This window comes from Chelonia mydas, chromosome 13, assembly GCF_015237465.2.
Source record: "Chelonia mydas isolate rCheMyd1 chromosome 13, rCheMyd1.pri.v2, whole genome shotgun sequence".
In the NCBI taxonomy this organism is placed as follows: domain Eukaryota; kingdom Metazoa; phylum Chordata; order Testudines; family Cheloniidae; genus Chelonia; species Chelonia mydas.
In genome coordinates, this window is record NC_051253.2 from 36384929 (window position 1) to 36513993 (window position 129065).

General features: G+C 49.8%; 4 protein-coding genes and 1 pseudogene across 7 annotated transcripts; 3 read left to right on the forward strand and 2 right to left on the reverse strand.

Annotated features, from left to right (window-relative positions):
* The first annotated feature begins 11184 nt into the window (after positions 1–11184).
* On the forward strand, positions 11185–19278 carry LOC102930457 (mast cell protease 1A). Of its 3 annotated transcripts, none has more exons than XM_037915255.2 (6): positions 11185–11371; positions 12819–12963; positions 14305–14440; positions 15040–15294; positions 17889–18037; positions 19093–19278. In XM_037915255.2, exons 1-5 carry the CDS (start codon positions 11299–11301, stop codon positions 18033–18035), a joined length of 756 nt encoding a protein of 251 aa, XP_037771183.1. In that variant the 5' UTR covers positions 11185–11298; the 3' UTR covers positions 18036–18037; positions 19093–19278. The 3 variants fall into 3 exon arrangements, with proteins under 3 accessions (XP_037771183.1, XP_037771180.1, XP_037771181.1); XM_037915253.2 differs by having other exon boundaries at positions 11186–11371; positions 19049–19278; XM_037915252.2 differs by having other exon boundaries at positions 17889–19278.
* An 8721-nt stretch (positions 19279–27999) lies between these two features.
* On the reverse strand, positions 28000–32990 carry LOC102930674 (granzyme B). Of its 2 annotated transcripts, none has more exons than XM_037915247.2 (5): positions 32852–32990; positions 30963–31110; positions 30021–30207; positions 29567–29842; positions 28000–29213 (listed from the first exon to the last, which is right to left on the reverse strand). In XM_037915247.2, the coding sequence occupies exons 1-5, from the start codon at positions 32913–32915 to the stop codon at positions 28995–28997; spliced, it is 894 nt and encodes a 297-aa protein (XP_037771175.1). In that variant the 5' UTR covers positions 32916–32990; the 3' UTR covers positions 28000–28994. The 2 variants fall into 2 exon arrangements, with proteins under 2 accessions (XP_037771175.1, XP_007069771.2); XM_007069709.4 differs by having other exon boundaries at positions 28005–29213; positions 30072–30207; positions 32852–32921.
* A 15585-nt stretch (positions 32991–48575) lies between these two features.
* LOC102930895 lies at positions 48576–85749 on the forward strand (annotated as a pseudogene).
* A 3390-nt stretch (positions 85750–89139) lies between these two features.
* On the forward strand, positions 89140–111293 carry LOC102931347 (duodenase-1). Its single transcript, XM_037915259.2, is given in 5 exon segments — positions 89140–89203; positions 89893–90040; positions 92707–92771; positions 92774–92841; positions 109932–111293. Coding segments are annotated over 5 exon segments (492 nt in total). The 3' UTR covers positions 110079–111293.
* A 3109-nt stretch (positions 111294–114402) lies between these two features.
* LOC119567824 (duodenase-1-like) lies at positions 114403–117307 on the reverse strand. Its single transcript, XM_037915250.2, has 5 exons — positions 117225–117307; positions 116752–116899; positions 115610–115745; positions 115252–115521; positions 114403–114660 (listed from the first exon to the last, which is right to left on the reverse strand). Exons 1-5 carry the CDS (start codon positions 117286–117288, stop codon positions 114475–114477), a joined length of 804 nt encoding a protein of 267 aa, XP_037771178.1. The 5' UTR covers positions 117289–117307; the 3' UTR covers positions 114403–114474.
* Positions 117308–129065: the final 11758 nt, after the last annotated feature.

The following is a 129065-nucleotide window of genomic DNA, read 5'->3' on the forward strand; positions in this document are numbered from 1 at the left end:
AGGAGGAGGGTGAGCCTGGAGGAAGTAGAGAGGCTACTATTAGTTGTGTAGAGATGCCCGCAAGGTGGGCAAGGGTGGGAGAGGAAAGGGTATGGGACGGGGGAAAACCCAGGCATACATCTAGCATGTCTTCTTTTGCAATATTAAACAGATTACGAGCCAGGATATCATAAGCACGACCTTTAGCTTGTGACTTGGCCAGGTTGACTATAGCATTTGAGGTTTTCTCAATGATTTTGTAAAAATCCTCTATGGCTACATCAATTGAGAGGAGATATGATTGCTCTCTATAAATATATCAGAGGGATAAATAGAGGTGAGGGAGAGGAATTATTTAAGCTCAGTACCAATGTGGACACAAGAACAAATGGATATAAACTGGCCACCAGGAAATTTAGACTAGAAATTAGACGAAGGTTTCTAACCATCAGAGGAGTGAAGTTCTGGAACAGCCTTCCAAGGGAAACAGTGTGGGCAAAAGATCTATCTGGCTTTGAGATTAAACTCGATAAGTTTATGGAGGAGATGGTATGATGGGATAACATGGTTTTGGTAATTAAATATTCATGGTAAATAGGCCCAATAGCCTGTGATGCGATATTAGATGGGGTGGGATCTGAGTTACCCAGGAAAGAATTTTCTGTAGTATCTGACTGATGAATCTTGCCCATATGCTCAGGGTTTAGCTGATTGCCATATTTGGGGTCGGGAAGGAATTTTCCTCCAGGGCAGATGGGAAGAGGCCCTGGAGGTTTTTCGCCTTCCTCTGTAGCATGGGGCACAGGTCACTTGCTGGAGGATTCTCTGCTCCTTGAAGTCTTTAAACCACGATTTGAGGACCCAATAGCACAGACATAGGTGAGAGGTTTTTTGCAGGAGTGGGTGGGTGAAATTCTGTGGCGTGCGCTGTGCAGGAGGTCAGACTAGATGATGATAATGGTCCCTTCTGACCTAAATATCTATGAATCTATGAATCTATGAATTGCAGTCAGAGCATAAGATAACTGGGTGTTGATATGTCTCAGGGCTTGAGTGGGGGTCCTATATGTGTGTGCCCACATCCCCTGAAGCTAAATACACAGTTACAGTCCAGATCCGGTGAAATGCAGGGAGGGAGCCGAAGACTGCTCCCGGGCTGTGGTAGTCGGACTGAGACCTTGGACCCTAGATGTTTTGGGAAGCGAGCTGTTACCACAATAGGTCCCAGATGGTCCAGGCTGGGGGCAAGCCAAGTGTCCGGTTTCTTTACCCATTCGCCGCTGTCTCCTGCAGGCAATTGCACATACTGGCCATCTTTGAAGCAGGTATCTTGTGCAGCATGTACCAAGGGCGGGTCCCAGGAGGCTGCATCAGGTATGTTTGCCAGGAGGATTAACGTGGGGAGTCACAGTTGTTACCTAAAAGGATAAAATATAAACAGAATGAACGTATTTATACATTTTAATTCTGGTTTTATGGACCCATGTTGGAATTCCTTTCATTTTCACAGGGGTATTTGTGTGTTCCAATACCATGTGCAGGTTGGAGTATTTTGACTGAAGTACCCTGGGGTTGTGTGTCTTACCATGACCTGTTGTCCCTCCTGTACGTCCGCCCAAGAGGGGGTTTCTGGAGGGTCCTGGGCTTAAGAGGGTGCATTTCCACAAGGAACCAGTATGCCTTGCTGAAGTAAAGAGTGAATAATGTTACCTACTGCGTTCATGGCCTCAGGTTTGAGAGGGTATTGCTTGGTAGGTGGAGGGAGTTGGCTGGTAACCTGGATGGGTGGGCAGAGATGAGCAGGCACCAAACTGCAAGACAGCTTATTCTCTGCCCAAACAGAGGGGAACCTGGAACATAATTCTTGAAAAGCGTTAGAGGTGCCCCAAGTGAGAGCCACAGATTTGGTAGTTGCAACCGAAGAGAGGGATATATCATTGCGGAGGGGGAGGCATAAGTTTATTAGTAACTGTACTCTGAGCGAGGTTAAGAGTTGCTGCAAGGTTGCAGAGGGCGTCCATGCCCAAAATAGTCCCCTCTGCATTTGGAGCGACATTTAAAAAAAGACTGAGTCCAGAAGACTAGATTAGATTTTACAAGAACAGGGTAGCTTTTCTAAGCCATGAGTTGTGCACCTCCCACCCCTGAAATAGTAAAATACTGTTTAGTAGTGGGGAGGGGGAGGTCAGTAATGGAAACAGACGTTCCTGAGTCCACGAGAATTGTTCATGGTCGGCCCCTTCTCCAGGCTTGTAAGTGTGGCCTTGAGGGATTTATACCTGCATCAGCAGTACTGACAGGCAAAGGATGGGGGGGCCGCTGGATCCTAGCAGGCAATGGAATTTAAAAGCCTGGCTATTTCCTCTTTGCTTCGGTGTGAGTAAGGGTTGGCAGCTGGTTGAAATACCAGTTGAGGCCAGTTGCCCAGGGCTACTCAGCTTGGGCATCCAGCTGCCCAGTGTCCGTTTTCCCCACATACAAAACACTGTGAGGTGGGGATGGGACCAGGACCAGATTGAAAGGGCAGTGAGGTGCTGTCTGGATTCGACTGGCCATGATTCTGTCCCTGACTCGGCCTTTTATCTCTTTGGCCTGTCTGGCTTCGCATTCAGAGGCCCACGTACAGAAGGATGCATAATCAGAGCCTGGGTTCACTCCCAAATTAAGAGCTGTTTGCAGGTGGGAGTTAAAACCTTCCTTTAACGTTTTTTAAAATGACTGATTAGTTTTTTGGGGGATCTGCAGTACCTGCATTGCTGGAATACATCTCCCACTTTCTCTCACAATATTGAGAGGCAGGCTCATTCTTGCCTTGTACGCAGCCCACGATCAGTCCCCAATTACCGGCTCCGTTCCCCAAGGCTTCTTGGACAGCTTCCTTAAACTCAGTGCAGGCACGGGTCCATTCCTCCTTGTTCTGTCATCTGCTACCACTGAGAACAGTCTAGAGCCATCCTCTTTGGAACCCCCTTTCAAGTAGTTGAAAGCAGCTATCAAATCCCCCCTCATTCTTCTCTTCCGCAGACTAAACATCCCCAGTTCCCTCAGCCTCTCCTCATAAGTCATGTGTTCCAGGCCCCTAATCATTTTTGTTGCCCTCCGCTGGACTCTTTCCAATTTTTCCACATCCTTCTTGTAGTGTGGGGCCCAAAACTGGACACAGTACTCCAGATGAGGCCTCACCAATGTCGAATAGAAGGGAACGATCACGTCCCTCAATCTGCTGGCAATGCCCCTTCTTATACATCCCAAAATGCCATTGGCCTTCTTGGCAACAAGGGCACACTGTTGACTCATATCCAGCTTCTCGTCCACTGTAACCTCTAGGTCCTTTTCTGCAGAACTGCTGCCGAGCCATTCGGTCCCTAGTCTGTAGCAGTGCATTGGATTCTTTCGTCCTAAGTGCAGGACTCTGCACTTGTCCTTGTTGAACCGCATCAGATTTCTTTTGGCCCAATCCTCCAATTTGTCTAGGTCCCTCTGTATCCTATCCCTACCCTCCAGCGTATCTACCTCTCCTCCCAGTTTAGTGTCATCTGCAAAGTTGCTGAGGGTGCAATCCACACCATCCTCCAGATCATTTATGAAGATATTGAAGAAAACCGGCCCCAGGACCGACCCTTGGGGCACTCCACTTGATACCGGCTGCCAACTAGACATGGAGCCATTGATCACTACCCGTTGAGCCCGACAATCTAGCCAGCTTTGTATCCACCTTATAGTCCATTCATCCAGGCCATATTTCTTTAACTTGCTGGCAAGAATACTGTGGGAGACCGTGTCAAAAGCTTTGCTAAAGTCAAGGAACAACACGTCCACCGCTTTCCCCTCATCCACAGAGCCAGTTATCTCGTCATAGAAGGCAATTAGATTAGTCAAGCATGACTTGGTGAATCCATGCTGACTGTTCCTGATCACTTTCCTCTCCTCTAAGTGCTTCAGAATTGATTCCTTGAGGACCTGCTCCATGATTTTTCCAGGGACTGAGGTGAGGCTGACTGACCTGTAGTTCCCCGGATCCTCCTTCTTCCCTTTTTTAAAGATGGGCACTACATTAGCCTTTTTCCAGTCGTCCGGGACTTCCCCCGATCGCCATGAGTTTTCAAAGATAATGGCCAATGGCTCTGCAATCACATCCACCAACTCCTTTAGCACTCTCGGATGCAACGCATCCGGCCCCATGGACTTGTGCACGTCCAGCTTTTCTAAATAGTCCCGAACCACTTCTTTCTCCACAGAGGCTGGTCACCTCCTCCCCATGCTGTGCTGCCCAGTGCAGCAGTCTGGGAGTTGACCTTGTTCGTGAAGACAGAGGCAAAAAAAGCATTGAGTACATTAGATTTTTCCACATCCTCTGTCACTAGGTTGCCTCCCTCATTCAGTAAGGGGCCCACACTTTCCTTGACTTTCTTCTTCTTGCTAACATCCCTGAAGAAACCCTTCTTGCTACTCTTAACATCTTTTGCTAGCTGCAACTCCAGGTGTGATTTGGCCTTCCTGATTTCACTCCTGTATGCCCGAGCAATATTTTTATACTCATCCCTGGTCATTTGTCCAATCTTCCACTTCTTGTAAGCTTCTTTTTTGTATTTAAGATCAGCAAGGATTTCACTGTTAAGCCAAGCTGGTCGCCTGCCATATTTACTATTCTTTCTACACATCGGGATGGTTTGTCCCTATAACCTCAGTAAGGATTCTTTAAAATACAGCCAGCTCTCCTGGACTCCTTTCCCCCTCATGTTATTCTCCCAGGGAATCCTGCCCATCATTTCTTTGAGGGAGTCAAAGTCTGCTTTTCTGAAGTCCAGGGTCCGTATTCTGCTGCTTTCCTTTCTTCCTTGTGTCAGGATCCTGAACTTGACCATCTCATGGTCACTGCCTCCCAGGTTCCCATCCACTTTTGCTTCCCCCACTAATTCTTCCCGGTTTGTGAGCAGCAGGTCAAGAAGAGCTCTGCCCCTAGTTGGTTCCTCCAGCACTTGCACCAGGAAATTGTCCCCTACATTTTCCAAAAACTTCCTGGATTGTCTGTGCACTGCTGTATTGCTCTCCCAGCAGATATCAGGGTGATTGAAGTCTCCCATGAGAACCAGGGACTGCGATCTATTAACTTCTGCGAGTTGCCGGAAGAAAGCCTCGTCCACCTCATCCCCCTGGTCCGGTGGTCTATAGCAGACTCCCACCATGACATCACCCTTGTTGCTCACACTTCTAAACTTAATCCAGAGACTCTCAGGTTTTTCTGCAGTTTCATACTTGAGCTCTGAGCAGTCATACTGCTGTCTTACATACAGTGCAACTCCCCCACCTTTTCTGCCCTGCCTGTCCTTCCTGAACAGCTTATATCCATCCATGACAGTACTCCAGTCATGTGAGTTATCCACCAAGTCTCTGTTATTCCAATCACATCATAATTCCTTGACTTTGCCAGGACTTCCAGTTCTCCCAGCTTGTTTCCCAGGCTTCTTGCATTTGTGTATAGGCACTTCAGATAACCCGCTGATCGTCCCTCTTTCTCAGTATGAGGCAGGAGCCCTCCCCTCTCACACGCTCCTGCTCATGCTTCCTCCTGGTATCCCACTTCCCCACTTACCTCAGGGCTTTGGTCTCCTTCCCCCGGTGAACCTAGTTTAAAGCCCTCCTCACTAGGTTAGCCAGCCTGCTTGCGAAGATGCTCTTCCCTCTCTTTGTTAGGTGGAGCCCGTCTCTGCCTAGCACTCCTCCTTCTTGGAACACCATCCCATGGTCAAAGAATCCAAAGCCTTCTCTCCGACACCACCTGCGTAGCCATTCGTTGACTTCCACGATTCGATGGTCTCTACCCCGGCCTTTTCTTTCCACGCGGAGGATGGACGAGAACACCACTTGCGCCTCAAACTCCTTTATCCTTCTTCCCAGAGCCACATATCATGACCCATGATAGATTGGGGCATTTAGCTTTTGTTAAGATATGAAGATCCCTGGGATGTAAGGTAACCATCTGGTTTATTCGTTTCCAGAATATCAAATTTGGGTCTATGGACTTTAGATCAGGGAGATCTTTCAGTAAGCCCCTCATTTCCTCTGTGATGAGAGGAGTGTGCTTATAAGTATTATGAGCCACTCTGTTTTCACCTGTCCCTGACCACCGAGTGGTCACTTGGAGAGGGGCCAAGGGAGCACTGGCACTTAATTTTGGATTAAATGGGGGGGGGGGAGGAGGAGGAGGGGGCCAATTATCTTGATCTTCCCCCGTGTGTGCCAGGTTCCAATTCTGAATTTGTTTCTCAAGGTGTTTCCAATTAATTTCATTTTGGTCCTTATCAGTATCGCTGCTTGAGTCAGGGTCAGTAAAATCACCCTTCTGTTGTGTGCTAGCAACAATAGGATATGCAGAGGAGTTGGGTTTTTTGAGTTTTGTTTTTCAAGCCTTGTTTTCTGCTTCAAGCTCACTCAGCTTGTAGCTGAAATCTGCCTTTGGATTCAGCTCTGATGTAAGAGCTTTTTGGCGTGTTTCCAACTCTTGCAATTTCCTTTCATATTCGCAATACATTATTACGATCCCTTTCCCGAATCTTCCTTTCCTCTGACCAGAGCACCACAACACGCTATTCATCGTACTCATACCCTCATTCCATCCAGCTTTTGCCATTGTCTTTTGAACCGTCTCATGTTTCCCTTTTATAAAATCAATGAGTCTCTCTCCCTTGGAGGGCATCTCTGATGTTCCCCAGGGCCAGTCAATGAGTCTCCCTCCTGTAGAGGGTACCACTGGTGCACCCCGGGGGACGCCAATGAGTCCTTCCCCCCCCCCCCCCCGCGAGGGTATCGTTGATGCATTCTGGGGCAATTCATAAGACATTGTATCCCAGCTTCCTGAAACCCACCTCAGCGGCGCTTCAGAGAATCATAGAATCATAGAATATCAGGGTTGGAAGGGACCTCAGGAGGTCATCTAGTCCAACCCCCTGCTCGAAGCAGGACCAATCCCCAATTAAATCATCCCAGCCAGGGCTCAGTCAGGCTTCAGGGGAGCCTGACTGAGCACACCCTTGTCCTCCCTCCACTGCAGTACATGCCCTGGTGCTGAGTACCTGGCAGCGCAGCCTTTGCCTCCAGCGACCCCTGAACCCCAACAATCCCTGCAGCCTTCACCTCCAGCGACCCCCGCACCCCGACAATCCCTGCAGCCTTCGCCTCCAGTGACCCCCGCACCCCGACAATCCCTGCAACCTTCGCCTCCAGCGACCCCTGCACCCCGACGATCCCCGCAGGACACGCCCTGATGCTCAGTGCCTGGCAGTGCTACCTTCCCCTCCAGCGATCCCTGCACCCCAACAATCTTGGCCACAAACACAGTCCCATTCAGTCCTCTTGCCTGTGTGTCCTATATGTGGTTCGTATTAAAAAGGGGTGCAGAGGGGAGTCCCAAACCAAGGTGTGCGCTAGAGGTGGTAAATAAAACGGTCCTCACCTCTATCCCTCGTTGTGAGAAACTCTCTGAGGATTCCCGATCACACCCTGCTCGCTGCGCCAAAACTGTTAGGCAAAAGATTATTTTCCCCAAGAATCAGGTAAGCACAGACAGTACTGAAGGGGGTTTGTTCACAGTACCGGGAAGACTGACAAGCAGCTTCCAAGATATGGTACCATAGTGGCCAGTTTTATACATTCTCTTATCAATTCATTTGCATTTATCTGTACATACAATGACAGACATTGTTACAAGTCAAGAGAGAACCCTGAACAAAGATAAAAATAAGAACAGTACGTACATATAGAGGTCATCCTAATTGCATCAAATGACTATGGCTACCTTGTGGGGGAAGGAGGCAGGGTGGCGGCGGGTAGGGATGGGTGCTTACAGATATCCTGTGGGCTGTGAAGGGAGAGTTTGTCCTGTTCTAAGAACTGAATTACTGGGCGGGCATTGACCATATAATCTTATCAGCTGTTTACAGTTGTCAGTGTCCTTGCTACTGAATGCTATTGAAGCATTCCTGCTTGTTCTGCAGTTTTTGTCTTAGATGTTAGCTAAATTTTCACTCTTTCCTGACAGATGGATGGATGGAAGTTTATGGGGATGGATGGATGTACAGATGAATGGGATGGATGGATGAACAGATGGATGCACGGATGAATGGATGGATAGGAGGGGATCAGTGCATGTATGGATATGCATGGGCATGGAAGGATGTAAAGGTGGCTCGGATGGATGCATGGGCAGGGATGGATGGTGGATGGAGGGATGGTCTTTTCCACCATAAGAATTACGCTCGCAACATTGAAGCACCCTTCTTATTAAGCTCAACATAACCTGAAATAATTACCCAGAATGAAATCAACAACAACAAACAAATTTTACTAAATAAGATCTGAACAACGCAAAATTCGGAAGCAAGCAAGCAAGCAAGAAAGAAATGTAGGACTGGATGGGACCTCGATACGTCATCTGGTAGAGTCCCCTGCAATGAGGCAGGTCTAAGTATTATCTAGACCATCCCTGACAGGTGTTTGTGGAACCTGCTCTTAAAAATTTCCAAAGAAGGCAATTCCACAACCTCCCTGGGCAATTTGTTCTAGTGCTTAACCACCCTGATAGTCAGGAATTTTTTCCTAATGTCCGACTTAAAACTCCCTTGCTGCAATTTATGCCCATTGCTTCCTGTCCTGTCCTCAGCGGTTAAGGAGAACAATTTATCACCCTCCTATTCATAACAATCTTGTAGGCATTTGAAGACTATTATCATGTCCCCATCAGCCTTCTCATCTCCAGACTAAACAAACCCAATTTTCTCAATCTTTCCTCATAGGTCATGTGTTCTAGTCCTTTAATCACTTTTGTTGCTCTCCTCTGGACTTTCCCCAGTTTCTCCATATTGTTCCTGAAGTGGTGTGCCCTCAGATGGACACAATATTCCAGTTGAGGCCTAATCAGTGCTGAGTACAACCGAAGAATTACTTCTCATGTCTTGCTTACAACACTCCTGCTAATACACCCCAGAATGACATCCGCTTGTTTTGCAACAGGATTACATTGTTGACTCTTATTTAGTTTTTGAACCACTATGACCCCAGATACTTTTCGGCAGTTCTCCTTCCCAGGCAGTCATTTCCCATTTCATATGTGTGCAACTGATTGCTCCTTCCTAAATACAGAGATTTGCATTTATCCTTTTTGAATTGTGTCCTGTTTATTTCAGACCATCTCTCCAGTTTGTCAAGATCAGTTTGAATTCTAATCCTGTCCTCCAAAGTGCTCGCAACCCCTCCCAGTTTGGCATCATCCACATACTATATAAGGGTACTCTCTACACCATTATCTAATCATTTATTAAGTTATTGACTAGAACCTGACCCAGGCCAGATCCCTGCAGGACCTGTCTCATTATGCCCTTCCTGCTTGGCTGTGAACCACTGATAATGACTTTCTGGGAATGGTTTTCCAACCAGTTGAGCACCCACATTATAGAAGATTCATCTAGGCTACATTTCCCTAGTTTGTTTATGAGAAGATCATGCGAGACAGTATCAAAATCTTTACTAAAGTCCAAATAAATCACATCTACTGCTTCCCCCCATCCACTAGGCTTGTTACCCTGTCAAAGGATTCTAGGTTGGTTAGACATGATTTGTTCTTGACAAATCCATGTTAACTCTTACTTATTACCTTCTTTTCTTTTAGGTGCTTACAATCTGAATGTTGGATTATTTGCTCCATTCTCTTTCCAGGTACCAAAATATAGATGACTGGTCTATAATTCCCTGGGTTACCCTTATTCCTCTTTTTATAGACAGGCACTGTCTTTGCCCTTTTCCAGTCCTTTGGGATCCCTCCTATTGTCCATGAGTTCTGAAAGATAATCACTAATGGCTCTGAGATATAGATAGATACATAGAGGGAGAGAGAGAGAGGGACAGACTCTGGACTTGCACTGCTGCTGAGATCCCTATTGGCCTTTGGGGGCTGAGCATAATTTAAGACCTGGGCCCACAGTTTCTATCGGATGCAGAGGTTGCTGAAGGATTTTAACCCTGCCTTCGGCATTCTCAGGGTGCCCCACACCCAAACCGAAGAGAACCAAGTTCTTTCCTGAACCATCCCAGCTGGTGCGGAATTCTCCAGCAAAATGTTATTTTGACCCAACAAGACCCATGACCTCCCCGTGCGAGGCAGCGGCACAAGGGGTAGTGCTCTCCTTGGCCGTGTAAACAGGGCCATGGTGAGCATGAGCAGGGAGCAGTGTTTCCCTGCGGATCCTGGGATCATGCACCAATTCTGGGGACAGATTTCAGAGTAACAGCCGTGTTAGTCTGTATTCGCAAAAAGAAAAGGAGTACTTGTGGCATCTTAGAGACTAACCAATTTATTTGAGCATAAGCTGCATCTGATGAAGTGAGCTATAGCTCACGAAAGCTTATGCTCAAATAAATTGGTTAGTCTCTAAGGTGCCACAGGTACTCCTTTTCTTTTTGCAATTCTGGGGAGTGCATTTTAAAAGGGATGGTGGCAAACTGAAGATGGGGCAGGACGGGGCCAGGACAATGATTGGAGGGCTGGAGAAAGTGTCTGGCAGTGAGAGACTGAAAGAGCTCAGCTTGCTTTGTTTGGCCTCTCCATAAGTTCCTGGGGAGGTGCCTGCGCTCGGGGCACAAGGACCTTCACAGGGAGATGAAGCCAAGTATCGGGAATCTCTTCAATCCAGCAGGGAAAGGCAGCGCAAGATCCTATAAGGATAGCTGAAGCCCAACCAAATCAAACAGGAAAGGAAACCCCAATGTGGGACAGGGAGGGGGACTGACCAGGGAACCAGCTCCCTCAGGCAAGGGGGTTTCTCTGTCTTTTGCTGGCATCAGACCCAGCCCGGCTGCCTTGCTGGAAGAGGCATGCAGAGAGCACCAACGATGGGGCTCAGACCGGGGGAGCTGGGTGAGGTTCTCTAGCCTGGTCACTCAGGAGGGCAGACAGAAGGGTGGAATGGACCCTGCTGGCCTGAACATATGTGGATCTAAACATCCAGGGGCCGAACAGACAAGGGGGGACTTTGCCATCTGCAGTTGGGAGGCGTCAGTGCTGGCCACGGCCCCAGCCAGGGGCAGGGAGGAAACAAGAGCAGGAAGGAAACCCGCCCAGTGCAGAAGGGGATGTGGCTCAAAATTTCCTCTTAGGGAATCTCCACCCCTGACACATCACTTTCGGGGAATTACTTGGTAACCAGGTACGTGACCCTGCACTTCCCAGCTCTCCTCTACCCAGGGGCCCCTCCCCACCACCCACTCTATATAAACCCCGGGGCTGAGACAGACCCACCAGTCCCAGCCCCTGGATTTGAACGAAGGATGCTGCTTGTGCTCTTCACAGCCTTTCTCCCATTCGCCGCGGCCTTCCTCCTGCCCCCGAGGCCTCATATGGGTGAGTGAAGCTGAGAAACTGGTTGATGCCCCAGCTCTGGGGGGCTCACAGTCAGAGTGGGGCTGAGCGAGTCTCTGAGTTTTTGGTTCAGGGTCCAAAAATTCGGGCAAAAGTGGGGTTCCTCCCAAAATAATATTTTTCTTCCCGAACGAAAACCCTAAAAAGATATGATTTCAAAGCAAATATTTTTCATTTTTTTCCATTTTCTTAGGGGTGTTTCCTTCGACCTGAAATAAATTTTTCTTTTTTTGGTTTTGGTTTCATTTTGGGGTCTGTTTCAGGTGTTTTTCACCCTTATTTTCTTTAATTAGCTGAGTTTTGAACCAAAATGCAATTGTGAAAGAAAACGTTGATCCAGAACCAATTTTTCCACTGAATGCATCCGATCAAGTGAGCTGTAGCTCACGAAAGCTTATGCTCAAATAAATTGGTTAGTCGCTAAGGTGCCACAAGTCCTCCTTTTCTTTTTGCAAATACAGACTAACACGGCTGCTACTCTGAAAACAGAAACAATTTTATTTTCTTTTTTACTTGCTTTCAGGTGCTTCCTTCAATCCCCCCCAAAATTTGGGGGGGTGTTTTTTCATTTGATTTCAGCTCTCTTTAGAGGGGTTTTCCCCACTGTTTTAATCATTTATTTTTTTAAAAAAATACTTCACTCCATTTCTAAACAAAACGACATTTCAAAACAAAAAAGTGAGATGCCTAGAATGAAAATTGCCTACTTTTTCCAGAAAAAAAAATCCTTTTTTTGAAGCCAAAATAATCCTCAGAATTTGGTTCTTTTGATGCCCCAAAGTTGCATTTTTTGGCAAATTAACCAATTGCTTAAAAACTTTTACCTGGCTTTAGTGGTGAGATCTGGGAAATCAGGGCCCAGGGGCAGCACAGCCCACACCAGGGGCAGGGGGATAGAATTAACTGTCAGGCTCAGATGGGTATCAGGAGATGGGACATGGGCAGGGCCGGCTCTAGGTTTTTTGCTGCCCCAAGCTCCGAGAGCGCAACTGCCCAAGCAAAAAAAAAGCCAGAATGCCGCCCCTGGAATTGTGCAGCTCCAAGCACGTGCTTGCTTTGCTGGTGTCTAGAGCCGGTCCTGCTCATGGGGCCCGGTGGCGAGGGGGAATGATGCTGGCCAGTGGGTGGCCCCACAGACAGAAGATAGATGGGTGTGTATGGGATAAGGAATGGATGGATGGATGGATGGATGGATGGATGGATGGACAGGTCCATGTGGGAATAGGTGGATGTATAGTGGGTACATGTATGGATAGGAACCAGGCTGGTTGGGGTGAAGGGATGATCCAGGGGAAGGCTGGGCTGGGGGGCCCAAGGGGCTGCCCCAGGCCAGCTAGGGGCTGGGCTGAGGGATTAGGGTCTGGGTTGCACTGGGCTCTTGGTCTCACTCTCCAGACTCCCTTTTGAACCCCACCCTGTCTCTCTCCAGACTGGGTCATCGGGGGCGAGGAAGCCCTGCTCAGCTCCAGACCCTACATGGCCTATGTGCAAATTGGGTCAACGGGAAGCTGTGGAGGGTTCCTGATCCAGGAGGACGTGGTGGTGACGGCGGCTCATTGTAACTGCAACCTGGGGTAAGAAACGCACCATCCCCCACTCCTGAGCCAGCTGATCTCTGCCCAGAGTCTGGATTGGGGCTGGTGCCCCTGGAGGGGAAAGGCCCAGGGGGAAAGGCTCCCTGAGCCAGCCAGTCCCCCACCCTGGGGCTGGATCAGAGCTGGAAATACATTGGCCCAAAGACTAGAAGCGTTTACGGGATGTGAAAATTACAAATTTCCCTGTGGTCCCTGTTAGATTTTAAAGCCTAACCCCCCCCCCCCCCCAAACTAGATACAATCTTTACCATGAACTCTCACCACTTTTTTTCATGTCCTGCTAACCTTGGAGGAGGGAAGGGACTGTCCTGAGGTGCTGAGCCAAACATCAGGGAACCATTCTGGACTTCAACATCTTTTGTGATGCACTCAGCAACCTCTCATATCCCCCATACTGACCTCTGTCTCCAGGGTCATTTCCACAGACAGATCTGGGCTTTCTGCTACTTTTGTCCATACCCAGTAGATGGCAACGGTGCATAAAAAATTATTTGATCCTTTTCTTATTTGTATGTTCCATTCCTTCCAGCAATCTTATTTCTGTGCAGGCCCAGCCTAGGCATCTGGAGTCCCCCTTTTTCTTTTACTATTTCAGAGTTACAACCAGGTTAGGGCCTTACACATTTCCAGGTGTGTTTTCCTTCTTCTGCCATGTAGTTCAAAGATTCATAGATTGCAACATCATTGTGATCATCTCGCATTACTTCCTGTACAACACAGACGACAGAACATCTCCCAAATAATTTTGATCTACAGCAAATCTTTAAAAAAAAATCCAGTCTTGGTTAAATGTGGCCAGTGATGAAGAATCCACCATGACCTTTGGTAAATTGTTCCACTGGCTAGTTACAGTCCCTGATAAAAAATCAAACCATGAAACAATCATTGCAAAAGAAAAACAAACAGAATCCTTTATAGTGCCTCTGAATTTGAAATCAAATGATCTTGAGTTTCTTAGTATAGGACAGGTTTTCCAATTGTTTGATCATTCTCATGGCTGTTATATGACCTCTCCCCAATTTATCAATGTCTTTCTTGAACCATGGACACCAGAACTGGACAATGGGTCACTCTGAATAGCAGAGTAGTGTGTTGGTCAGTCTTTTGAGGTCTCTTTGGCCAACCAGAGGGAAGAAGGAGGAAGTCCATCCTTATGTAGGTGCATAAGATGGTCTTTGTGTTACTCAGTTGCAAAACTTTAGGTAGAAATCTGCACAGGCCAGCAGCAGGTCTGGTGTCCCTTCCCGAGGGCCCATGATGGACCCATCCTGCCATCCAATGGGCACTAAATCCCCTATATTCTCTCCTTGGCTTTTCCAGCAACATCTTTGTCTACCTGGGAGTCCAAGACTTCATGGAACCAGGACAGAACTGGCAACGGATCCAGGCCCGTCATTGGGTCCAGCACCCTGACTTCAACAATGAGAACTTTGACAATGACATCATGCTGCTGAAGGTACTGCCCCATCCATCACCCCGCCTCCAGTCACCTCACACTGCTGCAGGTACCACCCTCATCTCATCCCCCCACCCCCAGTGACCTCACACTGCTGCGGGTACCACCCTCATCTCATCACCCCGCGCCCAGTGACCTCACACTGCTGCAGGTACTACCCTCATCTCATCCCCCCACCCCCAGTGACCTCACACTGCTGCGGGTACCACCCTCATCTCATCACCCCGCCCCCAGTGACCTCACACTGCTGCAGGTACCACCCTCATCTCATCCCCCCACCCCCAGTGACCTCACACTGCTGCGGGTACCACCCTCATCTCATCACCCCGCCCCCAGTGACCTCACACTGCTGCAGGTACCACCCTCATCTCATCCCCCCACCCCCAGTGACCTCACACAGCGGCAGGTACCACCCTCATCTCATCCCTCTGCCCCCAGTGACCTCACACTGCTGCAGGCACCACCCCCTCCTAACACCCCAATGACCTCACAATCTCTCTCTGGACACTCATCCATCCTCCAACCAGGTGGTGCTGCCCCACAGCAGCTCCGATCCCGGCGCTGATCCGGGTCCATTCTCTCTCTCTCATCCATGGCAGCTGTGGCACAGCGCGGAGCTGACCGAGTGGGTGATGCCCATCCCCCTGCCGGAGGCCGATCACCACGTCAGCCCAGGCTCCGAGTGCAGCGTGGCCGGGTGGGGTCAGACCGGAGTGAACACCACCACCGACAGGCTGCAGGAGGCGGAGCAGGAGGTCATGTCGGACGGCCTGTGCAGAGAGCGGTACCGGCATTACGACCCCACCACCATGCTGTGTGCCGGCAGCCCCCATGTCAATAAATCACCGTTCCATGTAAATATCCCCCTGCCTGCTTGGAGCCACTGGGGGTGCCGCAAGCTACTCCAGGGAAAGGAGCTGGTGGAAGTATGGCCATGCCCCTCCCATGCTGCAGTGCCCCAAGAGGGGAGCCCATGGTGCAACATGGGAAATGCAGCCCAGCCAGGGAGCTCAGCACCTAGCATGTCTCCAGAGAGGAATCGCCACTGCCAGTGCCCTTGTGCAAGGCGCTGGTGGAAACAAGATGAAATTTAACATGGGCTCATGCATATAAGGACAAGTAACAAGAAAATTGCTGCTCTGAGCTGGGGGCTCATGAGCTTGAAGCAACAGAGGGGGACGGGGAGGGTGTGTCAGTTGCTTGCAGGATGACTATGGGCAGCCAGTGGGCCATGGCCAGGAGAAAGGCCCATGTGATCCTGGGATGGAGAAGTTCAGGTGTCTCCAGTAGAGAGGGAGGGTTTAATGCCAGCAGAGAAGGCTCTGGGCAGAGCTCAGCTGGAATATGGTGCACAATTCTGGGCATCCCTGTCCCAGAAAGAGGGATTCCAGCTGGACCAGGTGCTGAGAAGAGCTGGTGGGATGATCAGGGGAATGGAGAGCCGGTCTGACGAAAGGGGAGAAAAATACCTGGGCTAGCTTAGCCTAAAACACAGGCTGAGAGGAGTCTGATTGCTCTATAAATACATCGGGATGGGGGGAACACAAAGGAGCAAGATGACCATTGAAGCTAAAGGACTAATCAGGGGTGGGAATCAATGGGGGCTGGAGATGAGGAGAAAGTTTCTAACCATCAGAGGAACAACCTCCAACAGGAGCAGTTTGGGGAACAGCCTAACCAGGATGCCAATGGAACTTGATAAGTTTATGGATGGATGATACAATGGAGCTGTCTGGGATAGCGAGGACTTGACTCCATGACCCAGTAGGGCCTGTCCAGTCCTGTGTTCCCATAAGGGCATGAGGCACCTGAAAACACCTCCCATGTTGCACCATAACTAGAAATTGTTGGGCTTTGATTTTTTAGCAAAATGTTCCAGGAACAATGTTGATGAAAAAGGGAACCCCCCCCCCCCCATCATCACCACATATTCTGAGCCTTTCTGCTCTTCACCATCAATGGAGGATCTACTGGTGAACTCAACCCTGAGGCCACCCAACAGACAGGATCCTGAGTAAAATCCTGGCCCCATAGATGTGGATGGAAGCTTTACTTTTGACATCTATGGGGCCAGGAAGGCATTGGAGCTGAGGGAGAGTCAGTGTTCCCATCTCACGGGAATTGGCAACATTTCAATCTTTGTTTTCGAAGAAAAGTTGAGATGTCAACATTTTTGGCAGAAAGTAAATTCCAAAAACAGGTTTGACTTAGAAATGTTGAAATGTTTCATTGCAACATTTTTAATCAAAATGAATCATGCTGAGATATGAACAGATTGAAACATTTCCTTCTGTGTGAACAAACTGGAGAGAGTCCAGAGGAGAGAAATAAGAACAAATAAATGATCAGAGGTTTAGAACAGCTGACCTAGGAGGAAAGGCTGAAAGAATTGAGCATATTAAGGCTAGAGAAGATGAGGCTGGAGAGGGGACATGATAACCATTTTCAAATATTTTAAGGCCTGCTATCAAGAGGACAGTTAGCAAATGTTCTCCAAGTCCACTGAAGGTGGGATAAGAAGTAATGGGCTTAATATGCAGCAAGGAGATTCATGTTGGATATTAGGAAAAACTTTCTAACTCTGAGGGTCCTTAAGCTCTGGAACAGGTTAACTAAGGAGGTTGAGGAATCCCTGTCATTGGAGGTTTTTAAGATCAGGTTGGTCAAACACCTATCAGGGATGATCTAGGTTTATTTGGTCCGGCCTCCATGCAGAGGGTTAGACTAGATGATCTCTCAAGGTTCCTTTCAGGCCGACATTTCTATGAATCTAGGATTTTGGTTGTTGAGTTCACTCAAAATGCTTCATTTCAAGCCAGTTCAACATTAAGCTGCAGTTCCTTATCAGCGCATTGCCTTCTGGGAGCTGTAGTTCAGGCCTCTATTTTCCCTTAAGTAGCTCCTGCCTGGACTACATTTCCCACAATGCACTGAGTCATGTGATTCCCATGATGCCCCAAAGAGCTCCATCAGAAGCAAATCTGAATTGCATTATGGGAGATGAAGTCCTCCATGGAGCCAAGCCCTTAGGAGAGAATGAAGACCTGAACTACAACACCCATAAGCCATAGCACAGATAGGAAAAAGCAGTTTAACATTTTGTTGAACTGATGACTAACTATGGAATATTCTGATTTGGGTGGAACTGGCTCAAAATGAAATATTTAATTTCAATTTTCCTGATGCAAAAATGGAAAATTCTCAGGAATATCAAAAACATTTTATGGAAAATGTCAGTGTTGTGGAAACTGCCTTTTCCACAGGTACATCATCCTGCTCAGCTCTAGATTTCTCTCTCTGCCCACCCATTTCTAGGCTGGTTCTGTTTGGCGACCAGGCCTGGGCCTTCAACTGCAGAGATCACCTGTCCCACATGCAATCTGAGATCTCCAGAGGACAGACCGGGCTGGGTAATGTTAGTCACTGATGTTATTTTTCTTATTGGCAGGGTGATTCTGGTGGGCCCCTCGTGTGCGATGGCGTGGTCCAGGGCATCATCTCCAATGGAAATCCGGATGGGCGCCCCCCCAGCATATACACAAGAATCTCCAAATTCATCCCCTGGATCAGTGAAACTCTGCAGAAACTGAGTTAAAGGTGACGCTCGCCTTTAAAGGGTTAATTTAGCCATACTGGTCTCCGTGCCTGTGTGCAACTCCTGAGATGCTTTATATTAGAGGGATTTTTTTTTTCACTGTTCAAGAAATGCTACGAATGGCTCAGTCCTGAAATTCTTTTGTGGCTACAAATGCTCCTTCGATGTTTGAAATTTTGTTCTATTTTATTGTCACCCCAAACGGCTAGTCAATATTTGGGGCTCTGCGGGTGCTCTGGTTCGGAGCAGAAATTCACAATAGTGCCTGGTATTTACTTGATGAAATCTGGTTTATTTACAAGGAATATCCAAAGTCCTGTTTCCCTGAACACAATCAGCATCAAACAGCAACAGACAGCTCTTCTGTTCACTGTCCCAAGCCTGCCTCTCCAGAAAAGACTCTGTGCCCAAAAAATTACTTCTCTTAGCTGTTTCTCAGGGCCACATTTCTGTGCTTCAAGGTTATGTCTGCCTGGCTATTTACTCTCCGTCTGTCTCTCTTCTGTCCCCAGGTCTCTCTGTATTATATCTGTCTGATCCACATTCCCCATTACCCAGAACAATATTCAGTGACAACCTTTCTTCCTGATTCATTAGAATTCCCAACTGTGCAGAGTGTTTTACATCAGCCTAGGGGATTCTGGAGTAAGGGTACAATTTTCATTGTTGAATTCTATACGCCTTCTACAAATGCTGATTATTTTTTATTCTATTGCAGTCTTCAAGGGTTTTCTACCATCAAAATTCCTAGCTGCAGTGTGTCATTGGTGTCTTAAAAACTTTCTTTCACCCAGCCAGAGAGCAGGAATGGGGCTTTTTGGTTTTGGTGGCCAACCTCTCACCACAAAGCGTGGCTACCCGAATTAAATAGCACATGAAAATAGGACACCGAAATGGTTGTGTGAAAATATTTAAATTTTGAATGTTTTGTTTTGTGCATTTTGAGCCGGACCCAACTTTTATTTATTTTCAGTATTTTCTTTTCTTTTCTTTTTCCCTCTGCCACCCCACAGATATTTATTTATTTATTTATTTATTATTATGATACTGAATGAAGGTTGGAAAAACCAAAGGAAGGGAACCTGGGAAGCATTGCTGACATACATTGGGACAAAAGAATTGTGTATTTCCAACTATTTGGAAGATATTGAAAATGGACACTTGTTTGAATAACCAACGGCACTTCAGGGGAAAAAATCCATTTTTAAAAAAATTAAAAAATAGTCTTGTTTGAACAATTCACTCTACCTTTTCCAGTACTGGCCTCTAGATTGGAGGTTGCCTGTGTGAATGATCCAGGGTTGGGGAGGATAATTGGGCGGTGGGCAGGATGCAGGGAAGCTGGGTTGAGCCATAAACAAAATTAAAACTAAATAAGACCATTTATGCCTGGAACCTCAGAGGTGTTTGGATGCCTAACACCCATTGAAATCACTGGGAGCCTAAATGCGTTTATGGATCTGGGCCCCTAGCTCTTCTCATAAGCAGATGTCAAAGCGCTTTACAAGGGCGGTTGGGATCATTAGCCCCAGATGGGGAAACTGAGGCACAGATAGGGGCCATGACTTGTCCAAGGTCACCCAGCAGCAGAGCTGGGAACAGAACCCATGCATCCTGAAGCAGAGGTCTGTGGTCTGGCTACTAGACCACACTGTTTCGCCACAACTCTCAACAGCTCAGTCAGGCACGCCCGGGGCCTGCGGCCCTGCAGCCCCTCCATCGCAGAGCTTGTTAATTTCACTTCCTGTCTTGTATCCTCTGGAATCAGTACAGACCTGATACAAACATCTCCAGCACTGAGTTCCCTCCTGCCCCTTGTCATGTGGGGCAGGCACTGGGTCCGCCAGGGCAGGGAATGTCTCTGGTTGCAGGGGATGGGGCTGTAGCAACTATAGGGCTGGAATTACTCCCAGACCCACCCTGACACCCAAATCCAATAGCTGTGGGGCAGATACAGACAGAATCGATCTGTGTATCTCCATACTCCCCTCCATCTGGCTCTCTCTGGTTAAAGGTACTGCACTGGCCAGAGCTCCCCAGTACTGGGCGAAGCCGTGTTGCTGATCCCTGTCTGGCTAAAGGCCAGATTTGTCTGAGCCAGAGGCACGAGAGAGATTCCCAGAGCTGCCTTCAGATGTCCTGGGTCCCTCCACCCCGACCTGCTGCAATAACATGCCTTCAATAGACTCGTCCATTCCAAGTCCAGAAGGGGTCACGGTGCTCCTCCTGTCTGACCCCTGTGTAGCCTCGGCCCTGGGATGTCCCTGAGTTAATCCTGGCTCAAACTAAAGCAGAGCTGTTAGAGAAACGTCTCAGCTTGAGTCACGTCATCGGGGATGGAGAATCCAGCCCAGCCCTTGGCAGCAGCGTCTCCGAGCCTGATCCAGACCCAGCCCACAAAGAGATTTGAATGGCCAATTCCCAGGCAAACTCATTCCAATCCCCTGGGCTGGGTGCTCCGGCCCCTGTGGTATGGGAGGGCAGAGGAGATGATCTAATGCTTCCCTCTGACGTCACCTCTTCAGCTCTAGGAACAGCTCAGGATTGACATGATAGAAACCTTTTCACCCTCACAGTGTTTCCTTCTCTGTGTTCAGGGCAATTCCTGTTAAACAGAGTCTGTCTCCAGCCGTGTAACAAACACCGCGAGGTTCTACCACCGCTTGGGAGGGGAGACCTCTAACTACTGACAGTTACACTGTGGGTTATTGCACGGCTACGCCCCACTGACCCCAGCTGGGATCTGGCCCCATTGACCCCAATGGAGCTATGTCCCTTTGACACCAGCTGGGGTCTGGCCCCACTGAATCCAGCTCAGGATCTGGCCCACTGACTCCTAGGGCAGTGCACATCTGGGGTGCTGCACCCCGTGGTGGCCGTGCACATCTGCGGCCCAGCACTTGCTTTGGTTGCCATGCTTCCCTCTCCTGGCGGCTCTGCGTCCCTCTTTGAGGCCACCACCATCAGCAGGGCCAGCCCAGCCTGTGGGTCTCCCCACTGACACATTATTTCCCTTCCACCCCACAGGATCTCTGCTGCACCCTGGCTTTTCGGATCCCCATCAGTGTACCAGCCCCCCAGGGTCCACCTCTGCCTAAGGGCGGGGGGGGGGGGGCATGTGGCCTCACCACCTCTAAGGCTGAGCTCCTGGGCTCCAGCCCCCCTGCTGCACCCCGTGAGCTCTTCCCGGTGAAGCCAACTGAGACAGACTCCTTCTTGGAGACGTTTACACTCTCCTGGGACCCGTGCACCTCAGCAGGGATTGGCAGTGACACCCGGTTGCCTTTTCCAAAGAGTGGGGATAGATGGATGGCTGGGGGGGTTGATAGAGAGGGAAGGAAACGAAGAGCTGGATGGGGATTAGATAGATAGATAGATTAGACAGGGATTGGCTAGAGAGACAGATAGGGATAGAATATATCGATGGATGGGGACAGGTGGATGGAGTTGGGGATAAATAGACGGATGGAGGGGGATGGGAAGAGGTAGATCGATTATTTTGTCACCAGAACAGTTTCAGACCTGCGGAACTTGAACCTCTGGGTCATGACAGCTGACTGTTCAGGCTGCTTTTCTCCTTGGAGCTCCCCTTGCATCTCTGCTCCAGCCCGCGGGGACCCCTCCCGCTCGGCGGGGGTTAATTCGCCCAACGCACCATGAGTGAATAATTGCCCTGCCCTGAGTTCACAGCTTTGGGGGCCAACATCACCCTGGATTAGGCCAGAGAGCCCCCAGAGGGGGACTGGGCGAGGAGGGGGACACAGGGTCTGTTGCTCGGTGCTGAGCTGCTCGGTGCTGTTGTCACTGTTTTCGCCCTTCCCAAGCTCTTCCTTACGCGGGCGATGGGTGACACTGATCGATATCAGTGCTGGGTGAGACAACACGCCCTGATCCCCCCAGACATTCTGTACCCCTGTGTTAAACCCATTACAGGATGGCGATACATTCTGTACAAAGCATGCCTTGTGAGGTCTCGTTCACCACGTTTCTCAGTCTTACGGGCTAAGTTGAAAAAAAAAGTGCCAAAAAATTAAAATTTTGGCACACAATATTTTAAAATTCTGCAAAATTTTGTATATTTTATTTGTCAAAATAAGACACTATAATCACCCCAGTTTCAATTATTTTGCAAAAAGAAAAGGAGTACTTGTGGCACCTTAGAGACTAACCAATTTATTTGAGCATAAGCTTTCCTGAGCTTCAGCTCACTTCATCGGATGCATACTGTGGAAAATACAGAAGACGTTTTTATACACACAAACCATGAAAAAAATGGGTGATTATCACTACAAAAGGTTTTCTCTCCCCCCACCCCACTCTCCTGCTGGTAATAGCTTATGTAAAGTGATCACTCTCCTTACAATGTGTATGATAATCAAGGTGGGCCATTTCCAGCACAAATCCAGGTTTTCTCCTCCCCCCCCAAAAACCACTCTCCTGTTGGTAATAGCTTATCTAAAGCGATCACTCTCCTTACAATGTGTATGATAATCAAGGTGGGCCATTTCCAGCACAAATCCAGGGATTAACAAGAACGTCTGAGGAAAGGGGGGGGAGTAGGAAAAAACAAGGGGAAATAGGTTACCTTGCATAATGACTTAGCCACTCCCAGTTTCTATTCAAGCCTAAATTAATTGTATCCAATTTGCAAATGAATTCCAATTCAACAGTCTCTCGCTGGAGTCTGGATTTGAAGTTTTTCTGTTGTAATATCGCAACTTTCATGTCTGTAATCGCGTGACCAGAGAGATTGAAGTGTTCTCCAACTGGTTTATGAATGTTATAATTCTTGACATCTGATTTGTGTCCATTTATTCTTTTACGTAGAGACTGTCCAGTTTGACCAATGTACATGGCAGAGGGGCATTGCTGGCACATAGAATCATAGAATCATAGAATATCAGGGTTGGAAGGGACCCCAGAAGGTCATCTAGTCCAACCCCCTGCTCGAAGCAGGACCAATTCCCAGTTAAATCATCCCAGCCAGGGCTTTGTCAAGCCTGACCTTAAAAACCTCTAAGGAAGGAGATTCTACCATGATGGCATCTATCACATTGGTGGATGTGCAGATGGATTGTAGTTTCCTCAGGAAGTCAGTGCTGTCTCAAAGGTAGCTGGGAGTGCTGGTAGCGTAGGGCCTGAGGAGGGAGTCTGTAGAAGAAAACTCAGTCTTCACTCTTATGTTGTCAGTAACAAGTCAGAGACAGTTTATTTTCAAGCAATTGCAAGGGGAGTCTGCACATGGGCAAGGAATATCCCTCCCTTTGGCAGGTCTCCAAAAGATAAACAATTAGGGCAAGCATTTATACTTTTTGTTACATACAGTAATGGTCAACAGCTGTGTCTTGTTTATACATATTCCTTCCTGATATCTTACTTTTCTCAGCAATTCCTGTTACAGTCAGCATTCCATTCTTATCTAAAGCAAGGTCAAAAAACAGCATCCCTTACAGTTTTCCCACTTGCCCAGCCCTGCCTTAAAGTCTGGCTTTATTAGAGTTAGGTTTAGCCTGACTCTTGCTCTGTCTCTGAACCAAACTAAATGGCTGCACACAAATCCGTTTTTTTTCCCTTTCACACTTCCACAGCACTCTCCAGAAAATGCACTCCGATTAAAGTCTCCTACGATGAAGCAGTTTTTTTAATACACGTTATAGACAAGTGCAGGAGGAACCATTCATCCTCTCCCATCTTCTCTGTATCACACACCAACTAATATGCCCTCTTGTGCTTTATCAGCTAGGACATTGAGCCATAAGCATTCAGGATCATTTTCCTCCAAGGTATCAGTGACTTAAAAACAGGTGGTATCAGTTTCAACATAGAGTGCCTCTCCCCCTCTCCTTTTGTCCACTTCATCCTTCAGGAATAGGTTATAAGCATTGATTTTGACCGTCCAGTCGTGGGAATCATCTCACCAGGTTCCAGTCATATGAACTAGACCAAACTGATGCTCATAGATGAGCAGTTCCAATTCCTCATGTTTGTTCTAAGGGGTCCTAGTATTGAGGTACAGGTAAGTCAAGAATTTTTTCTCGTTGCGTCCTTGGGTTCCCTGATTAATTTTGTTCTCCATTTTGTGCTGGGAGCTCATTTCTTTCCTCTTTTTACCCACCCCTTTGACTATTAGTTTAACCCCCTCTTAACTCCTTTAGCCAGATTGTGCCCAGGGAGATTGGTCCCCCTTCTCTGGAGGTGGAGGCCATTAAAACTCTGCAGCCCCATAGACCTGGGAGACCAGGTCAATGACTTGGAGTACAACATAAAATCCTCATTGATAAAGTTTGCAGATGACACAAAAATTGGGGGAGTGGTAAATAATGAAGAGGACAGATCCCTGATACAAAGACATCTTGATCCTGTAGTAAACTGGGCACGAGCAAATAATGTGTTTAAATATGGCTAAACGGAAATGTATATGGTGACACTGCACCCCACATTCTTCATAGAGATATTATTATGATATGATTATGACATAGTTATGATGAATTTTATGTGAGATAAGTCATGTTATTATTCCAAGATAAGCTTGGAAAAGAGGAGAGTACGGGGGGATGTGATAGAGGTCTATAAAATCATGAGTGGTGTAGAGAAAGTGAATAAGGAAAAGTTATTTACTTGTTCCCATAATATAAGATCTAGGGGCCACCAAATAAAACTAATGGGCAGCAGGTTTAAAACAAATAAAAGGAAGTTCTTCTTCACACAGCGCACAGTCAACCTGTGGAACTCCTTGCCTGAGGAGGTTGTGAAGTCTAGGACTATAACAGGGTTTAAAAGAAAACTGGATAAATTCATGGAGATTAAGTCCATTAATGGCTATTAGCCAGGATTGGGAAGGAATGGTGTCCCTAGCCTCTGTTTGTCAGAGGGTGGAGATGGATGGCAGGAGAGAGATCACTTGATCATTATCTGTTGGGTTCACTCCCTCTGGGCCACCTGGCATTGGCCACTGTTGGTAGACAGGATACTGGGCTGGATGGACCTTTGGTCAGACTCCGTCTGACTGTTCTGATGTTCTTATGTTGTTATGTGAGGTGTCAATGGAAAAGTTATGATTTGCTGAATACAATTATCCTATTTGTATGCATGTATCGTTTTTGTATCTGAAGTTATGAATATTGACTATGGATCTATATCTCACAAGTTTCAGAGTAGCAGCCGTGTTAGTCTGTATCCGTAAAAAGAAAAGGAGGACTTGTGGCACCTTAGAGACTAACAAATTTATTAGAGCATAAGCGTTTGTGAGCTACAGCTCACTTCATCAGATGCATACACTGAAAACATAGTGGGGCGATTTTATATACACAGAGAACATGAAACAATGGATGTTACCATACAGACTGTAACAAGAGTGATCAGGAAGGATGTACATCTCACATGTAGTTACACCTGGTAATGCCCACAAGGCAAAAGGGTCTCAGTCTAGATGGCTGGCTGGGAAGGCCCCTTCAGGTTAATGAGGTATTAGAAAGAAACAATAGGCCTAAGACGAAACCTATTTCCCACCTGGGGAGCCTTCCAGAAGATGCAACAGAGAGTCTGCGAGCAATTCTCTGCTGTGACACTACAGGGACGTGTGACCAGGTCACTTGGTGCTGGACTCCACGTTGGGATGTCAGGATTTTTCCACTGACTGGTGTGGGAACCAAGCTTTGAGACAAAGGGTTCCCGCCATATGCAAAATAAGGCAGTATATAAGTATATAAGGCAGAGGATTGACGTCATTGTGGTTCTTCACTGACTCCTCACCCAAAAAGACACCTGGAAACACCTGAGGAACAAAGACTGAACTGGGGGAAGTGCTGGACCCAGGCTAAAAGGATTTTTAGCCTATTAATGGAACACCTGGGGATTCCAAGCTGTAAGCAAGTGCAGCTGGCCCCTTAAGAATCTGCAGCCTGTATGGATCATCACTTAGGGTGAGAATTTGCTATTCATAGCCAATCTATGCAGTATATTAAGCTTAGTTTGCTTTTTTTTTTTTTTTGCTAGGTAATCTGCCTTTCTCTATTTGATATCCCTTATAATCACTTAAAGTCTATCTTTGTACTTAATAAACTTGTTTTTGCTTTGTCTAAAACGACTGTGTGGCAGTCGTAACTCAGGGGCAGAAAGCTGTTGTATATTCCTCTCCACACTGAGGGAGGGGGCGAATTTAATGAGCTTACACTCTACAGTTCCCTGTGCAGTGCAAGATGGTATAATTTTGGGTTTACACTCCGGGGTGGAGGGGAGCTGGGGTGGTGCCTGAGTAGCTGGGATGTTCCCTAGCTGGAGCCTTCCCATGCAGTAACTGGTCAAAGCAACTGCATGGAGCTGCAGCTGTGCGTGTCCCTACCTGTACATGTGCTGGTGAAAGTGGAGGCTGGAGCTTGGAGAGAGCTTCGCAGGTTGGTCACTGCAGTACAGTGTATGAGAGAGCCCAGGGTGGTGGGTCAGAGGGGCTCAGTGGTACCCCAGTTCCAGGTGGCACCCCCGGGGAGAACCCATCACATATACATGTAGGAATAAAGTTTTGCACTCTGTACTCACAGGATGGGGGATTCTATCGTGGAAAGCAGGGATCTGGAAAAAAAATCTTTGGAATCTTGGTGAATACTGAGCTGAATGTGAGCTCCCAGTGGGACGCTGTGGCCAAAAGGGCTAATGTGATCCTGGGATGTACAAACAGAGGAATCTCGAGTAGGAGCTGAGAGGTTATTTTACCTCTCTATGTGGCACTGGTGCAACCCCTTGATCTGCCTCTTCCCATCCCGATCCATCCATCGATCAATCCTATCCCGATCTATCTCTCTAGGCAATCCCCATCCATCCCCATCCCCACCCCCACCCCCACCTCCACCCACGCATTCCTGGTCACATGTCCCTGTAGTGTCACAGCAGCCATTGCTCGCAGACTCTCTATAGCATCTTCAGGAAGGATCCCCAGGTGGGAGAGAAATTTCTCCTTAGGCCTATTGTTTCTTCCTTCACAGTGCAAGTAGGATGTTGAAAAATTGGAGTGGGATCAGAGGAGAGTCACAAGAATGAGTCAACGTTCAGAAAACTTGTTTTAGAGTGAGAGAGACTCAGGGAGCTCATTCTGAAGCTTAACAAAAAGAAGGTTACCTGGTTCCTTGATGACAGGCTCTAAATAGCTAGAGGCAATAGTTAACAATGGGCTCTTCAGTTTAGCAGAGGAAGGTCTAACGTGATCCAATGGCTGGAGGTTGACGCTCGAAAAATTCAGACTGGAAATAATGTGTAAATGTTTAAGAGTGAGAGTAATTAACCATTGGAACAATTTGCCAAGAGTCCAGCACAGCTGATTTTTGAATTAAGATTGGATGCTTTTCTACAGGACCTGCTCTGGGAATTCTTGTGGGGCAGGCCTGTGACCTGTGTCAGGAGCTCAGACTAGATGATCACAATGGTCACTTCTGGCCTTGGAATCTAGGAAGCCATGAATTCTTCTCAACTGCCTCCCGCCCTGAGTGTGGGTGTGAGCTGGGAGGAGGGATGTGGGTCAGAGAGACCAGATCCCGCAATCTGTGATAGCATGGTTTCCTGCAGACCCCTTGATAAGGTGTGTGTGTGTGGGGGGGGATAATGCTTCTGATTCTCCACTCGCCTGAGCCAGCCAGTCCCCCTGCCAGGCCAGACAGGAGCCAGCATCTCCAAAGGGGAAAGGCCATATGTCCTATTCCCTGCCCCACTGAGCCAGACCCCACACCTCCTAGAGATGAAAGAGCTGAAAACTGGTTCTGACATAGCATGGGGAGGGACACGATAGATAGATAGATGGGTGTAGGATAGTTTGATGGAGGAATAGCTGGAGGGGGATATATAGCTGGATGGATGGGGATGGATGGATGGAGGGCTGGGGGTGGGATGGGGATAGATGGAGGGGTGGGTGGGTGTGGGTTTGGGTGAGGGTGGGGGTGGGGATAGATGGATGGATGGGGATTGCCTAGACAGATAGATCGGGATAGGATAGATCGATGGATGGGGATGGGAAAAGGCAGATCAATTTCTTGTCACTAGAACTATTTCAAACCTGTCCCACTTTTGTCCCAGAAGTTGAACCTCTGGAACCTGGACAGCTGATGGCTCAGGCTGCTTTCTTCCTTGTAGTTCCCTTTCTGTCCCAGCAGGCAGGGATTCCTCCAGCCCTGAGGGGGTTAACACTGGCACCCACCAGATCCTCATTCTGCATGAAATCACTGAACCCAGGTGTCCTGGGTCCCAGCCTAGCGCATTAACCACAGGCCCACCTTCCCCTGTAGGGGTCAATTCCCTCCTGGCCTTGGCAGATGCAGCGGCTGCTCTGGATTTCACGGCTCAGGTTAATGTGGCAGTACACGAATTACTCTTTTTTGTAACTTCATTTTATTCATTGCTGGCTACGAAGCAGGGAGCGAAATGCAGCAGGCCACTCAGCAGGGCAGAGGAAGTGGGAAGGGGAGGATCAGCGCTAATGTTTGATCTGCGGTCAGTTCAGCGTCGCCGTCGCTGAGTTCCTTTCCCACTGGCATTGCTGGCGCTGGGAACAGGTGTGTTTGGAACAGCAGGTGGCCACCCAGGGGGAACAAACCCCTGGGAAAGGCCCATTGAGGAAAGGGCAGGCTGCAGTTCCAACTGAAGTTAATAGGTCAAGGTAACGACGAGGATCTCCCATAAACTGTCACTTGACCAGCTGACACAGATGAGAGCTACCAACCTCTGGGTCCTCCCCAGGGTTCAGCTCAAGTCTGTTACCTGGGAGGAAATAACCCACCTGTTTCCCCAGCAAAGAGGCAGTCTAAGGGTTGGAATTTCCAAGGAAGCTGACGGGAGCTGGCCTCAAACCTGGCTCCTAACTCCCCTAGGCTCCCTACCTTGACGCTCATGATGCGGGGCGGGGGGCTGCCAGAGGGTAACAAAGGCTGGGGGAGGGGGCTCAGCCTAGGGGGGCTCTGCCCCTCTGCAAAGCAGGCCCTACATCTGGGCCTCTCCAAAGGACAGAAGTGGTGCAGCTCTGGCCCGTGCAGCGATTCCCGGCTCGGCTTGGGGCTCCAGCATCCTCATCGTCTCCTTTATCCAAGAGATGAAGGTGGAGACTCTTGTGTACACTCCAGGGGAGGCGCTGTTTTGGGATCCCCATGAAACGATGCCCTGGGCTCTTTTCCCACACACCAGGGGGCCCCCAGAGTCGCCCTGCAAAATTAAACAAGCCATAGATGGAGAACAGCTCAGTGAGTCATTTCCTACTGATGTGCAGGTCAGTGACACCCCCCGGTGCAGCTGGTCCCAGTGTCACCCCACAATGTCCACCCATCTCTCTTGGCACCCCACGACCCAGCTGGTCTAAACACCACATCCACTCCCCTGTCCAGCTGGTCTCTGCCTTCCCCTGAGACAAGACCAGTTCTTTGCCCATTAATTTGTACAGCACCAAGCACAGTGGAGCCTGATCCCCTATTGGCCTCTCGTAGGCCCGACTGCAACATCAAAAGCCTCATTCATAATAACGATTTATCAAGGGAGCTTGAAGCCAGAAGGAGATTTACCCTAAAAGAGGCTTTGCCCTTCTTCGGATCTCCCACACACATCATGGTGGAAGCGTCATAGTCATAGTAGGTCACATCGGGATTTTTCAGACACACGTCATCCTCCAGCACCTTCAAATTTGCCTCCTGGAGTGTGGTGGCTGGGGCTGATTCACTCTGTTTGCTGGTGCGGCCCCAGCCGGCGACACTGCATTTGGTCCCTGGCTTCTCTCTCTTGTTGGTGCGTGGCAGGGGGATGGTTTTCACCCATTTATTCAGCTTCACTGTCTCTGCCAGCTGAGCGACAAGAATGATGAACATCAGTGTGAGGGTCACACTCATGGACACCCAGACACACCCTGTTCCTAGCAAAACCCATTGACCATGTGGTCAAAGGGGACAGGGTGATGGGCTAGGGGCGGTGTCTGCAGCAGTGTGATGTCAGTAGGGTGGGGTGATGGGATGGGGGTGGTACCTGCAGCAGTGTGAGGTCACTAGGCGCAAGGTGATGGAATGGGGGTGGTACCTGCAACAGCATGATGTCATTGTTAGTGGTCTCACTGTCGTATTGTGGGTGGAGGATATGGCGACACACAGGGATCTCTTGTTGGCTCCGTTCCTGTTTACTAATATTATGCGCTCCCAGCTTGACAGTGATCTTGCTGAAAAAGCCAAGCACAACCCATGGGACATCCGTTGCAGGAGTGTACATGAGGTGGGGGGTGGGCACATGTGGGTCTGATTCATGAACAGTGATATGGATGGGGCAGGGCACCCTGGGGCTCTCAGGCTGTGATCATGGACTCAGCTTCTGGTCTGCAAAAATGTATACACCATTGTACACCTTGCCAATGCAGATCCCACCCCAGGGCTGGGGACTGGCTAGCTCGGGGAGGTGTGAGGGGCCGGGGGGCTGGGGGTGGGAAATGGCACAAGTGGCCTTTCCCCTCAAGGGCAGCAGCACAAAGTGTCTCCCCCCGCCCCTTGTGCTGTCCCCCTGAGCTGCTTCATTCCCCATTGTTCTCCAGGGCTCATCTCCCCTGCACCCCGAAGAACAATCCCTGACAAATCCAGACAGGGGCCTAAGCCCTGCTCCCCCGAGCGCAGAGCCCTGCAGAGCTGTCCTGGGGCTATGAGCCCCTCCCTGCCCCGATCTGGGCAATAGGCCAGACCCCAGCTGGTGTCACTGGCAGTAGCCCCATTGACTTACCCAGCACTGGATCTTGACCATGGTTTGTAGAGGCCCCTAGAGACACGCTGCCCCCCCGGAGCAGATCAGACCCCTCAGCTTTGCTCTCCTAGACTGTCCAACTAATTGCTCCTTCCCTGCAACCTAGGACAGTGCCAGAGCTCCCAGCTCCTCCACCACCCACTAACGCCCAACCTGCCCCGACATCCCCAGCACAGAGGCGCTTACTCTCCATTGCAGTGAGCGGCCGTCAGCACGAAGTTCTCCGCCACCAGGAACCCTCCGCAGTTGATAAGCTTGTTTCTGCGTTGTATATCCAGATAGGCCATGTAGGGTCTGGAGTGGGGCTTGGCATTTTTTCCTCCAATGATCTCACCTGCAGGGGGAGACCAGGTTCATCTAAAGAACCCCATCATCTCCCTGGGCTGGTCTGGGACCAAGCTCCCTATCCCAAAGGGGAGTCCCCACAGCCTCAACCCAACCCCTGTGATGCTCTCCCTGAGGGATCCCTGGGCCTGGAACCCTGCCCCCTGCTCAGCTTTCCCCCACACTGGACACCCCCTGGGGTTGACGGGAGAATCTAAAGCTCTGATGTCGCTGGATGGACAATGGGTGACAAACGCACCAGGAGTGCAGCAGTAATTGCCCTGCCTTGAGTTCACAGCTTTGGGGGCCAACATCACCCCAGATTAGGCCAGAGACCCCAGAAGGGGACTGGGCGAGGAATGGGACATAGGGTCTGTTGCTCGGTGCTGAACTGCTTGGTGCTGTTGTCGCTGTTTTTGCCCTTCCCAAGCTCTTTCTTATGCGGGCGATGGGTGACACTAATCGATATCAGTGCTGGGTGAGACAACATGCCCTGATCCCCCCGGACATTCTGTACCCCTGTGTTAAACCCATTACAGGATGGCGATACATTCTGTACAAAGCATGCCTTGTTAGGTCTCGCTCATCACATGTTTCTGCAATCTTACTGACTGAGTCGCTTTCAGTCAGTTTCCGTCCCCTATGCTGCTTCCTTTGTACTTCCGGTGTTGTGAGTGCCCTGGTTAGAGACAAAGGGAGAGGTCACTGGGGGGGGGGGTCTGCTCTCCTTCTTATAGGTCTTTCTCTTTTTCAAAAATCATCTCCAGCTGGGATTGAGAAGACAGAAAGTCTGAGCAGACAGTAACACTGAGCTGTTTCTGTGTCAAGATGTAAATTTTTCACCCACATCTTTCCTGCCCAAGACTGGCCGCTTAACCAGGTGATGATCCATTTGATTACACTGACACCTGGCTGAAGCATCAGCTAGCTGTTTGTCTCCAGGGAAGTGGTTTGTGGCTGCTCCCCAGACTTGAAACATGTCTGAGTAACACCATGCAATAAAATCTTATAATGTCAAGGTTCCTTCCCCACTCTGAACTCTAGGGTACAGATGTGGGGACCTGCATGAAAGACCCCCTAAGCTTATTCTTACCAGCTTAGGTTAAAAACTTCCCCAAGGTACAAACTTTGCCTTGTCCTTGAACAGTATGCTGCCACCACAAAGCTTTTTAAACAAAGAACAGGGAAAGAGACCACTTGGAGACGTCTTCCCCCAAAATATCCCCCCAAGCCCTACACCCCCTTTCCTGGGGAAGGCTTGATAATAATCCTCACCAATTGGTACAGGTGAACACAGACCCAAACCCTTGGATCTTAAGAACAATGAAAAATCAATCAGGTTCTTAAAAGAAGAATTTTAATTAAAGAAAAAGTAAAAGAATCACCTCTGTAAAATCAGGATGGTAAATACTTTACAGAGTAATCAGATTCAAAACTTAGAGAATCCCTCTAGGCAAAACCTTAAGTTACAAAAAGACACAAAAACATGATATTACCCTTCCCTTAATATTTATGACAACTTTACATGCCACACATATTTTACCAGAACAATAATGATCAGCAAATTATGAGTTTTCAGATGATAATTCACAAGGCACTCTTTGCACAAAATGTATCATAGTCCTGTAAAAGTAGTGACCATATGGGTACAGATTGTCACAGACCCCCTGGATACCACCACTGACCCCAATCCCTGAGACCCCCCCCATTCACCCGAATGACCCAGGGGCCCTAATCCCAGCTGTACTTACCAGCCCAGGCCCTAGGGGGCAGGAGAAAGGCCATGGGGAGCAGGAGCAAGATCTGGGCCTGCATGTTTGGAGTCAGTGCAGGGATGGTGAATCTACCTCAGGCCTGCAGGCTTTATAGACTCAGCTTGGGGGTATCGGGGGGGGGGGGGGGCAGGAAACCTCAGTGTCACCCACACACTCATCTAAATGCAGAGCTCAGGCATCTCAATTTCCAACCACAGCCAACTACACAGGCTGGGAGGAAGGACACGCCATGCGTGAGCCGGTGATCCTGTACAGCTGGCTGGATCTTGGATGGCTGGGTCCCTGCTCATCTGGATGGATGATGCACCACTGGATGGAGAAGACAGCGCTGGGTAGATCTGGGGCTCAAACTCACTTGGCTCCATCCTCGCTCAGCTCCCTGCCCGTGTCTCTGCGATGGGGGCTGTGAGTGACAGTGACTGATCTCAGTGGCTGGTAGGAATGTGGATCTTTCTCATATTGGCCCAGCTGTGAGCAGGGTGGGTCTGGGCAGACCAGCCATTTCTGACAAGCCCCCCCCCCCCCCACCCTTTTGGGAGTCTGTGACCACGTGAAGAGGATGTGGCAGCATCTGTGATGTCGTACCGCTGGAAGCTACGACTGTGCAGCACCAGAGGGGAAGTGACACAGCAGAGCTAGCGATATGACCCAGGTGTCCTGGCTCCCAGCCCTCTCCCCTTCCCCCACTCTAACTGCTAGACCCCACAACCCTCCCAGAGCCAGGGATGGGGCACCGGAGACTTGCCTCCCAACCCCCTCCTCTTCCCCTTCTCTAAATATTAGACCCCACTCCCCTCACAGAGCCAGGGCTAGAACCCAGGAGTCCTGGGGCCGGCACCAGTGTTCCCTCTCATTTTTCCCACTCCTCTGAGGAATAAATTTTCTTATGTGGACCAGTATGGAGGTGAGGTGTGACACGACCCTGTGTGGCACATCACCTTCAGACTGGTGCACATAACAACATTCATGTGGCGGGGTGGGGGGGTTCTGAGTGTGGGAGGGGGCTCAGGCCTGAGGCAGAGGGTTGGGGTGCATGGGTGTGAGGGCTCTGACTGGGGGTGCCGGCTCTGGGGTGGGGCTGGGGATGAGGGGCTTGGGGTAAAGGACGGTGCTCTGTGGCTAACGCGAGGAGAGAGGACTCCCCCCAGCACCTGGGAGGGAGAGGCACCTCCCTCCACCATGGCAGGTCCAGGGCGGGGGCTGCAGGAAAGGCGCCCCTCTCCCGGCCCTGGCAGGTTCCAGCTGGGGCTGGGTTGGAACAAGGGGAGGGTCGCAGATCCTGGTGCCCCGGCCGCAGTAGCTCCGGGCTGCCCTGGCTGCGGCTGAGTTCAGGCCAGGGTAAGGGCACCCTGGCCTTGGCTGGGTTCGGGTTGTGGCAGTGTTGCAGCCAGGGGAGGGCCACCCCGTCAGTGGCAGGTCCAGGCCGGCGCTGGGTTACAGCCACCCCTCCTCCACCCATGGCATATTGGAGGACCAGCTAGGTTGGCGCCCGGGGAGAGGCGGCTCTCCCCTGGCTGCAGCATGTCCCCAGGCAGGTTCCTTGAGCACCTGTGCAGCGCTAAATTGATGGCTGCATGGCTGCGCAGCTTACAGGGAACTTAGGGACTCCTGGCTCCCAGCCCTCTGTGACCCCATTGGTGCCAACAAGCAAAGTGTTTACTGTCCTTCACAAGCCACTCCGGTCTCAGACTAGACAAACTCACTACACCTAAGACACCACTTCCCTGGGCTTTAGTGGATGTGAGGGCTTTACTGATAGCTGGAAACTTGTCAAGTCTCATGCTCACTGTAAGCTGTGTGTATAGATGTCTAACATCCTTACTCTGACACCTACGGTTAATGGTCTTGGGGTGACCCTCCAGGGAATCTCATGGCTTGGGGATGGCCCATTCATGCAGGAGTGAGCTGTCATCCACCTCCCTCTCCCCACACAGCTAGCCAGTGGTGGACCACACCATGTGACACAGACGGACCCAGGCAGCTGGCATTAACTGAGAACTAACAAACTCATAGCTGGAGACCAGACTTTTCACCTGTGTGTTTGTTTCATCCAAAATAGAGATGAGTCTTACAAGAAAGCATTTAGTGTTCAGACTCTATGAAATGCTCAGAAGTACCTCCCTGCATCTATCTCACATTCAGTGTCTGTGTTCCAACACATTCCATAAGGAAATATGCACACTTTGATTTATAACACCAAAATGTTTGCTCTGAACTTGAGAACCCAAGCATTGGAATTTTCCCTCCACCCCACACACCACACATCTGGAAGGACTATCAAAATCAGATGGGCCATCACGGGCCTTCACATTAAAAAGGATTTTTGAATGGACCTCTTGTTGATGGGAAATGCTGCCTGCAAAAAAGTACTGTGGGCTTGGATGCTGAAGGAAGTAAATAAAAGGAAGCCACTGGTCAATTTTTTAACCAACACAGACTCTTTCCTTGATTGTGTCTTTCTGGGCATCGAGTGAAGTCTTCTGCAACAATTCCTATTCATAGGGAAATTCTGTGCCAGAAAAAAAAGTGCCAAAAATTAAAATTTCGGCACACCATATTTTAAAATTCTGCAAAATTTTGTATATTTTATTTGTCAAAATAAAGCAATATAATCATGCCAATTTCAATTATTTTGGTAATTTATTTCAAAATATCTGTCAGCGAGGAGGTCTGTAAAAATACAGACCAAAAAAAAAAGATTCTGGTCTTTTTATTTTTTCAACAAGTGAATTCCTTACTAGACATATTAACATGGAACGTTCCCCCCACACAGAAAATACATAGAGAAACAGAAGTGCTGCAGTTCTGTCGTTTGCCCACAAAAGGCCACTGTGGCAACAGACCAGCCAGCTGCATTCCTGCTGCTGGGTTTCTGAAGCCACAGAGGCCCTGGTGGGCAGAAGGTGGATCTGAAGCACTTCTTCGGTGGAAATATGTTTTCTGCTGGGGTGGGGTGTGGGAAATTACGTGGGACACATCACAGATATGAAGAATTCCCTCAGGAATAAATTCCCAATTAACCGTGACATCTTTCTGGTTAAATTCTTATGGCCGATTTGGCTCATAATTATTTTCAGCTTTAGGAAATTGGCCCTTTAAAAGCACCACGCATTCCTGTCATTGGGCTGGACTTTGCTCTGATTGCACGTTATAAATGTGATCAAGCCGTGATCATCCGTACCTAAGGTATCATTAATTTCAAGTTCTGCGATCATAGAATCATAGAATCATAGAATATCAGGGTTGGAAGGGACCTCAGGAGGTCATCTAGTCCAACCCCCTGCTCAAAGCAGGACCAATCCCCAATTAAATCATCCCAGCCAGGGCTTTGTCAAGCCTGACCTTAAAAATATCTAAGGAAGGAGATTCCACCAGCTCCCTAGGTAACGCATTCCAGTGTTTCACCACCCTCCTAGTGAAAAAGTTTTTCCTAATATCCAACCTAAACCTTCCCCACTGCAACTTCAGACCATTACTCCTTGTCCTGTCCTCTTCTACCACTGAGAATAGTCTAGAACCATCCTCTCTGGAACCACCTCTCAGGTAGTTGAAAGCAGTTATCAAATCCCCCCTCATTCTTCTCTTCTGCAGACTAAACAATCCCACTTCCCTCAGCCTCTCCTCATAAGTCATGTGTTCCAGACCCCTAATCATTTTTGTTGCCCTTCGCTGGACTCTCTCCAATTTATCCACATCCTTCTTGTAGTGTGGGGCCCAAAACTGGACACAGTACTCCAGATGAGGCCTCACCAATGTCGAATAGACGGGGACGATCACGTCCCTCGATCTGCTCGCTATGCCCCTACTTATACATCCCAAAATGCCATTGGCCTTCTTGGCAACAAGGGCACACTGCTGACTCATATCCAGCTTCTCGTCCACTGTCACGCCTAGGTCCTTTTCCGCAGAACTGCTATCAATTCCTCTTTATTTGGCATAACAAGGGCCAGGACAAAATTCCCTCATGGGCAACAATTTTTGAGTTAGGAAATCACCATCTATAATACTTATTAATTCTGAGGACGTTTTAGTGCTGGCAGTACATACTCTCCAGAAAATGCACTCCAATTAAAGTCTCCTACGACGAAGTAGTTTTTTTAATACATGTTATAGATAAGTGCAGGAGGAACCATTCATCCTCTCCCATCTTCTCTGTATCAGACACCAACTAATAAGACCTCTTGTGCTTTATCAGCTAGGACATTGAGCCATAAGCATTCAGGATCATTTTCTTCCAAGGTATCAGTGACTTAGAAACAGGTGGTATCAGTTTCAACATAGAGTGCCTCTCCCCTTTTGTTCACTTCGTCCTTCAGGAATAGGTTATAAGCATTGATTTTGACCGTCCAGTCATGGGAATCATCTCACCAGGTTCTAGTCATATGAACTAGACCAAATCATGCTCATAGATGAGCAGTTCCAATTCCTCATGTTTGTTCAAAAGGATCCTTATATTGAGGTACAGGAAAGTGAAGAATTTTTTCTCATTGCGTCCTTGGGTTCCTTGATTAATTTTGTTCTCAATTTTGTGCTGGGAGCTCATTTCTTTCCTCTTTTTACCTACCCCTTTGACTATTAGTTTAACCCGCTCTTAACTCCTTTAGCCAGATTGTGCTCAGGGAGATTGGTCCCCCTTCTCTGGAAGTGGGGGCCATTAAAGCTCTGCAGCCCCATAGACCTGGGAGACCAGGTCAATGGCTTGGAGTACAACATAAAATCCTCATTGATAAAGTTTGCAGATGACACAAAAATTGGGGGAATGGTAAATAATAAAGAGGACAGATCCCTGATACAGAGACATCTTGATCCTGTGATAAACTGGGCACAAGCAAATAATGTGTTTAAATACAGGTAAACGGAAATGTATACGGTGACACGACACCCCACATTCTTCATACAGATATTATTATGATATGATTATAACATAGTTATGATGTATTTTATGCAAGATAAGGCATGTGAGGTGTCAATGGAAAAGTTATGATTTGCTGAATATGATTATCCTATTTGTATGCGTGTATCATTTTTGTATCTGAAGTTATGAATACTGACTGTGAATCTGTATCTCACATGTAGTTACACCTGGGTAATGCCCACAAGGCAAAAGGCTCTCAGTCTAGATGGCTGGTTCGGAAGGCCCCTTCAGGTTAATGAGGCATTAGGAAGAAACAATAAGCCTAAAACGAAACCTATTTCCCACCTGGGGAGCCTTCCAGAAGATGCAACAGAGAGTCTGCGAGCAATTCTCTGCTGTGACATTACAGGGACATGTGACCAGGTCACCTGATGCTGGACTTCATCTTGTGATGTCAGGATTTTTCCACTGACTGGTGTGGGAACCAAGCTTTGAGACAAATAGTTCCCGCCATATGCAAAATAAGGCAGTATATAAGTATATAAGGCAGAGGATTGACATCATTGTGGTTCTTCACTGACTCCCCACCCAAAAAGACTCCTGGAAACACCTGAGGAACAAAGACTGAACTGGGGGAAGTGCTGGACCCAAGCTAAAAGGATTTTTAGCCTATTAATGGAACACCTGGGGATTCCAAGCTGTAAGTAAGTGCAGCTGGCCCCTTAAGGATTTGCAGCCTGCTTGTATCATCACTTAGGGTGAGAATTTGATATTCATAGATGATCTATGCAGTATATTAAGCTTAGTTTTTTGTTTATTTACTAGATAATCTGCTTTGATCTGCTTGCTAGCCCTTATATTCATTTAAAGTCTATCTTTTGTAGTTAATAAACTTGTTTTTGCTTTGTCTAAAACCAGTGTGTGGGAACCATACGTCAGGGGCAGAAAGCTGTTCTATATTCCTCTCCACGTTGAGGGAGGGGGCAAATTTCATGAGCTTATGTCTTACAGTTCTCTGTGCAGCTCAAGATGGCATAATTTTGGCTTTACATTCCAGAGGGGGTGTGTGCCTGATTAGCTGGGATGTTCCCTAGCTGGAGCCTTCCCGTGCAGTAGCTGGTCAGAGCAACTGCATGTAACTGCAGATGTGCATGTCCCTACCTGTACATGTGCTGGTGAAAGTGCAGGATGGGGCCTGGAGAGAGCTTGGCAGGCTGGTCACTTCAGTACAGTATATGAGAGAGCCCAGGCTGGAGGGTCAGAGGGGCTCAGTGGTACCCCAATTCCAGATGTCACCCCTGTCGGGAGGGAAACCAGTCAAATATACATGTAGGAGTAAAGTTTGCCATCTATACTTAGAGGTTGGTGGACTCTATCTTGGGAAGCCAGGACTTGGAAAAAGGATTTGAGTTCTTGGTGACTAATCAGCTGAATGTGAGCTCCCTGTGGGATACTGGGCCAAAAGAGCTAATGTGATCTTGGGATGTACAAAGAGGGGAATCTCGAGTAGGAGCTGAGAGGTTATTTTATCTCTCTATGTGGCACTGATGCAACTGCTGCTGGGATGCCATGTCCAGTTCTGGTGTCCACAGTTCAAGTAGGATGCTGAAAAAATGGAGAGGGATCAGAGAAGAGCCACAAGAATGATTCAAGGTTTAGAAAACCTGCCTTAGAGTAAGAGACTCAGGGAGCTCATTCTAAAGCTTAACAAAGAGAAGGTTACCTGGTTCCTTGATCATAGGCTGTAAATATCTAGAGGGGGGGAAATATTTAACAATGGGCTCTTCAGTCTAGCAGAGGAAGGTCTAACATGATCCAATGGCTGGAGTTTGAAGCCAGACAAATCCAGACCGGCAATAATGTGTAACATTTTTAACAGTGGGAGTAATTAACCGTTGGAACAATTTACCAAGAGTCATGGATTCTCCATTGCTGGCAATTTTTGAATCAAAGTTGGATGTTGGTTGAACAGATCTTCTCTAGAAATAACTGTGGAGCAATTCTCTGGCCTTTGCTTAGGGTTGCCAATTTTCCCGACTGGATGCCATTTGCAGCAATCTGTCCAGTCGGGAAAGTTAGCAAACAGTGTCCAGACCTAGGCAGAATCATGCTTCACATTGTACTGATGGGGAAACTGAGGCCCAGGGAGATTGTTTGTAAACCTGCCTAAGGGATTTGGATGCTCATCAGCAGTTCCATGGAAATCTCTGTCCACAAAAATCCTGGGCAGATCTGGGAACTGGTCCCAGATTTCTTGTGTCCCAGCCCTGTGCCTTAGCTCTGCAGCTGGCCTCCCTGTCTGGGGCACAGACTGGCAGAAGAGACCCAAAGGCGCCTCTGGGGGCTGCGTCACACAATACCTTGGGCTGGTCTGAGAGCCTCAGCTGTATTCAGGGTTGGATTTGCACTTTGGCACCCCTAGGAGCAGGGGTTTGGAACCCCCCCACACACACCGCTGCAGGCAGTGGAGGTTCCCCCACCACTTTTATCTTTTAAGCACCCCACCATCTAGAGCCCCTCCACCCACAGAGCCTCCACTGCCCAGCATCCATCGCACAGGCCCACCACAACTTCCCAGTGCCCCACACAGACTCCCCAGTGCCCAGCGCCCCCCACCCCTCACTGCTCAGAGACCCCCCACAATCTGCCCCAGAGACCCTCTCTCAAGCACTCATCGGCCTCACTGGGAGATGACTCTGTCTGCCGGGCTGAGCGAGTTCTGCATGTAGCCGTCTTCCCCTCAGCCCCACCTCTGCCCCCAGCCGGACCTGGGAGCAGCAAAATTTGAATTTTTAGGTGCCCCTAGAATGCCGGCACCCCAGGCACCTGTCAGGGTTCCCTCCCCACTCTGAACTCTGGGGTACAGATGTGGGAACCAGCATGCATGACACCCCCTAAGCTTATTCCTACCACCTTAGGTTAAAAACTTCCCCAAGGCACAAATCCTTCCTTGTCCTTGGATGGTATTGCTGCCACCACCAAGCGAGTTAGACAAAGATTCAGGCAAAGGACCATTTGGAGTTCCCGTTTCCCTAAAATATCCCCCCAAACCCCTTCACCCCCTTTCCCGGGGAGGCTTGAGAATAATCTACCAACCAAATAGGTAAACCAGGTGAGCACAGACCCGACCCTTGGGTTTTTTAGGACACTAAAAGCCAATCTGATTCTTAAAAACAGAACTTTATTATAAAGAAAAGAAAAGTAAAGAAGCACCTCCGTAAAATGAGAATGGAAGATAATTTTACAGGGTAATCAGATTGAAAACACATAGGATTCCCCTCTAGGCAAAACTTTAAAGTTACAAAAAACAGTGATAAACTTCCCTCTTAGCACAGGGAAAATTCACAAGCTAAAACAAAAGATACTCTAACACATTTCCTTGCTATTACTTACTATTTCTGTAAGTTTACATGTATCATTCAGTAGGAGCTAGATTACTTGCTCGGTCTCTCTCTTTGTCTATGAGAGAACACACACAAAGAGACAAAGCAAAAACCTTCCCCCCACAGATTTGAAAGTATCTTCTCCCCTTATTGGGCCTTTTGGTCAAATGCCAACCAGGTTATCTGAGCTTCTTAACCCTTTACAGGTAAAGGAGGGATTTTATGCTACCCTTAGCTGTATGTTTATGACACATGCTTACTGTGCTTAATGGGAAATCCAGCCCTGGTCACACTCAGGAGAGGCTGCAGGGTTTGCTACAGGTGCTTGGCCCCAGCAGGATCAGCAGGAAGACCCTCATTGCAGCCAACAACTCCGCTACCGGGTGAAGGCCGTGCTTCCCACAGACCCCATTCCCCCTCACCCCTTGGACACTGGGCCCCTTGGAGCAGGAGAAAGGTTTCTTCCTTGCTCTGGTGTCCACCAGGCCTGGCTACAGATGTGATTAACCCTATCTCCTCCATACTACAGGTGTAAGAAACACCCCTGGGCTTTTCTGCACTGAGATACTCAGACCCATCAATTGCAAGACTAGGAGGGACTATGGTGACAGTCAAACCTGGCCCCCAGGACATCCCAGAGCCAGAACCCACCCAGCGACTCCTGCCTCCACCACGGCCCCAGGTCAGTTGTTCCCATGGCTCCATGTTTAATGTTTGCACATTTTAGTCCCAGCCAGACCTTTTCTGACTCCAGCTCCTGGCTGTTGGGTCTTGTCCTGCCTTGGCCAGTGAGTGTGAGGATATAGATATTCAGGACTGTCTGTAAAGGCCTAGACTCTAAGAATTTAGGTGTATTCTTATCACTTGGCTAGTTATAGAGGTATAAAAGAAAGAATCAAAATCACTGTCTGCCAGTGTAAGGGCCTTCTCTTACTGTGACAGTCTGAGGCCCTGTGCTTAGGCTAAGGCCTTTGGCTAAGCAACAGAGGCAACCATAAACTGGGAAGCGACCGGTCACCTCCTCACATTCCAAACTAGTCACATTGAAAGAAGGTGCTATTGGGCTGTTAGGATACAATCCTGTCCTGATAGTGCCTGTCACCTCCAGAGAAAGGGACGTGCCTCGAAGATGTAAAAGGAAACTTAGTTTGATAGCATCCTGTCTGGCAAGAACTCAGGTAGCAATAGCTGGGATGTGAAATCCTCATTTCTGTGTTTGTTGTATCACTGTAGTCCCCATTTCCCTATTGTTTGTCTGTATAATCTCTGTCTGGTTCTGTGATTGTTCCTGTCTGCTGTATAATTAATTTTGCTGGGTGTAAACTAATTAAGGTGGTGGGATATAATTGGTTACATAATCATGTTACAATATGTTAGGATTGGTTAGTTACATTTCAGGAAAATGATTGGTTAAGGTATAGCTAAGCAGAACTCAAGTTTTACTATATAGTCTGCAGTCAATCAGGAAGTGTGTGTGTGGGGGGGGGGGAATGGGAATCATGTTTCGCTAAAGAGGGAAACGGGAACAGGGAATGGGGGTAAGGAAATTGGAATCATGTTTGGCTAAGGGCAGGAATGGGAACAGGGCCACAGGTAAGGTTCTGTGGTGTCAGAGCTGGATAGGGGGACACTAAGGAAGGAAACTGGAATCATGCTTGCTGGAAGTTCACCCCAATAAACATCGAATTGTTTGCACCTTTGGACTTTGGGTATTGTTGCTCTCTGTTCATGCGAGAAGGACCAGGGAAGTAAGTGGGTGAAGGAATAAGCCCCCTAACAGTGAGGTTGAAGAACCCTCTGCTCTCAGAAACCCCCACCCCATGGAAGTGCCTATAGATGGGGGCTGAGTCCCCTCTTTGCCTCCAATACCCTCAGGAGATTGCTCTTCTTGGAGCTCTCCCCACCAGGAAGGGTCTCCAGATGTCAGCTCTCTAGAGATCTGCCCTAGCTCTGCCTGCAGTGCCGGGCTGGAGGGCAGAGACACTGGGTGGGTTCTGGCTCTGGGGTGTCCAGGTGGGTAAGTCTGGAAGGTCAGCATTGTCCCTCCTTGCTTTGAAATCTATGTGTCTGGGAATCTAGGTGCAGAATAGTCCGGAGGTTTCCTTACACTGGTAGCTGGAGGGGGAGCAATGTTAACCACATCCTCAGCCAAGGATATTGGGAAGCAGTGTTAGCCACATCGCGGGGGCATCATTAGCCACTGTCCCCAGCCAGTTTGTTTAGGCAACAGAGCAGAAAGGAAACCTTTCCCCCATTGTGGGTGCGGCTGTGACCTGACAATTTCCCACTGGGTTTCTCTGCACCTGGCCCAACCAGGATGGGGGTTTCCAAGCAGCAGGGTACATGCCCCTGTAGTTGGCAGGTTCTGCCCTCCCCTCCCCTCACCTGGTCCATATAACCCCCAGGGCTGAGGTAGAGTCTCCGTTCATGTCCCTGGATGGTTCCAACGATGCAGCTCTTGATCCTGGTCCTGCTTCCCCCGGCCTTTCCCCTGTCCCCCGACTGAGAACTGTTCAGGGAGGGGAGCCTTGGGAGCAAATCATGCCTCTCGGATGGACCATAGAATCATAGAATCATAGAATCATAGAATATCAGCGTTGGAAGGGACCCCAGAAGGTCATCTAGTCCAACCCCCTGCTCGAAGCAGGACCAAGTCCCAGTTAAATCATCCCAGCCAGGGCTTTGTCAAGCCTGACCTTAAAAACCTCTAAGGAAGGAAATTCTACCACCTCCCTAGGTAACGCATTCCAGTGTTTCACCACCCTCTTAGTGAAAAAGTTTTTCCTAATATCCAATCTAAACCTCCCCCATTGCAACTTGAGACCATTACTCCTCGTTCTGTCATCTGCTACCATTGAGAACAGTCTAGAGCCATCCTCTTTGGAACCCCCTTTCAGGTAGTTGAAAGCAGCTATCAAATCCCCCCTCATTCTTCTCTTCTGCAGACTAAACAATCCCAGCTCCCTCAGCCTCTCCTCATAAGTCATGTGCTCTAGACCCCTAATCATTTTTGTTGCCCTTCGCTGGACTCTCTCCAATTTATCCACATCCTTCTTGTAGTGTGGGGCCCAAAACTGGACACAGTACTCCAGATGAGGCCTCACCAGTGTCGAATAGAGGGGAACGATCACGTCCCTCGATCTGCTCGCTATGCCCCTACTTATACATCCCAAAATGCCATTGGCCTTCTTGGCAACAAGGGCACACTGCTGACTCATATCCAGCTTCTCGTCCACTGTCACCCCAGGTCCTTTTCCGCAGAACTGCTGCCTAGCCATTCGGTCCCTAGTCTGTAGCGGTGCATTGGATTCTTCCGTCCTAAGTGCAGGACCCTGCACTTATCCTTATTGAACCTCATCAGATTTCTTTTGGCCCAATCCTCCAATTTGTCTAGGTCCTTCTGTATCCTATCCCTCCCCTCCAGCGTATCTACCACTCCTCCCAGTTTAGTATCAGAATCAGAATCAGAAGCTGTTGTACAGCTACGTCATAACACAAATTCTTCCTGAACAAATCATATCATACCAAGATTTTAAAACAAGAGCCCTCCACCTCCCTCCATCCCTCTCCCCTCCCCCAGCTGTTAAGCTTTATAAAGGGAGGATGTCACATCCAAGAACATTTCAAAAGAAATGTGTAACTGCGTGAAGGAGTACGCTAAATACCCCCACATTCTCCCTTGTTATTTGAAGCTGTTATCTACTGCGATAAAATGTTCATTAGCATGCTTTTATAAGACAAAAACTATCGCTTTGTGAAGCTCAGAGATAGCCTGTCTGAAGAAACCCCCCTTCCTCCATTTAACACTTTTGCAAAGCCCAGGAATTCTTTTCTTATCATGAAATAACATAACTGCATGTCAGGAATATTAGCTGGTTTTATACTGGATGACACTAAGAAAACAGCTTAAACAAAAATTAGCTACGTTTTTCAAATTTAAAAGGAAAACCTTGTATTTTCTCCTCCCCCCCTCCCCCTTCTAACTGTTTTGAAGATAAGTATTTTCTTTGGCTAACAGTGAAAATATAGATACTCCTTTTAACAAAAGATGTTTTATTTCCCTCAAAAAATACACCAACTTGCTTTAGATTTATACGAAACAGTGAATGTCCTATTCCCAGCACTGACAATAAAAGTTTAAAGGAGAAAAATTATGTAGCAACAGGTCCCCCCTCCTTTTTGTGCCTAGAAGACAACAGTGAGAAGGAAGTAGATAAAACTCCCTTCTAATTGTTTTGAAGATAAGCTCCTTTCTTAATTCTTTGGCTAAGAGTGAATACAAAGATACATCTTTTAAGAAAAGATGTTCTACTTCTCTCAAAAAAACACTGGCTTGCTTTTTAAACTTTTGCCCAAAGGAAAAATTCTGTAAAGAAATTATTCAACTTTTTACAACCAGAGGCCCCGCTTCTAAAATAAAGATAATGACCGACAACTCCAGGGTTAAAAACCCCAACCCTCAGAAAGACCCCAAGCCATAAAATGACTTTAGCTGAAAACTTTGTAAAGCATGACAGTCCCATTCCCAGCATTGACAATAAAAGTTCAAAAGAACCTATATTAGCAGGTTCGTACAGGGGATGGTGCTAAGAAAGCAGCTTATATAAAAAGTCGCTCCTTTTTTTAAATAAAAAAGGAAACCCTTGTATTTTACAACAAAGAGATGCATCTCCTAAGATAAACGCCCACCCTGGTTATCTGAGGAAACACAAGCCTTCAGTAAACCATAAAAACCAGTGTTGTATGAGCTGTAAGGTAACCAGGTGTCTTTTTTAGCAATATTTTGTAGAAGTTCAGTGACATAAAAATGTTCACGATACACTCGCCTAGCCTTTGAAAAATAGTGTTTTTCAAGCACCAAACCAGCAGCCGAGTAGAAGCTGAAACCTGTCGCAAGTGAGGGGCGTTTACATAACGTGTTTCAATACAAAACAAAGAGTTAGCATGCAGTCAGGGCAATTTGAAGCAGCATATTTTTAAAAAAAGCTCTAAACTTTTGCAGCAAAAACACAGGCTTAAACTGAAATAACCGAAGCCTAAAAAGATGCTAAGTTGACTCAGTTTCCATAACTAAATAATGATCGTCTCTGTGACACAAAGATCTCAGTCTAACTGCCTTACCTGGTAAGATCAACCTCCTCCCGTCCCCCAGCCCCCCCCCGGTAATGCTAGGCTACATGGGAATGTAAATTGTGAAGAAAGAAGTTCCTGGGGGACAGGAATAGTATATAAAACCCTCACGTAAAGCAGGGTTTTACAATAATAAAATAAAATGTAAAGACATGTTATAGCTTTCTAAATGGTTACGCGGGGTCTTAAAATATAGTGTTTGTTTTTTAAACTTTTGCCTCAGTGAATTGCCTGGAATACAAAAACCTGCTCTCCCTGTAAATTGTAACGATAACTTTAAAAGTCCAGTGTGTGGTTAAACATCTCCTCTCCCTACCCCCCAACACCACACACACACACACACACACACACACAGACAAGTGATGGGTTTTACAATAAACAAATTAAAAAGACAAAAGCCACAGCCATAGAGAACGGGGCATTGGGGATAAGAGAGCTGTCCAGAGGTTTTAGGAGAAAATTGATAACTGACTGAACTCTTTTTTAGCCACATGGGTTTGTAGGCAGCCATTCTTTGTGAGATGTTATGCTTGTGCACTGGCAAGCATTTGTGTCAGGGTTCCCTCCCCACTCTGAACACTGGATTACAGATGTGGGGACCCGCATGAAAGACCCCCTAAGCTTATATTCTACCAGCTTAGGTTAAAAACTTCCCCAAGGCACAAATTCCTTTCCTTGTCCTTGGACAGTATTGCTGCCACCACCAAGTGATTTACACAAAAATTCAGGAAAAGGTCACTTGGAGTCCCTATTCCCCCAAAATATCCCCCCAAGCCCCTTCACCCCCTTTCCTGGGGAGGCTTGAGAATAGTATACCAACCAATTGGTTAACAATGTGAGCACAAACCAAACCCTTTGGTTTTTAGGACACTAAAATCCATCAGGTTCTTAAAAGAAGAACTTTATTACAAAAAGAAAAAGGAAAAGAATCACACCTGCAGAATCAGTATGGAAGGTAACTTTACAGGGTAATACAAAGATTTAAAACACAGAGGACTCCCCTCTGGACTCAGTTTCACAGTTACAAAAAAAGGAATAAACTACCTCTTAGCATAGGGAAAATTCACAAGCTAAAACAAAAGATACTCTAATGCATTCCCTTGCCTTACTTACAATTTTTATAATCTTAGATGGATCATTTCAGGTAGGTTTTCAGGAGATGTTTTACCTGCCTGGTCTCTCTCTGTCTGGAGAGGGAAAAAACAATGAGAGCCCAAACAAATCCTCCCCTCCCCCCCAGATTTGAAAGTATCTTCTTTTCTTATTGGTCCTTCTGGTCAGGTGCCAACCAGGTTATTTGAGCTTCTTAACCCCTTACAGGTAAAGTGATTTAGTACAGCTACAAGGAGGGATTTTATGCTACCCTTATCTTTATGTTTATGACAGTTTGTCATTTAGAATCCCTTTCCCACTCTATGAGGTATTATCTCCCCCATCCAATGGCCTATCATAAATAATATTAACAAAAACACAGAGGGATTACATACTTGAAGATACTTTGTAGTGGTGCCTGCAAAGCAACAATTACAATTTTGTTTATTATTATTTTGTCTCGACACCTTAGAGAATTTTTTGTTGTGTTTTTATAAAACACTTTTATGCAAACTGAAGAGGAGTACTTGTGGCACCTTAGAGACTAAATGCATCTGATGAAGTGAGCTGTAGCTCATGAAAGCTTATGCTCAAATAGAATCATAGAATCTCAGGGTTGGAAGGGACCTCAGGAGGTCATCTAGTCCAACCCCCTGCTCAAAGCAGGACCAATCCCCAATTTTTGCCCCAGATCCCTAAATGGCCCCCTCAAGGATTGAACTCACAACCCTGGGTTTAGCAGGCCGATGCTCAAATCCCTGAGGTATCCCTCCCCCCATAAAATAAATTTGTTAGTCTCTAAGGTGCCACAAGTACTCCTTTTCTTTTTGCAGATACAGACTAACATGACTGCTACCCTAAAACCTGTCTTTATGCAAACTGTAACCCTAGATGCTATACAGCATTAAATAATATGCACCAGGAGATGAAAGACCTGAGACATTGCTGAAAACAGAGGTGTCATGATCACTAAAGTGCTAATGCAGAGGTCCTCCAGGAAAATTAAAAGACACAGCCTAAGTGGAACATGGTATGATTTAAGAGCAAGCAAGTTAAAGAAGTATGGACTGGATGAATGGACTATAAGCTGGATAGAAAGCTGGCTCGATTGTCGGGCTCAACGGGTAGTGATCAACGGCTCAATGCCTAGTTGGCAGCCAGTATCAAGTGGAGTGCCCCAGGAGTCGGTCCCACCACCTTAATTAGGCTCGAGCACTGTCACTTTCCCCAGACGGTGACGATGCTGATCCTGATCCTGCTGCCCACGGCCTTTCTCCTGCCCCCCGGGGCTGGGGCTGGTGAGTGCGGGAGCATCAGGGATCATGGGGAGTGGAGCCGGGAGCTTTCTGGGCTGTTTGCAAATCCCAGATCCTCCGCAGAGTCAGATGCATCTGCCAGGGTGATCGCTGGCTCCCAGGACCCGGCTAGGGAAGGGTTTGGAGGTGGGAGTGAAGGCTGGGTGGTGGAGCTGGTACTGAGATAATGGCCCCGAGAGACACACAGAGAGACAGAGAGCAGGAGAGAGACGCTGGGGTATCTCAAGTGGGGGCTGGGAGCCAAGACGCCTGGGTTCTATCCCCTGCTTCGGAGTAGGGTCAGGGCCGTCCCTAACCATACACAAAGTAAGCAGCTGCGTGTTGCTCCAGCCCCTGCTCCGCCTCTTCCCCATGGCCCCGCCCCTCCTCCGCCCCAGCCCCGCCCCCACTCCCCTGAGGACTGCAGCAGGGTCAGGCCTGCACTCACCGGTGGCGGGAAGTTCCCCCCTTCTCCCCTGCCCACCCCACGGAGGCCTGGGGCTGCGTAGGGCCCCAGAATGGCTAGTGAGTAGGGTCTGAGTAGGGTCTAGTCATTAGACCAGAGCTGGGGCTGGGAGTCAGGACTCCTGGGTTCTAGCTCATTCTTCCTTTGTCTGTTCTGTCATTTTAAATCGAAGTTCTTTAGGGAAGGGACTGACTTTCCCTGAGGGTCTGCGCAGCACCCGGCAGAACGGGGCCCTCCTCTGGGTTGGTGGCACCATATGCAAATAACAGCACCAGACTGTCAAAACAGCCTCCTTCATATGGACGTCAAACTAACATCCATGAGTCGTCTGTTAAAACATTCAGATGTGAGCTGCACACAAACTTGTATGGCTTTAATTAACCTGATTTTAAACCACATCTGTAGTTCAACTGGGTCAGCTCTGCCTGTGGCTGCCCTGATATTGATTTAAACCTGGCCAAAGCATCGGAAACTTCCCAGGGGCCAGTTAACCTCAGAGAACCAGACTTCAACCCATACAAGTGCCTCAGGACGTGCATTTGCACAGGGTTAAAACAAACCATGCAGTCTGGCAATTCCTAAGTCCTACATCCCTCTGATGGTTAGAGACCCTCTCACTTCCACCTCCATCTATCCCTGCCCAGTTTATCCCCATTTCTTCTTCTGCCTACGTTGTCCTTCAGCTTCACCAGCTCTTCCCTGCCCCTCCTGTCACCTCCACCCTGATGTCTTTACACCAATTGTCTAGCTTTGACTTCATCCACGTGGGCTGAGACGTGTTCAGAGTTGGTCAGAAAAGTTTTTCCCTGGGAAATTTCGACTTTTCATTGAAAACCCCCAAAGTAATTTGTTTTCCTAGTAATTTTTTTTATTTTTTCAAAAGATATATAGAGACAGTGAGAAAACAAACAGCAAAATATACATAAACTTCTCATAATGCATAAACACCTCATAAGATATCAAGTATTTGCTACCTCACCTTAGCTAGGCTTGAAATATTTAGTTATCTATAATATGAATGGTTAGAATATCAATCCCTTATTGTATTCCACAATTTACAAACAAAATATGCATTATAAAAATCCCGCTAGTTAAAGAAAAGTTATTAAAGTAAGATAAAGGCTAGAAGCAAAATTCAAATGAGAGGGATAGATACAGGGAGTGGAAGGAAGTGGGTAGGGAAGTGGGGTGGTGAGGTGGACCCATGCATTTGACAGGATGATCAGATACTTCCAGGAAAGCGTCTCATATCTCTAACAACTTCTCTTGGGAATCTCTGTAACAGTCGATAGCTCTTTCCCTTGGCAGCCAAGCTTAGGATGTCTACGCTCTAATCTTTGATTGTTGGATTTCTGTTTTGGCGGTACTTGCTTTTCACTGCTGTTAGTGCTCTGCTTAGCCAAAGCCTTTCTGTTTTATTCTGCTTCCAGTTACCACCCACTAGGTTGAAAATTACAGGTTTAATTTCATTTGATGGGGGGGAAAAAACACTGTCCCCTTCAGTTCTGCCCAAAGCCTACTGGTCTATGAGCATATGGGTGAAGTCAGCACCTTCTGTGTCACAGCTGACTTAGCAGCACGTGCATTGAACAGTTGAAGAGGGGTCCAATGCATCCTCCATAGGATTTCCTGTGGAATTCATCTTAAATGTAGCTCCAAGGAACAGTTTGGAGCACTGGCTAAAGTTTGTTTCCATTTGGTTAGCAGAAAATAATTGGTCTTGTTCCTCCTCCCAATGCTTTTTTAGAGGATCAGTGTTTCGTTCAAATTTGCTGGCTAGCTGTGCATATAATGTTGCCATAGGTCTCGGCAATCTAGGTAACATTTGGAGAAATGACAGCAGTAAAGGGTCAGGGATGGCGATGGCATCAGAGCTAAACGGATGAGGAACAGCATGACATTTCATTTCCATTGCATACCTTGCCACTCCTTCTTAATCTTTAGCGTGACCATAGAGAAAATTATTTTGGTGACCGAAAACTTACAAATTGTCAGCTGAAAAGTGCCGAAAGCTGGGGGAAATGATCAGTTTGCCACGAAAAATGCTGAAATGTTTGAGGCAAGGAGACGCTTTCTGGGAGATTTTTCATTATCTAGAAAACCCTATTTTCTGTACAAAAACAGTTTGGAGGGCCAGCTTGGGAGCAGCCCTGGCTTATCACTGTGGGTTGATGGAGAAGGTGAAACATCAGCAGGGGACATGTCAGTGGCGTTCTGGGTGATACTGGTCCCCAAAGCTGTTAAATCAGGGCAGTGCGATTACTGACCCACTCCTGGTGTATTTGGTACTGATTCTCCACCCAGCAAGGTGAGAGCTTTAGATTTACCCTCCAGCACCGTGGGGAGTTCAGTGTGGGGGAAAGCTCAGCACAGGGCAATGTTCCTGGTACAGGAATCCCCCAGGAATAGCATCACAGGGGTTGGGTTGAGGCTGTGGGGACTCCCCTTTGGGATGGGGAGAGTGATCCCAGCCCAGCCCAAGGACACAAAGGGGTTCTTTATATGAATCTGTTCCCCCACCCCACACACCAGGTGAGATCATTGGAGGACAAGAAGCCCAGCCTCACTCCAGGCCCTACATGGCCTATTTGGATATATGACGCGGAGACAAGAGGTAACGCTATGGAGGGTTCCTGGTGGCAGGGATCTTTGTGCTGACGGCTGCTCACTGCAATGGAGAGTAAGCGCCTCTGTGCTGGGGATGTCGGGGCAGGTCGGGGTTAGCGGGTGATCGGGGAGCCGGGAGCTCTGGAGCCGTCGTGGGTTCCAGGGAAGGAACAGTTAGTAGGACAGTCTGGGAGAGCAGAGCCCAGGGGTCTGATCTGCTCAGGGGGTGTCGCCGTGTCTCTGGGGGCCTCTACAAACCATGGTCCAGATCCAACACTGGGTAAATCAATGGGTCCGACCCCACTGACACCAATGGAGCTATGTCCCATTGACACAAACTGGGCTCTGGCCCACTGTCCTGAGAGGGGCAGGGAGCGGCTCACAGCCACAGGAAAGTTCTGCGGGGCTCTGGGGTGGGGATGGGGGCACCTGGGCATAGACCCCTGTCTGGATCTAGCTGGGAGGGGTCACCTGGCTGGAGGGAAGCTGAGGGGTCAAGGGGAATGAAGGAGTATGAGATCACTGCCCTGTCCCCACAAGATCAGTACTTATGTCAGACCATGTCCCCATCCCCCACCTCAGTATATGCCTGCCCCAAATGCCCATGCATTGCTCTTGGCTTTTACAGCAAGATCACTGTACCTGGGAGCCCATAATATTAACCAATGGGAACAGAGCCAACAGAATATCTCCATGCGCCGCCGGATCCCCCATCCGCAATACAACAGAGAGACCCTTGACAATGACATCATGTTACTGCAGGTACCACCCCCATTTTGTCACCCTGCCCCAGTGACCGCACACTGCTGCAGGTACCGCCCCGTATCCTATCACCCCACCCCCTGTGACCTCACACTGCTGCAGGTACCACTCCCATCCCATCGCCCTGCCCTCAGTCACCTCACACTTCGGGAGGTACCACCCCCATCCCATCACTCCACCCCCATGACCTCACACTCATGCACTGGACACATCTCCATTTTCCTCTGTTAGGACATGTTGGCCCTTCCCAGCTCCAATCCCTGTGCTAACCTGGTTCCCTGTTTTCCCTCACATCCATGGCTGCTGTCATACAGCGCAGTGCTGAATAACTGGGTGTGGCTCAACCCCCCTGCCAAACGCCAAGTCCAGGGTGAGGCCGCGATCCATGTGCAGCGTGGCCGGGTGGGGTTGGACTGGTTGGAACTCAAGAACTGACACCCTCCGTGAGGTGGACCTGGAGGTCATGAGGGACAACATGTGTGAGCCGTATCCTGGATACAACCCCACAATGACGCTGTGTGTGGGGAAGCCCAGCCTGGGGAAATTACCTTATTGGGTAAGTATCCTGCTGATCTGAAGGCTCTTTGGTTCCAGGAGGCAGCTGCTGAGAGGGAATTGGGAGGCGCTTTCCAGGGCTAACTATCTAATTGCTCAGTGATCCCCTTCCAACCTTGCCCTGCTCAAGAGATGGGGTGTTGATGCAGACATCAGATCAGCCCAAACAGGTGAGGTGATCGGGAGACCAGCTCAGCACAGTTCCCACTAGCTTGGCGAAGATCCATTATTATACATGGCTGTTGATGTTCCTTCATCTGAAACCCTGGCCAACACAACCCAATCCAACCCTACCCCAAACTCAACCCCCTCAACACAATCCTACCAACCTTAGCCCGAACGCAAACCCCACCCTACACAAACCTATCAACTCTACACTAAACTTACCTCCCCACAACCCTACCCAACTCTATCAAACTTAACCCCTGTCCTGTAAAACTCTCCCCAATCCCAACTCTCCCTAAACTTTACCAACTCTACCAAATCTCTACTAAATTAACCCCTGTCCTATCAAGCTCTACCCAACATACCCCCTGTCCTAGTAAACTCTACCCAAACTCATTCCTACCTACATCCACCCAATTCAAATGCTATCCAACTGAAACACAACTCTACCAAACTCTGCCTAACCCTACCAAGTGCTTCCCAAACAAAAAAAAAGGAAACACTTCCAAACAGAAAACATTTTGGTGAAGCTGCCAAAGTTGAAAAAAGGCCATTTTTGACACAAAATATTTGTTTCCAAATATTTAAACCATCTCTACTCTCATGCAATCACAACTGTAGATAAAAAATCATGCTAGAGAAGTGCAAGACAAAATTGTGGTTATTCCTAATCCCAGGGTGATTCTGGTGGCCATTTGGCATGTGAGGGAGTGGCCCAGGGCATCGCTTCGTATGTTGATGGGAATTTCTACCACCCAAGCGTGTTCACAAGACTCTCCACCTTCATCCCCTGGATCCAGAACATTCTGCAGAAACAGCACTAAAGTAGACATCCATTTTCCTGGCTCTTTGCCTGGCTAGACCAGCTATGGGCTAACTAGGCTTTGAGTGTGAAATGAAGATTATCTTCATTACTCTTAGAAAAATGCTATGAATTGATTGGTGTCAAAATGGATTGGGGGTAGGGGAAGCAGCCTGTAGATGTTGAGATAGAACCCCTGTGTGTCTCTCAGAGTTTTTGGACTCTCCTATGGGATTCTAGAGCAGGGATCAGATTCTCTCTATTAAACCCTTTTGGATGGTGCAAAAAAATAAACAAACAAACAAAAAAACTATAGAAAGCCTGGTATTGTAGCCATCACCCCCTAGAAGGAAAAGTCCCTAAGTCCCATTTCCCTCTCCCCCATGAGCCATCAAGTCCCCACTTCCTGAGGTCCGAATAGAGCTGCTACCCTCTACAGGGGACAGGTCCCGTATCTGACCTTTTCTGTTCCGACTTATCCTGATCTGGACTATCATTCTGCCCTGAACATGAACCCTTGACTCAGTTCACACTAGTTCCTTGACACAGCTGAGTAAGCCCTCGTTAACCTCTTCTTTCCACCCGGCATCTGCCACTTGTGGTGCAATGCTTGATGCAGCAGCCTCTGTATGTGTGTGTCTGGATTCCTGTCTGCGTCTGACTGTAACTGCTCTGCCTGGCGTTCGCCCCACATCTGCACCTCATGGCCCCTGAATGCTGGACAGAGGATTTGTTGCCACTCTGTTCCCTGTCTCCAAGAGATACCGACCCAGCAGGAATTCACCTGTTGTGGCAACAGTGCCCACTACTGTCCCAATGGGTGTACAGCTTGGCAATTGTTGAACTTGATATCTTTTTTTGATATATGCAGCTTTGTTGTAGCCATGTGGGTCCCAGGATATGTCAAAGACAAGGTGAGTAAGGTGATATCCTATTGCATCAATTTCTCTGAATGAGAGACACAAGCTTTGGAGCTTACACAGAACTCATCTTCAGGTCCGGGAAAGGTCCTCTGTGTGTCACAGCTCAATGCGAAGTGGAAACAGATTGTTTATCAGAAGAAGTTAACACATATTGAAGTAGCCTGAAGTAGCCTGTTAACATCTCTCCAGTCATAGGGGGAGAAAGAGGGTGGAAAAGGTGTGGGGAAAGGGGTTTAGTGGGTTACAGTTTGTTGTAATAAGCCATGAATCCAGTCTCTCTATTCATTTCATTTTTGTGTGTCTAGAAAAGTTATGAATTTAAGCTCCCAAACTCACCTTTTGCAAGTGTTGTAGAGATTTCCCTTGAAGATGAGGACTGAGAGGTCAGATATGGAGCGATCATTTTGTGAAAAGTGTTCGTCCCCAGGTGATGTGATGAAGTGGGGGATTTTCTTGTTTTCTTCCTTGTTTTTCCAATGGTTTGCATGCAAAGGGGGTGGGACTCAGTTTCCCTGAGTGTTACTGATTCAACAAGGGTGATGGGAGAGGGAGTTTGTTGTTACAGAGGACAGGTGATGGAACTTGGGACCCCAGCCAATGGCCTGGAGAATGGAGACCCCAGCGACTGGTGACCTGGCGACCTGGAGGCCCATCTCAGGAGTCACAGCTGGTTCTGGCCAGTGGGAGGACAATGGGCTGTGAAGAAAGGACCCCGGTGACCTAACCAGCTGGTTCTGGCCAGTGGGAGGACAATGGGCTGTGGAGAGAGGACCCCGGTGACCTGACCAGCTGGTTCCAGCCGGAGGGGGCCAGAGGACAGACGAGAGGAGAGGGGGCCCAGGCGACTCTGTTTACCAGGAGAGAAGACAATGGACAGAGGTGGGGCTTGGGGCCGGTGATATCAGATGCCCAGCTGGGGAAGCAGGGGGGCTCTGGGCTTTTGAGAGGGAGCAGGCAGAGCCCACCTGGATGCAGGGGAGACTGGGATGTGCTGTGCTGAGGGAGGCCAGGTCTGAGGGGCTTGAGAGTTTCCTATGCTGTGTTTAAATGCTCAATAAACTCTCCTGTTTTACGCTGGCTGAGAGTCACTCTGGTCTAGAGAACAGGGTTACATTATTCTCTCTGACAGTGGAGGCCCTGGGGGTCCAGAGCGAGTGGACTCCCTGAGGGGGCCCACGGTGAGAGACAGCCTTGTTAAGGCTCAGAGAGGTGTGGTTGCAGGAGGTGGAGGGGCTTAACCCCCGGGAGAGAGTGGACCCCCAAGAAGGGCTGTCTCACTGAAGGAGGTTCCCCTCACGGACCACACGGGGCCAAGAGTGGGCACAACCTGTGAGTCTGTGACAGGTGATAAGGTGTTTTTGTCTTTCATCATTTTTCTGTGTGAGTTCATATGAGAGTGGTTGTCTCATTTCACCCACCTGGTTGTTATTGGGGCATTTAGTGAGAAACCACATGTTGTGATGGGCATGTGTAGGACCCATGGATCTTGAAAGGTGCATTATGGGAGGGGGTGTTGATCATTGTAGCAGTGGAGATATTTCTGCAAGTTTTGCATCTTTTCTTCTGGCAAGGTCTCATGCTACTTCGGGTTGGTGGGTCCTGGACTGTGCGGAGCTTGCTTCTTATGATGAGTTTGGAGAGAAATATGTACTAAGTACTTATGCTAAACAACCTGTTCCACTTGTACTTACCTGTGACACCCCAATATCCTTTCCCAGATCTGAAGAAGAGCTCTGTGTAGGCTCGAAAGCTTGTATCTCTCAGCAACAAAAGTTGGTCCAATAAAAGATATCCCCTCACAGCTTTGGTCGATAAAGGTAACAGTGTTAATGTTGTATACTTATAATTCTGGAAGGTATTTGACTGGGTACTGCACATGCTGATTAAAAAGTAGAATGATATAAGATCACCATTGCACGCGTGACATAGGTAAAAGGATGGCTACATGAGAGGTCTCAAAATGTAATTGTAAATGGGGAATCATCATCAAATAGGTGTGTTTCCTGTGGGGTCAGGTATCAGTTCTTGTCCTATGCAATTTAACATTTTTATCAATGCCCTGGAAGAAGACATGAAATCATCACAGATAATTTTTGCAGATGACTCAAAAATTGGAGGAGTGATAAATAATGAAGAGGAAAGGGCACCGACACAGAGTGATCTGGATTTTTTGGTAAACGATGCAAGCAAACATTATGCATTTTAACATGGCTAAATGTCACTGTATACATCCAAGACAAAAGAATGTCAGCCATACTTACAGGATGGGGGACTCTATCCTGGGAAGCAGAGATTCTGCAGAAGATTTGGAAGTCACGGTGGATAAGTAGCTGAACATGATCTCCCAGTGTGATGCTGTAGCCAAAATGGCTAATGGGATCCTGGGATGCATAAACAAGGGAATCTTGAGTAGGAGTATAGAGGTTATTTTACCTCTGGATTTGACACTGGTGCAACTGCTGCTGGAATCCCATGTCCAGATCTGGGGCCCACAATTAAAGAAGTATTTTGATAAATTGGGGAGGGGTCAGAGAAGAGCCATGAGAATGATCAAAGGATTAGAAAACATGCCTTATAGTGATAGACTCAAAGAGCTCAATCTGTTTAGTTTAACAAAGAGAAACCTATTGGGTGACATGATCACAGTCTAGAAGTAACTACACAGGGAACAAAAATTTAATAATGAGGTCTTCAATCTTCCAGAGAAAGGTCTCACACAATCCAAAGGCTTGAAGCTGAAGCTAGACAAATTCAGACTAGAAATAAGGTGTAAATTTTTAACAGTGAGGGTAATTAACTAGCCAAGAATCATGGTCAATTCTTAATCATCGACAATTTTAAAATGAAGACTGGATGTTTTTTCTAAATTATTCACTCTAGGAATAATTGTGGGGCAGTTCTCTGGGCAGTGTTACACAGGAGGTCAGACTAGATGATCACCATGGTCCCTCCAGGTCTTGGAATCTATGAATTTAGGTGTGGGGATGGATGTACAGATGGCTGACATGGACAGACAGATTGATGGATGGATGGACAGGCAGGGACGGATAGATGGATGAAGGTACAGATGGATGGATAGATGGATGGAGAGACAGATGGATGGATGGATGGACAGATGAACAGATGGATGGGCTTTTCCATCATAATGATGACACTCGCAACATTGATGCACCCTCCTGCCTTAGTAAGCACAACCTAACCTCAAAGAATTACCCAGAATTAAATCAACATGAACAAACAAACAAATAAGATCTGAACAACTCAAAAATGAGAAGAAAGAAAGAAAGAAAGAAAGAAAGAAAGAAAGAAAGAAAGAAAGAAAGAAAGAAAGAAAGAAAGAATTAGAAGGGACCTTGATATGTCATCTTGTCCAGTCCCCTGCACTGAGGTAGGTCTAAGTATTATCTAGACCATCCCTGACAGATGTTTGTCTGACCTGCTCTCAGAAAACTCCAATGATGGAGATTCCACAAACTCCCTAGACAATTTATTCCAGTGCTTAACCACTCTGACAGTCAGGATTTTTTTTCTAATGTCCAACCTAAATCTCTCTTGTTGCAATTTAAGCCATTGCTTCATGTCCTTTCCTCAGCAGTAAAGGAGAACAATTTATCATTCTCCTATTCATAACAATCTTTTAGGTATTTGAAGACTGTTATCATGTCCTCCTCAGTCTCCTCTTCTCCAGACTAAACAAACCCAGTTTCTTCAATCTTTCCTCATAGGTCATGTGTTCTAGTCCTTTAATCATTTTTGTTGCTCTCCTCTGGACTTTCTCCAATTTCTCCACATCTTTCCTGAAATGCTGGACCCTCAGCAGGACATAAAATCCCAGTTGAGGACTAATCAGTGCTGAGTAGCGCAGAAGAATTACTTCTTGTGTCTTGCTTACAACACTCCGGCTAATAGATCTCAGAATGATGTTCACTTGTTTTGAAACAGGATTACACTGTTGGCTCATATTTAATTTGTGATCTACTCCTTCCCAGGCAGTCATTTCCCATTTCATATGTGTGCAATGGGTTGTTCCTTCCTAAGTACAGTGATTTGCATTTGTCGTTATTGAATTGTGTCCTATTTATTTCAGACCATCTCGGCAGTTTATCAAGATCATTTTGAATTCTAATCCCGTCCTCCGAACTGCGCACAACCCCTCCCATCTTGGTATCGTCTGCATACTTTATAAGTGTACTCTCTATGCCATTTATGCAGTTATTGAATAGAACCTGACCCAGGATAGATCCCTGCAGGACTCCACTCGATATGCTGCTCCTGCTTGGCTGTGAACCACTGATAACAACTCTCTGGGAACAGTTTTCCAACCAGTTATGTGCCCACCTTATAGTAGGTTCTTCTAGGCTATATTTCCCTAGTTTGTTTATGAGAAGGTCATGTGAGACATAACAAAAGCTTTACTAAACTTGAGATAAATCACATATACTGCTCCCCACCTATCAACTAGGCTTGCTACCCTGTCAAAGGATACTAGGTTGGTTAGACATGATTTGTTCTTGACAAATCCATGTTAACTCTTACTTATTACCTTCTTTTCTTTTTGATGCTTAAAATTATAGACTCATAGATCCATAGAAGATTAGGGTTGGAAGAGACCTCAGGAGGTCAGCTAGTCCAACCCCCTGCTCAAAGCAGGACCAAACCCTAGTAAATCATACCAGCCAGGGCTTGGTCAAGCTGGGCCTTAAAACCTCTAAGGATGGAGATCTGAGTGTTGGATTATTAGCTCCATTCTCTTTCCAGGTACCAAAATATAGATGACTGGTCTATAATTCCCTGGGTTGCCCTTATTCCCCTTTTTTATAGACAGGTACTATCTTTGCCCTTTTCCATTCCTCTGAGATCTCTCCCATCGTCCATGATTCTCTAAGATAACCAATAATGCCTCAGAGATCTCTTTAGCTAGCTAGCTAGCTAGATAGATAGATAGATAGATAGATAGACAGATAGATTCTGGACTTGCACTGCTGCTGAGACCCCAGTCGGACTTGGGGGGCTTAGCATAATTTATGATCTGGCCCTACAATTTCTCTTGGAGGCAGAGGTTGCTAAGGGATTTTGATGCTGCCTTCAGCATCTCCGGAATCCGCAGACCCAAACCTAAGAGAATCAAGATCCTTCCTAAAGCAGCTTCTCTCCCATCCCTGCTGGTGTAGAATTCTCCAGGCAAAAGTTATTTCGACCCGATTAACACCCTCCCTCGCTCCCCACCCCGGGCTCCTGGTGTCATGCTGCACCACAAGAGGATAGTGCCTTCCTTGGCCGTGTAAAGAGGGCTGTGATGAGCTGGGCCAGGGAAGGGTATTTTCCTGGGGATCCTGGGATCCTGCGTCCACTTATGGAGTGCACACTTTAAAAGGGATGAAGCAAACTGGAGATGGGGCAGGATGGGGCCAGGCAAATGATTGGAGGGCTGGAGAAAACTCCTGGCAGGGAGAGACTGAAAGCTCTCGCTTTGTTTGGCTTCTTCACGAGTCACGGGGCAGGCGCCTGGCGCTCAGGGAACAAGTTCTTTTGTGGGGAGACAAAGCCATGTGCTGAGGGATCTTCAATCCAGCAGGGAAAGGCAGAGCAAGATCCAGTGAGGGAAGATCCAAAGGGGAAGGAGGCCCCAGTATGGGATGGGGAGTGGGATTAACCAAGGAGCCAACTCCCTGGGACAGGGGGGTTTCTCCATCTCCAGGTGGTGTCAGACCCAGCCTGGCTGCCTTGTTGGGAGAGGTGCTCGCTGAACACCAGTGACCGGGCTCGGTCTGGGGGAGCTGGGTGAAGTTTTCCAGCCAGGGTCACTCAGGAGGGCAGACAGGATGGTCCAATGGACCCTGCCAGCCCAAACATCTGGGGATCCAGGGATCCAGGGGCAGAACAGACAAGGGGGGATTCTGCCATCTGCAACTGGGAGGCCTCAGAGCTGGCCACATCTCCAGCCAGGGGTAGGGAGGGCACCAGTGCAGGAAGGAAACCCCTCTGATGCAGGTGGGAATGTGGCTCGATGTTCCCTCTCGGTAGTCTCCACCCTTGACACATCGCTGCCGGGGAATTTCTTGGTAGCTGGATACCAGACCCTGCACTTCCCCGGTCACCTGTACCCAGGGTCCTCTCCCCGCCGCCCGCTCTATATAAATCCCGGGGCTGAGACAGACCCACCAGTCCCAGCCCCTGGATTTGTACCAAGGATGTTGCTGCTGCTGCTCTCCACGACCTTTCTCCCACTGGCTGCAGCCTTTCTCCTGCCCCTGATGATTCATACTGGGGTGTAGAGCTGAGAAACTGGTTGATTTCCTGGCCCCGGGGGGCTCATGCTGGGAGTGGGGCTGAGCAAATCACTGAGTTTTTGGTTCAGGGGCCGAAAACTTGGGAAAAAGTGAGGTTCCGCCTAAAAATGATTTTTTTCTCGCCAAAGCGAAAACCCTAAGAAGACTTTCTTTCAAAGCAAAATTGTTTTTTTTTTCCATTTCCTTTGGGGTGTTTCCTTTGACCTGAAATAAATTTTTCTTTTTTTGTTTTTGGGTTTCATTTTCAGTCCTCTTCAGGTGTTTTTCACCCTTATTTTCTTTAATTAGCTGAGTTTTGAACCAAAATGTTGACCTAGAACCAATTATTTTTTCTTTTCCATTTGCTTTCAGGTGCTTACTTCATTCCTCCCAAAAACTGGGGGGTGTTTTTTCGTTTGATTTCAGGTCTCTTTACAGAGGTGTTTTTCACTGTTTAAAACATTTATTTTTTTAGAAAATAATTCACTCCATTTCTAAACAAAACAACATTTCAAAACAGAAAGGTGAGACGTTTTATTTCCCAGTGCCCAGAACAAAAGCTACCTATTTTTTCCAGGGAAAAAATCCATTTTTGTAGCCAAAATAATCCACCAGAATTGGCAGGTTCTTATGATGCCCCTGTGACGGGCTGGGTCACAGAAACCCACTTGGGAACTACCACCTGATGTGCCACCTCTGAGCCCGTTTTCCCTGGCAGCTTGGGACTTCAGTACCTTGCCTTGTCTGAGCCAGACACGCTTGCCTGCTACAAACACAGACCCAGGTCTCAACCACATCCCACACAAGCTGCAGGCTTAACTGAAAACAGCTTAAGAAGTGTTCCTGTCTCCAGCACTCAGATACCCAGCTCCCAATGGGGTCCAAACCCCAAATAAATCCGTTTTACTCTGTATAAAGCTTATACAGGGTAAACCGGGAAGAAGTAGTGGGGGAAGCAAAAGTGGATGGGAATCTGGGAGGCAGTGACCATGAGTTGGTCAAGTTCAGGATCCTGACACAGAGAAGAAAGGTAAGCAGCAGGATATGGACCCTGGACTTCAGGAAAGCAGACTTCGACTCCCTCAAGGAACGGATGGGTAGGATCCCCTGGGGGACTAACATGAAGGGGAAAGGAGTCCAGGAGAGCTGGCTGTATTTCAAGGAATCCCTGTTGAGGTTACAGGGACAAACCATCCTGATGTGTCGAAAGAATAGTAAATATGGCAGGCGACCAGCTTGGCTTAATGGTGAAATCCTAGCGGATCTTAAACATAAAAAAGAAGCTTACAATAAGTGGAAGGTTGGATATATGACCAGGGAAGAGTATAAAAATATTGCTCGGGCATGTAGGAATGAAATCAGGAGGGCCAAATCGCACCTGGAGCTGCAGCTAGCAAGAGATGTCAAGAGTAACAAGAAGGGTTTCTTCAGGTATGTTGGCAACAAGAAGAAAGCCAAGGAAAGTGTGGGCCCCTTACTGAATGAGGGAGGCAAGCTAGTGACAGAGGATGTGGAAAAAGCTAATGTACTCAATGCTTTTTTTGCCTCTGTCTTCACGAACAAGGTCAGCTCCCAGACTGCTGCACTGGGCATCACAACATGGGGAATAGAGGGCCAGCCCTCTGTGGAGAAAGAGGTGGTTAGGGATTATTTAGAAAAGCTGGACGTGCACAAGTCCATGGGGCCGGACGAGTTGCATCCGAGAGTGCTAAAGGAATTGGCGGCTGTGATTGCAGAGCCATTGGCCATTATCTTTGAAAACTCGTGGCGAACGGATGACTGGAAAAAGGCTAATGTAGTGCCAATCTTTAAAAAAGGGAAGAAGGAGGATCCTGGGAACTACAGGCCAGTCAGCCTCACCTCAGTCCCTGGAAAAATCATGGAGCAGGTCCTCAAAGAATCAATCCTGAAGCACTTACATGAGAGGAAAGTGATCAGGAACAGTCAGCATGGATTCACCAAGGGAAGGTCATGCCTGACTAATCTAATTGCCTTCTATGATGAGATTACTGGTTCTGTGGATGAAGGGAAAGCAGTGGATGTATTGTTCCTTGACTTTAGCAAAGCTTTTGACACGGTCTCCCACAGTATTCTTGTCAGCAAGTTAAAGAAGTATGGGCTGGATGAATGCACTATAAGGTGGGTAGAAAGTTGGCTAGATTGTGGGGCTCAACGGGTTGTGATCAACGGCTCCATGTCTAGTTGGCAGCCGGTGTCAAGTGGAGTGCCCCAGGGGTCGGTCCTGGGGCCGGTTTTGTTCAATATCTTCATAAATGATCTGGAGGATGGTGTGGGTTGCACTCTCAGCAAATTTGCGGATGATACTAAACTGGGAGGAGTGGTAGATACGCTGGAGGGGAGGGATAGGATACAGAGGGACCTAGACAAATTGGAGGATTGGGTCAAAAGAAATCTGATGAGGTTCAATAAGGATAAGTGCAGGGTCCTGCACTTAGGACGGAAGAACCCAATGCACAGCTACAGACTAGGGACCGAATGGCTAGGCAGCAGTTCTGCGGAAAAGGACCAAGGGGTGACAGTGGACGAGAAGCTGGATATGAGTCAGCAGTGTGCCCTTGTTGCCAAGAAGGCCAATGGCATTTTGGGATGTATAAGTAGGGGCATTGCCAGCAGATCGAGGGACGTGATCGTCCCCCTCTATTCGACATTGGTGAGGCCTCATCTGGAGTACTGTGTCCAGTTTTGGGCCCCACACTACAAGAAGGATGTGGATAAATTGGAGAGAGTCCAGCGAAGGGCAACAAAAATGATTAGGGGTCTAGAGCACATGACTTATGAGGAGAGGCTGAGGGAACTGGGATTGTTTAGTCTGCAGAAGAGAAGAATGAGGGGGGATTTGATAGCTGCTTTCAACTACCTGAGAGGTGGTTCCAGAGAAGATGGTTCTAGACTATTCTCAGTGGTAAAAGAGGACAGGACAAGGAGTAATGGTCTCAAGTTGCAGTGGGGGAGGTTTAGGTTGGATATTAGGAAAAACTTTTTCACTAGGAGGGTGGTGAAACACTGGAATGCGTTACCTAGGGAGGTGGTAGAATCTCCTTCCTTTTTTTTAAGGTCAGGCTTGACAAAGCCCTGGCTGGGATGATTTACTTGGGGATTGGTCCTGCTTTGAGCAGGGGGTTGGACTAGATGACCTCCTGAGGTCCCTTCCAACCCTGATATTCTAACTCATAAATTTTTCGTCCTCTGTAACACTGATAGAGAGATATGCACAGCTGTTTGTCCCCTTCCCTCCCCCTGGTTATTAATACTTACTTTGGGTTAATTAATAAGTACAAAGTGATTTTATTATATACAAAAAGTAGGATTTAAGTGGTTCTAAGTAATAACAGACAGAACAAAGTAAATTACCAAACAAAATAAAATAAAACATACAAGTCTAAGCCTAGTACAGTAGGAAACTAAATGCAGGTAAATCTCACCCTCAGAGATGTTCCAATAAGCTTCTTTGACAGACTAGACTTCCTCCTAGTCTGGGTCCAGCAATCACTCACACACCCCGTAGTTACTGTCCTTTGTTCCAGTTTCTTTCAGGCATCCTTTGGGGTGGAGAGGCTATCTCTTGAGCCAGCTGAAGACAAAATGGAGGTGTTTCCAGGGGCTTATATAGTCCCTTTCTTGTGGATGGAAACCCCTCTCTCCCCCGTGTAGAATCACAGCTACAAAATGGAGTTTTGGAGTCACATGGGCAAGTCACATGTCCATGCATGACTCAGTTCTTTACAGGCAACGCCATGGTTCACATATTAGCCCGAATGTTCCCAGAAAAGCTCAGATGTGGATTGGCATCTATCAAAGTCCATTGTCAACTTAAGTGTTCTTTGATTGGGCACTTACTGAGAATAGACTTTTCTCAAGAAGCTGACCAAATGCTTCACTGAGGCTACTTAAAATCAAACAGGTACACAGGCAATATTCACAACTTCGATTACAAAAATGATGCATGCATACAAATAGGATGAATATATTCAGTAGATCATAACCTTTGCAAAGATATGTTACATGGCCTATCAAGCATAAAACATATTCCAGTTATGTCATATTTACACTCATAAGCATATTCCTATAAAACATTGCGGGGTGCAACGTCACAGCCCAAAGTTGCATTTTTTGGAAAATTTACCAATTGTGTAAAATCTTTTGCCCTGCTCTACTGGTGCGAGAGGGGAGATCTGGGCCCATGGGCAGTGCAGCCCACACCAGGGGCAGGGGAATAGAATTAACCCTCAGCCTCAGGCAGGTGTCAGGAGATAGGAAAATAGGTCCGGGGAGGGGGAGCAATAAGGAATCCCTGGCCTAGTTCTCTGAGTGGGGAGATGGCCAGGGGGTGGCCCCGCAGACAGACGAATGGATGGGCGAGTGTGGGATAAGGGATGGATGCATGGATGGATGGATGGATGGATGGATGGACAGGTCCATGTGGGAATATGTAGATGTACAGCGGGTAAGTTTATGGGTAGAGACCAGGCTGGTTGGGGTGAGGGGATGATCCAGGGGGAGGCCGGGCTGCGGGGGGGGGGGGGGGGGCAAAGGAGCTGATCCAGGCCAGCAGGGGATGGGGCTGATGGATTAGGGGTTGCACTGGGCTCTTGGTCTTACTCTCCAGACTCCCTTTTGAACCCCTCCCTGTCTCACTCCATATCGGGTCATCAGGGGCTCTTCTCAGCTCCAGAACCTGGATGGCCTACGTGCAAATCGGGACAATGGGAAGCTGCAGAGGGTTCCTGATCAGGGAGGACGTGGTGGTGACGGCGACTCATTGTAACTGCAACCTGGGGCAGGACTGGAGCTGGCAATATGTTGCCCCAAAGACTAGATGGTTATGGGATGTGAAAATTACAAATTTCCCTGGGTGCCTGTTAGATATTAAAGCCCAACCCCCCAAACTAGCATGGTGAATATCCCAGCTGACCTTTGTATTCAAATCCCTGTGATTGAGTCACTTCACTCAGTTGAAATGTGGCTTCTTCTCAGGTCTTTTCCCTTGGCCATCGCTTCACAGACCCAGACACTTGGCTGTTCTTAATCAATCAAGAAGCCCCCTACTTGCCTTTGGGGACCTGAGCCCTACTGAACAGAACAACCCTGTAGGCAATTGACATAGATAAGCTCTGGGGCTCAGCTGTTGCACCAGAGACTGATCCAATCCCTAGGATTTCCTACTACATTAACTTACAATCATCAGCCATCAATGGCTCCGTGTCCTTAGCACATTTCTCGCTCTGCACATCATTAATTCTCTGAGCACTAAAGATGCCCTTTGCCTTATGGCGCTCTATGAATGTGGTCCCTGCTAGTTCTAGTTTTGTTGGGGGGTGTTAGTTTAAAGAATCCAATACACTCACCTCAAGTTATCGTTGGAGGTTCTCGTAGGCCATTGATGTGACTTATGAAGGAGAAATGGGCAGAGAGCCTGGCTTAGTTAAAATCCAAGTTATGGTTCCTTGAGGACTCACTAGGCCAAGAGCAGAGTCAACCGGAGGACACCCAGATACTGAGATTAAAGAAAGATGAAGAGATTCAATCTCTGTCATGAAGTCTCACCACTACTTCTCCTGTCCTGCTAACCCTGGAGGAGGGAAGGAGCTGTCCAGAGGGGCTAGGCCAAGCATCTGGGAACCCTTCTGGACTTCCACATCTTCTCTGATGCACTCAGCAAGCTCTTTCATCCCACATAATGACCTCTCTCTCCAGGGTTATTTGAACAGGCAGATCTGGACTTCTTGCTACTTCCATCTGTATCCAGGATATGGTGACGGTGCATAAAAAACTCTTTGATCCTTTTCTTATTTGTATGTTTTATTCACTCCAGTGACCTTATTTCAAAGTTACAACTAGGTTAGGGCCTTAGACCTTCCCATGGGTATTTTCCTTCTTCTTCCATATGCAGTTCAATGATTCAGCGTGTCCAAGATCATTGTGATCATCTCATATGACCTCCTGTACAACACAGGTCAGAGAATGTCTCCCAAATAATTCCTTTTGATCTACAGCAGATCTTTAAAAAATCCAGTCTTGTTTAAAAATTGTCAGTGATGGAGAATCCTCTATGACCTTTGGTAAATTGTTCCAATGGTTAGTTATAGTCCTTGTTAAAAATTCATATCATGAAACAATCATTGAGAAAGAAAAACAAACAGAATCCTGTATAGTCCCTCTGCATTTCAAACCAATTTATCTTGAGTTTCTCAGTATAAGGCAGGCTTTCCAACCTTTCCATCATTTGTGTGGCTCTTCTCTGACCCCTCTCCAATTTATCAATGTCTTTCTTGAACTGTGGATGCAAGAACTGGACGATGGGTCACCCTGAATAGCAGAGCAGTCCATTGGTCAGTCTTTTGGGGTCTCTTTGGCCAACCAGAGAGGAGAAGGAGGAAGTCCATCCATATGTAGGTGCATAAAATGGTCTCTGTTACTCAGTCACACAAATGTAGGTAGAAATCTGCACAGGTCCAGGAGCAGGGCAGGTATCCCTTCCAGAGGGGCTGTGATGGCCCCACCCCGCTGTCCAATGGGCACTAAAGCCCCCATATTCTCCCCTTGGCTTTTCCAGCAACATCTTTGTTTTCCTGGGAGTCACAGACTTTATGGACCTGGGATAGAACTGGCAATGGATCCGGCCCTGTCACATAACCCGGACTACAACAAGGAGAACATTCACAATGACATCATGCTGCTGCAGGTACTGCCCCCATCCCATCAGCCCACCCTCAGTGACCTCACATTGTTCCAGGTACCACCCCTATCCAATCAGCCCACCCCCACTGAATTCACACTGCTGCAGGTGCCGCTCCCATCCCATCAGCCTGCCCCCAGTGAGCTCACACTCACTCCTTGGACTCACATTCATACTTTGGCTGGGTGTTGCTGCTCCTTGCCAGCTACTAACCCTACACTGATCCTGGGTCTATTCTCTCTCTCTCCTGCCCATGGCGGCTGTGGCACGGCACGGAGCTGACCAAGTCAGTGGTGCTCGTCCGCCTTCTGTAGGCCAATCACCACGTCAGCCCAGGCTCCGAGTGCAGCTGGCCGGTTGGGGTCAGACCGGAGTGAACACCACCACCGACAGGCTGCAGGAGGTGGAGCAGGAGGTGGTGTCAGACCGCCTGTGCAGAGACCGGTACCACCATGACAACCCCATCACCATGCTCCCCCCCACCAAGAAATCAGCATTCCAGGTAAATATCCCCCCGACCCAGAGCCACTTGGGGTACACTAAGCTGCTCCAGTGCAAGGAGCTGGCTGAAACCAATATGACCATGCCTCTCCCATGCTCCACTGCTCCAAGAAGGAAGCTCATGGTGCATCATGGGAGATACAGCCCACCCAGGGAAACCAGTATCTAGGATGTCTCTAGAGAGGTATCTCCAGTGTTAGTGGCCTTGTGCAAGGTGCTGGTGGAAACAGGAAGAAATGTAACATGGGTTGATGCACACATAGACAAATAACAAGAATTACTTCTCTGAGTCAGGGGCTCATCAGCTGGAAGCAACAGAGCAGGGCGGAGACCTGGATGTGTCAATGGATTGCTGGATGACCATGGGCCATGGCCGAGAGAAAGGACCATGCTATCCTGGGATGGAGCAGGTCAGGTGTCTCAGGTAGAGAGAGAGGGTTTAATGCCAGTGGAGAAGGCACCGGGCAGAGCTCAGCTGGAATCTGGTGCAGAGTTCTGGGCAGCCCTGTCCCAGAAAGAGGGATCCCGGCTGGAGCAGGTGCCGAGAATGGCTGGTGGGATGATCAGTTGAATGGAGACACAGTCTGATGAAAGGGGAATAAAACACATGGGCTAGGTTAGCCTAAAACATAGGCAGAGTGGGGTCTGATTGCTCTATAAATACATCAGGAGGGGGAGGGAATACCAGGGAGGGAGACAAGCTGTTGAAGCTAAAGGACAAATCAAATGGAGATAAATGTGGCAGGGATCAATGGAGGCTGGAGATGAGAAGAAGGTTTGTAACAATCAGAGGGAGAAGGTTCTGGAACAACCTCCAATGGGAGCAGTTGGAGTGGAGTAGGGTGGGGTGGGGTGGGGGGGGAACAACCTAACAAGGATGCAGACAGAGCTTGATAAGTGTATTGATGGGATGATAAAACAGGGCTGCCTGAGACAGCAGGAACTGGACTCGGTAGGGCCCTTCCAGTCCTGTGTTTCCATAAGGGCATAAGGCACCTGAAATACACCTCCCATGATGCACCATGACGAGACATTGTTGGGCTTTGATTTTTTAGCAAACTGTTCCAGGGAAAAGGTTGATGAAAAAGGGGAATCCCCTGCACCACCACGTATTCTGACCATCTCTACTTTTCACCTTCACTGGAGGCTCTACTGGTGAACTCAACCCTGAGGCCACCCAACAGATAGGACCCTGGGTGAAATCCTGGCCTCATACATGTGGATGGGAGCTTTGCTGTTGATGTCCCTTGGGCCAGGATGGCATTGGAGCTGAGGGAGAATCAGTGTTCCCATCTCACAGGAAATAGCAACATTTCAATCTTTGTTTTCAAAGAACATTTTTGGCAGAACGGAAATTCCAAAAGCAGACTTGACTCACAAATGTTAAAATGTTTCATTGCAACATTTTTTAATCAAAATGAAACATGCTGAGATATGAACAGATTGAAACATTTCCTTCCGTGTGAATAAACTGGAGAGAGTCCAGAGGAGAGAAACAAGAACAAAAAAAAGTTCAGAGATTTAGAAAGCCTTATCTAGGAGGAAAGGCTGAAAGAATTCTGCATATTTAGGCTAGAGAAGATGAGGCTGAAGGGGGAACGTGATAACCATTGTCAAATACGTTAAGGGCTGTTATAAAGAGGACAGTGATCAAATGTTCTCCATAAAAAAACTCTCTAACCCTAAGGATAGTTAAGCTCCTGAACAGGTTAACTAGAGAGGTTGTGGAACCCCTTTCATGGGAGGTGTTCAAGACCAGGTTGGGCAAACATCTGTCAGGGATGGTCTAGGTTTATTTGGTCCAGCCTCGGTGCAGGAGACTGGACTAGATGACTTCTCTAGGTCCCTGCCAGCCCAACATTTCTATGATTGTAGGATTTTGGTTTGTTGACCTCACCTGAAATGCTTCATTTCAAATGAGATCAACATTAAGAAGCAGATCCTTATCAGCACATTACCTTCTGGGAGTTGTAGTTCAGGCCTCTATTTTCCCTTATGTACTCCCTGTAGTCCCTGTGGGGACTACATCTCCCACAATGCACTGAGTCACGTGATTCCCATGATGCCCCAAAGAGCTCAGTCAGAAGCAAATCCGAGTTGCATTATGGGAGATATACTGCTCCAGGGAGCCATGTCCTTAGGAGAGAATGAAGACCTGAACAACAACTCCCATAAGCCAATGCATGGTAAGGAGAAAGCAGTTTAACACCTTGTTGAACTGATTCCAAACTAAATGTTTCAGGACATTTTTTTAAAAGTAAAATATTCTGATTCAGGTTGAACAGACCCAAAATGAAATATTTCCTTTCAATTTTCCTAAAGCAAAAATTGAAAATTCATTTTTTTCTGTGGAATATTTAAATTTTGTAGAAACTGCCGTTTCCACGGTTACATCATGCTGTGCAGCTCTAGATTTCTCTCTCTGCTGACCCATTTCCAGGACGGTTCTTTTTGGCAAAAAGGGCTGAGCCTTCAGCAGCAGAGAGCAACTGTCCCACATGCCATCTGAGATCTCTGGAGGACAGGCTGGGCTGGGAAATGCCACTCACCGATGTTATTCTCCTTATTGGCAGGGCGATTCCAGTGGGCCCCTGGTGTGTGAAGGGGTGTTCTAGGGCATCATCTCCAATGAAGATGAGTTAAAGGAGACATTCTCCTTTAAATGGCCAACTTAGCCATACTGGGATCCTTGCCTGGGTGGAACCCCTGAGGTGCTTTAGATCAGAATATTTTTTCTAGGGTTAGAGAAATGCTCTGAATGGCTCAGTCCTGAAATTGCCTTGTGGCTAGAAATACCCCATCAATGTTTAATATTTTATTCTATTCTATTGTCCACCCAAGCGGCTAGTCAATGTTTGGGGCGCTGCGGTTGTTCCAGTTGGGAACAGAAATTGACAATAGAGTCTGGTATTTCCTTTGATGCAATCTGGAATATATACAAGGAATACAAGGAATATCTGAAGTCCTGTTTCTTTGAGTACAGTCGGAATCAAACAGCAGCAGACAGCTCCTTTGTTCACTGTCCTGAGCCTGCCTTTCCAGACAAGACTCTTATGTCCAAAAAGCTTCTTCTCTAGGCTGTGTCTCTCAAGGCCATATTCCTGTGCCTCCACGTTCATAGAATCATAGAATAATAGAATATCAGGGTTGGAAGGAACCTCAGGAGGTCATCTAGTCCAACCCCCTGCTCAGAGCAGGACCAATCCCCAACTAAATCATCCCAGCCAGGGCTTTGTCAAGCCTGACCTTAAAAACCTCTAAGGAAGGAATCATAGAATCATAGAATCATAGAATATCAGGGTTGGAAGGGACCCCAGAAGGTCATCTAGTCCAACCCTCTGCTCGAAGCAGGACCAATTCCCAGTTAAATCATCCCAGCCAGGGCTTTGTCAAGCCTGACCTTAAAAACCTCTAAGGAAGGAGATTCTACCACCTCCCTAGGTAACGCATTCCAGTGTTTCACCACCCTCTTAGTGAAAAAGTTTTTCCTAATATCCAATCTAAACCTCCCCCATTGCAACTTGAGACCATTACTCCTCGTTCTGTCATCTTCTACCATTGAGAACAGTCGAGATCCATCCTCTTTGGAACCCCCTTTCAGGTAGTTGAAAGCAGCTATCAAATCCCCCCTCATTCTTCTCTTCTGCAGACTAAACAATCCCAGCTCCCTCAGCCTCTCCTCATAAGTCATGTGCTCTAGACCCCTAATCATTTTTGTTGCCCTTCGCTGGACTCTCTCCAATTTATCCACATCCTTCTTGTAGTGTGGGGCCCAAAACTGGACACAGTACTCCAGATGAGGCCTCACCAGTGTCGAATAGAGGGGAACGATCACGTCCCTCGATCTGCTCGCTATGCCCCTACTTATACATCCCAAAATGCCATTGGCCTTCTTGGCAACAAGGGCACACTGCTGACTCATATCCAGCTTCTCGTCCACTGTCACCCCTAGGTCCTTTTCCGCAGAACTGCTGCCTAGCCATTCGGTCCCTAGTCTGTAGCGGTGCATTGGATTCTTCCATCCTAAGTGCAGGACCCTGCACTTATCCTTATTGAACCTCATCAGATTTCTTTTGGCCCAATCCTCCAATTTGTCTAGGTCCTTCTGTATCCTATCCCTCCCCTCCAGCGTATCTACCACTCCTCCCAGTTTAGTATCATCCGCAAATTTGCTGAGAGTGCAATCCACACCATCCTCCAGATCATTTATGAAGATATTGAACAAAACCGGCCCCAGGACCGACCCCTGGGGCACTCCACTTGACACCGGCTGCCAACTAGACATGGAGCCATTGATCACTACCCGTTGAGCCCGACAATCTAGCCAGCTTTCTACCCACCTTATAGTGCATTCATCCATCCCATACTTCCTTAACTTGCTGACAAGAATACTGTGGGAGACCGTGTCAAAAGCTTTGCTAAAGTCAAGAAACAATACATCCACTGCTTTCCCTTCATCCACAGAACCAGTAATCTCATCATAAAAGGCGATTAGATTAGTCAGGCATGACCTTCCCTTGGTGAATCCATGCTGACTGTTCCTGATCACTTTCCTCTCATGTAAGTGCTTCAGGATTGATTCTTTGAGGACCTGCTCCATGATTTTTCCAGGGACTGAGGTGAGGCTGACTGGCCTGTAGTTCCCAGGATCCTCCTTCTTCCCTTTTTTAAAGATTGGCACTACATTAGCCCTTTTCCAGTCATCCGGGACTTCCCCCGTTCGCCACGAGTTTTCAAAGATAATGGCCAAGGGCTCTGCAATCACAGCCGCCAATTCCTTCAGCACTCTCGGATGCAACTCGTCCGGCCCCATGGACTTGTGCACGTCCAGCTTTTCTAAATAGTCCCTAACCACCTCTATCTCCACAGAGGGCTGGCCATCTCTTCCCCATTTTGTGATGCCCAGCGCAGCAGTCTGGGAGCTGACCTTGTTAGTGAAAACAGAGGCAAAAAAAGCATTGAGTACATTAGCTTTTTCCACATCCTCTGTCACTAGGTTGCCTCCCTCATTCAGTAAGGGGCCCACACTTTCCTTGGCTTTCTTCTTGTTGCCAACATACCTGAAGAAACCCTTCTTGTTACTCTTGACATCTCTTGCTAGCTAGGAGATTCCACCACCTCCCTAGGTAACGCATTCCAGTGCTTCACCACCCTCCTAGTGAAAAAGTTTTTCCTAATATCCAACCTAAACCTCCCCCACTGTAACTTGAGACCATTACTCCTTGTTCTGTCATCTGCCACCACTGAGAACAGTCTAGATCCATCCTCTTTGGAACCCCCTTTTAGGTAGTTGAAAGCAGCTATCAAATCCCCCCTCATTTCTTCTCTTCTGCAGACTAAACAATCCCAGTTCCCTCAGCCTCTCCTCATAAGTCATGTGCTCCAGCCCCCTAACACGTTGTGTCTGCCTGGCTTTTTACTTTGCGTCTGACTTGCTTCTGTCCCAGGGTCTCTCTGTTTCTGTTGTATCTGTCCAATCCACAAGCACCATTACCCCTGAACAATATTCGGTGACGACCTTTCCTCCTGAGTCGTTAGAATTCCCACTTTTGTATAGGGTTTTACATCAGCCTAGGGGATTCTGGAGCAAAGTTAGAATTTTCTCTGTTGAATTCCATAAGCCCTCTACAAATACTGAACTGGTTTTCTACCAGTACCCAGTATTACCAGGATACAAAATATATCGGAAGGACAGAACAGGTCATGCTGGTGGGGGAGTGGCACTATTTGCGAAAGAAAGCACAGAAACAAATGAAGTAAAAATCTTAAATAAACTAAATTGTACTATAGAATCTCTATGGATAGTAATTTCATGCTTGAAAAATAAAAATATAGCACTAGGGCTACATTACAGACCACCTGACCAGGATGGTGTTAGTGACTCTGAAATGCCATGGGAGATTAGAGAGGCTATTAAAATAAAAAACTCAATAATAATAATGGGGGATTTCAACTATCCCCATATTGACTGGGTACATGTCACCTCAGGGAGGGATGCTGAGATAAAGTTTCTTGACACCTTAAATGACTACTTCTTGGAGCAGCTAGTCCTGGAATCCACAAGAGTAGAGGCAATTCTTGATTTAGTCCTAAGCGGAGCTCAGGATCAGTCCAAGAGGTGAATATAGCTAGACCCCTTGGTAATAGTGACCATAATATAATTAAAATTGACATCCCTGTGGCGGGGAAAACTCCACAGCTGCCCAACACTGTAGCATTTAATTTCAGAAAGGGGAACTACACGAAAATGAGGAGGTTAGTGAAACAGAAATGAAAAGGTCCAGTGCCGAAAGTAAAATCTCTGCAAGCTGTGTGGAAACTTTTTAAAGACACCATAATACAGGTTCAACTTAAATGTGTACTCCAATTTAAAAAACATATTAAGAGAACCAAAAAAGAGCCTCCGTGGTTAAACAACAAAGTAAAAGAAGCAGTGAGAGGAAAAAAGGCATCCTTTAAAAAGTGGAAGATCAATCCTAATGAGGAAAATATAAAAGAGGATAAACTCTGGCAAATGAAGTGTAAAAATATAATTAGAAAGACCAAAAAAGAATTTGAAGAACAGCTAGCCAAAGACTCCAAAAGTAAGAGCAATTTTTTTTAAATACATCAGAAGCAGAAAGCCTGCTAAACAACCGGTGGGGCCACTGGACAATCAAGGTGCGAAAGGAGCACTCAAAGACGATAAGGCCATTGCAGAGAAACTAAATGAATTCTTTGCATCGGTTTTCACTGTTGAGGATGTGAGGGAGATTCCCAGAATTGAGCCATTCTTTTTGGGTGACAGATCTGAGGAACTGTCCCAAATTGAGGTGTCATTAGACGAGGTTTTGGAACAAATTGATAAACTAAACAGTAATATGTCTCCAGGACCTGATGGTATTCACCCAAGAGTTCTGAAGGAACTCAAATGTGAAATTGCAGGACTACTCACTGTAGTCTGTAACCTATCATTTAAATCAGCTTCTGTACCAAATGACTGGAGGATAGCTAATGTGATGCCAATTTTTAAAAAGGGCTCCAGAGGTGATCCTGGCAATAACAAGCCGGTACATCTGACTTCAGTACTGGGCAAACTGGTTGAAACTATAGTAAAGAACAAAACTGTCAGATACATAGATGAACACAGTTTGTTGGGGAAGAATCAACATGGTTTTTGTAAAGGGAAATCATGCCTCGCCAATTTACTAGAATTCTTTGAGGGGGCAACAAGCATGCGGACAAAGGAGATCCAGTGGATATAGTGTATTTAGATTTTCAGAAAGTCTTTGACAAGGTCCCTCACCAAAGGCTCTTGAGCAAAATAAGCAGTCATGGGATAAGATGGAAAGTTCTCTCATGGATTGGTAACTGGTTAAAGGATAGGAAACCAAGGGTAGGAATAAATGGTCAGTTTTCAGAATGGAGAGAGGTAAATAGTGGTGTCCCCCAGGGATCTGTACTGGGCCCAGACCTATTTAACATATTCATAAATGATTTGGAAAAAGGGGTAAACAGTGAAGTAGCAAAATTTGCAGATGATACAAAACTTCTCAAGATAGTTAAGTCCCAGGCAGACTGCGAAGAGCTACAAAAGGATCTCGCAAACTGGGTGACTGGGCAACAAAACGGCAGATGAAATTTAATGTTGATAAATGCAAAGTAATGCACATTGGAAAACATAATCCTTACTATATATATATACAATGATGGGGTCTAAATTAGCTGTTACCACTCAAGAAAGAGAGCTTGGAGTCATTGTGGATAGTTCTCTGAAATCATCCACTCATTGTGCAGCCACAATCAAAAAAGTGAACAGAATGTTGGGAATCATCAAGAAGGGGATAGATAATAAGACAGAAAATATCATATTGCCTCTATCTAAATCCATGGTACGCCCACACCTTGAATACTGCTTGCCGATGTGGTCGCCCCATCTCAAAAAAGATCTATTAGAATTGGAAAAGGTTCAGAAAAGGGCAACAAAAATGATTAGGGGTATAGAATGAGGAGAGATTAATAAGACTGGGACTTTTCATCTTGGAAAAGAGGTGACTAAGGGGGGATATGATAGAGGTCTATAAAATCATGAGTGGAATAGAGAAAGTAAATAAGGAAGTGTTATTTACTCCTTCTCATAATACAAGAACAAGTTGCCACCAAATGAAATTAATAGGTAGCAGGTTTAAAACAAACACAAGAAAGTATGTTTTCACATAACGCACTGTCAGCCTCTGGAACTCCTTGCCAGAGGGTGTTGTGAAGGCCAATACTATAACGGGGTTCAAAAGGGAGCTAGATAGATTCATGGAGGTTAGGTCCATCAATGGCTATTAGCCAGGATGGGCAGGAATGGTGTTCCTAACCTCTGTTTGCTAGAAGCTGGGATTGGGTGACAGGGCATGGATCACTTGATGATAACCTGTCTGTTCATTCCCTTCGGGGCACCTGCCATTGGCCACTGTCAGAGAACAAGATACTCATCTTGATGGACCTTTGGTCTGACCCAGTATGGCCGTTCTTATGTTCTTATCAAAATTCCTAGCTGCAGCGTGTCATTGACTGGCTTTAAAACTTTCACCGAATCAGGGAATAGGAACAAGGCCATGTGTTTTAGATGGCCAATATAATACCACAAAGCGTGGCTAGCCGAATTAAACAGCCCATGACAATAGCACATTGAAACGATTTATTATTGTGATACTGACTGGAGGTAGGAAAAACCCAGATCACGGGAACCTGGAAAGCATTGCTGAGCTATATTGGGACAAAATAAAGAATATTCCAAATGTTTGGAAAATATTGAAAACGAACCTTTATTTGAAAAACAAATGGCACTTGAGGGAAAAAAGCTGTTTTTGAATAAAAAAACATTTTCTTTGAACAATTCACTCTTCCTTTTCTACCACTGGCCTGTAGATTGGGCTCTCTGTGTGTGAATGATCCAGGATTGGGGGAGGATAAGGGGGCAGTGGGTGGGATGAAAGGAAGCTGGGATGAGCCATAAACAAATTAGTGCTAAATAAGAACATCTAGGCCCACATCCTCAGAGGTGTTGAGTATTCTAACTTCCATTGAAATCACCAGGTCCCTAAGTATGTTTAAGGATCTGAGCCATACCTTTCTTTCAGCAGATCTCAAAGCACTTTTCAAAGGTGGTTGGGATCATTATTCCCAGATGGGGAAACTGAGGCACAGAGAGGGGCCATGACTTGTCAAAAGTCACCCAGCCTCAGAACTGGGAACTGTGGCTGCTAGGCCACACTGCTGCCCCCCAACTCACAGCACCTCAGTCAGGCAGTTCCAGGCCCTGCAGCACCCCCCCTCCCCAGCCCCTCCACCACACTTCTTGTTAATTTCACTTCCCATTTTTAGTGCTCTGCAATCAGTACATATCTGATACAAATGTCTCCAGCAATCAATTCCCTCCTGACCCGAGACGTCTGGGGCAGGCGCTGGGTCCAGGGCAGGTCTCTGGTTAGAGGGTGTGGGGCTGTAACACCTATAGGTCTGGAATTACATTCACCCCATCCCCACCTCCAAACCCAGTGGCTGTAGAGCAGATGCAGACGAAATTGATCTGTGTGTCTCCACACTCCCCTTTGTCTGGCTCTCTCCGTCTGGCAACAAGTGCAGTGCTCGGCAGCACTCCCCGGTACCGGGCGATGCCGTAATGCTGATCCGTGTCTGGCTAATGGCCAGATTTGTCTGAGCCAGAGGCATGAGAGAGATTCCCAGAGCTGACCTCACTTGCCCTGCATCCCTCCACCCCAACCTGCTGCAATAGGAAAGCCACATTCCTTTGATAGATTAGTCCATTAAAAGGCCAGAAGAGGAGACCACGGTGCTCCTCCCATCTGACCCCTGCATAGCCCTGGCCCTGGGACGGCCCTGAGCTAATCCCAGCTTGAACTAGAGCAGAGCTGTTAGAGAAACATCCTGTCTTGAGTTACACATCACCAGGGATGGAGAATCCAGCGCAGGCCTTAGCAGCCGCGTCTCCGAGCCTGACACTGGCCCAGCCACTGAAGGGATTTGAATGGGAAATTCCCAGACAACATCATTCAGATCCCCTGGGCTGGATGCTCCGGCCCGCACTGTATGGGGGTGGGGGCAGAGGAGATGGTCCGATGGTCCCCGCTGGCTGTCACCTCTCCAGCTCTACGAATAGCTCAGCATCGATGTGACAGAAACCTTCCCACCTTCACGGTGTTTCCTTCTCTGTATTTAGGGCAATTCCTGTTCAACAGAGTCTGTCTCCAGCCATGTAACAAACACTGCGGGGTTCTCCCACCGCTTGGGAGGGGAGACCCCTAACCGCTGAGAGTTACACTGCGGGTTATTGCACTGCTACGCCCAGTGATGAGCTGCCAAAATCTTAACAACGGGTTCCCTCCTCATCCCACGAGGAGGTCGTTGCCCACCCCCGCCTCCTGGGGACTCCTTCCCCATCCAACCCCCCACGTTCCTTGACGCCCCCCCCCAGGACCCCTGCCCCATCAATCCCCCTCCCCTGTCCCCTGACTTCCCCAAGAACTGGGCAGGAGGGTCTCATGGGCCACTGTAGTGGGTGTCCACCCCACCCTTAAGAGCCAGAGGGACCTGCCGGGGGACGAGGTGGGGAGTCCCGGCGGTGCTTACCTGGGGCAGCTCCCAGGAAGCATCCGGCAGGTCCCCCTGGTTCCTAGGGGTGGGGGAGCGTAGCTAGGGTGGGAGCAGGGGGAGCGGCCGCTCCCCCCACCAATCACATCAAAAGTGGCGCCTTAGGCGCTGACTCCCTGGGTGCTCCGGGGCTGGAGCCCCCACGGGGGAAATTTGGTGGGTGCAGAGTCCCCACCGGCAGCTCCCTGCCCTGCCCCGTGCCCAGCCCCAGCTCACCTCCGCTCCGCCTCTGCCTCCTCCCCTGAACGCACCGCCCCGCTCTGCTTCTCCGCGCCCCCCACCCCCCGCCAGCTTCCCGCGAATCAGCTGTTCGGCGGGAAGCCGGGGAGGGCTGAGAAGCAGGGGGCGGCTTCCCGCTCAGGCCGAGGGTGGCGGAGGTGAGCTGGGGTGGGGAGCGGTTCCCCTGCGGCCCCCCCAGCCGGGTTACCTGCTGCAGTGCGGGTGGCCCTCCTCGCGCCCCGCCGCCCCAGCTCACCTCTGCCTCCCTGGGCCTGAGCAGGAAGCTGCCGCCTGCTTCTCAGCCTGCCCCGGTTTCCCGCGCGAACAGCTGATTTGCGGGAAGCCTGGAGGGGTGGGGGGCGGAGAAGCGGGTGGGGCGGCGCGTTCAGGGGTGGAGGCGGAGGTGGAGCGGACGTGAGCTGGGGCCGGGTGGGGAGCTGCCGGTGGGTGCTCTGCACCCACCAAATTTTCCCCTTGGGTGCTCCAGCGCTGGAGCACCCGTGGAGTCAGCGCCTAAGGCACCACTTTTGGCCGGTTAAATTTCGAAGCCCTTTTAGAACCGGTTCTCCCTCACGGAACAACCAGTTCTAAAAGGGCTTCTAAATTTAACAACCGGTTCCAGTGAACTGGTGCGAACCGGCTCCAGCTCACCACTGGCTACGCCCCACTGACCCCAGCTGGGAACTGGCCCATTGACCCCAATGGAGCTATGTCCCATTGACACCAATTGGGGATGTGAGCCACTACCTTGGTGAGGGGGCAGGGAATGGGACATGGGGCTTTTCCTGTCCAGGCAGCGCTATCTCTGATCTGGCCACAGAGCGGGGGACTGGCTGGCTCAGGGGTGGTGGCAAATTGAACCTGGGGCCTTTTCCCTCTAGGAGCCGCCGCTCCCGTATGGTCCCAGGAAAGAGAACTGGCTGTCTCAGTGCTTTGTATTTTCCCGGCCTCAGCACGGTACGCGTCAGAGGCCCTGCTATCACCAACACCTTGACATGCAGTGTTTGGTCTCTCTGACCTCAGCACTTCCCCCTGTCTCTCTCATGGTGTGGGGAGATGTGAGAAGGATCAAAAGGCCAGGTTCCCATCCAGAGCTGAGATGAGTTCAGGTTAACCACAGCCCCCACTACAATAGGCGGGGAGAGACTCTAGTGTCTCTAATGTTAGCAGCAAACTCACGTCCCCCAGCTCAGCACCAAATGTGCATGGAGACAGAGGCTGCAGGGCTCCAGCTGTGCACAGTGGGGCATGGGCCAGCCCCAGCTGTGCCAGGCTCCAGTTGCTGAGCATCCCCAGAAGATGCCCAGCTGTGCAGACTCAGCAGCGCCTGACCCTCCTCCCCGCCCACGCTAGGAGGTGTTCAGAGAGCCACACAGCAGAGAGTTTGATGCTGAGGTTTCGTGTTCCGCCCCAGCCATGTCTATAAAACCCCTGGGGCTGTGTGTGAAGCACCTTCTCCTTCCCTGCTCTGGTGAAGAGGATGCTGCTGCTACTCCTGCTCCCCATGGCCATTCCTCTGCCCCCCAAGGCTCGAGCTGCTGAGTATTGGTGGGGGGGCACAGGGAGCATAGCCTGCACATGGCTTGGTGAAAGGACTTGTGGCTGCTCCCCCAATACAGCAATCCTGGGGAGCTCTGAAAGGAGGCAGGTTCTCCTCACACACATCTTGGGGTGGGGTGGGCATCTGTGGGCTGGTGGAATGGGGAGCAGAGGGGGGAAAGCTGTTTCCATAGATCCATGGGGTTCCTGTCTGCACTAGGGAAGCTTTCCACCAAAGAACATCAGCCACAGACCATGGGCGTGTGACATCCCCTGGGGGCCACATGCAAAGTAATAACCTCCTACTGCTGCCAGCTAACAGCCTTGCCCCTTTAGCTCAAGGACTGTGCCCCAGGGCTGGGGTCAACCACAGAGGTGGGAGGCTATTGCATCAGCACGATTGGGAACCCACCCCAATTTCCAACCCTGGTTGGAGACAGACTCTTCCTGCACCAGTAGCCAGGGCAGCAGTGCTCCAAATGCAGCTGACTCCGCTGGCCATCTGTGCAGGGCACAGTGACCTCGGGGCTGCCCGAACCTGTCTGTGCCCCAAGGGGCCATTCTGGTAGCTGGTCAGAGCCAGGCACCTCCATGGCCTGGCATAGATCTGCTCCTCCAAGTTCTAGGCTGCTGGGGGGCCTGCCAGAGGCATTGTGCTTACAGCTGATTTATGGGGCGGGTGCTGCAAGGGCAGGGTGGGTCTGGAAAGACCAAAACCCCAATGATGGAGGGGAGGGGCACAGCTGATCTGAGACATGTGGGGCAGAGTTTCAAGAGAGCTCCACAACCACTGGCCTCAATGGGATTCTCCAGTGAACTCAGTGGGGTGGGAGGGGATTGTCAGTGATTTCCACATTAGCTGGGTCAAGGGGTTGATCCAGGAGAAGGGGGCAGGGAAACTGGGCTGGCTGGTTGAGGTGCCAATCTGGGGCAGCAGAGGTTGAGGATGATGGTGGGGGTGGAACTGGGATCCTTGGTTAAACTGTCCAGCCTCATGTTGTCCCAAAGCAGAGGAGTTTTACCCCTCCCCTCTCTCCGCCAGGGGAGATCATCAGGGGATGGGAAGCTGGGCGTCACTCCAGACCCCACATGGCCTTTGTGAATATTAGAGACAAGAGGAGATGGAGAAGGAGGCTGTGGAAGATTCCTGTGTTATGCTTATAAGAAGCACATGGGATCTTTTTCAGGGGAAAAGGCAATACACCACGTTTATTGAAGATACAACAATTACTATATGCATTCGCACACACACAGACACACACAGACACACACACAGTGCCCACCAGTCGATGTTATAGTTACCAGTCCAGAGTCTGGATCAATCTAGTGGCCAGCTAGGTTGATCACAGATAGGTAGGAGCCAGGTTCTGTCAGTCATGACACGATGGTCCGGGGAAGTCTTGACAGGACGAACCCAAAGTTTCATGGCAAGGCCCCGTTTATATAGTGATTTTCCTTCATTGGGACCAGTGAGTTTTGCACCGTTATGCTGTAATCAGTTGTGGTTTGATGAATGCTTGTTTTCTTAAATTGTTTTCTCATCCTTTATCTTGTTCTTTCATCAAGTCTCTCAGGGAGTTACCCCATGCTAGTGTGATCACCGCTATCTTGTCCCCATTGATAGGTGCCTGTCTCATCTTTAGAGTCGTCAATCTGCCCTCCTCTGACATTTCAACAGGGGCCTGTTGCAGCCTCCTGGCGCCCTTGCATCTGTCTTCAGTTCCTCCCTAGAACATCTGGTTCGGTGATGACCTTCACTCTTATCTCTTAACACATCACATACAAACCAGAACTGATTTACACAGAACATTTTGAACGGGAACTTCAAGTTGCAAAGCAAAAGAAAAACAATCATTGCATTCTTTTACTTATTTTAAAATGCTAAACCTACAACAAAGTGGTGACCCTAAAAGGTCTGTTACTGCCTTGAAATCAGTCCAAACACAGATTCTGGCTGATGCATCTCTATCAATGGTTCATTAGGCCATTCCTTTCCGCTATTCAAAAAGGGTGGCTGGCAGGATATGGTCAAATCATACATCAATACATTTAATACACGCTACATTATTATTCTTTATCCTTCATTCTAAATTATACAAAATACAAACATAAAATCCTACTACTACACTGGATCCAGGAGAACGTGGTGGTGACAGCGGCTCATTGTAACTGCAACCTGGGGTAAGAAATGCACCATCTGCCATCCCTGAGCCAGCCGATCCCTGTCCTGGGACATATCTGAACAAGTTCCCCTAGAGGGGAAAGGTGCCGTGTGCCATTCCCTGCCCCATGAGCCAGCCAGCCCCTGTCCTGGGGCTTGCCTCTTGTCATTTTGGGCCACTAATATTGGGCTGGGTACAGAAGGTGTCGGCAACAGATAGCCTGATCTGCTGCTCCAGGAATGGTTACCCCCCTTGGCCTGAGCAGCAAGTGGAGTGTTGCAGGATGTTTCCTTAGGAGGAAAAATCAATTGTGGCATTAGGTCTATTATTTCCTGTTTATTTGCAAAGCGTGTCCAAAGTCCTGTTTCTCTGAACGCAGTTGGAATGAAACAACAAGTGACTGTTTCTTTACTCCCAGACCCAAGCCTCCTTCAGCCAGCACTCTGCCCAAAATCTCTCTCCCCGGGCTCAGAGCAGGGTCACGCTACCCATGCTTCTTTGGATGTGACTGGTGCCTTCTCTGGCAGATTCTCTGGTCTTTCTGCTGCTTCTTGCAGACACACACAGCTCCACCGATCAATGCCCCAGCCCCTGTGTTTGCTAGATTGATCCCCAGGGAAACCCCTTGGGTCAAACACTTCAGCTTCTACTCCTCTGACATGCTTGTGGCTATGTCTACATGACACACCCTGTATCAGTCCAGCGCTCTAGAGCTGATGCAGTATACTCAGACAAACAGGGTTTTTCTGCTGGTGTAGGAACACCACCTCCCCAAACGATGTTAGCTACATTGACAGAGGCCCTCTTCCATCAACAGAGCTACCTTGACACTGGGGGATTACCAGCATAGCTACTTTGGGCAGGGATGTGGGGTTTTCCCAGCCCTAACCTACATAGCTAAGTTTTAAGTGTAGGCCAGGCCTGTGTGATGGGTGATAATTCTAGTGATTCAGCTTCCTTGTTACCTAAATAAGCTTATAATGGCTTCTGTACATTGATCCTGAGACCAAGACGACTGTGAGACCCACCCACTTTAAGGAGGTTAACGGCCCATGACTGAATCCATTGTACTGGCCTGTCTGCAGCACCTGCATCCCCTTGTATTTCACAGCACCATCACTGTGCTGCTGGGGGCCCACAATGTTGAAATAGATGAAGCAGGGAGGCAGGAGATTGGAGTACGTCACTGAATCCCCCACAAAGAATACAATGATGAAATGCATGAAAATGATATCATGCTGCTCCAGGTATCACCCTATTTGTATAACCCTGCCCCAAGAAGTTCACACTACTGCAGGTACCCCCCCATCCCATCAACCCATCCCCAGTGATCTCCCACTGCGGCAGGTACTGCCCCCATCCCATCACCCCACCCCCTGTGATCCCACGCTGCTGCAGGTACCGCCCCCATCCCATCACCCCACTCCCTGTGACCTCACACTGCTGCAGGTACCGCCCCCATCCCACTACCCCACACCTGTGACCTCATGCTGCTGCAGGTACTGCCCCAATCCCATCTCCTCACTGCCAGTGACTCTCTGGCTTTGCATTGGCTCTAATTTCTCTCTTCTTGGATAGGGATGTCTCTGCCCATCATCGTCTCTGACCATTGTATTGACCCTGGTCCCTGTGTCCTCTCTTGTTTGTAGCTGGGGCACAAAGCACGGCTCAGTGAACATGTCGGGCTCATTCTTCTGCCCCAGCCCATCATCCACATGAGTTATGAGGAGAGGCTGAGGGAACTGGGGATGTTTAGTCTGCGGAAGAGAAGAATGAGGGGGGATTTGATAGCTGCTTTCAACTACCTGAAAGGGGGTTCCAAAGAGGATGGATCTAGACTGTTCTCAGTGGTAGCAGATGACAGAACAAGGAGTAATGGTCTCAAGTTGCGGTGGGGGAGATTTAGGTTGGATATTAGGAAAAACTTTTTCACTAGGAGGGTGGTGAAACACTGGAATGCGTTACCTAGGGAGGTGGTGGAATCTCCTTCCTTAGAAGTTTTTAAGGTCAGGCTTGACAAAGCCCTGGCTGAGATGATTTAATTGGGGATCGGTCCTGCTTTGAGCAGGGGGTTGGACTAGATGACCTCCTGAGGTCCCTTCCAACCCTGATATTCTATTCTATGATTCTATGATCATCGATTGTCTCCAGGGACTGTGTGCAGCTTCGCCGGCTGGGGCTGGACTAGTGCACAGAATGAGCTGACCTCAGCCACGCTATGGGAGGTGGACATGGTGGTGATGCAGGATGCTGCGTGTCTGAGGAATCCTGATGGGCTCTACCGTGACTATCACGCCTCCACCATTATGTGGGGGGGACCCAGAGAAGGGCAAAAGTTCGTTCCAAATAAATCTCCTCCTGCCTTCAAGCTCCCTTGACAAATTGTTATTATTTATGAGCCTGGTGGTGTTGCAGTCGGGCTGCAGAGAGAAGATCAGAAGTCAGTCCCCGCTGCACTTGGTGCTGTACAAATGAACGGGAAAATAGCTGGTCTTCTTCCAGAGGAGGCGGAGACCAGGTGGCTGCCAGGGATGGGAGGATGTGATGCTGAGACTGGCTGGGCTTGCAAGGGATGCTGCTGAGACCTGTTAATTAACTGTCTCTTGTTTCATTTCACAGGGTGACTCTGGGGGCCCCCTGGTGTGCCAGGGAACAACCCAGGGCATCGTCTCCTGGGGATCCGAGGATGAGACCCCCCCCCCCGCCCCAGCAGTGAGTACTAGAGTCTCCACCTTTATCCCCTGGATCTGGGCGATGAGGAGGAGGCTGAAGCCTTGAGCCATGCTGGGAATCGCTGCAGGGGCTGGAGCATAGCCACATCTTTCCTTTGCAGAGGCCCAGATCTAGGGGCTGCTTCACAGAGGGGCTGAGCTCCCCCAAGGCTGAGTCCCACAGCTATCGCTCTGCTCAGGCAGTGCCCAACCCATGAGCATGAAGGCAGGGAGCCTAGGGGAATTAGAAGCCAGATTCAAGGCCAGATCTTGTTGGCTCCCTTGGAAATCCCATCTCATAGGCTGCCTCTTCGCTTCGGAAACAGCTGGTTTATTTGCCCCTGGAGTAACGGACATGAGCCAATTCCTGGGGAGGACTCGGAAGTTTGTAGGTCTTCCCCATTTCAACTGATCGAGTGACAATTTAGGGGAGGCCCACATTGTTACCTGATTTACTAAGTTGTAAACTTAAAACTGCAGCCTGCCCTGTCCTCACTGGGCCTTTCCCGTGTGTTAGTTACCCTGCACTGGCCACTTCCCATTCCAAACAACATGTTCCCAGGACGGGCAAGGCCAGAGGGAGTTTGTTCATGGGAAAGGAAATTAGCAAATGTCCTGAACTGATTTCAGATGAAATGACAGCTCTGAGAGCCTCCTTCTAACCTCCCCTTCCCTGCCCTTCCATGTGGCCTGCTCATTTTGCTCGCTGCCTCTTTGCCAGCAATGAATAAAAATGAAGTTGCAAAACAATGAAGTGTTACCTTTCTGGGAATTGAACGAATGCCCCCAGCCTCGGACCCACAGCCAATTGTTTTACCTTGCAAGTGTAACCATGGTCTGGTTTCAGCCCCGTGGGGAATGAATCCCCTAGGGTAGGAATAGTTCATTCTGGGTCTCCTAGAAAGACAAGGAAAATCATGAGTGAAAAAGTGAATCACTGCATTTATTGTTAGTTCTTCTGACTCTGGTATCCCACTGCTGACACCTGGACCAGCTCGCTGCCAACAGGAGTGCACTTTAGGCCCACTGAAGGAGAAATTAGTACCAGGGTATTCTTCGTTTCCCTTGTACATCATTCCTCTTCCACTCTGTGCATGTATTCTGGGACAGAGGGGTCTCAAACAGCAGGCAGGCTAGCCCCCTCCATCAGACATCTCAGCCCAGATGTCAAGATCTGATCCCAGAAAGCCCCTATGACTCTCTCCCCATCTAACTCTAGCCAGGGGCTATTCAGGCAGGGGGCAAACTTCTTTGCCGTTTGCAACAGCTCCCCTGCGACAAAGGTGCATCATAAACCTAGTCCAGGGGCCATCACTGTGATCTATGTTTGTTCAGCACCTGGCATGATGGGGTCCTGTGCCATGGTTGGGGCACATAGGTGCTACTGTAATACACCTAATAATTAATGTACAGCACCCAGCACAACAGGGCGCTGGTACTCTGGCCACACCTGAAACTGAACACACCCAGTGTCCCAGCTCAAGCTGCCATCAGATCTGCCGCTGTCACAGTGCTGGGCAGTGCGGTAAATGCTGACAAGGCGGGGGAAGGTACAGGGGTCGAGCTGGGGCACTTGGTGAGTTGGGCCCAGTTACACACCAGGGGTGTGAATCCAGCCAATGAAACATTCTCCCAAGGGACTTGGTCACCTCCCCAGAGCTGGGACTCTCTCCTGGAGAACTGGGGCTCTGCAAAGGATCTAGGAGGGCATACAGTGAACAAGCAGTGCCATGAGCTCCCCATGCACCGCTGGGGCAAAACTGCCCAGAGCCTGGGCTGTAAAAACAGGGGCATAGGAGCAGGAAAGTGATTTTGCCTCTCTATGCAGCATTGGTGAGACTGATACTGGGCCCAGGGCAGGGGATAGTCTGCCTCTGGGGGGTGGGGAATGGACATGGGGCCTTTCCCCTATGAGGGGGCAGCTCTGATCCAGCCCCATGGCAGGGGACTGGCTGGTTCAGGGGGTGCAGAATGAGATGTGGGGCCTTTCCCCTCTAGGACATCTCTGTGCTGCTGTCACTGTTCCAAGCACCAAGTTCTGCCCTTCCCTAGCTCGCCTGTTTACATGGGCTGTGGGTAACACTGATCGGTGTCGGTGCTGAGTGAGAAAACACACCCCTGTCCCCCTGTGTGTGAGATAGAGGTGGGTGGCTGTGATCACCCTGATACCAGTGCCCCACCCCAGACATTGTGCACGTAACACCCAAAGTGTCTCTGACCCCCCCCCCACACCACATTGTCAGAGACAGACAACTCCCCTGCTTCTGCTGCCTCACTGAGTTTTTCAACCCCCAAGGGGGCTCAGCCCCATCCCCACCCAAGGGGTCCTTGGCCTGTCAGGGGAGGTGCTGTCCCCTTATGGGGATTCACACACAAAGAGCCAGGAGCATCACTGATCCAGTCATTCCTGCATCCCACCTCCCCAGGGACCAGACATGGATGCTCCCAGCCAATCCCCCTGCTGGCCCCGAGTCAGGTCAGTGACCCCTCCTGTAGCTACCAGCAGGGTCCAGATAGCGGGTGGGTCCATCAATGGTAGGGTGGGGAGATGGGTCTAGAATGGATGTATGGAAATCTAGATGGCTCTAGAATGGATTTACAGGGGTGTGCATTGATTTAGAAGGTATCGAGAGGTAGCTATATGGGTATGGATAGATTTAGAACAGCATCAACTGAAATGAATCTAGCTTGAATTTAAATGGAGTTGGTTGGGTATTCATGCATCTGTATTGATCTTGAATGGATACAGAGCAGATCTGGAATGGTTCTGCATGGTAACACACAGATCTGCTGATATCTGGATGGACAGGTCCCACCCCTCATTAATCAGACATGCCAATTCCAAAAGGGGAATCCAGAGCCAAATAATGGAATGGCTGAGATTGGATCTACCCATAGGCAGATACTAAAGGATGGAAACAAAGTTAATGCCAGTCAACATGGGTTCATGGAGAGCAGACGATGTTCAATGATCACGCTATCATTTCTGCGCTGGAGTCAGAAAAGGTCTGGCTGAGACTAATATACAGACATTGAACACGGAGCCATTGGAACAACAGTCCTGGACCCATGGTGGAGGCAGGAGTTGCTGCGTGGATTCTGGCTATGGGTGCCCAGGGGGTCAGGTTGGAAGGTCACAATGGTCCCTTCTGGCCCTGAAATCTATGGGTCTGGGTATCTCGGTGCAGAGAAGCCCAGAAGTGTTTCTTCACCTGTAGCAGGGAGGGGGCAGGATTAACCACATCCACAGCCAGGCCGGGCTGGCACCAGATCAGGGAGGAAGCCCCCCACCCTGATGTGGGCACAGCTGTGGCTGCAGGCTTCTCCTATCGGCATCTCCACCCCTGGACCATCCGGGGTGGGGGTTTCTCGGCAGCAGGGTACACGTCCCTGTGGTTGCCAGTCGCTGCCCTTCCCTCCCTTTGCCTGGTCCACATAACCCTCGGGGCTGAGGCAGAGGCTCCGTGCCCATCCCTGGATGGCTCTGATGATGCAGCTCTTGATCCTGGTCCTGCTCCCCATGGCCTTTCTCCTGCCCCCTGGGGCTGAGGCTGGTAAGTTGGGGTGGGATCAGGGCCCATGGGGAGTGGGGCCCTCACCCAGCAGGGGGAGCTGTGGGCAGCTGTGAGGGTCTCCCCCCGATCCTGCTGGGGCCGAGGGGCTGTAGCAAACCCTGCAGCCTCTCTTGAGTGCAGCTGGGGCTCTCAGAGCAGCCCAAGGGGTTGGGTGACCTAGTGCTCACAGGCTCCTTTGCGACACCACTGCCATTCTGTGCCCCACACCAGGAGGCCAGCCATGGGGCTAAGGCACAGGGCTGGGACCCAAGAAATCTGGGACCAGTTCCCAACTCTGCCCAGCATTTCTGTGGACAGGAATTTGCATGGATTGCTGATGGGCACCCAAATCCCTTAGGCAGGTCCAGGAACGAGCTCCCTGGGCCTCAGTTTCCCCATCAGTATAATGTGAAGAATGATTCTGCCTGTGTCTGTTTGAACTGGATGCTCTCTGGGGCTGTGTTTGTCGATCAGTGAAAGGTCTGAAACAATGGGGTCCCTGATCTCGGTTAGCTTCTGCGCAGCACCTGGGACAATGGCATCCTGGATCTCAGCCTAGGTGCAACCCTCATGCAAATAACAGCCATTTGTTAAATACATCCACGCACCTGGGATGGGGAGATTGATCCCAGCCTGGGCCAGGGGAACAATGGGGCTCTTTATATGAATCTGTTCCCCCACCCCCTCAGGTGAGATCATCGGAGGCTGGGAAGCCCAGCCCCACTCCAGGCCATACATGGCCTGTCTGGATATACGTCGCGGAGACAAGAGGTCTCACTGTGGAGGGTTCCTGGTGTCAGAGAACTTTGTGCTGACGGCCGTTCACTGCCAGGGAGAGTAAGCGCCTCTGTGCTGGGGATGTCGGGGCAGGTCGGGGTTAGCGGGTGATGGGGGAGCCGGGAGCTCTGGCACCGTCGTAGGTTGCAGGGAAGGAGCAGTTAGTGCGACAGGCTGGGAGAGCAGAGCCCAGGGGTCTGAGCTGCTCAGGGGGCGTCAGCCTGTCTCTAGGGGCCTCTGCAAACCATGGTCCTGCTCCGACACTGGGTAAGTCAATGGAGCTACAGCCATTGGCACCAGCTGGGGTCTGGCCCCATTGACACCAATGGAGCTATGTCCTGTTGACACCAGCTGGGCGCTGGCCCACTGTCCCGATCGGGGCAGGGAGGGTCTCACAACCCAAGGACAGCTCTGCAGGGCTCTGGGGTGGGAGCAACTGGGCATAGACCCCTGTCTGGATCTAGCCGGGAGGGGTCCCCTGTCTGGAGGGGAGCTGAGACCCAGGGAACAAGGGGAATGAAGGCGTCTGAGATCACTGCCTGAGTGTCCCATGCTGCCCTGTCCCCACAAGATCAGTACTTATGTCAGACCAATATGTGCCCACCCCCGGCTTCAGTACACGCCTGCCCCAAATGCCCATGGATTGCTCTTGGCTTTTACAGCAAGATCACTGTGTGCCTGGGAGCCCATAACATTAAACAAGGGGAACCGAGCCAACAGAAATTCTCTGTGCGCCGCCAGATCCCCCATCCGCAATACAACAGAGAGACCCGTAATAATGACATCACGTTGCTGCCGGTGTAACCCACACTCCTTGTGGGTGTAGTATTGTGTCCCACCTACTGGCACCGTATTGTACCCATTCCATCCCCCCGCCCCGGTGACCTCACACTGCTGCAGGTACCGCCCCATCCCATCCCCCCGCCCCGGTGACCTCACACTGCTGCAGGTACCGCCCCATCCCATCCCCCCGCCCCGGTGACCTCACACTGCTGCAGGCACCGCCCCATCCCATCCCCCCGCCCCGGTGACCTCACACTGCTGCAGGCACCGCCCCATCCCATCCCCCCGCCCCGGTGACCTCACACTGCTGCAGGCACCGCCCCATCCCATCCCCCCGCGCCTGGTGACCTCACACTGCTGCAGGTACCGCCCCATCCCATCCCCCCGCGCCTGGTGACCTCACACTGCTGCAGGTACCGCCCCATCCCATCCCCCCGCCCCGGTGACCTCACACTGCTGCAGGCACCGCCCCATCCCATCCCCCCGCCCCGGTGACCTCACACTGCTGCAGGCACCGCCCCATCCCATCCCCCTGCCCCGGTGACCTCACACTGCTGCAGGTACCGCCCCATCCCATCCCCCCGCGCCTGGTGACCTCACACTGCTGCAGGCACCGCCCCATCCCATCCCCCCGCCCCCGGTGACCTCACACTGCTGCAGGTACCGCCCCATCCCATCCCCCCGCGCCTGGTGACCTCACACTGCTGCAGGTACCGCCCCATCCCATCCCCCCGCGCCTGGTGACCTCACACTGCTGCAGGCACCGCCCCATCCCATCCCCCCGCCCCGGTGACCTCACACTGCTGCAGGTACCGCCCCATCCCATCCCCCCGCACCTGGTGACCTCACACTGCTGCAGGTACCGCCCCATCCCATCCCCCCGCGCCTGGTGACCTCACACTGCTGCAGGTACCGCCCCATCCCATCCCCCCGCCCCCGGTGACCTCACACTGCTGCAGGTACCGCCCCATCCCATCCCCCTGCCCCCGGTGACCTCACACTGCTGCAGGTTCCACTCCCATCCCATCCCCCTGTCCCCTGTCTCCTGAGGAGGAGGCCATCCAAACTCTACAGCCCCCTCTCCCCATACAAGGTTGACTGATGTTCCAAAAACTCTCCACCCTCCTCACCACTCATATCGAGATGAATCAGACCCCATCTCAGCCTGCATTTTAGGCTAATCCAGCCCAGCTTTTTCACACTTCTCTTCTCAGACTGGCTCTTCTGTCGGGGCAGGTCGGGCGTTAGCGAGTGATGGGGGAGGTGGGAGATCTAGCGCCATCGTAGGTTACAGGGAAAGAGCAACTAGTACCACAGGCTGGGAGAGCAGAGCCTAGGGGTCTCTGCAAACCATGGTCCAGATCCAGCGCTGGGAAAATCAATGGAGTTAGGCCATTGACAGCAACTGGGGGTCTGGCCCATTGGCCAGATCAGGGCAGGGAGGGGCTCAGAATCTCAGGACAGCTCTGCAAGGATCTGGGCTTGGGGGAGCTAGGAATAGACTCCTGTCTGGATCTAACTGGGGAGAGATTACTGGGGTGCAGGAGAGCTCAGACCCAGGGGCTGGGAGGACAATGGGGAGTGAAGCAGCTCAGGGGAACAGCACAAGGGGCTGGTGCAGACACAGGCTGGGACCCTAAAGCCACTGGGCAGGTGTTTTCTGCTGCAGCCAGCGCTGCCTAGAGGGGAAAGGCAGCTCATGCCTTTTCCTGCCCTCCTCAGCCAGCCAGTTCCCAGCTCTGGTGCCAGATCAGAGTTGGCAAGGTGTACACTGCTATATACAGTGCAGGTCAGAAGCTGAATCCGAGATCTCTGCCTGAGAGCCCCAGACTGCCCTGTCCCCTCCATGTCACTGTACATGAGTCAGACCCACATGTGCCCATCCCCCACCACACGTATGCTCCTGCCCCTAATGCCCCAGGTATTGCTCTTGGCTTTTACAGTGAGATCACTGTCAAGCTGGGAGCCCATAACATTAGCAAACAGGAACAGAGCCAACAAGAGATCCCATGCGTCGCCAGATTCCCCACCCGCAATACAACAGTGAGAACATTAACAATGACATCATGCTGCTGCAGGTAGCACCCCCATTCCACCACCCCACGGCCAGTGCCCTCACACAGGTGCAGATACCAACCCATCCCATTATCTCACCTCCAGTGCCCTCACACTGGTGCAGGCACCACCCCTCTCTCACATCACCCCGCCCTGAGTGACCTTCCACTGCTGCAAGTACCATCCCCATTCCATCACCCCACCCCCAGCGACCTCACACTCAAGTACTGGACACATCTCCATTTTCCTCGGTTAGGACGTGTTGGCCCTTCCCATCTCCGAGCCCAGCGCTGATCTGGTTCCCTGTTTTCCCTCACATCCATGGCAGCTGGGTGCGGCTCATCGCTCTGCCAAAGACCAACTCCAGGGTGAGACCAGGATCCATGTGAAGCGTGGCTGGGTGGGGTCGGACTGGCTGGAACTAAAGAACTGATACTCTCCGTGAGGTGGACCTGGAGGTCATGAAGGACGACATGTGTCAGTGGAACCATAGGTACAATCCCTCAGCAATGTTGTGTGTGGTGAAGCCCAGCCTGGGGAAATTACCTTATCGGGTAAGTATCCTGCTGACCTAGAGGCTCCTTGGTTCCAGGAGGCAGCTGCTGGGAGGGAAGTGGGAGGTGGTTTCCAGGGCTAAATATCTAATTGCACAGTGATCCTCTACCAATTTAGCCCAGCTCAGGAGACGGGGTGTTGATGGAGACAGCAGATTGGCCCAAAGAGTGAGGCAGTCATGAGACCAGCACATCACAGCTCCCACTAGCTTGGCCAAGATCCATTATTATACATGGCTATTGACGTTCCTTCATCTCAAAACCCTGGCCAACACAACACAACCCAACTCTACCCCAAACTCAACCCTCCCAACACAACCCTACCCCAAATGCAAACCCCACCCTACACAAACCTACCAACTCTACACTAAACTCACCCCCAACAACCCTATGCAACTCTATCAAACTTAACCCCTGTCCTGTAAAACTCTCCCCAACCCCAACTCTCCCTAAACTTTACCAACTCTACCAAATCTCTACTAAATTAACTCCTGTCCTATCCAGCTCTACCCAACATACCCCCTGTCCTAGTAAACTCTACCCAAACTCATCCCTACCAACATCCACTCAATTGAAATGCTATCCAACTGAAACACAACTCTACCAAACTCTGCCTAACCCTACCAAGTGCTTCCCAAACAAAAAAAGGAAACACTTCCAAACAGAAAACATTTTAGTGAAGTTGCCAAAGTTGAAAAAAGTCCATTATTTACAGAAAACGTATTTCTTTCCAAATATTTCAACTGTCTCTACTCTCATGCAATCACATCTGTAGATAAAAAGACATGCTAGAGAAATGCAAACATAATTAGGGTTTTTCTTAATCCCAGGTGATTCTAGTGGCCATTTGGTATGTGAGGGAGTGGCCCAGGGCATCGCTTTGTATGTTGATGAGAATTTCTACCACCCAAGCGTGTTCACAAGACTCTCCACCTTCATCCCCTGGATCCAGAACATTCTGCAGAAACAGCACTGAAATAGACATCCATTGTCCTGGCTCTTTGCCTGGCTAGACCAGCCATGGGCTAACTAGGCTTTGAGTGTGAAATGCAGATTATCTTCATTACTCTTAGAAAAATGCTATGAATTGATTGGTATCAGAATGGATTGGGGGTGGGGGAAGCAGTCCGTAGATGTTGAGATAAAACCCTTTGTGTCTCTCAGAGTTTTTGGACTCTCCTGTGGGATTCTAGAGCAGGGATCAGATTCTCTCTATTAAACCCTTTTGGATGGTGCAAAAAAAAAACAACAACAACAACAACAACTATGGAAAGGCTGGTATTGGAGCCAGCACCCCCTAGAGGGAAAAGTCCCTATGTCCCATTTCCCTCGCCCCCATTAGCCATCAAATCCCCACTTCCTGAGGTCCGAATAGAGCTGCTACCCTCTACAGGGGACAGGTCCTGTATCTGAACTTTTCAGTTCCTACTTCTCCTGGTGTGGACCATCATTCTGCCCTGTGCATGAACCCTTGACTCTGTTCACACTGGTTCCTTGACACACCTGAGTAAGCCCTCGTTAACCTCTTCTTTCCACCCAGCACATGCCACTTGTGGTGCAATGCTTGATGCAACAGCCTCTGTGTGTGTGTGTGTGTGTCTGAATTCCTGTCTGCGTCTGACTGTAACTGCTCTGCCTGGCGTTCGCCCCACATCTGCACCTCATGGCCCCTGAATGCTGGACAGAGGATTTGTTGCCACCCTGTTCCCTATCTCCAAGAGATACCGACCCAGCAGGAATTCACCTGTTGTGGCAACAGTGCCCACTACTGTCCCAATGGGTGTACAGCTCAGCGACTGTTGAACTTGATATCTTTTTTGGATTTACGCAGCTTTGTTGTAGCCATGTGGATCCAAGGATATGTCAAAGACAAGGTGGGTAAGGTGATATCCTATTGCATTAATTTATCTGAGTGAGAGAGACAAGCTTTGGAGCTTACACAGAACTCATCTTCAGGTCTGGAAAAGGTCCTCTGTGTGTCACAGCTCAATGCAAGGTGGAAACAGATTGTTTAGCATAAGAAGTTAACACATATTTCAAGGGATCATAAAAGGTGAAGTAGCCTGTTAACATCTCTCCAGTCATAGGGGGAGAAAGAGGGTGGAAAAGGTGTGGGGAAAGGGGTTTAGTGGGTTACAGATTCTTGTAATAAGCCAAGAATCAGGTGTCTCTATTCACTTTATTTTTTTTTATTTTTTTAAGTGTCTAGTAAAGTTATGAATTTAAGCTCCCAGGCTCATCTTTTGCAAGTGTTGTGCAGATTTCCTTTGAGGATGAGGACTGAGAGGTCAGACATTTTGTGAAAAGTGTTTGTCCCTGGATGGTAACATGTTTTTTTCTTCCATCATTTTTCTGTGAGAGTTCATTTGAAGGTGGTTGTCTCATTTCACCCACCTTGTTCTTATTGGGGCATTTAGTGAACTGGATGAGGAAAACCACATGTTGTGATGGGCATGTGTAGGACCCACTGATCTTGAAAGGTGCATTGTGGGATGGGGTGTTGATCATTGTAGCAGTGGAGATATTTCTGCATGTTTTGCATCTTTTGTTCTGGCAGGGTCTGATGCTACTTTGAGTTGGTGGGTCCTGGTCCTGATCTTCATGGAGCTTGCTTCTGATGAGTTTGGAGAGAAATATGTACTAAGTACTTATGCTAAACAACCTGTTCCACTTGTACTTAGCTGAGACACCCCAATATCCTTTCCCAGACCTGAAGAAGAGCTTTGTGTAGGCTCAAAAGTGTGTCTTTCTCACCAATAAAAGTTGGTCCAATAAAAGATATCCCCTCACAGACCTTGTCTCCTTTTGATCAGATTACAACTTTGGTGATAATGTTGTATACTTATAATTCTGGAAGGCATTTGACTTGGTACTGCACATGCTGATTAAAAATGAGAATGATATAAGATTACCATGGCATACAAGAAATGGATTAAAAGATGGCTAAATTAGAGATCTCAAAATGTAATTGTAAATGGGGAATCATCATCAAATGGGTGTGTTTCTTGTGGGGTCAGGTATCGGTTCTTGTCCTATGCCATTTACCATTTTTATCAATGCCCTGGAAGAAAACATGAAATCATCACTAATAACGTTTGTAGATGACTCAAAAATTGGGGGAGTGTTCAATAATGAAGATGACAGGGCACCGATACAGAGTGATCTAGATTGTTTGGTAAACTGGGGTGCAAGCAAACATTATGCATTTTGACATGGCTAAATGTCAGTGTATACAGCCAAGAAAAAAAATGTCGGCCATATTTACAGGATGGGGGACGCTATCCTGGGAAGCAGAGACTCTGCAAAATATTTGGGGGTCATGGTGGATAAGCAGCTGAACATGAGCTCCCAGTGTGACGCTGTGGCCAAAATCGCTAATGCAATCCTGGGGTTCATAAACAGTGGAATGTCGAGTAGGAGTATAGAGGTTATTTTACCCTGGATTTGACACTGGTGCAAGTGCTGCTGGAATCCTGTGTCCAAATCTGGGGCCCACAATTAAAGAAGTATTTTGATATATTGGGGAGGGGTCAGAGAAGAGCGATGAGAATGATCAAAGGATTAGAAAACATGCCTGACAGTGATAGACTCAAAGAGCTCAATCTGTTTAGTTTAACAAAGAGAAAGCTATTGGGTGACATGATCACAGTCTATAAGTACCTACACAGGGAACAAAGATTTAATAAAGAGTCATGGTCAATTCTTAATAACTGACCATTTTAAAATGAAGACTGGATGTTTTTTTTCTAAACAATTCACTCTAGGTATAATTGTGGGGCAGTTCTCTGGGCAGAGTTACACAGGAGTTCAGACCAGATGATCACCATGGTCCCTGCAGGCCTTGGAATCTATGAATTTAGGTGTGGGGATGGATGGACGGATGGATGTGTATGGGGATGGATGGATGGATGGATGGATAGTGCAGGAATGGATAAAGGGATGGATGGATAGGCAGGGATGGATACATGGATAGACAGATGGAGGAACGGAAGGATGAATGGATGGATGGTCGGATGGACAGATGGACGGGTAGAGAGATGGATGGATGGATGGAGGGATGGTCTTTTCCACCATAAGGGTGACACTTGCAACATTGACGAACCCTCCTGCCTTAGTAAGCCCAACCTAACCGCAAACAATTACCCAGAATTAAATCAACATCAACAAACAAATGTAACTAAACAAATAAGCTCTGAACAACTCAAAAATCGAAAGAAAGGAAGAAAGAAAGAAAGAAAGAAAGAAAGAAAGAAAGAAAGAAAGAAAGAAAGAAAGAAAGAAAGAAAGAAAGAAAGAAAGAAAGAAAGAACTAGAAGGGACCGCGATATATCATCTCATCCAATCCCCTGCACTGAGGTAGGTCTAAGTATTATCTAGACCATCCCTAACAGATGTTTGTCTAACCTGCTCTTAGAAATCTCCAAAGAAGGCAATTCCACAACCTCCCTGGGCAATCTGTTCTAGTGCTTAACCACCCTGACAGTCAGGAAGTTTTTTCTAATGTCCAACCTAAATCTCCCTTGTTGCAGTTTAAGCCCATTGCTTCCTGTCCTGTCCTCAGTGATTAAGGAGAACAATTTATCACCCTCCTATTCATAACAATCTTTTAGGTATTTGAAGACTGTTATCATGTCCTCCTCAGCCTTCTCTTCTCCAGACTAAACAAACCCAATCTTTTCAATCTTTCCTCAGAGATCATGTTTTCTAGTGCTGTAATCATTTTTGTTGCTCTCCTCTGGAATTTCTCCAATTTCTCCACATCTTTCCTGAAATGCGGGACCCTCAGCTGGATGCAATATTCCAGTTGAGGACTAATCAGTGCTGAGTAGAGCAGAAGAATTGCTTCTTGTGTCTTGCTTATAAGACTCCTACTAATAGATCTCAGAATGACATTCACTTGTTTTGCAACAGGATTACACTGTTGGCTCATATTCAATTTTTGATCTGCTCCTTCCCAGGCAGTCATTTCCCATTTCATATGTGTGAAACAGATTGTTCCTTCCTAAGTACAGTGATTTGCATTTGTCGTTATTGAATTGTGTCCTATTTATTTCACACCATCTCTGCAGTTTGTCAAGATCATTTTGAATTCTAATCCTGTCCTCCAAACCACGCACAACCCCTCCCAGATTGGTATCATCTGCATACTTTATAAGTGTACTCTCTATGCCGTTATCTAAATAATTTATGCAGTTATTAAATAGAACCTGACCCAGGATAGATCCCTGCAGGACTCCACTCGATATGCTGCTCCTGCTTGGCTGTGAACCACTGATAACAACTCTCTGGGAACAGTTTTCCAACCAGTTATGCGTCCACCTTATAGTAGGTTCTTCTAGGCTATATTTCCCTAGTTTGTTTATGAGAAGGTCATGTGAGACATAACAAAAGCTTTACTAAACTTGAGATAAACCACATGTACTGCTCCCCACCTATCAACTAGGCTTGTTACCCTGTCAAAAGATACTAGGTTGGTTAGACATGATTTGTTCTTGACAAACCCATGTTAACTCTTACTTATTACCTTCTTTTCTTTTAGATGCTTAAAATTATAGAATCATAGATCCATAGAAGATTAGGGTTGGAAGAGACCTCAGGAGGTCAGCTAGTCCAACCCCCTGCTCAAAGCAGGACCAAACCCAATAAATCATACCAGCCAGGGCTTGGTCAAGCTGGACCTTAAAAGCCTCTAAGGATGGAGATCTGAGTGTTGGATTATTTGCTCCATTCTCTTTCCAGATACCAAAATATAGATGACTGGTCTATAATTCCCTGGGTTACCCTTATTCCCCTTTTTTATAGACAGGTACTATCTTTGCTCTTTTCCAGTCCTCTGAGATCTCTCCCTTTGTCCAAGTTCTCTAAGATAATCACTAACGGCTCAGAGATCTCTTTAGATAGATAGATAGATAGATAGATAGATAGATAGATAGATAGATAGATTCTGGACTTGCACTGCTGCTGAGACCCCAACAGGGCCATGGGGAGCAGGAACAGGGAGGGTGTTTCCCGGGGGGATCCAGGGATCCTGCGCCCAGTTCAGGGCTGCGCACTTTAAAAGGGCTGGCACCAAACTGGAGATGGGGCAGGATGGCGCCAGGCAAATGATTGGAGGGCTGGAGAAAACACCTGGCAGGAAGAGACTGAAAGCACTCGCTCTGTTTGGCCTCTCCACAAGTCAGTGGCGAGGTGCCAGCGCTCAGGGCACAAGGACCTTCGCGGGGAGACAAAGTCGGGTGCTGGGGGGCTCTTCAATCCAGAAGGGAAAGGCAGAGCAAGATCTAACAGGGGAAGTTGGAGCCTGATCAAATCCAATGGGAAAGGAGGCCCCAGTATGTGACAGGGAGAGGGATTCACCAGGGTAACCAGCTCCCCAGAGCAGGGGGGTTCCTCCATCTCCAGGTGGCAGCAGACCCAGCTTTGCTGCCTTGCTGGAAGAGGCGTTCGTCAAACACCAGTGACCGGGCTCAGTCCAGGGGAGCTCGGTGACCTTCTCCAGCTGGGGTCACTCAGGAGGGCACGAACATCTATGGATCCAGGTGTAAGCGGGGGAATAGTCCCGCTATTGTGGGGAACTTTCCTGGCTTCTGCACTACCCCGGTTAAGTGGGCTAGCGAAAGGATCTGAGTCCTCGCTCCCACTTCCTTTACCCAGTGGCCTCCCTGCCCTTGAGGACTCCCCTTCCACTCTCCTGTCTGGCAGAGTCCTCATAACCCCAACAAGGCTGGGCCCAGGATTCCTGGGGGGCTCGACCCCCAACCCTGCTGTGATCACCTAGGAAAGGGGCTAGGGTGTCCCCACTCCGGGGTACTCTCTCTGCACTGGGCACTTCTCTGACCCACTGACCATTACATACAAGTTAAAGCAAATGCAAGTTATTTAATCAACAATTAATTTTAAAAAGAATCAGGAAAAATGGGAAAGGTGAAAGGAAACACATCACCCCGCTCTGTGGCAGGGAACATCACAAACAGTGTCTCTGGAACGTCAGGGCAGTTCACAGTCTTTTCCTTGTAGGTCCCAGGCCCCTTCTCAGGCCCTGGTTGTGCTGCAGGGATGCTGTGGGGTTGGACACTTGCTCTGGTGGTGGCCACACGCTCTCAGGTTCTAAGTGGCAGGACTCTTCTTCCCAGTGTTGCCCCCGCCCTGTCGCGGTTACAATCCAAGCCTGGCCTGCAGAGCCTCTTGGCTGAGGCGTCTCCCTGTGCTGGGCCTGCTGCCCAGGGTCCCCCTCGGTCCCCACAGCTGCTCACCGCACCCAGCTCCAGACTGCTCCAGCCCCGGCTGCACCACTCGGTCTCTGCACGGCTGCTGCTGCTCTGCCTCCAGCTCCCTGGGCTGCTTCTCTGGCCCCTCTGGCTCTGGTTGCTGCAGCTCTGCTCCCAGGGCAAGTCTGCTCTCTCTGGGCTGTGCTGGCTTTGGGGCTGCAGCTCTGCTCCCAGGACAGGGTCTGCTCTCTCTGGATCTGGCCCAGCTCTGCTCCCCAGCTCAGCTCAGGCCCCTGCTTTCTCATTAGCTCGGCCCCACTCTGTCTGACCCAGGCAATTCCAGCTCACACAGAGAACCGGACCTCCCTGACCTCCTGACTCCCTGAATAGCCTGCCCGCCCTGCCATTCAGGCTGACCTGGAGCATTGGCCTCTCCCCATTATACCTGGGGACTGTCAGTCTCAGGGTCCTGATTCCCCATCGACCCTTCCCCCTTTTTAGTACTGAGAGCTAGCAACTAAAACACCCCCCCCCGAATGTTAGTAAGGGGGCAACAGTCCCCTTACACAGGTATCCAGGGGAAGAACAGACCAGGGGGGATTCTGCCATCTGCAGCTGGGAGGCCTCAGCGCTGGCTCTGTCCCAGCCAGGGGCAGGAAGAAAGCCGCGTTATCCATGGCCCGAGCCAATGGCAGGGAGGGCACCAGTGCAGGAAGGAAACCCCCCCCCCATTGCGGGCGTTTCCTCTTGGGGAATCTCCACCCCTGACACATCGCTGATGGGGCATTTCTTGGTAGCTGGGTCCATGACCCTGCACTTCCCGGATCACCTCTTCCCAGGGTCCCCGCTCCACCACCCGCTCTATATAAACCCTGGGGCTGAGACAGACCCACCAGACCCAGCCCCTGGATTTGTACCAAGGATGCTGCTGCTCCTGCTCCCCATGGCCTTTCTCCCAGTGGCTGCGGCCTTTCTCCTGCCCTGGAGGCTTCATGCTGGTGAGTTGAGCTGAGTGACTGGTTGATTTCCCAGCCCTGGGGGGCTAATGGTCAGAGTGGGGCTGAGCGAATCGCTGAGTTTTTGGTTCAGGGGCTGAAATATAAAATCTGGGGGAAATTGGGTTCAACCCAAAAATGATTTTATTTGGTTTTTCTCACTAAAAAAGTTGATCCAGAACCAATTGTTTTTTCTTTTTCATTTGCTTTCATGTGCTTACTTCAATCCCAACAACATTTTGGGGGAGTTTTTTCATTTGATTTCAGGTTGTTTTAGAGGGGTTTTTTCCCCGCTGTTTTCAAAAATAATTCACTCCATTTCTAAACAAATCAACATTTCAAAAGAAAAAGGTGAGCTGTTTTGTTTCCCAATGCCAAGAACTAAAGTTGCCTCCTTTTTCCAGAAAAAAAGTTCCTTTTTTGGTAGCCAAAATAAATCCTCAGAATTCCACCTGAATTCGCAGGTTCTTCTGATGCCCCAAAGTTGCATTTTTTGGCAAATTTACCAATTGCTTAGAAAAATTTGCCCAGTTCTAGTGGTGAGATTAGGGAGATCAGGGCTCATGGGCAGCCCACATCAGGGGCAGGGTTTGGGATTAGCCCTCAGGCTCAGGCAGGTGTCAGGAGAGGGGGCAATGGGGCGGGAGAATGCTAGGGAATCCCTGGCCTACTTCTCTGAGTGGGGAGATGGCCTGGGGCAGCCCCACAGACAGATGAATGGATGGCTGGGTATGGGATAAGGGATGGATGGATGGATGGACGGATGGACAGGTCCACGTGGGAATATGTGGATTACACTGGGTACATGTATGGGTAGACACCAGGCTGGGGGGATGATCCAGGGGGAGGCTGGGCTGGAGGTGGGCAAGGGGCTGATCCAGGCCAGCAGGGGGTGGGGCTGATGGATTAGGGTCTGCGTTGCACTGGGCTCTTGGTCCCACTCTCCAGACTCCCTTTTGAACCCCTCCCTGTCTTTCTCCAGATCGGGTCATCGGGGGCCAGGAAGCCCCGCTCAGCTCCAGACCCTACATGGCCTACGTGCAAATCGGGTCAATGGGAAGCTGCAGAGGGTTCCTGATCCAGGAGGACGTGGTGGTGACGGCGGCTCATTGTAACTGCAACCTGGGGTAAGAAACATGCCATCCCCCACCCCTGAGCCAGCTGGTCACCTGCCCTGGGGCTGGATTGGGGCTGGTGCCCCTAGAGGGGAAAGGCCCTGTGTCCCATTCCCCATCCACCGAGCCAGCCAGTCCCCCACCCTGGGGCAGGATCAGAGCTGGAAATATGTTGCCCCAAAGACTAGACGTTTATGGGATGTGAAAATTATTAATTTCCATGGGTGCCTGTTAGATTTTAAAGCCCAAACCCACCAAACTAGCACGGTGAATATCCCAGCTGACCTTTGTATTCAAATCCCTGTGATTGAGTCACTTCACTCAGTTGATTGAGTCACTTCACTCAGTCACTTCACTCACTTCTCTGGTCTTTTCCCTTGTCCATCACCTCACAAACCCAGGCACTTGGTTTTTCTTAACCAATCAAGAAATCCCATAATTGCCTTTTGGGGATCTGAGCCCTACCAAACCCCACAACCTTGTAAGCAATTGATGTAGATCAGCGCTGGGGCTCAGCTGTTGCACCAGAGACTGATCCAATCCCTAGGATTTCCTACTACATTCACTTACAATCATCAGCCATCAATGGCTCCGTGTCCTTAGCACATTTCTCGCTCTGCACATCATTAATTCTCTGAGCACTAAAGATGCCCTTTGCCTTATGGCGCTCTATGAATGTGGTCCCTGCTAGTTCTAGTTTTGTTGGGGGGTGTTAGTTTAAAGAATCCAATACACTCACCTCAAGTTATCGTTGGAGGTTCTCGTAGGCCATTGATGTGACTTATGAAGGAGAAACGGGCAGAGAGCCTGGCTTAGTTAAAATCCAAGTTATGGTTCCTTGAGGACTCACTAGGCCGAGAGCAGAGTCAACCAGGGGACACCCAGATACTGAGATTAAAGAAAGATGAAGAGATTCAATCTCTGCCATCAAGTCTCACCACTACTTCTCCTGTCCTGCTAACCCTGGAGGAGGGAAGGAGCTGTCCAGAGGTGCTGGGCCAAGTGTCCGGGAACCCTTCTGGACTTCAGCATCTTCTCTGAGGGACTCAGCAAGCTCTTTCATCTCACATAATGACCTCTCTGTCCAGGATCATTTGCAGATTTGGGCTTCTTCCTACTTCCATCCATACCCAGTAGATGGCGACGGTGCATAAAATATTATTTGATCCTTTTCTTATTTGTATGTTTCATTCACTCCAGCGACCTTATTTCTGTGTCGGCCCAGCCAAGGCATCTGGGATTCCCCCCTTTTAAGAAATTTCTTTTAATATTTCAAAGTTACACCCAGGTAAGGTCCTTATACCTTCTGATGGGTATTTTCCTTCTTCTGCCGTATGCAGTTCAATGATTCAGAGATTACAAGATCATTGTGATCACCTTGTGCAACCTCCTGTATAACACAGACCAGAAAATGTCTCCCAAATAATTCCTTTTGATCTACAGCAGATCTTTAAAATATCCAATCTTGTTTAAAAATTGTCAGTGAATCAGAATCCACGATGACCTTTGATAAATTCTCCCAATGGTTAGTTACAGTCCCTGTTAATAATTCATACCATGAAACAATAATTGAGAAAGAAAAACAAACAGAATCCTTTATAGTCCCTCTAAATTAGAAACCAATTGATCTTGAGTTTCTCAGTATAAGGCAGGTATTCCAATCTTTTGATCATTCTCGTGGCTCTTCTCTGACCCTTCCCCAATTTATCAACATCCTTTTTGAATCATGGACACAAGAACTGGACAATGGGTCACTCTGAATAAGAGAACAGTCCATTGGTCAGTCTTTTGGGGTCTCTTTAGCCAACAAGAGGGGAGAAGGAGGAAGTCCATCCACATGTAGGTGCATAAGAGGGTCTCTGTGTTACTCAGTTGCACAACTATAGATAGAAATTTGCACAGGCCAGGTGCAGGGTTGGTGTCCCTATTCGAGGGGCTGTGATGGCCCGACCTCACTGTCCAAAGGGCACTAACGCCCCCATATTCTCTCCTTCTCGTTTCCAGCAATATCTTTGTCTACCTGGGAGTCCAAGACTTCATGAAGCCAGGACAGAGCTGGCAACGGATCCGGGCCCGTCGCTGGATCCAGCACCCTGACTTCAGCAATGAGAACTTTGACAATGACATCATGCTGCTGAAGGTACCACCACCAGTGACCTCATTCTGCTAGGGTACCACCCCCATCCCATCAGCCGGCCCCCGGTGACCTCGCACTGCTGCAGGCACTGCGCCATCCCATCGCCCTTCCCCCAGTGACCTCACACTGCTGCAGGCACTGCGCCATCCCATCGCCCTTCCCCCAGTGACCTCGCACTGCTGCAGGCACTGCGCCATCCCATCGCCCTTCCCCCAGTGACCTCGCACTGCTGCAGGCACTGCGCCATCCCATCAGCCGGCCCCCAGTGACCTCGCACTGCTGCAGGCACTGCGCCATCCCATCGCCCTTCCCCCAGTGACCTCACACTGCTGCAGGCACTGCGCCATCCCATCGCCCTTCCCCCAGTGACCTCGCACTGCTGCAGCCACTGCGCCATCCCATCGCCCTTCCCCCAGTGACCTCACACTGCTGCAGGCACTGCGCCATCCCATCGCCCTTCCCCCAGTGACCTCACACTGCTGCAGGCACTGCACCATCCCATCGCCCTTCCCCCAGTGACCTCACACTGCTGCAGGCACTGCGCCATCCCATTGCCCTTCCCCCAGTGACCTCGCACTGCTGCAGGCACTGCGCCATCCCATCGCCCTTCCCCCAGTGACCTCGCACTGCTGAAGGTAGCACTCCCGTCCCATCATCCCTCCCCCAGTGACCTCCCACTCACTCCCTGGACTCACATCCATGCTCTGGCCGGGTGGTGCTGCCCCCGCCCAGCCCCAGTGCCGGCGCTGATCCGGGTCCATTCTCTCTCTCTCCTCCCCATGGCAGCTGTGGCGCAGTGCGGAGCTGACCGAGTGGGTGATGCCCATCCCCCTGCCGGAGGCCGATCACCACGTCAGCCCAGGCTCCGAGTGCAGCGTGGCCGGGTGGGGTCGGACCGGAGTGAACACCACCACCGACAGGCTGCAGGAGGCGGAGCAGGAGGTGGTGTCGGACGACCTGTGCGGAGAGCGGTACTGGCATTACGACCCCACCACCATGCTGTGTGCCGGCAGCCCCCACGCCAAGAAATCAGCCTTCCAGGTAAATATCCCCCCGCCCAGAGCCACTGGGGGTGCAGCAAGCTGCTCCAGGGGAAGGAGCTGGTGGAAACCAGTATGGCCATGCCCCTCCCATGCTCCACTTCCCCAAAGGGAGTCCATAGTGCGTCATGGGAGATACAGCCCACCCAGGGAAACCAGTATCTAGGACGTCTCCAGAGAGGTATCTCCGGTTTTAGTGCCCTTGTGCAAGGTGCTGGTGGAAATGGGCTGAAATTTAACATGGGCTCATGCACATAGGGACAAGAAACAAGAAAATTGCTGCTCTGAGCTGAGGGCTCATGAGCTCGAAGCAACAGAGCGGAAGGGAGACCTGGGTGTGTCTGTCAATTGCAGGGTGACTACGGGCCACCAGGAGAAAGGCCCATGCGATCCTGGGATGGAGCAGTTCAGGTGTCTCCAGTAGAGAGGGAGGGTTTAATGCCAGCAGAGAAGGCACCGGGCAGAGCTCAGCTGGAATCCGGTGCAGAGTTCTGGGCAGCCCTGTCCCAAAAAGAGGGATTCCAGCTGGACCAGTTGCCGAGAAGGTCTGGTGGGACGGTCGGGGGAATGGAGAGCCAGTCTCATGAGAGGGGAGTAAAATACTGAGCTAGGTTAGCCTAAAACACAGGCTGAGCAGGGTCTGATTGCTCTACAAATACATCGGGGCGGGCAGGGGGGTGGACAGCAGGGAGGGAGACGAGCTGTGGAAGCTACAGAAAAAATCAAATGGGGATAAATGGGGTAGGGATCAATGGAGGCTGGAGATGAGAAGAAGGTTTCTAACCATCAGAGGTGGGAGGTTCTGGAACAACCTCCAACAGCAGCAGTTGTGGGCAAGGGGAACAACCTAACAAGGATGCAGACAGAGCTTGATAAGTTTATGAATGGGATGATATGACAGGGCTGCCTGGGATAGCAGGAACTGGACTGCATGACCCAGTACGCCCCTTCCAATCCTGTGTTTCCATAATGGCATGAGGCCCCTGAAATACAACTCCCATGATGCCTCATGACTAGACATTTTTGGGCTTTGATTTTTTAAAAAATGTTCCAGGGAAAATGTTAATAAAACATGGGGACCCCCTACCCCCCACCACCACATGTTCTCATGTCTCTACTCTTCACCTTCCCTGGAGGCTCTACTGGTGAACTCAACCCTGAGGCCACCCAACAGACAGGACCCTGGGTGAAATCCTGGCCCCATACATGTGGATGGGAGCTTTGCTATTGACATCCATAGGGCCAGGATGTCACTGGTACTGAGGGAGAATCAGTGTTCCCATCTCACAGGAAATGGCAACATTTCAATCTTTGTTTTTGAGGAAAAGTTGAGATTTCAACATTTTTGGCAGAACAGAAATTTCAAAAGCTGGTTTGACTCAGAAAAGTCAAAATGTTTCATTGCAACATTTTAAAGGGAAATGAAACATGCTGAGATGTGAACAGATTGAAATGTTTCCTTCCGTGCAGGGGTGAAAGTAATATGAAACACTTACCAGTACAGGGGACCAGCTCCGGGCCCCTGGAAGGGGCTGGGCCTCGGGCTGAAGGGGAGGGGCTGGGGGTCAGCCTCCCCCAGCCAGCCCATCTGCACTGCCTGGCCTGCGCCGTCCGGGGCTCCGGCAGTGATTTAAAAGGGCCCAGGGCTCAGGCTGCTGCTGTGGTAGCAGCGGCAATGGCCAGGAGCCCCGGGCCCTTTTAAATCGCCAGCCCTGGGGCAGCGCTTTAACGTTGGCTCCATACAGGCCGGTACCGGCTTCTTACCAGTACACCGTACTGGCCTGTACCGGCCCACTTCACCCCTGCTTCCATGTGAACAAACTGGAGAGCGTCCAGAGGAGAGAAACAACAACAAAATGATCAGAGGTTTAGAACAGCTGACCTAGGAGGAAAGGCTAAAGAATTGGGCATGTTTAGGCTAGGGAAGATGAGGCTGGAGGGGGGATGTGATAACCATCTTCAAATATGATTTAGTTGGGGATTGGTCCTGCTTTGAGCAGGGGGTTGGACTAGATGACCTCCTGAGGTGCCTTTCAACCCTGAGATTCTATGATTCTATGGTTCTATGATATGCTAAGGGCTGAAACATTCTCCATGTCCACTGAAGGTGGGACAAGAAGTAATGGGCTTAATCTGCAGCAAGGGAGATAAATGTTGGGTACGGTAACTCCTCACTTAAAGTCGTCCCGGTTAACGTTGTTTCATTGCTGATCATTTAGGGAACATGCTCGTTTAAAGCTGTGCAATGCTCCCTTATAACGTCGTTTGGCAGCCGCCTGCTTTGTCCACTGCTTGCAGGAAGAGCAGCCCGTTGCAGCAAGCTGGTGGGGGCTTGGAACCAGGGTGGGCCGGCAGCCCCCCATCAGGTCCCCGCTCCCCTAAGTTCCCTGTGGGGCAGAAGCCCAGCAGGCTATCAATTGCCGGCAGTTCAGCTGTCCCTCCCCCCACTGCCATGTGCTGCTCCTGCCCTCTGCCTTGTAGCTGCTCCCCTGAGCCTCCTGCTTGCTGTGCGGGGTGGGGGGGAAGAGGGGAGTAATATCAGGGTGTCCCCCTCCCCCCTGCTCCTGCACCCCACTTACCCCATCTTCCATAGAGCAGGACACAGGACAGGGCTCAGGACGGAGGGAAGTTCCTGGCAGCAGCTGCTGTCTCAGCTTGCTGATCTACTTAAAAAGGCAATGTGCTTAGAGTAGGGTCAGCGTACTTAAAGGGGCAATGTACATCTCTCTCTCACACACACAGGGTGTGTGTCTCTGTCTCTGTCTGCCATGCTGTCTCCCCTCCCTCCATTCGTGCTGCCTTGTAGAGTGTGAAGCTACATTAACAACAATGTGTTAACCCTTGAGGGCTCAGCCGAGTGCTGGTTCATCATTTAGCAGCAAGGCAACCCCTGGGAAATATCCCACCCTCTGACTTCACCACGTCAACCAAGCTTCACAATCATCATCACTGTGTACCAGTATTAAATTGTTTGTTTAAAACTTATACTATGTGTGTATATATATAATATAGTCTTTTGTCTGGTGAAAAAAATTTTCCCTGGATCCTAACCCCCCCTATTTACATTAATTCTTATGGGGAAATTGGATTTGCTTAACATCGTTTCACTTAAAATCTCATTTTTCAGGAACATAACTACAACGTTAAGCGAGGAGTTACTGTATTAGGAAAAACTTTCTAACTCTCAGGGTCATTAAGGTCTGGAACAGGTTAACTAGGGAGGTTGCAGAATCCCCAGCATTGGAAGTTTTTAAGCCCAGGTTGGCAAGACACCTGTCAGGGATGGTCTAGGTTTGTTTGGTCCAGCCTCAGTGAAAAGGGGTAGACTAGATGACCTCTCAAGGTCACTTCCAGGCTGACATTTCTATAATTCTAGGATTTTGGTTTGCTGACCTGACCTGAAATGCTTCATTTCAAATGAGTTCAACATTAAACTCCAGTTCCTTATCAGCACATTGCCTTCTGGGAGCTGTAGTTCAGGCCTCTGTTTTCCCTTATGTAGGCCCTGTCTGGACTACAACTCCTACAATGCACTGAGTCAGGTGATTCCCTTGATGCCCTGAACAGTTCAATCAGAGGCAAAGCCAGGTTGGGAGCGGGGAGATGTAGTCCTCAAGGGAGCCAACCCCTTAGGAGAGAATGCAGACCTGAACTACTACTCTGGAAAGGCAATGCACAGATAGGAAAAAGCAGTTTAATATTTTGTTGAACTGATTCCAAACTAAATGTTTGAGTTCATTTTAAAAAACTGAAATATTCTGATTCAGTTGGAACTGACCCGAAATGAAATATTTCCTTTCAATTTGCCTAAAGCAAAAATTGAAAATTGATTGTTTGCTGTGGAAAATTTCAGTATTGTAGGAACTGCCTTTTCCACGGTTACATCATTCTGTCCAGCTCTAGATTTCTCTCTCTGCCCACCCATTGAGAGGACTGTTCTGTGTGGTGGAAAGGGCTGGGCCTTCAGCTGCAGAGAACACCTGTCCCACATGCAGTCTGAGATCTCCGCAGGACAGGCTGGACTGGGTAATGTCAGTCACTGATGTTACGCTCCTTATTGGCAGGGTGATTCCGGTGGGCCCCTGGTGTGCAATGGGGTGGTCCAGGGCATTGTTTCCAATGGAGATCCGGACGGACGCCCCCCCAGCATATACACAAGAATCTCCAAATTCATCCCCTGGATCAACGAAACTCTGCAGAAGCTGAGTTAAAGGAGACGCTCCCCTTTAAAGGGCAAATATTGCCATCCTGGGCAATGTGCCTGTGTGGAACCCCGCGGTGCTTTAGATCAGAGTATTTTTTCCTAGTGTTAGAGAAATGCTACGAATGGCTCAGTCCTGAAATCCTTTTGTGGCTAGAAATACCCCATCGATGTTTGAAATTTCATTCTATGTTTTTTTCACCCCATGTGGCTAGTCAATGTTTGGGACCCTGCGGGTGTTCCAGTTGGAAGCAGAAATTGACGATGGAGTCTGGTATTTCCTTTGCTGTGATCTATTTATTTACAAGGAATATCCCAAGTCCTCTTGCCCTGAACACAGTTGGAATCAAACAGCAGCAGACAGCAGCTCTGTTCACTGTCCCAAGCCTGCATCTCCAGCCTGCATCTCCATCTCTGTGCCCAAAAACCTTCTTCTCTTAGCTGTCTCTCAGGGCCATATTTCTTTGCTTCCAGGTTGTTTCTGCCTGGCTTTTTACTTTGCGTCTGACTTGCTTCTGTCCCCGTGTCTCTCCATTTGTGTTGTGTCTGTCCGATCCGAATGCCCCATTACTCCCAGAACAATATTTGGTGAAAATCTTTTTCCTGAGTCATTAGAATTCCCCAATGTGTACAGGGTTTTACTTCAGCCGACGGGATTCTGGAGCAAGGGTAGAATTTTTTTCTATTGAATTTTATAGACCCTCTACAAATGCTGATCATTTTTATACCTAATCCATTCTTCAGGAGTTTTCCACCATCAAAATTCCTAGCTGCAGCGTGTCATTGGCTGACTTAAAAACTTTCTTTCATCCAACCAGAGAGCAGGAATGGGGCCATGTGGCTTAGGTGGGCAACCTATCACCACGAAGCATGGCGAGTCAAATTAAACAGCCCATGACAATAGAGCATTGAAACAATTGCATGAAAACATATGAAATTTTGAATGTTTTGTTTCGCACAGTTTGAGCCAGACCTGACTTTTATTTGTTTTCAGTATTTCCTTTTCTTTTTTCCTCTCCCCACCCCACAAATATTTAATTATTTATTATATATTACCTGATACTAACTGGAGGTTGGTAAAATCAAAATCCTGGGAACCTGGAAAGCATAGATTGGGACAAAATGAAGAATTGTGTATTTCCAAATATTTGGAAAATATTGAAAACGGATGGTTGTTTGAGGGGAAAAAAGCCATTTTTGAATAAAAACAGTCTTGTTTGAACAATTCGTGCTGCCTTTTCCATTACTGGCCCGTAGATTGGACTTTGCTTGTGTGAGTGAACCAGGGTTGGGTAAGGATAATGGGGCGGTGGGCAGGATGCAGGGAAGCTGGGTTGAGCAATTAACAAAATTGGACTTAAATGTGAACATCTAGGCCCAGATCCACAGAAGTGTTTAGGTGCAAAACTCCCATTGAAATCACCAGGAGCCTAAATAGCTTTGTGGATCTGGGCCCCTAGCTCTTCCCATCAGCAGATCTCCAAGCACTTTACAAAGGTGGTTGGGCTCATTAGCCCCAGATGGGAAAACTGAGGCATGGAGAGGGGCCATGACTTGCCCAAGGTCACCCAGCAGCAGAGCTGGGAACAGAACCCAGGTATCCTGAGGTGCGGGCCTGTGGTCTCGCGACTAGGCCACACTGCTTCGCCACAACTTGCAGCACCTCAGTCCGATGGTTCTAGGACCTGCGGCCTCCCCAAACTCCTCCGCCACACTGCTTGTAAGTTTCACTTCCTGTCTTGTATACTCTGGAATCAGTACGGATCTGATACCAACGTCTCCAGCACTGAGTTCCCTGCTGACCCGTGTTGTCTGGGGCAGGCACTGACTCCACTCAGGCAGGGTAGGTCTCTGGTTACAGGTTGTGGGGCTGTAACAACTAAAGGGCTGGAATTATGCCCACCCCCACCCTGACACCCAAATCCAGTAGCTGACAAGCAGATACAGATGGAATTGATCTGTGTGTCTCCACACTCCCCTCCGTCCGGCTCTCTCTCCACCTGTTAACAGGGGCATTGCTGGCCAGTGCTCCACAGTACTGAGCAATGCCGTGTTGCTGATCCCTGGCTGAATAAAGACCAGATTTGTCTGAGCCAGAGGGATGACAGAGATTCCCAGAGCTGCCCACAGATATCCTGGGTCCCTCCACCCCGATCCACTGCAATAAGAGAGCCACGTTCCTTCGATAGATTCGTCCATTCCAAGGCCGGAAGGGACCACGGTGCTGGTCCCGTCTGACCCCTGCATAGCCCTGGCCCTGGGACAGCCCTGAGCTAATCCTGGCTTGAACTAGAGGAGAGCTGTTAGAGAAATGTCCCGGCTTGCGTTATACGTCACCAGGGATGGAGAATCCAGCCCAGGCCTTGGCAGCAGCGTCTCCGAGCCTGATGCTGGCCCAGCCACCAAAGGGATTCGAATGTCCAACTCCCAGGCAATGTCTTTCAGATCCCCTGGGCTGGGCGCTCTGGCCCACACTGTATGGGAGCGGGGGGCAGAGGAGATGGTCTGATGGTCTCCGCTGGCCATCATCTCTCCGGCTCTACGAACAGCTCAGCATCCACGTGATAGAAACCTCCCACCTTCACGGTGTTTCCGTCTCTGTATTCAGGGCAATTCCTGTTCAACAGAGTCTGTCTTGGGCCGTGTAACAAACACCGTGGGGTTCTCCCAGCACTTGGGAGGGGAGACCCCTAACCGCTGGCAGTTACACTGCAGGTTATTGCACTGTTAGGCCCCACTGACCCCAGCTGGGATCTGGCCCATTGCCCCCCAATGGAGCTGTGGCCCACTGATCCCAGCTGGGATCTGGCCCGTTGACTCCAGTGGAGCTACTGCCCATTCACACCCGCTCAGGGTCTGGCCCATTGACCCCTAGGGCTGTGCACAGCTGGGGCCCAGCACACCCTGGTGGATGTGCACATCTGGAGCCCAGCACTCAGTTTTGTTGCCATGCTTCCCCTTCCCGGGGGCTCCACATCCCCCTGTGAGGCACATCCATCACCAGGGCCGGGCCAGGCCGGCCTGTGCATCTCCCCGCTGACGCATTTCCCCTCTGCCCGGTGTCACGCCTCCACAGGATCTCTGCTGTGCCCTGGCTTTCCAGCCGCTGCTCGGTGTAGGCCCGTCACTCTGCTGACCCCCCTGGGCTGCCACATTGCCTCCAGAATGGGCCCCGGGGCCTCACTGCCTCCAAGACTGAGCCCCTGGGCTCCAGCCCCCCTGCTTCACACCGTGAGCTCTGCCTGGTGAAGCCAACTGAGAGAGACTCCTGCTCGGAGGTGTCTACGCTCCCCAGGGACCTGTGCACCCCAGCCGGGATTGGTAGTGACAACCAGGCGCCTATTCCAAAGAGAGCCGGGTTTACTGGTTCCCTGGACTGAACACAGATTGGGGATGTCCTCGGCTTAGCCTGGGTTAGGCATAGTCCATCTGGCCCCGCTAGTGCACGGAGTCAGCCATGCTGGGCACACCCCAGTTCTGCTCCCTCTCCCCGTCCTTGTTTCTTTGTCTGTCCCAGGGGAGAGCGCCCATGTCTCTGCAAAGGCCAGCTCTCTCCCCAGCCCCCCAGCACATCTGGGCCATTGTCCTCCTGCTGAGCCCTCCTGCATGGCCTGCCGGGATTTCCCATCATGAGGGTGTGGAACTCCCATTGGCTGTCCAGCTCCTCCAACAATCTGGGTCGGGTTCAGCTAGTTCTTAATGACACATTCACGCCACCCCCCAGATGATGACATATCCCAGCACCTCCTGTCTTCTGCTCTATTCCAAGAGCAGCTTTTTAACCCTTTAACCTCCATGCCCAGCAATGCAAAGCACAGAGGGGAAACTGAGGCATGACCAGGCATCATAAAAATATGACGACTAGTCCCACATTCATCACACCCAGCTCCAGCTTGTCCTGCGAGGCATGTGGCTGAGGCCGAGTCAATGCTGCCCTTCGTGAACCTTCATGTGTGTGTGGGTGGGGGGAGGGAGCTGAGTGGAAAGGCAGGGGGATAAAATTGGGTCCTGCCTTTTAAAATTGGTGACAGGGAGTCAGGCAGGAGAGGTGCTACAGATGGTGCAAGGCAAATGCTCTACAGAGACTGGCAGCCAGGTGTCTGGGACAGTAGGGTACTCACCCCTAGGGGGCTCCCTGAGTTAGCATATGCTGGGAGGTAGAGACTGGGAGATGGGATGGGACCCAGGCATCCGGGACAGCAGTGCAGGGCACTCACCCTCAGGGGACGCCAAAGTACAGAGAGACAATGATTCCCCAAAGAGTCTCTTTCAGGTAGGATTTTATTACGTGAGGGGAGTAAAAAGCTGGGCTTTTATTCAAGCACCCGCTGGGCTTGGCACCACCATTCTGGGTTGAGAGGACTCCTTCCTACTCAGAAAACTCCCCAAACCCAGCTCTGCCCCCTTCAATGAAGGGATGCAGGGCTTTCAGCGTGGGACCCTGGGCTGCTGAGACCCCTCATTGTTTTCTTGATCCAGGGGACGTACGGGGAGACCCTAGTGAACACCCTCGGAGGGGACCCGTCATTTTTGCCAAAGGAGACGATTCCCTGGGCTGTCCCGTCACACACCAGGGGGCCTCCGGAGTCGCCCTGAGAAATCAAAGCAGGTAGAGGGTAAATATGAGCTCAAAGCACAGCATTCACCTGTCCTTTCTGAACTGTTCTATAGCAGGGATTGCAGTCCCCCACTGCCCCACCTAGCTAGCTAGCTAAACAGATAAAGAATCCAGCCCAGGCCTTGGCAGCAGCGTCTCCGAGCCTGATCCTGGCCCAGCCACTAAAGGGATTCGAATGGCCAATTCCCAGGCAATGTCATTCAGATCCCCTGGGCTGGGCGCTCTGGCCCGCACTGTGTGGGGGTGGGGGCAGAGGAGATGGTCTGATGGTCTCCGCTGGCCGTCATCTCTCCTGCTCTACGAACAGCTCAGCATCCACGTGATAGAAACCTTCCCACCTTCATGGTGTTTCCTTCTCTGTATTCAGGGCATGAATAGCTAGATAGATAGATAGATAGATAGGTAGATAGATAGATAGATAGTGTATGGGGATGGACAGACAGGCAGATAGACAGACCCCAGTCTCAGTGTTGCCCACTGAAGGTCACCCTAACTGATCCCCTAACTCCCTTGGCCTCCTGGGAAAGCTCCCAGCACAGCCGCCCGCCCGGGACTGGGCGTTTACCGAGAATGTGGCCTTGTCCTCATCAGGGTTCCCCACACACAGCATCTTCGAGGGCTTGTAGTAGCGTCGGAGCTGCCTGTCCTCCTGGCAGGTCTCATTTGACATCACCTCCAGCTCCACCTCTTGGAGGATGTTGGTGGTTAGCTTAGCGTCGCGGTTGGTCTTGCCCCATCCTGCCACACTGCACACGGACCCCGGATCCACAGTGCGGCCAGCCTGGGGCAGGGGGATGGTGTATACGGCATCGTCCAGCTGCGCCGGCTCTGCCAGCTGCAATAGGGGGAGGGCAGAGGGGTCAGCACATTGCCTGGGTGGGAGCCAGGCCAGGGTGGATGCTGGGGGCTGTGGGGGGAGGTACCTGCAGCAGCATCAGGTCATTCTCGATGCTCATCTTGTTGTATCTGGGATGGGGGATCTTCTGCCGCACAGAGACTCGTTGCTGTGTCTTCTCTTTCCGAAGGACGTTGTGGGCTCCAAGGAGCACGGTGATGTCCCTGGAAGCCAGACAGAGATTGGGCTAGGCCTGGAGGTCCTTGCAGGCAGTGCTAACCCCTGCATGGTGCTAGGGAGCGCAGTGCTGCAGTGGGTAAGATGGGGGGCTCAGTAGGGAGTGCCGTGCTGCAGGGAGTGGGGTGGAGCTCAGTATGGGGTTGCTCCCCTGTAAAAATTGTAATCTGTCTCTTTCTCTTAGGTCACCCATCTCGCTCGGGGTCTGTGCAGTGCCTGGCACAATGGGGGGTCTGAACTCGGTCGGGGTCTGTGCAGTGCCCAGCACAATGGGGGCCCTGATCTCAGTCAGCTCCTCAAGTTTCCTAGGTTCCAAGGCCAGGAGGGACCATGCGATTGTCTAATCTGGCCCCCTGGAGAACACAGGCCGGAGACCTGCCCCCAAATACCACCATGATGCAGATATTAAATAACGACTTAACTGATATCGAACAAATTAAATGAACTGTAATGTGTCAATAGACTATGAATGATCCAGTTATTGGTCTGAAGGTCATTAGTCTTCTGTTTGCCTTTCACACAGAAAAACATTAAAGTAAGGGGGGGTGAGGCTGCTGCACAACTGGATCGCTGCACAGCTGGATGGATGCTGCACAGCTTGATTCCTGCACAGTGGGGGATGCTGCATGACTGGATCCCTGCACAGCTGGATCCCTGCACAGCTGAGGGTGCTGCACCGCTGGATCCCTGCACAAAAGGAGCCCTGCACAGCCCAATGGATGCTGCATGGCTGGATCTCTGCACAAGTGGGGGTGCTGCATGGCTGGATCCCCGCATAGCTGGATCCCTCTACAGCTGGGGATGCTGAACATCTGGATTCCTGCATGGCTGGATTTCTGCACAGCTGGACTTCTGCACAGCTGGGTGGATGCTGCACAACTAAATCCCTGCACATCTCAGCGTGCTGCGCAGTTGGATCCCTGCACAGTTGGGGCTCTGCACAGCTGGGTCCCGGGTTCGGGGAGACACTGGGGCGCAGACACAGGTTCTTACCCATCGCCGCAGTGGGCGGCTGTCAGCACAAAATCCTCCCGCACCAGGAACCCCCCACACATCTCTTCACCTGTGCAGGTTTTTCTCTTGAGATAGGCCATGTAGGGGCGGGAATGCGGCTTGGCTTTCCGGCCGCCGATGATCTCCCCTGGAACCCCGGGGAGAGATGAGGGGAGAGATTAGAGTAGGCGCAGATGGAAAACTCCAGCAGAAGCGGCCTTGTCACCCACAGTGCTGGCAACCCCACTCCCCAGATGTGCCCAGCTGCCCAACCCTCGCCTGGCATCCATCGGGACTGAGGTCCATTGGATGCAGCCCGGGCAGCTGCTGTCCAGCTCTGCATCGATCCAGCTGTTGAGAACCCCCCCACTTCACTCCAGCAGGTCCCTAGACGCCAACCACAGTGCCCCCATCCCTTAGATCCCTCCAAAGATCCCAAAGCCCCAGGGGCCCCCGATCCCAGCCGTACTCACCAGTATGAGCACCGGGGGACAGGAAAAAGGTCATGGGGAGCAGGAGCAAGATCTGGAGCTGCATGTTCAGAGTCAGTGCAGGGACGGTGCATTGGCCTCAGGCCTGGGGGCTTTATAGACTCAGCTGGGGAAAGATGAAAGGGAGGAAACCTCAGGGTCGCCCACACACTCATCTGCATGTGGGGCTCACGCGTCTCAGTTTCCAGCCGCACCAACCACACGGGCTGGGGGGGAGGACAGGCCGTGCATCAACCCGGCAGCTGGGTCCCAGCACAGCTGGATGATGCACCACTGGATGGAGAAGACCCCCTTGGGGACGGGTCTATCAGGATCCAGGGCTTCTCTGAGTGCCAGCTCACAGCTGGGCGCATCTGCGGCTCTTACTCACCTGGCCCCACCCTCGCTCAGCTCCCTGCCTGTGTCTCTGTGGCTGACACTGACTGACCTCAGTGGTGGGTGAGAACACGGCCCTTTGATCTTTCTCACAGTGGCCCAGCCGTGAGCAGGCTGGGGCTGGGCACACCAGCCATCGTCCCCGATAACAGCAACCGTAGCAGGCGGGTTTCATGCAAAGGGGATGCGGCAGGCTCTGTGACATGCTACAGCTGGGAGCTATGACTGTACAGCAGCAGAGGGGCAATGACACAGCAGAGCCAGGAATAGAACCCAGGAGTCCTGGCTCCTAGCCCCCTGCTGTAACCACTAGACCAAATACTCTATGCAATTAATAGTAGCAAGGGGGAAGGAACACAAGCGAAAATAGGGTAAGAACAGGTTAAAGAACATCTAGATAAGTTAGATGTATTCAACTTAGCAGCACCTGATATCATTCCTCCTAGGGTACTTAAGAAACTAGCTGAAGCAACCTCAGAACCGTTAGCAATTATCTTCAAGAACCTCTGGCGGACAGGTGAGGTCCCAGGGGACTGGAGAAGAGCGAACATAGAACTTATCTTTAAAAAGAGGAACAAAGAGGACCCAGGGAATTATAGCCCGTTGGGATGGGAGCACTGTGGTTGGTGTCTAGGGACCTGCTGGAGTGAAGTGGGTCAGCCTACCTTTGATACCTGTGTAAGCAGGGTCTGAATGAGCTCACCCTTGACAGCTAGCTGGGACAGGGGGAGACTTCAGGAGCAAACTGTATTAGATGAACACACCTACTCTTCCTAGGTATCTGGCAGACAGAAGCTGGGTTATCAGTGTTGTTATCTTTATTATATGAGGAAAGGGAGCAGAACTGTGCTTAGCCTGTCCCCACCCCTGTGAAAGTCAGAGGGGGTGGGGACAGGTGTCCCTGCCAGAAGATGTGGCTGCTGCCTAAGGGTCCCTGGTAAGATTTAACCTGTTCCTTCCCACCCTTCAAAGATAGGGCTAAATAGGCTCCATTTGGAGTCTTTTGTTAAGTGCTCGCAAGAGTTGAAACAACTTGTGGTGGGACAGCGTTTCTGCCCAGCTTGCTTCATGCACTCAGATGGTGGAGCAAGCAAAGAGCCTTCTTCCCTGGGTGGGAGGTGAATTCACACAGATGCACCTCTGAACCCTGAGTCCTCACCGACCAAGGACAATCCCTGTGAGTGGAGTGTGGTGAGGAGCAGAGAGGGGCACAGAAATGGAACTTCTGGTTGTAGAACTCAAGAATATAAGGCAGGAGACACTGCCTTACACACGCGGGGCTAGGGTGTCCTGCTCACAGGTTTATGATTCTGAATCCTGCTTGTGGAATTTTCCCTAATGAATGTCGGGTCACTTCCCTCCTTTCATTAAAAGTTTCTTTTCTACGCTCAGACTCTGTGCTTGCGAGTGGAGCAGTATGGCCTCTCAGAGGTGCCAAGCGGTGGTGGGACCTGATTACAGTCTTCAAATATGTGAAGGGCTGTTATAAAGAGGATGAGGATCAATTGTTCTCCATGTCCACTGAAGGCAGATCAAGAAGTAATGGGCTTAATCTGCAGCAAGGAGGTTAGACATTAAGGAACCCAAGAAATTTGGGACCTCTTCCCAGCTCTGCCCAGGATCCCGGTAGGCGGGGATTTTCATGGATCACTGATGGGCACCCAAACCCCTTAGGCAGGTTTTGAAACAATCTGCCTTGGTCTCAGTTTCCCCATGTGTACAATGAGAAGAATGTGTCTGTTTGCATTGGATGCTCTTTGGGGCAGCAAATTTTCAAGAAGTCAGAGAGCACTGGGGAAGTTCCAGAAGCCCGGAAGAAAGCTAATGCTGAGTCAATATTTAAAAAGTGTGAACAGGATGACCCAGGTAGTTATACGCCTGTCAGTCTGATATTAATCTCAAGGAAGACAGAGTGGCTGTTATGGGACTCAATTAATAAGGAACTAAAGGAGGATAATGTAAAGAGCCCCTGGTAAAGGTGATAGTGTTGATTTATACACATAGACTTTTGTAAGGTGTTTAACTTAGTACCGTGCATTTTTGATAGAAAACTAGAAGGATATACAATAAGGATGGCACAAGTTAAATGGATAAAAAGCTGGCTCACTGTCAGGTCTCTAGATGTAATTGAAAATGGGAATCGTCATCGAAGGAGCGTTTCTAGTGAGGTCCTGCAGGGATCTGTTCTTGGCCCTGTGCTATTTAACTTTTTTTAGTGACTTGGAAGAAAACATAAAATCCTCACTGATAAAGTTTGCAGATGACCCAAAAATTGGGGGAGTGATAAATAATGAAGAGGACAGGTCATTGATAAAGAGCCATCTGGATTTCTTGGTAAACTGGGTGCAAGAAAATAATAAGTGTTTTAATATGGCTAAACGTAAATGTATTAATGTAGGAAGAAAAATTACAGGTGATACTCATAGGCTGAGGGACTCTATCCTGGGAAGAAGTGACTTGGAAAAAGTTTTTGGGGTCTTGGTGAATAGTCATCTGAACAAGAGCTCTCAATGCAACACTGTGGCCTGAAGGGCTAATGCGATCTTGTGATGCATAAACAGGGGAATCTAGAGCAGGAGCAGAGAAATTATTTTACCTCTGTATGTGGCACTAATGCAACTGCTGCTGGAATCCTGTATCCAGTTCTGGGGCCCACAAATCAAAGAGGATGTTGAAAAATTGGAGAGGGTTCAAAGAAGAGCCATGAGAATGATTAACAGATTAGAAAAACTGTGTTATTGATAGATAGATGGGGATGGGGATAGATAGATGGGGAAGGGGCTGGAAAGATAGATGAATTGGGATGGATAGATAGATGGGGACAGATGGATAGGGGTGGGGATTGATAGACAGATATATGGATGGAAACAGATGAATAGATGGGGATATAGATCAACTGGAATGAGATAGATAGATAGATAGATAGATAGATAGATAGATAGATAGATAGATAGATAGATAGATAGATAGATAGATAGATAGATGGGGATTGGTAGAGAGATAGAGAGATCAGGATAGGATTAATCAATGGATGGAGTGGATGGATGGGGATAGATAGTGTGACAGGATCGGGCCAGATGGCTACAGGAGAGTGATACTACTGGGAACCACTGCTAAAGGATTCCCTCCCCACCCCCAGCCTAAGAGGGGGGCGGGTCCACAGGACCTGGAAACCAAGTGGGCAGGGCGTGCCCTCTCGCAGGACCTGGTTGAAGTAGGCCCAAGCAGCGGGCAGTAAAGCAGCCCTCACCTCCTGAAGTACGCTCTGGGGAGTACGAGGTCTGGAGAGCCACATGCGCAGAGCGAGCATCAGGGGATCGAGCCAGTCTCCCCGGTCTCCAACTCTGGTAACTTCTGCCAGGACCAATCTCTGGTGCACCGAGGGGGACTCCGCCACCTGCACACGTAGCTGGGGATTGTGTAGCAAGGGCTCCAAGAGGAGATCTGCTCACTCAGTGGTCCAAAGCCTAACGCTCGCAGAGTGCCCAGGAGATACCCGTGAGCCACCCTGTCGAATGCCTTCTCCTGATCCAAGGACAGGAGGGCGAACGATGGACCATCCCTACACCCAAGCTCCAGGAGATCCCGGACCAGATAGATGTTATCAAAGATGGTACGGCCCGGGACAGTGTAGGTCTGGTCTGGGTGGACCTCATCCGCCAGCACGGACCCCAGCCACAGCGAGACGGCCTTGGCTATGACTTTGTAGTCCATGCTGAGGAGCGAGATGTTTGCCCCTTGCTACCTGCCCCATTTGCCCCTTGCAGCCTTTCCCCCGCTCCCTTTGCCTCAGCCCCTTACTAGCTTCAGTTTTTTTTGTCTGCCCCACCCGTTTCCCTCTGCAGCTTTGTTTGCCCCGTCCCAGCTCTGAAGCTAGCCCCTAGGTCTCCCTGTCCTGCCTCCAACCTGGTTGTTTCCCTCCCCCTGTAGTCCACTCTGCCCTGATTAGCCCCTCGATCCGTGCGCCCATGCACCCCCCCCAAGCACTTGTGCCCCTCCCATTTTAGTTCACCCCGTGTCACTGCGCCCCCTTAATGCTATTATAACCCCCCTCCCTACTGCAGCTAGAGGAGCCAGAATCCTACCCTGGGTTGGTGACCAACCCACCCCCACAAGTCTTTGATAGCCCTCCCCCTGCCCCCCCCCCCCGCATCCAGCCCTCCCCTTCCGGCGCCCTCCTCCCCTGCCTGCAGGCTAGTGGGGAGGAGTGGTCGACCTATTCCCCTTCCCCCCCTCCATCTGGTGTTTGTCCTCCCCCCCACCTCATCCCCTGCCATAATAAGGTGGGTGGGACCCCTTGGGCAGACCCCGCTGCCCCTCCTCCACCTGCCCCCCGTGACTCCCTCTAGCCTCTACCTCAACCACCACTGCTGAACCACCTGCTACCGCCCCCACTGGGGCGCCGGCAGCAGCGGGCAACGGGGTGACTTCCGCTGCTGCCACTTCCCTCACCCCCTCAGATTCTGGGGGAGCCCCCCCAGCTGGTGGGAAGGGCTTGGGCAAAAAGAAGGGGAAGGGCGCTGCCAAAAAGACCAGGCCCTCCATGGCAGGTACCGCCCCCACTGCCGCGGCCCTGCCACTGGCCGCGGCATTCCTACCCGCTGCTCCCTTCACCAGCTCTGCGGGTGTCCCTCCCCCCGGCCCCAGGGCATACGCCCAGGTGGCGGTAGCCGCTCCGCCTGCCACTACGTCATCTCTCCAGGCCACCATCTCTGTTACCATTCCCAGCGGCTGGGGCCCCTTCCCCACCTTGACCAGGAAGCATGGCATCTGTTGCCTCCTGGTGCCCGCCTCGCCCCACGTGGAGACCTACATGCATTGGGCATTGGCAAGGGTGGTGGGGCCCACGGCCATCATGGCGGCCTCTAAAATATATCGGAAGGTCGTCTTCTTCCTGGAATCGGAGGCAGCCACCCAGGAGGTGGTGGAGAAGGGCCTGGTGGTGGGTGGGGGTGTTCGTCCCCCTGGAGCCGCGAGAGGACGTGGGCGTCCCAGTTGTCCTGACCTCCGTACCACCCTTCCTTCCCAATGCCGCCCTACTCCCTTGCCTTTCTACCCTGGGGAAACTGATCTCCATTATCAGCCCTCTCCTGCTGGGCTGCAAAGACCCCGCCCTCCATCACATCCTCTCGTTCTGCCGGCAGGTGCAGCTTCAACTGCCGCCGGCGGCGCGTGATGGAGGGGCGCTCAAGGGGTCCTTCTTGGTCCCCTACCAGGGGGCCCGCTACCGAGTGCATTATTCTACGGGGGAGGCCCAGTGCTACCTCTGCCGGGTGATGGGGCATGTCCGGAGGGACAGCCCCTTGGCCTGGCACGGAGGAGCGTCCGGGACCCCCGAGGCCCGGCAGGGCTCCGGTCCCATCATCACTGGCGCCCCAGGCTGCCCAGCGCCTGGAGCTGCCCCTCCTCCCTCCCAGTCCACCACTGCTCCCGCTTGAACCTCTCCCACTATGCCCAGACGAGCGGGAGAGCCCCACCTCTGCTGCCTGCAATCTGGCGGGGCCCGTGGAGGGGGGTGCAGTGGGGCAATCTTCCCTCGCTCATGCTGCCCCACCATTTCCTCCCTGAGTCCCTGAGCCGTCACCCCTGCCCCCCGACTCCGGGCATGGATGGAGTTCTACCACGTGTTTTGGGACGTCCTCAGCCCAGACCTCGTCACTGTCTGGTCCGAGTCCTTGCAGAGAGAGGTCCTACCTCTCTTGTGCAGGCGAGCCATGCTTGCCTTATTGCCGAAGAAGCAGGACCTCCGCGACTTATGGTATTGGCATCCCATCTCGCTCCTCAGCACGGACTGAACTCCATCCATGCCCGGAGATGTATTGGTGGGCATGCGGTGGAGGGCTTCCGAGAACTTGGCCAGAGTGAGAGGCAGCTCTAGCTGGTCTCGGTCGCCAGCGCTGACCAGCAGGAGTCCGTCCCAGAGCACTTTGCAAGCGTCAGGATCGGTCGGATCTGGGGAGAAAAGATCTGTGTAGAAGTCCCTGGCCCTCCCGCACATCTCCGCCAGATCCGGGAGGGGGGTGCTATCCTCTGCTAGCAGGCAGGTGACATGCTTCTTGGCCCCCTCTTTTTCTCCAGGGCGTAGAAGAAGCGGGAGCTGCGATCCATCTCTCGAAGGAGGCAGATGCGGGATCGAACAAAGAGGACCCCATGGTCCTCAAGGGCTCAGAGCTCCTCCCGCTTCTCCCGGCACGCTCCGCAGAGGGATGGATCCTCGGGGCTGGCGGCCAGACCCCTCTCCAGCTCTAAGTCCTCCCATTCCAACTGCTCTATCGCCACATACCTCCGTCGGCTGGCGCCCCAGCTGTAGTCACGACGGAAGAGCCGGGTGCGCACCTTCCCCACGTCCCACCACCACCATGCTGAGGGAAAGGCATGCCACTGCCCTCGCCAGGCCAGCCAGAACTCCCGGAAGGACGCCATGAAGCCCACATCCTCCAACAAGCTGTTGTTGAAGTGCCAATAGGCCGGCCCCTGCCTCTCTGCGCAGAGAGAGGCCATCACGGTGGCTGGATGGTGATCTGAAAACGGGCCGGCAGGATGCTAGAGGAGTGGGCCGGTGAAAGGTGGAAGCGTGACAAGTAGATGCGGTACAACTGGGAGTGGCGCAACCGATAGGCCTCCACCCGGACAAAAGTAAACGTCAAGATGTTGTCCGGGTGCTGGTCGCGCCAGACGTCCACCAGGGAGTGATGTTCGATAATCTCCTGGAGGACGTCCGCGGCGGCCGGGCACTGCTCGGTCCCCGAGCGGTCCCACTCCTTGAGGGTGGTGTTAAAGTCCCCGCCCAGGACCAGGTACTCACAAGGATCCAAGGAGCTGAGTAAGGTGGACATCTGCTGATAGAAACGCCGCTGCTCCGGGCCCGATGTTGGGGCATAAACATTAGCGAGGTTGATTTCAGCAATTCCAGGTGGCAATCCGGTGGCCAGGCAGGCATAAAGGACCCCTCTTAGGTGGTGGTTGTGGTGGTGATGGTGTCCACAGCAGCGGCTGGGGATGGAGCAGGGGTCCCTCATTCCTCTCCTGTGGAGAGCAGGCCAGCAGCACCCCCCAAAGTGGCTGTATCGGGAATAGCAGCAGCAACCAGGGGTGAGGGGTTCACCAGCCAGCCAGCAACCAGGTAGCAGAGAAGGGGGGGTGGTTTCTGGCCCAGACAGGGGAGTAGTTGGAACAGCAGCAGCAGCGAGAGCTTAGGGCCTAGCAGCAGCCCCAGCAGCAGGAGGAGCAGCCCTCTCCCTCCTTCCTCCCTCCAGGCCAGAGGGCTACAGGAGAGTGATCGGGGCATAGACGTTAATGAGATTGACCACGATCCCCTCCATGCTAACCCGGAGGTGCAGCAGGCAGCCCGGCCCAGCCTCGGCGACCCCCAGCACCTCCGGCCGTAGGTGGGGGGGAACAGGGTTGCCACTCCAGCCATACAAATTGTGAGATGGCTGAAGTAGACCCTGTTCCCCCATTCCAGCCGCCAGCTGTCTTCGGCGGCCAGATCCATTTGGGTCTCCTGCAGGAAAACCACAGAGTATCCCCCCTCCTGAAGGAAGGAGAGCACCTGGCACCTGTGGAGACCCATCCTACAGCCCCGGGTGTTCACATGACACTAACTGGAGGTTGGTTAAACCAAAATCCTGGGAACCTGGAAAGCATAGATTGGGACAAAATGAAGAATTGTGTCTTTCCAAATATTTGGAAAATATTGAAAACGGATGGTTGTTTGAGGGGAAAAAAGCCATTTTTGAATAAAAACAGTCTTGTTTGAACAATTCGTGCTGCCTTTTCCATTACTGGCCCGTAGATTGGACTTTGCGTGTGTGAGTGAACCAGGGTTGGGTAAGGATAATGGGGCGGTGGGCAGGATGCAGGGAAGCTGGGTTGAGCAATTAACAAAATTGGAGCTAAATATGAACATCTAGGCCCAGATCCACAGAAGTGTTTAGGTGCAAAACTCCCATTGAAATCACCAGGAGCCTAAATAGCTTTGTGGATCTGGGCCCCTAGCTCTTCCCATTAGCAGATCTCCAAGCACTTTACAAAGGTGGTTGGGCTCATTAGCCCCAGATGGGAAAACTGAGGCATGGAGAGGGGCCATGACTTGCCCAAGGTCACCCAGCAGCAGAGCTGGGAACAGAACCCAGGTATCCTGAGGTGCGGGCCTGTGGTCTCGCGACTAGGCCACACTGCTTCGCCACAACTTGCAGCACCTCAGTCCGATGGTTCTAGGACCTGAGGCCTCCCCAAACTCCTCCGCCACGCTGCTTGTAAATTTCACTTCCTGTCTTGTATACTCTGGAATCAGTACGGATCTGATACCAACGTCTCCAGCACTGAGTTCCCTGCTGACCCGTGTCGTCTGGGGCAGGCGCTGACTCCACTCAGCCAGGGTAGGTCTCTGGTTACAGGTTGTGGGGCTGTAACACCTAAAGGGCTGGCATTATGCCCACCCCCACCCTGACACCCAAATCCAGTAGCTGACAAGCAGATACAGATGGAATTGATCTGTGTGTCTCCACACTCCCCTCCGTCCGGCTCTCTCTCCACCTGTTAACAGGGGCGTTGCTGGCCAGTGCTCCCCAGTACTGAGCAATGCCGTGTTGCTGATCCCTGGCTGAATAAAGACCAGATTTGTCTGAGCCAGAGGGATGACAGAGATTCCCAGAGTTGCCCGCAGATATCCTGGGTCCCTCCACCCCGATCCACTGCAATAAGAGAGCCACGTTCCTTCGATAGATTCGTCCATTCCAAGGCCGGAAGGGACCATGGTGCTGGTCCAGTCTGACCCCTGCATAGCCCTGGCCCTGGGACAGCCCTGAGCTAATCCTGGCTTGAACTAGAGGAGAGCTGTTAGAGAAATGTCCCGGCTTGAGTTACACGTCACCAGGGATGGAGAATCCAGCCCAGGCCTTGGCAGCAGCGTCTCCGAGCCTGACGCTGGCCCAGCCATTAAAGGGATTAGAATGGCCAACTCCCAGGCAATGTCATTCAGATCCCCTGGGCTGGGCTCTCTGGCCCACACTGTATGGGAGCGGGGGGCAGAGGAGATGGTCTGATGGTCTCCGCTGGCCGTCATCTCTCCGGCTCTAAGAACAGTTCAGCATCCACGTGATAGAAACCTTCCCACCTTCACGGTGTTTCCGTCACTGTATTCAGGGCAATTCCTGTTCAACAGAGTCTGTCTTGGGCCGTGTAACAAACACCGTGGGGTTCTTCCAGCACTTGGGAGGGGAGACCCCTAACCGCTGGCAGTTACACTGCAGGTTATTGCACTGTTAGGCCCCACTGACCCCAGCTGGGATCTGGCCCATTTACCCCCTCTCAAGGTTCCTTCCCTACTCTGAACTCTAGGGTGTACAGATGTGGGGACCTGCATGAAAACCTCCTAAGCTTACTTTTACCAGCTTAGGTTAAAACTTCCCCAAGGTACAAACTATTTTACCCTTGGACTTCCACTGCCACCACCAAACTTTATCTGGGTTCCTGAAAAAACGTAGTTTGGAAATGTCTCCCCACCCCCACCCCCCGAAATCCTCCCAACCCTTGCACCCCACATCCTGAGGAAGGTTTGGTAAAAATCCTCACCAATTTGCATAGGTGACCACAGACCTAAACTCTTGGATCTTAGAACAATGAAAAAGCATTCAGTTTCCTTACAAGAAGACTTTTAATAGAAGTAAAAAGAAAAGAATCACCTCTGTAAAATCAGGATGGTAGATACCTTACAGGGTAATTAGATTCAAAATATAGAGAATCCCTCTAGGCAAAACCTTAAGTTACAAAAAAGACACACAGACAGGAATAGTCATTCTATTCAGCACAGCTATTTTCTCAGCCATTTCAAGAAATCATAATCTAACACATACCTAGCCAGATGACTTACTAAGTTCTAAGACTCCACTTCTCTTCTGTCCCTGGTAAAAGCATCATACAGACAGACACAGACCCTTTGTTTTTCTCCCTCCTCCCAGCTTTTGAAAGTATCTTGTGTCCTCATTGGTCATTTTGGTCAGGTACCAGCGAGGTTACCTTCAGCTTCTTAACCCTTTACAGGTGAGAGGATTTTTCCTCTGGCCAGGAGGGATTTTAAAGGGGTTTACCCTTCCCTTTATATTTATGACACCCCCAATGGAGCTGTGGCCCACTGATCCCATCTGGGGTCTGGCCCGTTGACTCCAGTGGAGCTACTGCCCATTCACACCCGCTCAGGGTCTGGCCCATTGACCCCTAGGGCTGTGCACAGCTGGGGCCCAGCACACCCTGGTGGATGTGCACATCTGGAGCCCAGCACTCAGTTTTGTTGCCATGCTTCCCCTTCCCGGGGGCTCCACATCCCCCTGTGAGGCTCATCCATCACCAGGGCCGGGCCAGGCCGGCCTGTGCATCTCCCCGCTGACGCATTTCCCCTCTGCCCGGTGTCACGCCTCCACAGGATCTCTGCTGTGCCCTGGCTTTCCAGCCGCTGCTCGGTGTAGGCCCGTCACTCTGCTGACCCCCCTGGGCTGCCACATTGCTTCCAGAATGGGCCCCGGGGCCTCACTGCCTCCAAGACTGAGCCCCTGGGCTCCAGCCCCCCTGCTTCACACCGTGAGCTCTGCCTGGTGAAGCCAACTGAGAGAGACTCCTGCTCGGAGGTGTCTACGCTCCCCAGGGACCTGTGCACCCCAGCCGGGATTGGTAGTGACAACCAGGCGCCTATTCCAAAGAGAGCCGGGTTTACTGGTTCCCTGGACTGAACACAGATTGGGGATGTCCTCGGCTTAGCCTGGGTTAGGCATAGTCCATCTGGCCCCGCTAGTGCACGGAGTCAGCCATGCTGGGCACACCCCAGTTCTGCTCCCTCTCCCCGTCCTTGTTTCTTTGTCTGTCCCAGGGGAGAGCGCCCATGTCTCTGCAAAGGCCAGCTCTCTCCCCAGCCCCCCAGCACATCTGGGCCATTGTCCTCCTGCTGAGCCCTCCTGCATGGCCTGCCGGGATTTCCCATCATGAGGGTGTGGAACTCCCATTGGCTGTCCAGCTCCTCCAACAATCTGGGTCGGGTTCAGCTAGTTCTTAATGACACATTCACGCCACCCCCCAGATGATGACATATCCCAGCACCTCCTGTCTTCTGCTCTATTTCAAGAGCAGCTTTTTAACCCTTTAACCTCCATGCCCAGCAATGCAAAGCACAGAGGGGAAACTGAGGCATGACCAGGCATCATAAAAATATGACGACTAGTCCCACATTCATCACACCCAGCTCCAGCTTGTCCTGCGAGGCATGTGGCTGAGGCCGAGTCAATGCTGCCCTTCGTGAACCTTCATGTGTGTGTGGGTGGGGGGAGGGAGCTGAGTGGAAAGGCAGGGGGATAAAATTGGGTCCTACCTTTTAAAATTGGTGACAGGGAGTCAGGCAGGAGAGGTGCTACAGATGGTGCAAGGCAAATGCTCTACAGAGACTGGCAGCCAGGTGTC

Coding starts and splice junctions, on each gene's coding strand:
- LOC102930457 (XM_037915252.2), top strand. CDS start 11,299: ATGCTGCTTGTGCTCTTCACAGCCTTTCTCCCATTCGCCGCGGCCTTC. Junction 11,372..12,818: donor GCCCCCGAGGCCTCATATGG/GTGAGTGAAGCT, acceptor GTCTCTCTCCAG/ACTGGGTCATCGGGGGCGAG. Junction 14,441..15,039: donor ATGACATCATGCTGCTGAAG/GTACTGCCCCAT, acceptor CATCCATGGCAG/CTGTGGCACAGCGCGGAGCT.
- LOC102930674 (XM_037915247.2), bottom strand. CDS start 32,915: ATGCAGGCCCAGATCTTGCTCCTGCTCCCCATGGCCTTTCTCCTGCCC. Junction 30,208..30,962: donor GCCGCTCACTGCAATGGAGA/GTAAGCGCCTCT, acceptor TGGCTTTTTCAG/CAAGATCACTGTCAAGCTGG. Junction 29,214..29,566: donor AGGGCAAAGCCTCTTTTAGG/GTAAATCTCCTT, acceptor TTAATTTTGCAG/GGCGACTCTGGGGGCCCCCT.
- LOC119567824 (XM_037915250.2), bottom strand. CDS start 117,288: ATGCAGCTCCAGATCTTGCTCCTGCTCCCCATGACCTTTTTCCTGTCC. Junction 115,522..115,609: donor ATGACCTGATGCTGCTGCAG/GTACCTCCCCCC, acceptor CCCCTATTGCAG/CTGGCAGAGCCGGCGCAGCT. Junction 114,661..115,251: donor AGGACAAGGCCACATTCTCG/GTAAACGCCCAG, acceptor TTGATTTCTCAG/GGCGACTCCGGAGGCCCCCT.